Source organism: Nothobranchius furzeri, chromosome 16 (genome assembly GCF_043380555.1).
Source record: "Nothobranchius furzeri strain GRZ-AD chromosome 16, NfurGRZ-RIMD1, whole genome shotgun sequence".
Classification (NCBI taxonomy): Eukaryota; Metazoa; Chordata; class Actinopteri; order Cyprinodontiformes; family Nothobranchiidae; genus Nothobranchius; species Nothobranchius furzeri.
In genome coordinates, this window is record NC_091756.1 from 51106768 (window position 1) to 51214961 (window position 108194).

At 43.3% G+C, this 108194-nt stretch overlaps 10 protein-coding genes across 21 annotated transcripts; 2 read left to right on the plus strand and 8 right to left on the minus strand.

The window, feature by feature from the left end:
• Positions 1 to 14597: 14597 nt before the first annotated feature.
• Positions 14598 to 16338, minus strand: ch25h (cholesterol 25-hydroxylase). Its single transcript, XM_015962499.3, has 2 exons — positions 15749 to 16338; positions 14598 to 15577 (listed from the first exon to the last, which is right to left on the minus strand). The coding sequence occupies exons 1-2, from the start codon at positions 16169 to 16171 to the stop codon at positions 15245 to 15247; spliced, it is 756 nt and encodes a 251-aa protein (XP_015817985.3). The 5' UTR covers positions 16172 to 16338; the 3' UTR covers positions 14598 to 15244.
• A 6304-nt stretch (positions 16339 to 22642) lies between these two features.
• On the minus strand, positions 22643 to 38912 carry noc3l (NOC3-like DNA replication regulator). The gene is made up of 21 exons (XM_015962500.3): positions 38773 to 38912; positions 35313 to 35517; positions 35071 to 35197; positions 34529 to 34683; positions 34369 to 34437; positions 32630 to 32760; positions 32389 to 32550; positions 32204 to 32297; positions 31956 to 32131; positions 31723 to 31851; positions 31508 to 31639; positions 31172 to 31252; positions 30987 to 31087; positions 30839 to 30911; positions 30695 to 30758; positions 30471 to 30542; positions 30211 to 30392; positions 29940 to 30068; positions 29662 to 29759; positions 29413 to 29497; positions 22643 to 22865 (listed from the first exon to the last, which is right to left on the minus strand). The coding sequence occupies exons 1-21, from the start codon at positions 38779 to 38781 to the stop codon at positions 22734 to 22736; spliced, it is 2406 nt and encodes an 801-aa protein (XP_015817986.1). The 5' UTR covers positions 38782 to 38912; the 3' UTR covers positions 22643 to 22733.
• A 1044-nt stretch (positions 38913 to 39956) lies between these two features.
• Positions 39957 to 42568, minus strand: si:ch211-207i20.2 (oocyte zinc finger protein XlCOF22). 2 transcript variants are annotated; one of them, XM_070545794.1, is made up of 5 exons: positions 42160 to 42568; positions 41756 to 41915; positions 41603 to 41664; positions 41376 to 41472; positions 39957 to 41122 (listed from the first exon to the last, which is right to left on the minus strand). In XM_070545794.1, the coding sequence occupies exons 1-5, from the start codon at positions 42334 to 42336 to the stop codon at positions 40101 to 40103; spliced, it is 1518 nt and encodes a 505-aa protein (XP_070401895.1). In that variant the 5' UTR covers positions 42337 to 42568; the 3' UTR covers positions 39957 to 40100. The 2 variants fall into 2 exon arrangements, with proteins under 2 accessions (XP_070401895.1, XP_015817988.3); XM_015962502.3 differs by having other exon boundaries at positions 41603 to 41661; positions 42160 to 42533.
• A 1529-nt stretch (positions 42569 to 44097) lies between these two features.
• On the minus strand, positions 44098 to 46997 carry nudt13 (nudix (nucleoside diphosphate linked moiety X)-type motif 13). 3 transcript variants are annotated; one of them, XM_015962504.3, is made up of 9 exons: positions 46948 to 46997; positions 46354 to 46514; positions 46137 to 46279; positions 45894 to 46001; positions 45708 to 45814; positions 45471 to 45596; positions 45127 to 45238; positions 44851 to 45005; positions 44098 to 44621 (listed from the first exon to the last, which is right to left on the minus strand). In XM_015962504.3, the coding sequence occupies exons 2-9, from the start codon at positions 46443 to 46445 to the stop codon at positions 44424 to 44426; spliced, it is 1041 nt and encodes a 346-aa protein (XP_015817990.3). In that variant the 5' UTR covers positions 46446 to 46514; positions 46948 to 46997; the 3' UTR covers positions 44098 to 44423. The 3 variants fall into 3 exon arrangements, with proteins under 3 accessions (XP_015817990.3, XP_015817989.3, XP_015817991.3); XM_015962503.3 differs by lacking the exon at positions 46948 to 46997 and having other exon boundaries at positions 46354 to 46737; XM_015962505.3 differs by lacking the exons at positions 45708 to 45814; positions 45894 to 46001; positions 46137 to 46279; positions 46354 to 46514; positions 46948 to 46997 and having other exon boundaries at positions 45127 to 45261.
• Positions 46998 to 47565: 568 nt separating this feature from the next.
• On the plus strand, positions 47566 to 51015 carry rpp30 (ribonuclease P/MRP 30 subunit). The gene is made up of 11 exons (XM_015962516.3): positions 47566 to 47721; positions 48363 to 48421; positions 48700 to 48822; positions 48996 to 49067; positions 49545 to 49634; positions 49715 to 49831; positions 49954 to 49983; positions 50123 to 50160; positions 50322 to 50401; positions 50481 to 50555; positions 50719 to 51015. The coding sequence occupies exons 1-11, from the start codon at positions 47640 to 47642 to the stop codon at positions 50760 to 50762; spliced, it is 810 nt and encodes a 269-aa protein (XP_015818002.1). The 5' UTR covers positions 47566 to 47639; the 3' UTR covers positions 50763 to 51015.
• Positions 51016 to 51301: 286 nt separating this feature from the next.
• LOC107387506 (microfibril-associated glycoprotein 4) lies at positions 51302 to 54365 on the minus strand. Of its 2 annotated transcripts, none has more exons than XM_015962514.2 (6): positions 54087 to 54365; positions 53789 to 53932; positions 53660 to 53698; positions 52918 to 53014; positions 52664 to 52831; positions 51302 to 51638 (listed from the first exon to the last, which is right to left on the minus strand). In XM_015962514.2, exons 1-6 carry the CDS (start codon positions 54348 to 54350, stop codon positions 51385 to 51387), a joined length of 966 nt encoding a protein of 321 aa, XP_015818000.2. In that variant the 5' UTR covers positions 54351 to 54365; the 3' UTR covers positions 51302 to 51384. The 2 variants fall into 2 exon arrangements, with proteins under 2 accessions (XP_015818000.2, XP_015818001.1); XM_015962515.2 differs by having other exon boundaries at positions 54004 to 54155.
• Positions 54366 to 55554: 1189 nt separating this feature from the next.
• lect2.1 (leukocyte cell derived chemotaxin 2, tandem duplicate 1) lies at positions 55555 to 56740 on the minus strand. Its single transcript, XM_015962518.3, has 4 exons — positions 56584 to 56740; positions 56239 to 56350; positions 56008 to 56159; positions 55555 to 55938 (listed from the first exon to the last, which is right to left on the minus strand). The coding sequence occupies exons 1-4, from the start codon at positions 56606 to 56608 to the stop codon at positions 55772 to 55774; spliced, it is 456 nt and encodes a 151-aa protein (XP_015818004.1). The 5' UTR covers positions 56609 to 56740; the 3' UTR covers positions 55555 to 55771.
• Positions 56741 to 57865: 1125 nt separating this feature from the next.
• On the minus strand, positions 57866 to 63346 carry bbs1 (Bardet-Biedl syndrome 1). Of its 3 annotated transcripts, none has more exons than XM_015962512.3 (7): positions 63229 to 63346; positions 62017 to 62400; positions 61287 to 61469; positions 60684 to 60815; positions 59262 to 59368; positions 59028 to 59148; positions 57866 to 58870 (listed from the first exon to the last, which is right to left on the minus strand). In XM_015962512.3, the coding sequence occupies exons 2-7, from the start codon at positions 62392 to 62394 to the stop codon at positions 58040 to 58042; spliced, it is 1752 nt and encodes a 583-aa protein (XP_015817998.1). In that variant the 5' UTR covers positions 62395 to 62400; positions 63229 to 63346; the 3' UTR covers positions 57866 to 58039. The 3 variants fall into 3 exon arrangements, with proteins under 3 accessions (XP_015817998.1, XP_015817997.1, XP_054605394.1); XM_015962511.3 differs by having other exon boundaries at positions 63110 to 63333; XM_054749419.2 differs by having other exon boundaries at positions 63173 to 63254.
• Positions 63347 to 63578: 232 nt separating this feature from the next.
• On the plus strand, positions 63579 to 93939 carry kif20bb (kinesin family member 20Bb). 4 transcript variants are annotated; one of them, XM_015962509.3, is made up of 32 exons: positions 63579 to 63707; positions 64083 to 64189; positions 68933 to 69010; positions 69637 to 69756; positions 69830 to 69968; positions 70046 to 70230; positions 70311 to 70353; positions 70559 to 70704; positions 70879 to 70951; positions 71722 to 71833; positions 71918 to 71989; positions 72062 to 72208; positions 72318 to 72480; positions 73828 to 74118; positions 77110 to 77213; positions 77301 to 77421; positions 77624 to 77735; positions 81903 to 81964; positions 82533 to 82640; positions 82737 to 82845; positions 83087 to 83257; positions 83354 to 83478; positions 83555 to 83728; positions 83810 to 83973; positions 90857 to 91020; positions 91203 to 91277; positions 91895 to 92046; positions 92408 to 92494; positions 93072 to 93134; positions 93210 to 93279; positions 93543 to 93679; positions 93752 to 93939. In XM_015962509.3, exons 2-32 carry the CDS (start codon positions 64088 to 64090, stop codon positions 93833 to 93835), a joined length of 3753 nt encoding a protein of 1250 aa, XP_015817995.3. In that variant the 5' UTR covers positions 63579 to 63707; positions 64083 to 64087; the 3' UTR covers positions 93836 to 93939. The 4 variants fall into 4 exon arrangements, with proteins under 4 accessions (XP_015817995.3, XP_054605397.2, XP_054605398.2 ...); XM_054749422.2 differs by having other exon boundaries at positions 68939 to 69010; XM_054749421.2 differs by having other exon boundaries at positions 63587 to 63689.
• Positions 93940 to 96802: 2863 nt separating this feature from the next.
• slc16a12b (solute carrier family 16 member 12b) lies at positions 96803 to 106992 on the minus strand. 3 transcript variants are annotated; one of them, XM_070545796.1, is made up of 8 exons: positions 106820 to 106992; positions 106532 to 106719; positions 102500 to 102603; positions 102281 to 102424; positions 99308 to 99604; positions 98695 to 99070; positions 97397 to 97656; positions 96803 to 97240 (listed from the first exon to the last, which is right to left on the minus strand). In XM_070545796.1, the coding sequence occupies exons 2-8, from the start codon at positions 106663 to 106665 to the stop codon at positions 97029 to 97031; spliced, it is 1527 nt and encodes a 508-aa protein (XP_070401897.1). In that variant the 5' UTR covers positions 106666 to 106719; positions 106820 to 106992; the 3' UTR covers positions 96803 to 97028. The 3 variants fall into 3 exon arrangements, with proteins under 3 accessions (XP_070401897.1, XP_070401896.1, XP_015818006.3); XM_070545795.1 differs by having other exon boundaries at positions 106532 to 106739; positions 106820 to 106901; XM_015962520.3 differs by having other exon boundaries at positions 106532 to 106897.
• Between the last annotated feature and the right edge of the window lie 1202 nt (positions 106993 to 108194).

Sequence of the window (108194 nt, forward strand, 5' to 3'; positions counted from 1 at the left end):
AAACTTTGTGTACCTCAGATGTATAGTAGCTAGCTGCTACTGAGCCCTATTGTGGTTTTAGACCAGACTGGAGCAGGAATGTTTCTGAATGTTTCTCAGCAGTGTTTTAGAGTAACAGGTTTTCCTTAAAAGGATACTTTACTATGAAGGAAACCCAAACTTCCAGGATAGACTCCGCCTCTTGATGCAGCAGAGACTCCACTTCCTCTCCTCTCTGCTGTGGACTTTAGGAAAAATATGTATAAGACAGAAAACGTCGAGTGAGATAAACAGAAAACAAGACGCAGCGAGGAGATCCCCATGGCTCCAAATAAGGCAGCCGGTCAGTCGTGCTCCTCCTCCTCCCTCCTCTTTTTCTTCCTCCTCCTGTAAGGAGATGCAGTCTGATGGGTGTGGTTGTTCTGACCTGCAGTGTTTCTGATGTCCTTGTTTAGTTGTTCTGTCTTGTTCTATTCAACATTTGACCAGGCTCCTCACGCTCTATTCTCAGAATAAACCTCCATCGCTGTGATGGGGCCCCCAAAACCAGGAGTGAAGAGACCAGAGGACCTGGTGTGACCCGGTGTCTGAGGCTCAAGGGTCAAGATCCCAGGAGCTACGAATCCTGCTGCATGACAGGAGGGGATAGATCCTAGAGCCCAGTAGCCAACAAGCCGGAGGGCCATGACTAGATAGCTGAGTGACCAAAGACAGTAGGGGCCCCCAATCTTCACCACAGAGAAGGAATGACACGTTTCTCATCCTTCACAATCAGGCTGGGGTGCAAAGGTGTAAAGGATCTATGATGATAAAATATGTTTTCTTTTAAAAGCAAAGTGACATTTTGAATTGGACGATCAAGTCAGAAAGACTCAAAGATAGAAGGTGATGGATGTTGATGGTATAAGGTGTGTGTGTGTGTGTGTGTGTGTGTGTGTGTGTGTGTGTGTGTGTGTGTGTGTGTGTGTTTCAACTCTGAAGCTCCAATTAAAACCTTCTGCTTGACTAAAATGTGATGGACATCTGAAATTAGAGTGGTGGACCTACTTTGTTTTTGTTCATTCAAGAAATCACACACACACACACACACACACACACACACACACACACACTGCCTGACACAAACCTTGACCGAAAATGGAAAAAACAGCTGGAGCCCTTACAGGGATTGAAGCAGTTCCTGACTGGTTGTCTAACATCAACACACAGCAAGTCGCACTCAGCCAGCTAAGGAATCTCTCTCTCTCTCTCTCTCTCTCTCTCTCTCTCTCTCTCTCTCTCTCTCCTCTCTCTCTCTCTCTCTCTCTCTCTCTCTCTCTCTCTCTCTCTCTCTCTCTCTCTCTCTCTCTCTCTCTCTCTCTCTCTCTTCCACTTCCACCCTACCCCCACCCTCACCCCCCTGTGTGTGTGTGGTGTTTCGGAAGGATAGCTGTGATTGGGTACAGGAGCCTGTCAGATGCTATATTGGCTTAAATTCACATCTAGACGAACATCCAGAATAAAAAAAAATAAGCAGTCCGAATGACAACACTGTTAGCAGCTCTCTAAAGCAGCACGTTTTTGGTATTATAAATCAATGGAGTTAATCTCTGGTTCTTGCTTTCCCTTGCTGGTTGGGTGCAGATGTTGCAGCTCACTGAGGAGCGTCACTAGAGCAAGATGTTTGTTTTCTGGATTTTCTGTCTTTAGCTTTGTGCAGAAGACATCTGAAAACGTGTCCAGAAAATAATACCGATGACTCCAATCAAGTTTTACGTCTTTGAGATCCAAGACAAAGTTAAGTCACAAGCCTCTGAGAGCTAAAGCTGATGTAACTGTGTTTAGTAACCTGCAAAGGGCGCTGTTAGACTGCTAAAGATTGATCGCCATTTAATGGACTGCTGAGGCTTTCACCTTCATTTTTCTCAGGGTTTGAGTAGGCCTATGTGAATAATCTGTCATGTCAAAAGGTTTTCAGTATAATTACAAACAGGAATGTCAAAGGCAATCCATCTGGACTTAATAAATGTTTATAAATCAAAATGGAGAGTTCAAAAGTTTAGGTATTTTGACAATATACATTATATTGTACTGCTGTGTATTCTGTATGTTAAAATAATTTATACATTTTTGAAGCTGGTGTGAAACAAGAGCCTCAACTTTCCTTTTTCAGTTTCAGTTTCCTATAAATGACTTGGCTGGAAGCTCTGGACTCAGCAGGAAAGACAAAGAAAAACAGACCTGATGTCATCTCTGCTTGATAGCCGGCCTCATTAAAACCAGACAAACACACTCTCTTGTATTACTGATGTAGTGAGTACCCTCCGTGTCTTTAGCTGTCAGATTAACAGACTCAGACCAGTCAGTCTGTCATTATCCTGCAGGGTTCTGTTGACAAATGTGTTTCATTTTCATCGTGTGAAATGTTAAATGTCTGAATCCTGAAGTCTAAAGTTCAAGTCACATGATCAAAGTGATCTTCAGCTCTCAGTCGTTTAATTTTCCCTTGAATTTCTTGAACGTATTATGTTCATGTTTTATAATGCAGATGTTAAAGTCCCACAGTCATCATCACACACTGGTGAAATTCATCTCCCCATTTGACCCATCGCAGTGGGGAGCAGTGAACTGCAGACACGGCCGTGCTCAGGAACTATTTGGTGGTTTAGCCCCCCAATCCAACCCCTTAAAGCTGAGTGTCAAGCAGGGAGGTATTGGGTCCTCTTGTTATAAGGTCTTTAGTATGGCCCGACTGGTTTTGAACCCCGATTTTCCAGTTCCAGTCCTGGTCCATGCTTTATTGTTGTTTCCCTGTTTCAGCACATCTGATTTTAATCAGCTGGGGCCTCATTTATCAAGTTTGCTTACGCACAAAACAGGGTCAGAAAACTGCGTAAGCAACTTTCCACGCAAACTTTGGGATTCATGAAAGAAAACGGAACGGAAAAATGTGCGCAACTTTAAGTCGACTAAGGACCTGATTACGCACATTTTGGACATGGAGAGCACCTGCAGGTGCTGCTGAGAAGGATACAATTATGACATCCTGCAACATTAACACTTGTATTGCTTCGTATTCACACAGAGCAAGATCTCCCACAGGCACACACACGCGTGCGCACACACACATGCGCGCACACACTCACGCGCACAAACACACACACACACACGCGCGCGCACACACACACACACACACACAGAGCCTGAAGAGCAAAATACGGAATGCAGAATATCAGCAGGGGGCAGATTGAGACAGAATGTCATGCGTCTGTGACAGTGTGTGTGTCCTGTCACTGCGACCCAATTGATGATGCGCCCTGGCTACTTGGACAAGGGAGATTTCTGTTTGGCTGACTGGTTAGCGTGCGTGACTTTCACCTGGGAGTCTGTGGATCAAATCCTGATTGGACCATTTTTTTTATATCCGCCACAGATCTCTCTGAAGAATTCACAACATTGACGGCTTCAGCAACACTGTGCCACTCCGTGGATTTTCTCTTATTTGTTTTGCAAAAGCCCTTCTTTTCATTTCTCCACCTCACCCACAGGTACCTCAATTTCTACTTGTGAAATAGCACTTCCTTGATCTGCGGTCGTGATCAAAATGCTGCAACAATCCGGCTTATGTATATGCATGAGGTCCACAAGGCACTTTGCATTGACCATTTATAGCAGAAAGTGGGCGTGTTGAGGGCAGGATGTGACTAAAAAGCAGCTGAGAACCTTTCTCATTAGTCTCTGATTTATGAAGCGGAGATTGCGTGCAGCTGTGCGTACTCCATGTTTGATAGATCACAAACCTACTTGGCGTAAGTACTTTTTTTTGCTGAGCTTGAATACGGTTTTAGTAAGGATTCTACGCAATGTTTGATAAATTAGACCCCAGATGATTAGCAGGCTTCTGCAGAGCCTGGTGACCTGCTGAACAGGGGATTCAAGCACTAAGTCAGGAGTGTTACAACTAAAACATTCTGGATAGTGCCACTCATAAGACCAGGATTGCCTAGCCCTGATTTAAATGATCCTGAGAACTTAGTAATCCTGATAGCAGTTTGATTCCATCAAAAAGAACACTGTTGATCAATCAGCATTAAATCCTGCTGTAGAGAAGATGGGGAGTTGAGGTTGAAGCCATCCCTATTCTTATGACCATGATTTTTTTCATTCTTTCAATCAATCAATCGATCAATCAATCAATCAATCAATCAATCCGAACATACCCAGGATGGGCCTGGTTGAGGGTAATAACCCGTTTTCCAACAGTGTCCTGGCTGTGATTGTTAGCAAGTATGTTTCCAGACTTTTACATCAAGTTTTTGTTCTGAACATTTCAGGACAGGTACAATTTAATCCCTGAAACTGGAATCCACCGAGCCTTCATCTTGACCAGGAATCCCTGGAGGATGAGATGTTCCTTCCTTGCGGGGTTTTCCTGGTAGAAACTTTCTTTTGTTTGGGTTCAGGCCTCACAGCCACACCGCCTTAAAGCCCTTGGACTGATCCAGACTTCTGAACTTGACCCATACATGGAATTTCCATGGGAAATTTCCACAATACCCTTCGTCTTGTGGACACTTCCTGTCAAATACACAATCTGCCTGCTTCCCTCCAGCTTCCTGTAGAGCTCTCGGAGCAAAGCCCCAGCAGCAGACTGAAACACTGCTAAATAGATTGCAGGAAACATTCCCATGAGATCTGATCAGACAAGTCTGAAAGTGCTTTCTGTTGCCAGATGAATGACGATGTTCAGATGCCAATCCATGAATCAGAACAGTTCTGTTGCATTGAACTAAACAACAAATCATGCCTTGTTTTTTCTTTTCTTTTCAGTTTTCCTCACTATATAATGTTTTAATTCATTTAAGTTTTTATTTTCCTCTAAATGTGTTACATTTGAAATAACGATTGAAAAAATAGTTCTGGTTGAAAAAACATCATCATCATCATCATCATCGTCATCACTTAACAGAACAAGTAAGGTAACACAAATCCATGTCCCAGATCCAGCGGTGATGGAATGCGATAACACTTGGCAGGAAACACAGTCATTAACACACCTAAATGCACGAACGCACACACGGGCCTGTTGAAACCTGACCAGGTGTGTAAACTGCAGACTCTCTAATACAATAATGTGTTTTGTGTTTCATTGTGCTGATTCAACAGTCAAACTTTTACTAAAGAAAGCCTGTTTGAAGATGTTAATGAATCAGAATGGTACTGTTCTACGTCACTGACTACACACAGGATGTTAGTTTTGCATGAAAGTGTATGAGCTCCCTGGTCAACTATGGATATGGTGTAGTTTATTCTTGGGGGGGGGGGGGGGGGTTGGATCAGTTCATGATTTATTCAAATATCTACGTCAATGAGAATGATGTGTTTATCTGAATGAGTTATTTCAAATATGCTTTGGTTTTGGTCCTTGACACACACACACACACACACTCACACACACACACACACACAATTTTGAAATCAGAATGACTTTGATTTCAGAGATCAGGTTAATAAATTGCTTTACTAGACATAACATTTGTGTGTGTTGTGGCATTTTAAGACATTTGTTTAGAAATGAAAAAGTAAATTCCTGACAGCTTATTCTAGAAAAATGACATCACCTGCAAGTTAAAGCCAACTGTTACATATATGAAAGGGATGAGGGATTTTCTCTTGAGTAATAAATCTTTGGATGGTTGTTCTCTCTCATGACCTCACCTTTGCAGAAACCTCTAACATTCATTCTTCTGATGCCTGAACAGGAAGCAACTTGCTTGAAATGCATCATCACTTGTAAAAACTATTTTGGTCAGGAAACCCTCACATTATCCAAACTAACATCTTTTTGGGTGAGTCACCGCGGGGCAGAAGCAAATCCTGATCGCTAATACAGCAGTAAACCAGAAAAAGCAGTTGGTGTGTTTGACATCACAGACTTGTGTGTGAGCTGCACACATTCAGTCAGAGACACCGTTAAAGACTTGCGTCTCCAATGTGTCCATATGTTACTAGAGCTCTGGAGGGTTAGAACCTTATCTTTAACGAGGTTCTGATGAAGATGAGCAAGAGTTATTCTGAACACCACATCGCACCGATGACACTCTCCCTCAGACCCCACAGACTGAAATGAGTACCGGTATAAGGCCAGAATCAGAACCGCTGTATGAGTGTGATGTAAATTCTAATCCAGACAAAAGTAATCAAATAAATCATGATGGGAAGAGTTAGTCAGAGCATTTCACGTTATTCCTTTAACAGTGAAGGTGATAAAGATTTAAATTTAAATGAAAATGTACCATATTGACCTCATAAACCTGTTTTTGTCACGTTGAGAGGATGGTTTGGACCCAAAATGCAGTAACCCAGGATGACACGAGGCAGAAGTGGATATGAAGTAAAAATCCTTTTAGTTTAGGAGGCTGGGCATAAATCCAAAGGCAAAAGCTGGCAAAACGGCAAAACAGAAGCCCTTTCATGAGCAAGATCAGGAGAACACATGAGACGAACAAAACAACACTGACAACGACAATGGACCGACAAGACACAGAGACAAGACAGGGCTTAAATACACTGGGGCATAATGGGAGGCAGATGAGCTGCAGGTGAGTGGAGTGTGGGGGAGGACCAGGTGAAAGCAATGACTAATCAGGGAAGAAACTAATGGGCCATTCCCATCTGTACCGGGTCGGCCTGGGCCGGGTAGCCCCAATTGGCCCCAGTCTGGCCCGGTTGATTCCACACATCCTTGTCTTAAGCCCATGTGGGCTGATTCTACCCACCAATCAGAGGCTTGCTCTAATGGAAGGTGTGAATTTGCTGTCAGCAGTGGGTGTGTTGGCCCTGGTCGGTCTGAAGCAGACCCCCTCGAGAAGAGGGCTGAGAATGAGCCTTGGTTGGCCCGGAAAAATACCAGGCCACCCAGATATGTAAACAACCTACGCTACCCGGCCCGGGCCGACCCGGCACAGATGGGAATGGCCCATTACAGGACCTAAGAGTGAACCTAAAAACAGAAAAGCAACCATATAACTAAAATTCTAAAGGGAAGGAGAACTACAAAAACCGGTGGGACAAAACATATTAAAGAGACTAATAAAAATGAGAAGCTGAAACTATAAACACTGCAGAGGGGTGACTGGAGAAGACTAAAGGAACACAGGAGACACATAAATGAGATGCAGACAAAGGACACATGAGGGCGCTATGAAACACAAAAGGAGAACCTGGAGTGGGAACTGGAGGGGCTGGGGAACAAAGGGACACAGAACATGACAGTTTTACTGTAAAATTATGGGATTAAAAGACAAACTAAAAGCTAATCTAGGGTTTTATTTCCTGGGTTTACAGTGGTTGCACTGCTGCTTTTAGTGGTTTATGTAACGTGACTTCATTTCCTTCCCCCGAGAGGTCCTTCCAGGCATTGGCCTGACTCCCCCATGAATTTCTCCACTGTTTACATTTTGTCCGACTCTGATCCTCCTTTGCTTGGAAAGTCCTTATGTTGAGATTGTTGGCTTTGATCACCGTACACCAGCTCCCTTCATTAGGCAGAGCAGCGGTGGCTGGGAAATAAATTCTTGCCCTCTGACTCAGTTTTAATCTTTAATGTTTTTCCCGTCAAGTGCAAAAACTGACAAAGACCCAAGCAGATGAGTCATACCTCAAATGCTGAGCTGTAATCCACGTCTTAATCTGTTTTCGATGTTCATGGGGAGTTTATGTGTGAAAAGGTCACGTTTCACTGTAACAGAAAAGAAACACACTCTCCTTGTTGGTATTCACTCCTGTTTCAAAACACACGGTGGATTGGATCATTGTACTTGCCTTCAGAAATCATGAGAAAATTCAACACATATTAGCAGTTTTTACATAATTAAACTTCTACCGCCTGGGGCCTCAGTATCATGTGAATCACACTTATGTTGAATTTCAATTTAAACTAAAAGTAATGATGTGTGTTTCGACCACACCAGCCACGCACTTTGAGGTTTATCACTTTGTAAAAATGTGTAATTACTATAACTACAGATCAGACGTAGGCACATCTCATATATGACGTCACCACAGAATCCCCTCTCCCCAGAGTAGCAGCTATCACCACATAGTGAGATTTATGGTGGTTCTGTCTTCCTGAAAGAAGGATTTGAAGTTCACAGCCATTTTTCCTCTGCTCTCCTTCGTGCACGGTTTAATTATGTCAATTTTGTGACACGCATTCGTAGTCCTGGACGTATTTTCACACAACACCTAAAATAACTTTTGCCTCAGTTGGAAAATAAGCACTTTCTTAGCATCAGAATGGTGTCTTTAAAATTCATGGACATCTGTGAAATCCATGGTACTTAACAATCGAGATTAGACAATAGTGTTTTTAGCCCCATTGACTTAATTTTTTTTGTTCTTCTGGTGACTCATGGTCAGAAAGTAGATGGGCGTGACTTAGGCTCCCTATGTTCACCTACTCATTGTTCAATTTAGTCAACATTTTGGTAACATCCTCAACATCGTACATTTCACTGTAGCATACAATAATGGAAGTAATAGCAATTTCAAGTACCATCATGTATATTTGTATTTACTTGTATGAATTTTGGTTACTGACCTCCCTATTCCATTGGTATGAGGTCATTTAGGCCGTCCCTTTGTATTAAACCACACAGTGTAAATAAAACCACAAAGCCTATTTCTTAATAACAGTAATCTTATACTGCCCTTTAAATTGGTGTACTCTAGCAGTACTCTAACCCTTTAGAGGGCCAGCGTCTACTTTTAGAGACTTCCACTTACATCATAACTTAAGTTGGTATGCCTTTTCACGGACTCATAGAATTATGGGATTTCACACAACCAATGCTCAGAGGTCAAGCTAGTCACAGTAGAGTCTACCTTCACCCCCAAATTTGAACAGGTGCCAACATAAGGGTAAAGGGGAAATAGCCGAGGCCCCACTAAATTTAAAATAGATCATTTCAGTTTTACTCTCATTTATGCTCAGAAAATTGGCAGCCATCCACACTTTGACCTCCCCGAGACACCGTAGGATGCACGCCACCCTTTTGATTGGAACATAAATCTGACAATCGTTTGCATCACAATAAAATGACAGAAAATACTTTCTAAAAATAGAGCCTAGAGGAATCAAATATAAGGAAAACAAGTAGCAGGTCGAGAACTGAGGCCTGGGGCACATCACATTTGAAGGGAGCCTCCTTGGAGCAGACATCACCATCACTGACATGGATCTATCAGACCTATCAGGTCTAACCAACCCTTAGGCCAACATAATAGTCCAACCTTGCCAGTAAAATAGAGTAGTCAACTGTATCTGTAGTAAGGTCTAACAGCAACAAAAATATGATTTCACTAGAATCTGTAGCCAGAAAGAGAATGTCACTTTACAGAGATATAATGAACTAAATGTGCTAGTCTTCTAATTATCTATATTAATCTAAATTAAATTTTATTTGACTTGTTCATGTTTTTTAATTTGGGATTTTTTTTTACCAGAACAGGGCAAGTGTCCATATTTGATCACTTCATTTTATGTGATTGTCTAAATGAAAGTGCTTTTCAATTTCAGGCCTCGAGGGCCGGTATCCAGCACATCTTTTTTTTAACTCTGCTTCAACACACCTGATTTCAATTAGTAGGTGATTCACAGGCTTCTGCAGAGCCTGATGAGCTGCTGCACAGGTGATTCAACCACTGAAGCAAGTGTGTTGGACCAGAGAAACCAAACAAATCGTGTTGAATAGCGGCCCACAAAGCCTGGAATTGACAAGTTCTGGTCCAATCCATTTCATAGCTCTACACCTCTTTTAGAGACACGCTGGTTCTTGTGTTCACCTCTAATCACATGTTTCTGAATATTACTTTATATTTGGTCTGTATTTGTACAGCGCCTTTCTACAACCCTCTAAGGCAGAATCGAACTGGTATCAAACCTGCAACCTTCCGATTACTGGACACCCCACTCTACCTCCTGAGCTACTGCTGTCCCTGTATAAGATTTTAGGTCCACTTGATCTTGAATCTTTAACAGTTTAGATTTTATGAAAAGTGTATTAGTGTGTGGTCCCTGAACCCAGCATTATATACAACCCTTTAATAAGTATAAACACAGTTTCTAATTGGCTACTGTAAGAGTTCCCCAGACCTCTCTACAGTAACTAATATAAACAAGGAAAAGTGAACAGTACAAGATGTGCTTTGTGGTCCAAACAGTATCTACATTTTCTCATAATAGCAACATTTCTTTTTTTGTTAGCTGTTATAATTGAGGATACTTTTTTACTCTTTCTGTTTTATTGTTGTCAGTTTGAATTTGGGTTTCAACATTTTTTGTTTGCTTGCCAACTGCTTTGCTGCAACAACTGTTACAAATTTACTCATTCTCTCAGGGTTCGGGTTAGCACTGATCCTTCAGAGTGGGATCATCTGTTTGAAGCAAATTTGGAAAACAAATTACTTTAAAATATTTTTTATCTCTATTAACAATGATCTATAATGTGAAGATTAAAAAAATGAAAAGAAAACTGAATAAAGTTGTTCTCTCGCAATTGTATACAGTATCAATGTCTGCCATTAACACATTTTGGACCGAAAGCAACCATTGGACCATCCAGGAGTCAGTCTCAGCAAACCACTGCACTTCCCTGGGTCCTCCATTCATTACATACTCACGTATTTACCAACAGAACATCACTGGTTGTCAGAGGTTTCTCAGCTCAATATCAGAGAAGAAGAACCAGGCATCTGCTATCACTTCAACTTTAGAACAAACTAACAAAGTCCCAAAAAGAAAATCACCAGTTGGAGTCACGAACAACAAAAGACATTTGGACCTAGAAAACAGCTACTGGTGTTGAGCGCTGTCTCGTTTCCTATCGCAGGTTTCTGGTTCTGGCTGAAGCCCCCGGGGGGGGGGGGGGGGGGGGGGGGTCCGTTCAAAACCTGACCGATTGGCTAAAGCATGGACGTAATTTTCACTTTAGAAGTGGGGGGGACACGTGTGTGTGTGTGTGTGTGTGCACGCAGGGGGGGGGGGGTCTTTACAGTATGTTCTAATGGAAAACAGGCTTCAACACAAATGGTTGTTTTCTGCTTGGTCCTAGAGCTCAACCAGTGCCAATTTAATATAAAGTATTGGTAAAAAGTGCAGGGGTGAAAACTTGACTTTGGAGAGAGTGGGGGGGACATGTCCCCCCCCCCCCCAAATTACGTCCATGGGCTAAAGCAGCTTTAACCTTCACCATCACCACATCAGTGACTCAGAGCAAAACGATCACCCTGAGTCAGTTCAAGATCAGATGAGAAACAACTTTTTGTACAAGTTTCCAGACAACCAGATTGTCTGATGAAACAGAAAGATTAGTGATTATTGTTTGAAAATGTCTATAGTGGTTTCAGTATGAGATAGATGCAATCAACAGCACACTTTCACTGACAGCTGTCCTTCTGTTGGTAGTAAGATTCCATCGCTACTCCACCCACACATGTTCAGGTGTTTTCCAAGTAATAAAAAATTACCAAGGATATCCAAAAACTACGATCACGCAGAAAACAATAAACAGATAATAAGTCAAGTGATGTTTTACACATTTATAAAACGTCTGCTGCCCAAAGTGCTGAAAAATAAGAACATTTCACTAAATCATCAATCCAAGAAACGGGTTTCCAAAAAACAAAAAACACACGTGGAAATTTAGGATGACTTGTGTAGCTGGAGTGCAAATGCATCACGAGATGCAGGTGTAGACGCAGACGGTTCTGCACAGCTGGGGCCACCACAAAAAAAGGTTTCTCATTATTCTCCTAATTTTTTCTCTACCTCTAAATCACTTCCCTTTGTCTGTTTTGCCTGAAGGGATTGGTTGGATTATGCAGTTATTTTATCATTCATGACTTAAAAATAGCACCAAGGTGTTTCCTAAAGCCCTGCAGCTAATTTCTTAAGAGTCAGAACTTGTGGATTTTCCATTCTAAAGGCACAGTCCATATATGGGTATGTAGGTGGAGTCAGAAGTAGTAACAGGAGGGTTATTTATAAGATTATGATGCACCAGTGACTAATAATAGAATAGAATAGAATAGAATAGACTTCATTAATCCCACGTGAGAAAATTCACTCTTTACAGCAGCACAAACAATTAGGGAAAAGAAGAAAAATATTAACAAGATTACAGGTAAACACACATAGGCAGTAAGCTATTATTGTAACCTTTAACCACTAAAAACAATTAAATAGGAAACTTGTGTTTCCAGAACTGTGCAGCATAAGGGACACACATATAGTAATGTACATGGGGTATTGCACATATTGAACACATACTGAATATTGAAGAAAGAAGGAAAACAATCTTTAATACAGCACCTCTCAAGATAAAAATCACTAGGCGCTTCACAAGAACAAAACATTTGATATAAAAAAGATTAAATACTATGGTTAAAATTAGGATAAATAAATAATTGTGAATAAAAAATGTAAGGAAGGGGAAAAAAGAGCTGAATAAGGAGAGGGTGATGCAAGTGAGTTTGCATTGCATTTATGTTATTGTGTACCAGGATGCCAGTGCCAGTTAAACTGAAGAGTGATACACTCTTATTGCAGAGGGGATGAATGACCTAAGAGAGTGTCTCCTTCTGTCTTTGAAGGAGTTGTCCATGGTCTCTACAGTGGCATGCAGAGGATGGGAGGGTTTTTCCACGATGGAGGTCCTCTTTGTCCCCATCCTCCACTGATTATATGGCCTGGCCTGCCAGACTCATCCTCTGTTTGATTCTACACACAGAACTAGTCTGGTTACGCACAGGCAAAGAGGTACACGAGGGGCTGTTAGGTTCCTCTATGGCCGGTGTCAGAGCTTGGTTCGCCAGTGTTGTAGCAGCGTAGTTATCCCCAGTAGAATTTGTTTCCCCTGCGTCGGGAGCGCGTGCCGGTGTTTTGTCGATATCCGTTCCCCCCTCGAGATCTGTTTCGCCTCCACCCAGCCACAAGTTGGAACCATCCACTCCAAAATAAAGCGTATCCTAACCCTTGCCCTAATTTTTACCCTAATCATAACCCCATTACAAACATAAAAATTCTTCCACAAAGACATTTCATATTATAATTGTGTAAAACATACAATTTTTGGTGACTGAGTGGTTATGGTTAGAGTAAGCATCAGGGTGAGGGTTATTTTTGGTGAGAGGGGGAACTCAAATTGACATACCTCCAACGCCCGACGCAAGGGAAACAAACACTACCGGGCTTGACTAGACAACATCTGCAGTAAGTCGGGCTCATTCCCAGTGAGAGTTGGACACCGCCAAGGCTGCTCTTTGTCACCGATTCTGTTCATAACTTTTATGGGCAGGATTTCTAGGCACAGCCAAGGTGTTGAGGAGATCTGTTTTGGTGGCCTAAGGATCAGGTCTCTGCTTTTTGCAGATGATGCGGTCCTATTGGCTTCATCAGAACATGATCTCCAGCTTTCTCTGGAGCGGTTTGCAGCCGAGTGTGGAGCAGCTGGGATGAGAATCATCTACTTTAAATATGAGACCATGGTCTTGAGTCAGAAAAGGGTAGAATGCCTTCTCCAGGTCAGGGATGAGGTCCTGCCCCAAGTGGAGGAGTTTAAGTATCTCAAGGCCTTGCTCACGAGTGAGAGAATGCTGGAGCGCGAGATTGATAGCGTTGTATCGATCTGTCGTTGTGAAAAGAAAGCTGAGCCAGAAGGCGAAGCTCTCGATTTACCGGTCGATCTACGTTTCAACCATCACCTATGGTCACGAGCTTTGGGTAGTGACTGAAAGAATAAGATCACGGATACAAGCGGCCTAAAAGAGCTTTCTCTGCAGGGTATCTGGGCTCTCCTTTAGAGATAGGGTGAGAAGCTCGGTCATCCGGGAGGGGCTTGGAGTAGACCCGCTGCTCCTCCACATTGAGAGGAGAGACTTGAGGTGGCTCGGGCATCTAGTTAGGATGCCTCCTTGACGCCTCACTGGTGAGGTTATTCAGTCACGTCCAACCGGGAGGAGACCTAAGGGAAGACCCAGGACATGCTGGAGGGACTATGTCTCTTGCCTGCCCAGGGAACGCCTTAGGATTTCCCCAGAGGAGCTGGTCCATGGCTGGGGAGAGGGAAGTCTGGGCCTCTCAACTTAGGCTGCTGCCTTCGCAACCCAACTCCACATAAGCAACAGAAAATGGATGGATTGGTTTTGAATATATAATTTAAATATTTGTGAAATATAAAAAGAATACCCACATTTATAAACTACTATATTACTAAAATATAATTTAAGCTCATAAAAAAATGTACCTGCATAAACTAATTTTCCAATGTATAAAATGCTGCTTACGCACAGCTGCACCTAATTCCTGCTGTATAAATGTCAGGGATTCATGCTGATTCACGATTTACCCTGTACCTGTTCTGACGTGTAATTTTATGTTAGAAGCACAATTAGAATGGATCAGCTCAGAGAAAAACCGTCTTTGAAATGTCAGTAAAATCCAAACTTATTTGCTACATATGGGATGAATCTGAGTTATTTGATGTGTTTAGTTCTTTCAGATAATTGATGCATTCAGGTGTCACAGGAAAATTCAGCACCATGAAAGGAGATTTTGAATTGAAATGAAACGCACAAGACTGATTCACTTCATTTATAAAGGCTTCATTTAAATTTTCATCAGTGCACAAAATTTCACAGTTTATAAAATTCTTCTAACACGTTCAGTCAAATTTCCTTCAAACTCTGATTTCTATACAACAGAAAACCTTCCTCGTCTTTCTGAGTCTTCTTCACCAAATGAACTCTAACACCTCCGCTTCTTCCCTGATCACGGTCTTCTGCTCGCCCTCAGTAAACATCGGCCTTCGCTTACACTGAAATGTAAACAATATGTACACAACATGAGGAGTGCTGTTCAATATGAACAATTTCTAATTTTCAAACCTCAAAAGTGAATTTTATCCAGTCTGAAATCTGATGTTTATGAATATTAACACCACATGATTATGAAGTTCGCAGTTGTCTGAAGGTTTTGTGTCCTGCTCAAAAATCTGCGTAGGCAATAAATACGTTGATAAATAAATAAAAACATGTTTGTGTCTTTAAAGTGCAGGACCTGACTTTCTGTCAGTCTGATGCGGTCAAAGGTCAGATTTCGTGTGGAGCCTCTGATCAGTCTGTAAACATCTCCATCGGCTCATTTCCCATCAGTCCTTTCAGGTGAGCGTTCACAAGCTCAGTCTGAGGTGCGTTTGAGAACCATCCGTCATTCCACAGCTGCAGCTCAGTCCTGCGTGCACAACGTCCCAGCCAGCCGGTCCCAGTGGGTGAAGTAAGGGGCGTAGTTGTACATGGACTTGAGGTGGTGCAGGTCGTGGTGGCGGGCACCACCATACAGACTCAGAGGTACCAGGCGGTGCGTGGCCCAGGGCAGGTCGTAGCCACAGTGGTCTTCCACCGATAGCCAGATGTTGAGCACAAAAAAGGCCATCTCAGTAAGGGGATGACAGCCCAACAGGAAGGGGTTGGTGGCAGCAAAAAGGCCCAGGCTGAGGGTCTCCCAAGCCCCCGAGTACTCTGTGGTGAGGGCCGAGGTGGAGGTGTTGGAGTGGTGGAGCTGGTGGAGGAAAAGGAGGAGAGACATGAGCACAGCATTCAAACAGGGTGGTTCAGATTTAGTTCTCAGGATTCAAGTGAAAATGAAAGAAAACAAAAGATTTATCAAAAAAGTCTCATTAAAAATCTCCTAGGTTAAAGTTCTAATCCCTACAGACGAAGAAACACCAACCTTGTGGAAGTTGCGGTAGAGCCAGGGAATCTTGTGGTGCAGCAGGTGCCAGGTGAAGCTCTGGAAGTCAAACAGCAGCAGGCAGACCAACACCTGAGCCAGGAGACGGGCCAGAGGGGGAGCCTGCTCGGGCAGCTGCACCGGCCGCAGGTACCAGTTCAGCACAGTGAGCGGGAAGATGAAGATCAGGTGGTTGTAGAGCGTCAGGACCAGACAGCGCCACACCGAGGTCCAGCTGACAGAGCTCTGAGGTTGAAGCTTGTACCTGCGTATCAGAGCCCACCTGGAGGACAGCAGATCCAGCAGCAGGAAAGGAAGACAGAAGGACAGGTACACTGAAAGGGAGAAGATGACAGGGAAGAAAGGTGAGCCCAGGAGGGATGAGTGTCCCAGGATGAAGGTCCAGAGAGGTTGCAGCAGCATAGTGTGTTCTGATGTGAGTCAGTGTCCGAGTTTATCTGTTCTTTCCTCACAGACGACTTTATATGTTCTCTCTTCTCTTTCTCCACCCATTCACTCCGGTTACTACTTCTGACTCCACCTACATACCCATATATGGACTGTGCCTTTGGAAATTCCACAAGTTCTGACGTCTTAAGAAATGAGCTGCAGGGTTTTAAACACGTCTTATCTTATCTCTGTGGCTTTTTTAAACTAAAAAATGCTAAATAAAATTGCTTCAAGATCAAAATAATCTCTTCAGACTTAACAAACAATTAAATGTGGTTTAGGAATGAATGATAAAGAAGCAGTTTACAGGTGGAGAATAACATCTGAAGCACTTGGTGATTCTATGTCTGTGATGAGTTATGTATAAATAAAACTTACTCGCTTACTACATGAAATTAATAGAAGAATGCATTCCTTTCCCTTTTTTTTAATGGCAGAATCAAAGATTCTGGACCTCGAGTCTAGCATAAATCCCATCATCACACCAGAAATTAAAATAAATCACAAAGCTGTGTGTGTTTTTTTGGGTGTGAATTTTTACACAAGTCATGTTGATGCCTAACAGAAATTAATCTATAATATGTAAATATTTTCTGTGGATTTTTAACTTGACAAAGCAATCTTTATACAGGGAATTGAAGTGCCGTCAGAAAGGCAAATGATTAGTCTTTGATAAGAGAAAAGTACCTCTCCCTGGGCTGCCACCTTACCGTGGTGGAGGGGTTTGAGTGTCTCAATGATCCTAGGAGCTAAGTTGTCTGAGGCTTTCTGCCTCTGGTAGGGTCACCCATGGCAAACAGGTCCTAGGTGAAGGATCAGACAAAGAGCAGCCTGAAGACCTCTTATGATGAATTATATAAATGGAAACCGTGTTCCCTTGCCCGGACGTGGGTCACCGGGGCCCCCCTCTGGAGCCAGGCCTGGACGTGAGGCACATTGGTGAGCGCCTGGTGGCCGGGCTTTCACCCATGTAGCCCGGTCTGGCACAGCCAAGGTGTGGAGGGCATCCGTTTTGGTGGCCTGAGGATCAGGTCTCTGCTTTTTGCAGATGATGTGGTTCTGTTGGCTTCATCAGAACATGATCTTCAGCTTTTGCTGGAGTGCTTCGCAGCCAAGTGGGCAGCAGCTATAGAATGCCTTATCTGGGTCAGGGATGAGGTCCTGCCCCAAGTGGAGGAGTTTAAGTATCTCGGGTTCTTGTTCACGACTGAGGGAAAACTGGAGCGTGAGATCGATAGGCGGATTGGTGTTGCATCTGCAGTGATGCGGGCGTTATACCAGTCTGTTGTGGTGAAGAGAGAGCTGAGTCAGAAGGCGAAGCTCTCGATTTACCGGTCGATCTACGTTCCTATCCTCACCTATGGTCATGAGCTTTGGGTCGTGACCGAAAGAACGAGATCGCGGATACAAGCGGCCGAAATGAGTTTTCTCCGAAGAGTGGCTGGGCTCTCCCTTAGATACAGGGTGAGAAGCTCAGTCATTCGGGAGGGGCTCGGAGTAGACCTGCTGCTCCTCCACATCGAGAGGAGCCAGATGAGGTGGCTCGAGCATCTGGTCAGGATGCCTCCTGGACGCCTCCCTGGTGAGGTTTTCCGGGCACGTCCAACCGGGAGGAGACCTAAAGGTAGACCCTGGACACGGTGGAGGGACTACGTCTCTCACCTGGCCAGGGAACGCCTTGGGATTCCCCCGGAGGAGCTGGCCCAAGAGGCTGGGGAGAGGGAAGTCTGGGCCTCTCGCCTTAGGCTACTGCCCCCGCGACCCGATTCCAGATAAGAGGATGAAAATGGATGGATGGAAGAGAAAAGTAATAACTTTAAACGAGGACAAGATGTTCTGTAAGAAGGTAAGTTGATTTGCTTATTTTCACAGGGCCAACCAAGTGTTATAGGTGTGTGTGTGTGTGTGTGTGTAGGTGTGTGTGTGACCATAGACTATAACCACAGCCAAATAATTATACTTTCCTTCCTTTAACGAGTGTGTCTTGATTTTAGGAAACCTTTTGGTCCATATGCATTTACGCTCTCAGGAGACAAGAGAAGTTCTAATGACAGATATTAAGGATGATCTGGTGGTAATTGGAGATCGGGAACCAGGAGCTGAACCACTGGAAGGAAGGAAAAAGGTGATGATGGCTGATAGAGTGTTGCTGAATCATGAGAGTGGCTTACAGATGAGAAGAGATGGAGAGGCCAAAGCTGCGGGCAGGCATGGTAGAGATCCAGAGGGCTCTGCAATGACTTGGAGGTGAGTAATGGGTCTTTCTTGAAGAGAAACAGGAATAATGGGAGAGGTACACTTAGTACGAGTCTCATGGTGAGGCTCTGGGGGGCAGAGTGGGAGACGCACAGAACGGAGGATGACGAAGGAAAGCAATGATCAGCAGGTGATTGAATGAGGGTTGTTGGCAGGCGGTAGGGTGGTGACGGGAGGATATCTGAGAGTTGGGGGGAACCAGTCATGGAAGAGCTGAAGAGCAGGCTGAATGAGAATGTGGACATAGAGAGGTTCCAGCATGAAGCACAGGATTCAAGGCTGCATTACCATATAGATCAGCACTCTGGCATTGAGGGATCCTTTGTTTATTAATGCTTATAAATGCACTGGCCAGGTCCTTTTATCCTCCCCTCCATTATGAGGTGGATGAGTTGCATGTGTGTGTGGAGACAACCCTGCAGTAATCCCCCACTGTGGAGGAGCGTCTCTATAATGCCCTTCAGTGGATACCTGCCAACAAGGCCAGATTAACCATATGGGCAACTGGGCAATTGCCCAGGGCCCACAAACTCTAAAGGGCCCAGGGCAGCAAGGGCACGAGCAAAATACTGTATCCAATCCAATCCAATTTTATTTATAAAGCGCATTCACAAGGCATTACAACCAAACAAGGCGCTGTACACTAAAAATGTTAGTTAATTAAACCGGCGATATACAAACATGTCGAACACAGATAAAAGATAAAAAGGAAATACAACAAAATTCTCAAAAACTAACAGCTAAAAATCAGTAAGACACAGGGAGAATAAAAAATTAGAAAAACATTTTAAAAAAGAACCTCAATAGTACAGAAGTTGATATTGTAAAGTCCATTTTTAAACAATGCAGATGTAAGTGATGTTCATAATTATGTTGTATAAGCTAGGTTGAAGTGGTGAGTTTTCAAGCGTGATTTAAAAATGCTAGCTGTTGGTGGTTGCCTCACTAGCAGTGGTAATGCATCTGTAATCTCCCGCTTTATATTAAACTAGGGTGACCATACGTCCTGTTTTCCCCGGACATGTCCACTTTTCACTCTCTGTCCGGGGTGTTCGGACTGGGGGGTTCTTGTATTGATGAAAATGTCCGGTTTTTCATCCAGGAGCAGGGATCGAATTATGGGGGAGCTGTATATCCTACACATCCAGGGGAGCCGGAAAAAAGTTTTTTACCTATATTACATCATTCATGGACTTTCAGTGAACCGGGGGTTCTTTTGAGCAGAGAGCACCGAGAGCGGCAGAGCGCTGATCGTTGGTGCGCAGGGCTCCAGGGTGCTGCATCCAGCACACGGTCCCCTGTCCTCTTTTTTAGAAATGAAAATATGGTCACCCTATATTCAACAAACTGTCCACCTGGGCTTTTGCGCTGCACAGAGACGCTTCGTTGCCTATTGAACATCAGTTGAGAGCGGTTGAGAGTCAGTCTCATGCAGACTGACCAATGAAGAGAGGGCCTCAAGTTAAGACCCTCTCCTCATTGGTCAGTCCACGAGGTGGGTCAAAGGTTACCCTGAGCGGGTTACGTGATGTCAGGCATTCAAGTATTGAGTATATTTACTGCATATTACAGTAAAATATTCTGTTTGTGACCATATTATGGTGATCTTTGGGTCGTGATAATGGGGCCCTTTAACATTGTTGCCCAGGGTACAACAAAGTGTTAATCTGGCCCTGCCTGCCAAGTCAAGGTGAGAGTACAAAACCACACACACACTGACCCACAACCTCAAATCCTGACGGAGTGAAAACAATGAAATTGAAAATATTAAAATATTTAAAGCACCCACACATGGTACAATTTATGATTACTTTTCTTTACTTAGATGTTTTAAATTGTTCTGATGTTGATTAATATTAAACTATTAAATAAAGGATTAACAACTGCACAATATTAATGTTAATATTTACTAAGCGGACCCCCCCCGGCCATTTGTCCTTACCTTAAGGACACTTTATAGTCAATATCCGTAACATCAACTTTGTGGATTAATAATGCACCAGGTAACGTTAATAAAGGGATCCTTTATAAATGCACTAATAATAATAAAGGGACACTCATTGTAAAGTGTTACCTAAAAATTTCATTATTTTTTCATGTTAGTTCTTGTGAAGCACCTCGTGATTTTAATCTCCAGGGTGCTGTATAAAAAAACCGTTTAGCCTTCTTCAGCAGCCGGAGCGTCTCCTCTCTGCTGCTGCTTCTTTTTCTCTCATTAGCAGGCATGATGCAAGTACAGTTAAAATAACAGCACATAATATCTCCATGAGTGGAGACTTAACAGGAACATGTTGTGCAATATTTAAAACTTTTTTCAAAACTGAACCTGAAAACAATTACTTTTGAGAGCAAAAACCATGTATATATTTTAGACAGAATTTAAAAAAGGTTTTGCTTTCTGACATTATTAACAGTAAATGGTGTGAAAGGAAATTTTGTGAGTTTGACTGAATTAATCTTAAAGAAAAAAATATCTAGAAGCAGATTTGAGTTTAAATGCCTCCTCAGACTCTGAGCTGATTCTAGTCAGAAGAAATATGCTATTGTTTAAAACAAAAGTTTTATAATTAACTAAAATAAAACCTGTGAGATGAGTTCATATGTGATTATGTCAAACACCACCTTCTAATATTTATGGAAAAAAAACGAAGAGTTCATTTTGAGGCTTTGCTAATCCAGACCGTTTCTCATGATAAACTAATGGATATGTCTGAGTCTCTAAAATGAACTCTGTGTCATTCCTTCAAGATGTGAAGCAACACTTAAATCCACACCAGACCGGGTCACTGGAACAGCACCACCCGACTGTGTTCTTTCTTAGAGCTACACATGGTGGATATTAAAAGTACTACAGCTGCATCTTCAGTATCTTTGTACTTCACACTTGTGCTGCACTGCACTAATTATGGAATGTTATATTATGAAATCATCACTGAAAAGATGCCACCATATTATGATGGCGTTTTTGTGCCACTGCAATGAAAAAGTCTAAAAAACTAATGTTGGACATAATCTAGAATAATCCTAGGAATTGAACCAGAACCAGACAGTATTTGCTGTTTTTACATTTGTGTCTGAGGATTTCAGGTGACATTAACCCTTTAGCAAGCAGGTCAACACCTTGGTAGAGCATGAATTGTCTTTCCAATAGTTGGTCACACTAAAGTTACTCTGGACAACATTTAGCCTTCATTAAGACACACCCTCACTGTAGCAACTTGAGGTACTGAGACAAAAAAACGATTCACATCCGAATCGTGATTCTTATTTATAAAACTTCTGACTCAATCTCAAGCACTTAAACTGCTGCATTTCTGAGTGTCCCTGAACGCATCATCACTGGACCCAGGCCAAGCCACGCCCCTCAGCTGTGTTAATTTGTTGCAATCTGATGAAACACGACCTTTCTTAATATCCTGTCTGCGTTCTAGGAGTGTTATCCTGTTTAGCTTGTGTTGTTTCATGCCCACCGCATCGTGCATACGTGACTATTTGTTGCCCGTTAGTCTTTGTGTTCAATGATAAATATTACTGGTTAAGTGAATGCATGCTGCTGGATGTTATAAAACTTGTTTATTGGTTTAAACTGACACATGGTATTCTCTTGCCCCCGCTTCTTCATCCCACACACCCACATTTATACATGTTTATAGTCTAAGCTCTAGCTGACACTATTTGTTACTGAAAGCATTGACTGTGAACTGATCCTGAATGGAATCGTCACCCCGAGAATCGTAATCAAATTGAATCTTGAGTTGCTGTAAGATTCACATTCCTAGCAGCAACGTTCCAATAAACTTCTGCAGTGTCACATTTATTTCCTGTTGCACTCATTTTTTCCAAGATCTTGCACAGCTGATGGGAGTCAGACTGTTGCGTACATTCTTCTCTAGCACACCCCAGATCCTCAATAAGGCTACTGTCTGAACTCTGTGGTTGTCTATCCTGCGTCAAGTTCCCTGAACCTGAGCCAGATGCATCCTAGCACCGGGAATTTGATTTTGCCGTCAAGGAAGAAATTCACTGGTAACTCTGGACCCATCAGACTTCACGATCCTCTTCCATTGTTCCAGCGTCTACTCTTCCTGCTCCCTATATGCTCTCATTAACTCCTCGTCATGTCGTTTCATTTACAATGTGCCTTTAGAACGATGTCTTCATCTTTGCCATTCAGAGAATAAAACTGGATTGGTTTGGTACATCTTTTTATTTGTGACGTTCTGATTCTGTTGTCACTAAATGACAGGGACCCCAACAGAAAATTATGAGTGATTGTGTGTCAGTCCTGTGCTCTTATGTGTGTGTATGTTGCAGCAAAGTCTGGCTGTGTGTCCTCAACCAAACTCAGGACCCTTGAGACTAGTTTCTGCAGCTCGCCGTCCAGCAGCGTCTCTCCGACAACAAAATGGTCCTAAAAACACAAGAAAGTTAAACACTATTACTGCTCAGAATGTCAAAAATTAAAACACACACACACACGTGAACATCACCACTCAACATGGAAAAATGCCCATGGTCTTCAGTAAAAACAAGATGTTTAGCAACAACCATCAGTCCTTTTGGTTCTTCGTCACATTCTAGTTCACATTATGCAGATGATACCTTACATTTGCATGGCAGATGTTCAAAATTATCTTCCACATGTTTTAGATAAACTTGAGAGGATACAAGATCAGTTACTTCAAATCAGCACTGATGCTAGTTAACGTTAGATTTGGGCATACAGCATCGACTGGAACTGGAACTAATTGTCAGATTTCCCCAGAATTGCTTAATCAAAAAAATTTTTTTGATTCCTTATTTTGATTCCCAGTCTGTTTACCAGAAGAAGAATCCTATTTTTTGTTTTTGTTGTTTTTACCAGGCCCTGTCCAGCTGCGAAGCAATCAGAATTGTTGTCTGAATGCCAAAGACGAGCCTTGCTGTTCTATTCTTGCAGGTGGAGCATTATAGCTTCTGCTATAGTGCCACGCCTGATACCAAAACTTTATTAGAAATATTTTCAGTTGTTTACAATACCAACGGACACGGAGACAGAAGTGCAAGAGAAAGGGGGAGATAGAAAGTAGAGGAGGGGGAGGGGGGTTCACAAAATAAACATTAACTGATGAACAAGAATCTGCTTCTAGACCTGCAGAAAGAGAGAAAAGGGGACACACAAAATACAAGACCAAAATATCACTGTGCCAACAACATGAGGATATATAAAATTAACTATTTTTGTTGAGAAACACACATTAATAATTCATAGTTAATTTAGTGCCAACCACAGCCACCACACAGGTGATGTGTTGAAAATGCCCATGTTCATCCTTGTGAGCACCTGTGTGTGGACACGCACTTGTGTATGTAAGGTTTCTCTATAGGAGTGGCCAATAGTGAGTGTGAGGGGCCACAGACCTACCCCCAAAGATGTGTAGAAGATGGAGGATTTTCAAGCCCTAGAGATCCAGGGGTCTCCCCGAAGCACAGGAACCCCAGGGAGACGGGCTCCAGTGAAGCCCCAGCCCCACACTCAAGAAGCGCAGAGGATTACCGCAGGGGTCGCAACCAGCAGCCGCCAGAGCCCTGGGAGGTAACAACGGCAAGCCCCCAGGCCCACCTGCAGCCGCCCACCCCCAAGCTGGCCAAGCTCGGAACACAGCAGCCCAGGAACCAAAGGCGACCAACCCCGCCAGGGACCCGACAGAGCCAGGGAATCTAGACCCCACCAGGAATCCACCGGGAGCGACACAACACATCTAAAAAAAAATAAGTTCACCCCCGACACGGGAGCTGCAGATATGCAGGCAGACCGAGGCACCACCCATGATGCTGACCGGAAGAAGAATATGCGCAATTATTAGAAAATCTGCAGTCTGCAGAGGCGTTCTGTGTGGTTTGGCCACCAACCCAAATTGGCCGATCTCCTTAAAAAAAAAAAAGTGATCTACAAATTCTGATCAACAACTTTCAGACCTGATCTTCCCAGCTGATCACCTGTCGCTCATACTTTGCAGCCCGCAGAGACCCTGAGAGCAGCATTGTGTCTCCCTTTCCTTTCCCTCACACTATGCAGGTGCACAACCGCAAAAATGTTAAAAATAATAAAAAAAACTTTTACTCCGTGAGAGTGATGTTTACTTTGCAACCTGCAAAAAAAATACTGCACGGAGGAAACTTGTTAAAATGCATCAACAAAGTGGATTTATTACGACTTTTAAAGAACCAGCTCTGGGCAAAGTGAGGTGAGTTTTAAAGTCTCGCTGCACAAATGAAAACCAACACACTCGGAGCAAAAATTGTCAGATGCAGCTACACTCACTCATCTGTATGAGCTGGACTGTCAGAAAGCTGAGCAAATAACCTGTAAAATAATTTAAGTCATCATGCTAGATGAGACAGAATGTCTCCAGTAGGCTTGGGCGCCACTACGGTAAAACCGTACACAGCTGGTGATATGTCACCACGTGACAGCACGAAGGAGACACGCCGGGAGAGACGGGGAGAAAAATGGAAGCTCATGCACAAACTGACTTGGAGTCTAAAAAGGAAAACAAATCCTGCAGATTGGGAGTATTTCGAGTTCGAAGCAAACCTAAAAGCAGGGCTGGTAAACACTGATGAGGTAATTTGTGCAAACAAAAGATGTACGCCCCATCAGCACAGGAGCAACCTGGAGCTAAAATAGCAGCCTTCTGTTTGGAGCCTGTTTTAAGAGACAACAGACTCTTCTGGTGGAAATATTCTACCAGTCGTCCCCAGATGTGGCACCTAGCCCCAAAGCTCATTGAAGCAGGTTTTCAGCACAGAGGTAAAGCAGTGGGTCCACGACGTCCTAGGTTGAAGTCGGAAAAGGTAAACATGCTGGTTCTTTGGGCAAAACATCTTTATATAAGCTGCTTTTTTAGAACTTTTTAAGTTCTATGATTCCACTTCCCCCTTCGGTAGGGCTAGTGGCGCAGAACTGATTACAAAGCTATGTTTAGAAGAGTGAGTGAGTAGGTTCAGGACTTCTGAGATAAAGTGTTTATGGACATTGTCGATATGGAAATACTGTCCGCAAGAATCAATAATGCCACTTTGGATAACACAGCATCGTGGATGGACTTCATAGGTAACCTAAAGTGGGATGTACTCACTGATAATAATAATAATAATAAAAATAATAATGTATTTTATTTGACAGCGACTTTCAAGACACCCAAGGGCACTTTACAACAATGGGGGAAAAATAATAAAACAAGGTAAACAGTACAGAAATATGTAAAAACACTAGGATGCTAAAATTTAAAACTATGTATTAAAACTATGTGGTAAAAGCCTGTATGAAGAGGTGGGTTTTAAGTTTTGATTTAAAAAGTGTGAGGGAGTGGGTTGTGCGTAGATCGGGGGAAGAGAATTCCAGAGGTGGGGAGCAGAGCGGCTGAATGCTCTACTCCCCATGGCGACAAGGCGAGCGGAGGGAGCCGAGAGTTGAGGAGCAGTAGAGGAACGAAGTGCGCGGACAGGAGTGGTGATGTGAATGAGATCAGAAATATAGGATGGAGCCAGGTTATGGAGAGCTTTGAATGTGATGAGCAGAATTTTGAAACTGATTCTGTGTTTAATGGGCAGCCAATGAAGTTGTTGCAGGATGGGGGTGATGTGGTGAGATGATGGGAGTCCTAGTGATGACACGTACTGCAGCACTCTGGAGAAGCTGCTGTTAATGGAGGGAAGTGCTTGGGAGACCAATGAGAAGTGAGATGCAATAATCAATCCTGGATGTGATGAGGCTGTGGACGAGGATGGCAGTAGTGGAGGGAGTAAGTGATGGACGGAGACAGAAGATGTTACGCAGGTGAAAATAAGCAGACCGGGTAATATTGTTGATGTGAAATTGAAAAGAAAGTGTGCTGTCGAGGAAGACACCCAGACTCTTAACAAGAGGGGAGGGAGTAACTGCTGAGTTATCAATAGAGATGGGGAAACTGTTAGATTTAGAGAGAATATGAGGTGTGCCTACCAGGAGGACTTCAGTTTTAGAACTGTTCAGTTTGAGAAAGTTGGAAGTGAACCAAGAATGGATTTCTTGGAGACAGAGGGTAAGGGAGGAAGGTGGGAGTGAAGTTGAGGGTTTGGTTGAGAGGTAGAGCTGGGTGTCATCTGCGTAACAATGAAAATGAATAGTGTTTACGGAAAATGTGACCTAGTGGGAGAAGGTAAATAATGAAAAGAAGGGGCCCCAGGACAGAGCCCAGGGGCACACCAGCAGAAACAGGAAAAGATTGGATTTATATGACTTCAGTTGAACGAACTGTGTACGGCCAGAGAGGTAGGAGGTGAACCAGGCAAGGGGAGTGTGAGTGATACCTATGGATGACAGTCTGCTGAGGAGAGTGCTATGGGAGATGGTGTCACATGCTGCTGTGAGATCGAGAAGAATGAGAATGGACAATAAACCAGAGTCAGAAGCAGTGAGAAGGTCACTGGTGATTTTGAGAAGTGCTGTTTCAGTGCTGTGAAGAGGACGGAAGCCAGATTGAAATTGTTCATAGATGTTATTGGTGATGACGTGGTCGTGAAGTTGAGAGGCAACAGATTTTTCAAGAATTTTGGAGATAAAGGGTAGAATGGAAATAGGGCGTAGGTTATTGAAGTTAGTGGGGTCTAGGCCAGGTTTCTTCAGAAGAGGTGTAACTATTGCAGTTTTGAAGGTTGGAGGGACAATGGCAGAGCTTAGAGAGCGATGAATAATGTTGGTTATGAGAGGAGCAAGAGAAGAGTGGCAGGTTTTAACAAGAACTGTAGGGAGTGGATCGAGCTGACAGGTGGAGGGTTTGGATTTGAGGATAAGTTCAGTGATGTCTTGGACTGAGGGAAGGAAGAAGGTGGAAAATGTAGTTGAGTGATGTGGGGAGGGGGGAGTCATGTCCACTTTGGAGACAGAAGCACAGTGAGAAGTTAGATGTTGATGGATGTCGGTGATTTTTGAAACCAATAAGGACATGAGGGAGTTACAGAAATCAGTGGATTGCAGATAGGGACGGAGGGAGGGAGTCGGGAGGTTTTGTGATATTGTTCAAGAGAGAAAAAAAAGAGTTTTTGAATTATCTTGATTAGAGTGAATTAAACCAGAATAATAAGCAGATTTAGCTGATGAGAGATGGTCCTTGTAGAACATTATATGATTGGAGTACATTTCTTTGTGTATGGCAAGTCCAGTTCTATTGTAAAGTCTTTCCGGTTGACGTCCTTTAGCTTTGAGCTGACGGAGAGCAGGGGTGAACCATGGTGACGAGCGGATGAATGAAACAGATCTGGTTTTCAAAGGGGCATGGTTATTTAGAAGGGTGGAGAGGTTGCTGTTGTAGTGGTAGACCAGATCATCAGCTGAACAGTTGGCTTCGGGACTGGGAAGAGTGTTAATGTTAAGAGAAAAAGTGTCAGCATTTATAATTTTGATATTACGGAATGAAATAGTGTGAGGAATGAAAATTTTGGACAGAGACAGGTTGATATTAAAGGTGATGAGCAGATGATCGGAGTATGGGACAAGGTGAGATTTACAGTCAGTGTGAGCGATAACAGAGCAGCAGACCAGATCCAGGATGTGACCTTTACAGTGGGTTGGGAAGTTAATGTGTTGTTGGGAGTCCGAAGCTTTCAAGGCAGGATAAAAAATCTTCAGAAAGTGTGTCATTAATGTTGTCCATGAATATTGAAGTCACCCAGGATGATTATATTTTGAGACAGGGAAGAAAAGTAAGACAGTAGGTTAGAAAAGTCATTTTAAAAGTCCTTGTTATATTTAGGAGGGCGATAGTTGGTGGCTAAAGTGGTGGGAGATGGTCCAGGCAGCAGGTACGGGCATCAGTTTCCAACTCTTGTGGTGAAATATCGCCAGACCTCCGCCTCGGCCGGCAGCGCGAGGCTGACAGATGTAAACAAACCCCGGCGGAGCTGACTCATTGAGAGGGATGAAGTGATTTGGCTGCTGCCAAGTTTCAACCAAAAATAAGAATTCGAGATTGTGGTCCAGGATAAGGTCTCTGACGAGACGGCCCTTGCTGCTGAGATAACGGATGTTGAGGAGACCGCAGCTGACCACGGTAGACATCCTCTTGGTGGAAGAGTTAGCAGATCTGGGCAGGCTGGAGAGGACATGGTGGTTTATATTCCGGGTGATTTTACGGGAGTGCGGGAGCGGCGGCGAGTGGAGATCCAGATGGGTTGTATGGAGTCAGTTGTATTGCAGTGAGTTGAGCGTTGACGTGATCCACGATGAATGTATCTCCGACGGGGCTGGAATGCGATGACAGGAGGGATGTCGGAACCAGGCGGAGGCTGCTGAATAGAGATGTGGCGCCGGAGTTTTAGAAGTTCAGCAGCCGAGTACTGCAGGTGAGCACCTGCTGGCAGGTGGACGAGAGATAGAAGAAGCCAGCCAACAGCAAACCAACGCAGTGTTTGGAAAATCCACGACTCCTCATGGACAGGAGAACGACGAGTGGGCCAGGTAAGAATCTGCCCAGAACCCAGCGTCGGCCACAAACAAACCATTTGAGTGACCGCAGATGCTAGCGAGCATCAGTTGTCAATATAATAGTTAAGAGAACTGATTAAAAGCAGCATCCAGTGTTGCACAACTAGTAAAAAGATTTAAAAAGTTTAAAAGTTTATAGTTTAAAAAGTTAAAAAAGTTTTGCCAGAGAGCAGCGGCAACAGACACGCCAGTGTTCGATCCCCCCAAGCATCAACTACGTGCAATGCAAACGTTAGCTTCTCATGGACACGGCGAACCTCCGATGGACACAAAGGTGAAGGTGGCAAGGGTAGGTTATTCATAACATGTTATAAACAAGAAGGTTGTTGTTAAGTGTTTGAAATGTTGTGGTGTTATTAAAAAATCCTAAAAAACATCAACCAGAAAATCTTCAGTCAAAACTAATTTACTGATTAAATAAACAAGCACAAGGTGTGTTTGATTTTCTCACCTTCTTTTTGGACCCGGGCGGTGCGACTGGAGGGTTAAAGGCCATATCTTTGAGACTGTAGTCTTCAAACAGCTCCAGTGGTGACCTGAACAGACAGGGGTGGAAATAGCTCAGAAAACAAATAAGGAAGTTACTTACTAACAGGAAGCTGTCAAAGCTGCTGACACTGTCAGTAAAAAATTAAACCACAGCACGGTGTGTGTAAAACAAAAGGTGTACTGTTCCTTTAAGAAGGGGCTGTGTTTGTACCTGCGACTTAGATCCACACTGAGAGACGCCGTTCCCTCGCTAGGAGCTCCACGACTCAGATGAACGGCGAACCTCCGAACGACTGGATGGTAATGTCTCTGTGAAAACACATACAGGAAGGGAACTATTATAACACTAGTTACATTCACGTATTTACATGCTTAAAGTGTGTGTGTGTGTGTGTGTGTGTGTGTGTGTGTGTGTGTGTGTGTGTGTGTGTGTGTGTGTGTGTGTGTGTGTGTGTGTGTGTGTGTGTGTGTGTGTGTGTGTGTGTGCACCTGCAGTAGGTGCAGTTCCCACAGTGCAGTGTTCTGAGCATTGCAGTGTTCAGGTTCATTCAGTTCTGGTAAGTAGAAGCCGCTGCCTTGAATCTCATTATCCAACAGGAAATCACACTTTGGAAAGGACTGGAAAAAAAAAAAAACCTCCATTAAATTGAGTGAGAAAAAAGTCAGAAACCAACAGTCCTCTTATTCATTCAAGTTTTAGCTAAATGATTACCCTCCCCATCACGCATACAAACTCCCTTACACACACACACACACTCACGTGCATGGTAGCTCTGTTGGCAGCGAGGATTCCTACACTGGAGTTATGCAGGACATGCAGACTGAGCACGCTCAGCCGTTTAACAAAGGCCATCGCCCTCTGCAGGGACACCTGTTTACGGCGGCGGGTCAGCATAGCATCCAAGCACCTGAGCACGATGATGATGTCATAGTTAGGAGTCCCTGAGAAACAGAACTGTTAACAGCCATGTGACGTGTAACGACAAGGTGACTGGTTGTTGTACTGAGATGTAAACGAACCAGCATGTAGCCGCAGCAGAATTCTGTAGAGCTGAGAGTAGAAGTTCAGAGGGTCGATGTTCAGAGCATCACCTGCCACACAAACCCACACCTTATTCAGGTGTGACGACTGTACATCTAAAACTAGCCTAAACCTCCAAAAGTAGCACAAAGTAAAGATGAGACAACCTGTCCTCACTACACCACCCCCGTGGTCCTTACAGAGACAGAAAAACTCCTCTGACCTTGTCCTGACAGGATGGTGAAGACCGTCTGGATGCAGTGGAGACACTCCCGATTGGTCAGATCCTGAAGAGATCAATGAATCAATCAGTCAATTCACTAAACTATCATGAAACTATTGGGGGGTGGTCAGGTTAAATACTCACTCCTGATTGGATCAGGTTCTGAAGTACATTCAGCAGGTCATCAAAGAATTCCAGGTTGATCAGGTGAGCAAAACTATCAGGAAGTGGCATTAGTCAGCGCTACAGCACCACAACAACGCCACAACAGAAGAGAAAGTGTGCTTCATACTTGGCCAGTCCCTCCAGAACCACAGGAAGAAGAATGGATTTCTGCGCTTTCTTCAGGATCCTGAAGTAGACGAGGAAGACGATGTTCAGGGTCTCTGTGTGCTGAAGAGCAGAAACAGGAGCTAGGTTTATACACGCTCTGGGACCAACTTGGGCATATTTTTAGATTCTGAAATGTCATCTCACCAGTTTGATCTTCTTCTCTTTGCTCTCGGAAGCTTCTGCCTCCAAAAGCTCCTTCTCCAGCTTCTCCTCTGCCTTTTTCCACTGCACACAAACACACAGACTTGTGTTTTCTTACTGCCCTCTTGTTGGTAAAGGGATGAGACTCCGATTCTAAGAATTCAAACAGATCTGTTTATCTGTAAATGACTGACATTCATTTATAATCGGAGTTCTAGATCGTCCTGAGCCAAACGCACAGTAAGTGACCCCAATGTGACCAGCAGACTCTGCACTCATCAATCTCTTTGACTCCCATAAGTCAAAAACAAACTGTGACTGAACACCAACAGTGTTTACCTTCCTCTGCATCCTGGATAAGTTCTTCTTCTTTTCTTTGTTTGTCATAAACCTCTTTTTTGGTGCAGAAGCCTCCAGGTCCTTCTTCATCTCCACCTCCTTGATCCTCAAACTGAGCAGCGTTTGCAGCACCTGAGGGGGAAGAGGAAGGACTGAGACCAACAGTCCTGAATGAAACTGAATCTGGTGAGGTTCGCGTGCATTTCGTTTGGTACCTCAGGTCTGACATTGTAATTTAGGCTCTTTACAAGGCCAGATATAACTCGCACAGTGGCCAGAGAGGCCACGCCCCCTTTGTCCTGTTGGAACAGCTTCTTGAATGCGTCACAGCACATGTCAGACACCTGTAACAAACGCTCGCCTGAATCACAGCACGCATCGTTGTATGCATCTACCTGAGCTTGTCAGACTTGTTCGGGTGGGTCGGCACAGGTCCGGCATGTCTCACCTTCCTTGTCGGGTCGTTCATCAGCGGTACGAGGATGACGACGATGTTGTTGTGGAAGTTGAAGTGTGGCAGAGCCAGCAGCAGCTCACTCAGGCAGCGCACGGCGACCTCGGCCAGACTGAGATAAGACTGGAGGCCTACCGCCTGGCTGCGTTTCCTCTTCTTCTGCTTCCAATCTGAGGAGGACGGTGAGCTGTGAGTCTGTGTGAGTGGTGAGGTGAAGCGGTGTTGCTGTTGTGGTGGTATACCTTTGATGGTCTGCTCTAGATCCTCCAGGTAGAACTTATACTGACTCACCAAACCTTCCTCGAACTCTCTGAGCTGTTTTGTCTCCTTCTTCACCTGCAGCACAACAAACCAAAGGAAACAGTTTCACCACAAACACCTCACAGGACACACTCGTCCAGGACAGACGTGGATTAATCGTAGCTACCTTGACGCTCTTCTCTTCAGCAGTCAGAGGTCGTATTCTGTAGGTGGGAGCAATGTCTTTAAAGATCTCCATTAGAGAAACCATCACCATCTTCCTGACTGAGACCGCCACGCTGGGATCGGCCTCCATCAGCATACCCCGCAGCTCCTTCACACACTTCATCTGCCACACATCACATGACCACCACAACTAGCATCAGTATCATCCCACCAGTCTAACCTGAGACCAGTGGCCCACTTACATTGTTCATGGGGTCTGAAATGATGGCTGACGCCAGGTTGGCGATGCAGTGCTTCTTCCCGTTTAACTTCTGGTTTCTAAGCTGCTCTCTTTGCTCTGGGGTCAGTCCCACGTAACACGATGATGCCCCCTCTGCACAGGAGGACACCGCAATCATAAACACTCCACACAACGCATGAAAAATCACAGAATAGCTCCTTAATCAATGGTGCTTGGTACAGAGCTGAGACGACAGCTAGAGTCGCTCATCCACACTACGGTGGATATTTTTATTTTTACTGCTGTTGCAACGGCCATCCTTATCCGGGTTTGATGAGCAATCACTTTAGATTGTTTCAAGAAAAAAACTTAGCTACAATGCCAAATCCGCAAAACAAGCTGGCTAAAAATATTTTTTCGAGACTCCTAACAGCATTTTAATATGAATATGCTATAAATATTTTGCAGAGAAAATAAATAAATAAATGAAGCGGCTCTTTTGCATTTTTCCAAAAAAACACGGCTCGGTCCACATACATACATACATGCGTATACATACAGACATGCGTATACATACATACATGCGTATACATACAGACATGCGTATACATACAGACATGCGTATACATACAGACATGCGTATACATACATACATGCGTATACATACATACATGCGTATACATACATACATGCGTATACATACAGACATGCGTATACATACATACATGCAGGTTTTGGGAAGACAATGGAATTTATTTTAGAGAATATATAATGAGCACCGATTATTTTACTAAAGGTTTACTCAGACCATCTTTGTTCACCATCTACCAAACTTCTGTGGGAATTTGTGTTTTTTCTTTATTTCAAGTTTTTCTCCTTTGAAAAGAAATGTACACAAGAGCAAAAGACATCTGTTAAATTTGAGCTTCATCTGTTTTGTTTCCTACTGAGACAGTTGAAGGATTATCACGATTTAGATTTTGTGTTCATTGATTTCTGCCACACTCTTCTTACGAGGGCGGTCTTCAGGCAAGTGCAATGTCAAGTGTCGTTGTATTCCTGTAAAATGGCAATTAAATAACCTTGAATCCTGAAATCATCCACAGCTTTGACCAGAGTTTCAACAATATCGGACCTTTTCTATTGTTCCTGCTTACAGGGTAGCTGCAGGTTTAAGGGAGCCAAATTTAAGACTTTTTAAGACCTTTTTTAATGCCACTTGGACCAAATTTAAGCAATTTTTTTTTCAATTAAATATAAGCTATAATTTCCAGCTATTGCCTGGAACTGGTACTAACCACGTTGTGAACATGGGATTAGCCATCTAGATACCATTAAACTTGCACTTCCCCATGGCGCAAGCTCCCGCTAGCTTAACCAGCTAATGTGCTCATCTAAAAATAGCCCCCTTTCAAAACCAACTGAATGTGTACGGTTCCGCTTACGCCAACATCGTACACAAAAAATGCTGAACACAAACTAGAAATTCACAAAAATTTTATAGAAATAAAATAATCTTGTTTATTGGGTCTTTGGTAATGTAAGACCTTTGGAAACTGTATTTAAGGATTATTTGTCATTTTTAAGGATTTTCAAGGCCTTAAATTTGGAAAAGCAAATTTAAGACTTTTTAAGACTTTTTAAGGACCCGCGGATACCCTGTGCTTACATTGAAGACAGCAACACCCCTTTGCGGTTTCATTTATTCTCAACCCACCGTGAACAATTCATGATCAACAAGTTTGTTTTTTAATCTCTTACCACTTTCCTCCTCATCAGGCTTATCTGCATCATCGTCCTCCTCTTCAGGCTCTGGCTGCTTTTCTACAACTGGAAACAAAAAGATCAGCAGTGACATTTCTGATTACTTACTCACCGCGATCAATCAGCTGATCAGTAACGTGTGTGTGCACAGTGTTACCTCTCTCCATGCTCTGTGGGATGACGCCACTCTTGTCCTTGATTGGCAGCAGATGGATCACCTCCTTCTCCTGCATTTTAGCAATCTTCCTCGGAACCTTCTCGTAGCTGCGAACCACGTCAGAGCTCCGCTTCTTCCCTCCATGAACCGGCCCGCTAGGATGCCCCACCATGCAAAACAAACACACCCCAGTCGATGTCAGCTCACTCAGTCACATTCAGGAGTGCAACCTTGCAACCATAACAGATGAAAGTCATTCAAAAAGTACTTTCAACGACTCCAACAGCTCTGGTTCATCGGCTACTTTAAAGTTTCCAAAGACAATCCTCACATTTCCAAAGTTTCGCGTCATTCTTGTGATTTTTGATCATGCAAGGAGGAGAATCAATTCCCCATTGATTGGGGTGTACAAGAGAAATGTCCATGAATCCATCCAGAAACATCTGGATTTATTTAAGTATAACATATCCATCCGTGTTTGTGTGTTTCAGGCCACTGGTGTGTATTTGTGTAACCATGACAAGAAGTGTTTGCTGTGTCACCATGACGACAGGTCTCTGGTAATGAACGATGCCTTCCGAGCCATGGTGGTCATCTGCTGAAGGTCGTCTTCGTCCATCATGTCTGTCGGTAAACTCTCCAGGAACTCTTCCTCCTGCTCCTCCTCCTCTGTCAGGTAGGAAAAAACAGATTTACCGATGTACGGACTCCTTGCTGCTTGTAACTGATCGTTCCTCATTAACATGGCTGCCACTGTGTCAAACTGGACTGGAAGAAGTCTCACCTGGTCGCTTCCTGTACGTCTCCAGGGGGCGGGGCGTCTGCAGGGTAGAGCCCTTCATCGCCTGCCGCATTCTCTTCTGATCTTTCCGCTGTTTCTTGTCAGCATTCTGCTGCTTGAACTGACGGTTCTTCAGCTTGTTCTCTAGTTTCACCCCGCTTGTCTTTAGCAGGCGGCGGAACGTTGGCCGCCGCTTTTTTGAACGAGGCTGCAGGGAGGGAGAAGGTCACCGTCACAACACAAATACAGCACAATGTGACATCAGCAGAGCTGCTTTAACAACCTCCTGTTAACCTGCCCTTAAGGTCTTTGGTTTATATTCCAGAAATGCATCGCCCATTTAAGGTAGAAAACAAACTAAAAGCACTTAGTTTATTTATTCCACCCTGTCTGCTCCTCATCTTTGGTAAAAATTATTTTTCTTAGATTGTTATTTTGGGATGAGGATCCGCCCAGAACATTTCAGCTGTGGAAGGATCTAGTGTAGGGTGACCATATGTCATTTTTACCCTGGACATGTCCACTTTTCACTCTCTGTCCGGAGCGTCCGGGGGGGGGGGGGGGGGGGGGGTCTTGTATTGATGAAAATGTCCGGTTTTTCATCCAGGAGCAGGGATCGAATTATGGGGGATCCTACACATCCAGGGAGAGCCGGAGAAAACTTTTCTACCTATATTACATCATTCATGGACTTTCAGTGTACCGGGGGTTCTTTTGAGCAGAGAGCACCGAGAGTGGCAGAGCGCTGATCGTTGGTGCGCAGCGCTCCAGGCTGCTGCGTCCAGCACACGGTCCATTCTCAAAGTGGCGCAACCAAAAAACTATCATTAACCCACGATCGTTCATGTCCTCTCATATTCTCTACTTTCTGTCTTATTTGTGCCTGAAGCGCTCTGCTACTGCGGAGCTCATCACCTGTGCTGCGGTGATTTCACCTCACTGACGCAACATCGAAAACAAAACAAACTAGTGTTGAAAAGTAAAATGTAGGTAGATTTATCTCCACTACACGTTTTTACCTGTATAAAACAATACGTTACACACATGTAATATTTATACATCTGATACAAATCAGATCACCTTCAAAACTCAGTCACACACCCAGGGCCGTTTCAAGCAGGGTATCTGCAGGTTTAAGGGAGCCAAATTTAAGACTTTTTAAGGACCCGCGGATACCCTGTTCAAGGCATTTTGGGGGCCAAGGCAAAACAGAACACCCCCCAAAAACTGGGCTCCCCAGAAGCCTCTGTGTAATTCATACTCTGTCCAGGAGTATTAGTTATACAGTGTTTATAAAAGCTCCTCAGACATCGCTGACATGTTCTAACATTATCAGATGAAAAACTAAATTATCAGACATGCTGTCGCATCTGCTGCTTTTCTAAACTTGCAAAAAGTAACAAAACCATTTAAAAGCCAATATTTGTGGATTCTCTGAAAGTTTCCATGGAGTATGTGACAACTTATTTTTTCATTGACCCTATCGTCTAATCTCACAGCTGAAACAAGCATCCTTAATAATCTGTGCACAGGAAGCTTACCGATGCTGTAGTAAAACAAAAGGTAGAATGATTTATTATTAATAAAACCTTGTTGCAGCACTAAAGCAGAAAAATGAGATTTTGCAATAAATATGCTAAATATTTACATATGAATTGTTTTAGAGCCCCTTTATTGCCAGAATCCGATATTAATTTAGTTCTTACAAAAAAAATGGGTCCCAGCGTGGTTTGTGTGGCGTTGCCATAGTGTGACGTCACAGGCACAGATTTTTTTTAACAAACGTTATTAGTGAAATTGGGTATCTTACATAGCAACGAAGCACAACAATACAAGCAAACAAACAAAGGGGCCAAAGTGAACAGTGTCCAAAGGATAAGAATACAGAGCACAATCAGATATTACAAGGAATAGAGAGGGGGAAAACGTGTTACCAGTTGTACGAGTCGTATTCTTCAAGTAGATTCCAGGTTTTTATAGCTTTTACATTTTTAATAGAATCAGCATATTTTTTTTATTTCACAGATGAAGACAAGTAAAAAAGGACTGACATGGGTATATTTACACTTATGAATATAATATTTAGCTAAAATAAAAATTAGGTTCAGTATGTAGATTCTATTACTCTCTTTGTCTTCAAAAAAAACCAAAAATAACATGTTTCAAACAGAAGGAGACCTCAGGAAGAACCTTTTGCTGCAGAAGATCTAAGACATCAGACCAGAATTTTGAAGTATTTGTACAGGTCCAGAACAGGTGAGTAATTGTTTCAGGATGATTGTTACAGAAAGAACAGCAGGTGTCAATGTCCTTTTTAAATCTTTGGGAAATAAAATGTTTAACAGGGTAACAGTTATGTAATATTTTAAAAGAAACCTCTCTAATTTTATTAGTTAAAATATATCTGTGGGGTAAAAGCCAAGTTTTATTCCATGGAATATTATTTACAGCAGAGGTCCAAAACGAAATAATATAGGAAGAGGAGATGGAAAGCTGTTGAAAAAGCCCTCTGATAGATTTATTGCATGATTTATTTGGAGAAAAGCAAATTTTACCAACGTATGTTTGAGAGAGGTCAGTACAAGTCACCAAACCATCCAGAAAAGAGGACCCTGCTAGCAGCATTTTGATACCAGAAGGTATTGCATTCAACACGATCGTGAACTTCCTAGGAGAAACCACTACAGGATACTTTTCTGTAAATTCAGAAAGTGTAAGATTGACCATTAGGTTTTACTAATTGGTTAACAAGAATAACATTATTATCAAACCAGTTTTCAATAAACAGACTTTCTTTTGGTGAGTTCCAAATAAAACAAGTATGTGGTGAGAAATTGTGCTTAAAAATGAGGGACCATGCCAACAACTTCTGCTTGTGAAAGTTTGAAAGCTTCATGGGGATTTTTGGAATATTATAATTACAAATCAAAAGAAATTTTAGACCACCTAGTTTAGAGAAAATGAAAGAGGGGATGATGTTCCATATAGAAGAAGGATTAAGTAAAACATTTCTGATCCAGTTAATTTTCAGAGTATTATTGAGGGTTGAGAAGTCTATAAAATTTAAACCTCCATGATTTGCTGAATTGATTAAAACAGATTTTTTTAATATAATGAACTTTTCTTTTCCATACAAAGTCCAATAGTATCGGCACAGATCCCCTGTCCTCTTTTTTGGAAATGGAAATATGGTCACCCTAATCTAGTGGGGCCCAAAGACTTTTGTTTTAGTATGAAACGCAAAAGTAAACAGAGCCCTCTGTTTGGAAAACAAACCATGAAGCAGCACCAATAAGTAAACACGTTGGTTACCATTAGCAGCCAGACCAAACTCAAACACCAATTTAACAAACGTAAATCCACGAGTTTGTTTAAATCAAGCCTTTCTCCTCTTAACCGAACTGGTTCTGTTACAACACTAGACCAGAAAGAGAGGCAAACAAGCGAGCTGGGGTTTTCTTACCGGGCCCATGGCGGCAGGAAATATTCGCAGGTAAAAGCTTTAATCTTTTCCCCTGAGCGAGAACGTGGGTTCATGTACTTTAACAAGAAATACGTTGGTTACAGCCACACGTGTGTAGTACACAGATGCAGAAACAGCCGGAAACGCTAAACCAGAGTATAGTTGAGTGGAGAGAACAGCGCCCCCAGCGCTCGGGAGGACAACATAAAACACAAAATTAAACTATGTAAATAAATGTACAAATAAGTCCACATAAAACAACTGAATATGAGGTTTTACCAGTATATTTACCTTTTTTGCAATCACTCCCATAAAATTAAAAAGCTGTATTTCTAAATTAACGAAAAAACTTTTAAAATAATTAAAAAAAAGAAATTCTGTTCTCCAATTTAACAAGATAACTCAATTACATTAAAAAGCAATGTTTTCTAATAAACAGAGCTTGATCATATAGGAAAAACTGTTTTTGGGATGATTGCAATACGCTTCCACACCACACATGTCACTAAGAAAAACTTCCTATCCATCTATCCTCTCAAGACTGATCACAAAGAAACATCCATAAAAGTATCCAGTCAAATAAAGCCAATCAAATGTAAGTAAAAAAAAAACAAAACAAAAAAAAACAAAAAAACAATTTTTGTTGTTTTTCCAAAATTGTCCATCAAGTCTGCAGTCTTCAAGGATGTTGACCTGTTTGGGACATGCTGGTTTGGAAGGTGACTTAAGACTTGATTGTTCAAAGCTCCATTCATCCGAGGTAAGATTTGCCGTATGTGCTGTCTTATTAATTAAATTACAGGTTTTAAAATGAGGTGAATTTTGAAAAAAGCTGGTAAAATACTGGTTCCAGTGTTGAATATATACATCTGTTACTTCTTTATAAATTGTGTGATGATGTAACATGAGGTAGACTGATACGGTTTATTCTGATCAACATGTGGGCAGACATCCTGGCTAAAACAGTGTTCATAAAAAAAACAGACAGATGAGCTTCAACTTTTATTCATATTTCTCAAACATGAAAAATAGAATCTATAGTTACAAAACACATTCGAAGGAAGCATAAAATTAAATTAAATTCAAGGCTCACACCAATCAGTGTTTTAATAGGACGACACTGAAGATGGAAGCCTCAATGGCAATAATTGCTCATATTTAAACTGTAAAGGGTTTGAGGGCCCACCCCTTCTGTCATTATGAGGTTTGATAATTCACCATCCTGTGATAAAACTGGAAGGTAACTTGAGCTGTGATGTGATGTCCCAGCAGATCCAGACTCCTTTGAGGCGAGGGTGATTTTGACTCTCCGGTCCCTTCTGTGTGGTTCAAGCAAAGCAGCACTTGTGCAGCTTGAGGTTGCGTTGGTCTGCATATCTCTTCCCGCACTTGTCACAGATGAACTGTTTGCCACCAGCGTGAACATGCCTCTTATGTGTCCTCAAGTGGCTGCCCTGGCTGAATGTCTTGCCACAGATCTCGCAGGCGTATGGCTTCTCTCCAGTGTGAATGCGAACGTGCAACTTGAGGCTGTTGGCGTTATTGAACCTCTTGTCACAGGAGCTGCAGGGAAACGGTTTGTCGGTGGAGTGTGTGCGTCTGTGTGAGATCAAGCTGCTCTGCTGGCTGAATGTCTTGCCACACTCGCGGCAGGCGAAGGGCCGCTCGCCGGTGTGAACTCTGCAGTGGATCTTCAGGTTCACTGCTTGCCGGAATGTCTTCCCACAGAGGTCACAGCTGAATGGCCGCGCGCCGCTGTGGATCCTCTGGTGGTTCCGCAGGTTGACAGCATGCCGGAAAGATTTGGGGCAGTCTTCACACTCGAAGGGCTTCTGGCCAGTGTGGATGAGCTGGTGTGACTTGAGTGTGACTGCGCGTGTGAAGCCTTTACCGCACACGCTGCAGATGAAAACCCTCTCACCAGTGTGGGTGATGGCATGGCGGTGAAGGTTCTGCAGCAGGTTGAAGCGTCGACCACAAACATCGCAGCCATACGGCTTCTCCCCAGTATGAATGATGGCGTGCGTCTTGAGCTGCGCTTGTTTGGAGAAACATTTACCACACTCCAAACACTCAAACGGACGCTCGCCCGTGTGTGTGCGCATGTGGCTCTGCATGCTCTGTCGCTGGCGGAAGGATCGGCCACAGACGCTGCAGGCGAATGGTTTTTCGCCCGTGTGGATGAGTTGGTGAGACTTTAGGTTGCTCTGAGATGAAAAGGACTTCCCACAAACCATGCAAGACAGGAGCTTACAGGAAGTCTGCTGCTGATTACAATCCGGTGGAGTGGAGATCTCTGTCACTGACTGCTGCAAGCCAGATGGAGGTGGAGCAGCTTCAATGTGAGCTCCTGCAAGAAAACACAAACTGGGTTTTAGCTGAAATCTGTCGCTCCAGATGTTCTGGATACACAGAACAGAGAAAGTTCTGAAGAAGAGCAGAAACATATCTCCATATGAAAAAAAAAAGCTTTTTGATTAGAAGAATGTATTCTGAAGTAGATATAGTCATAACACCCCATGAAGACAAAAACAGAGTGAGGAAGAAGATAATTTTTCAGAGTGATCAGAAGGACTGATCTCAAACATAGATCAGGTGCTCACTCTCTGCGATGGCTCCCAGGTCAATATTTCCACATTCGTCTTTAACCGTGACCGCTAGGATAAACGGTGCCTCCCGGACCGACTCCTCCACTTGAGCCTGAAATGACGCAACATCCATGAGGTCAATAAAAACAACACACACACACACACACACACACACACACACACACACACACACACACACACACACACACACACACACACACACACACACGAGTCAATCCCACCTGGGCCTGTTGGTCTGCATCACAGCTCTGGTGTCTGAATCCGTATGAGTGTTCGAGCTCTGCTGAGAGATAATCACAGTTAGCGTGATGTCATTGCACTACAGACCTTTTAAGAGGTGTGTGACAGGTCTGGGGAATGGCTTGTGTTCATACCAACGTTTGCATTGCTGAGGATGTTGAGGACGCTGGTCTGAGGCCTCCTGCTGTTCCTCCCCACATGGAGCTCCGCTGCAAGTCTCACGTCATCCACGATGTTCAGGATCTTCCCCAGAGCTTCATTTCCCAGAGTCTCCATGATGGAAGCGAACTGAACCTGGCAAGTCACATGTTATGGGTACGACAAGTAGCGCTGCCACAGAGGCGGCCCAATAAGAATTGTGTTGCTAAATGTTAGGAGTGTTTATTCGTTAATTATTTTCACTTTAACGTGTATCAATGGGGAAAGATTATTGATCTATGTAGATACCAAGTAAAATTTCCCTAATAAAAAACTACAATAAAATAAAAGTTTCAGAAGGAGACGCTGGGAATTTCCCCGGTGCCCCTACACTTCTCACCATCTTCTCCCGGCTCTCTGCCTGTAGAGTGTCCGCCTGTGGATGCTGCTGCCCGGGGTCCCCGCTCCTGAACACTGAGCTGTCCTCCACCAGCTTCTTCAGCTCCGCCACCGCAGCGTGGACCAGAGCCTCCATGACGGCAGCCAGCTGGGTGTGCATGGCCGCAGAAAAGCTCATCCTGGCCGTGCTGAAGGCGGACGGTATCTGGCAGAACAGCCCGATACCCCGCGGAGCATCAGCTGAGCTCCGAGAGACGCTGCTACACCCGGAGGCTTGGGTAACGACTAGAAAACCACTCCAGAGGAAAGCAGGAGTCAAAAAGAGGAGAATAGTGTTCAGGAAAACACTGCTGGTACTCAAAACTACGGTGTGTTCTTCACTTCTGCTCCGACTGGACCTGCTTCCGGTTGAAAAAGATTCCGCCTTTTTTTCAATAAACTTTATTGAACTTTTTTTACAACAATCTAAATTTCAAATCGGGTTCTTTCAGAAAAGAACATTAATGCAACAACATTCTACCAGAAAAAAAACAACAACAAAAATTTTGTTTTGAGGTCAGTATTTGACTCCTTGTTCTCCCACATTGTTTTCCATCGCAGTTCACCATGATGGAGAACCATACAACTTCAGAAATGATGTGCTGTGAGTTATTTGTGTTTTGTGTGTAGGACCAATTTAGCTACATCAGCAGTGAGTCTGGGATTAGTTTTAGTCTGAAAAGTTTCTCTGTTCTCAAATTTTTTAGCCAAGTGAACAAAACAAAATTATTGCTTTGCAAAGTTTAATAATATATTTATTTAGTCTTGCTTGCCAGGCTAAAATTCTTTGCAAACAGGCGTAGTAAATGAGTAAATTGGGCAACTGGATTTGCAGCACAGTCACAAGAGGCACTTAACACATGACAATAACATACAGTTTATAACAGAGAAAAATCAGACCGCAGCAGACAACCAAGGAACATTTTTCCTACCTATACCCACATTACCCATCGGACCAGGCCAGCTGCAGGACTGGACTGATTTACTCTTTAAAACTTTAATTGCTTGTGAAATAAAATAACATTTGGGTATATTTTGACTCTATATGATGAATAAATACTTGAGATTACTTTTCTCTGTTCATAATGCCACCAGTCTGAACCTCACCCCAACCAGCTTAATCTGAAACGCAGATATAAACCATGACATAAAACATTCTAATAAAATCTGGATCCCTCATTCCTGTTCTCACCTTTATTCCAGTTCTTTGACATTTTCCAACTTTACTGATGTTTAAACATAAATTATTTAAACATAAAATACATTAACTAAAACTTAAGTCAAGAATAAAATTAAAAATATATATATTTTTTTAATATTCCTGGAGGGGGGGGGGGGGGATAACGGTGCACCAGCTTCAGGAACTAGCAGTGAGCTACATCACAGCTGAGCTGCAGACGGCAGATGTTGGAGTCTTAATTCCTAATATTTGGACATCTCTCCGCAGACGCAAAGCAACTCTACCACTGACTTGCAATGTTGATGTTTTATCTCCAAAAATAACAAGCCTGGAGGAGTTCTGCTGTGTGGTGGAGTAGTCCTAACAGTTAGCTTCTACTAGCCGAGACGTTCTCTGCTGTTTCCTGGATGCTAAGCCAAGAACAGCCTTTCTTGTTAGAAGCTAATGCAGCAGATAGGTGTAGGAGAGTACTATCATGTTCAGCCTGCATGAAAAACTCAGGTTTCTCTAATGAACATTTTTGTGTGTTGAAAATAAAATGTAAGCAAGGACATTATTTATGGGGTGGACAGGGTGAACATGCCCCCCTCACTTTTTCATGAAACAGTTTGGATCCAATCATGATTCCTATTTATTTTTACTGTTGAAGCAGCACTGTATGTAAATGAGGTCTATCTATACATTCCAAAAATAAGAGTAAAAATTGGATCACTGACACCCTCCTATTCAAGCCATTTAATTCTCTCCACATGAAAAAGGATTTAAATCTTCTTTACAGAAACAGCAGATGTTCTGGTTCTGCTCAGGAGACTCAGAAATATCAAACAATGTCAGATTTGCGAGAAAAACGTTGAAACTTCTGTTTCAAAATGTGTGAAAGGTTTTGAGATTATGAATTACCAGTAGAACAGCTAGTGTCTCAGTTAGTCTCAGGCACACAGGTTGGGATTATGATTCAGGAACATGAGGAACACACAAGGAATGTGTTCCTGTGACTGTTTTTCATGAATCTCTGTCAGGCACAAGTTGTCGGCATCTTGCCATGTTCATCCCATTGAGTCCTTGCTGTTTCGCTGGCGGTCTCTCCACTCTGTGATGAGGCGATTGGCTAGAGTGTGTTTGGGAGGCAGCCAGAAGCTGGGAGGGTCACCTCTCCTTGGTGTGGTCTTCACCTGCAGGCCGCTGGAGATTTCCTCCACAGTGAACCAGCGGGCGTCCTCCAGCTCAGAGAGGTCAACATTCAGCTGGACAAGACACCACAACAGGTCATAAGTATTTGTTACATATAGCAGGTACCTGCAGTCCAGGTGTCCCTCAGCACTCAGTCCTGGGTTTTCTACCTTTCTAGACCCTGAAGAGTTTGTCCTATTTGACGTTTCTACTGAATAAAATCTACACATGCACATCCTGACTCCCCTGTCTCAGATGTACTCATGTAAACCTTGAACTGGAACTTGTATAAGTGGGTGCTACCTGAGTGTGGGCGGGGCTAACAGTAGCATGGCAGCCCAGCATGAAAGAGCTGTGTGGGAAAGGCCAGTGCTGTGAGGAGCTGTAGGAGATGCTCTGGAGCTCTACACCCACTTCCTCTGCCACCTCCCTACATAGAGCCTCCTCCAGGGTCTCCCCTGCAGAGATCAGCCACACGCACACACACACACACGCACGCGCGCACACACACACACATTATGGGTTCACCGTAGAGTGGATCTGTACTCCAGGTAAACAGGTGACACAGGTGAGACTGACCCATGTCACAGAAACCGGCCAAAGCACTGTACATCCCCCGAGGGAAGGATGACTGACGGCCCAACAAACACCGTTTCCCATCAGACACCAGGACGATCACCACTGGAGACATCTGCAGGAAAACAGTCACATGACCTATCAGAAGCACAGACCAGTCAGAAAAACATGGTTAGAATCTAGAGATAAAACGGTGAAATAACTAACAAGAATGCAGATTAAAGCCTGTCCTAAACTAAACAAGGATCAGAAATTAGATGAGGACCAGTCAGTAACCAACTTGAAAGCACTCAGAAACAAGTTTAAAACTTTTCAGCCTTTAGTCAGAAACCCGAGAAGTTTTGGACCTTTGGGTAGTAGATGATGGAGCTGCTGCTGCAAACTCTCTGACTACCAGCTTGGTTCCGTTGGGTCGGCTGACCCGTAGCACCACAGAACCTGTTAATCTGATGCCAGCGCAGCAGAGCCTGAGCCTGTGGGACAAGCAGATGTCAGAACATGAACACAGATCAGTGGACATGAGATGCTGTGGTTTTGAACAGTCATAAAGAACACAACACCAGAGTCCCATTGTAGAGCCGCACCTTGGCCACTAGAGGCGCCCCTGATCCATTCAGAAGGAAGAAAGCTTTCCTCAGGTCCATGAAGCAACCTTTAAATTCTTCTGCTACTGCTGCCTGATCCAGTTCTCCTAAAACGTATCACGCATGCACCAGAACCAGAACTCAGAGCCATTTCAAATTGATGCTCACCTATTACCAGGTTCTTACCAACATCCAGACAGAACTGAGCCTGGTTCTGATCTGAACAGCCAACCAGAATGGACTCTTTTAGTAGGGATTCGTCAGAACCAAGTTTCTGCAAGACAGACTGAACATCTGGAAGATAATCACAAGAGATGTTTGAAAGTGAAGGTTCTACTACTTCCTCTTCTGACTGAAGTCTTAGATCTTGATCTGTCCCTGACTTTCTGGATTCGCTAGTCTGTGGGTTCTGGTTCTTGGGCTGTGTACCTGAGTAGGTGAGAAAGACTGGAGATAAGTTTCCTCGGCCAGTCTGCTGCAGCAGTGGAACCAACCGATGAAACAGGAAAATGTGAGCGTTCTGCAGCGCTGCAACACACGCCTCATCACACTCCTTCAGACTGTTCAGGAATCTGAACAGAAACATCCATCCATGATCAGCAGATCAACCAAACAATTAATAAATAAGATGTCTAAGCCTCAGAACCTCATCCTGGACACGAAGCCTGAGTAGAAACGGGTCGGAACACAGCATCTGGCGGGAAAGAAAATCCTCAGAGGTCTTAACAGGGAAGCCATTCTGGACCGGACCTGCTGGATTAGGCCAGACTGATCTGAACTGGATTGGTGTGGTTCTGCTGCCTCAGCCTGCACACAGAGTCTGTTTTTATGTTTCTGCAAGATGTTCATTAATGAAGCTGATACTAACCTGTTTACCAGTCATAAGCAGCAGTTTTCCACTCAAACTAGTCTGATCAGGTCTGATTTAAATACACTTTTCTGAATAATTATTCTTGTGACCTCCAACAATTATTCTCACACTGCATCAGATTTATTTCACAGGCAGAAGTGTTAGATCGGTAGGATGCCCTGTTTAATAATCAGGGATTCTGTAAATCTGCTCGTTTCTGTTAGGTTACACTGAAACTATAGATTCGTGTCAGGCTAGTGGTTCTGAACACAAAAACCCGCTCAGAGTTCAGGCTGACCCGCTTTGTTATAGCAGTGTAACATCCACTTTGGTTCGGTTTAAGCGCGAGAATCTCAGACGTCTGCAGTAAATTTTCGACTTTTCACTGACCTCTGACCTTTTCTTCTTCTGCTGCTGCTGTTTGTTCCCTGAGCAGCGGTTTGGCACGGCTGCCCCCTGCTGCCAGACTGTTGTTACTGCAGCTGCAGTTCTTTGGAAGCAACAAAGTAAATAAAAATAACCTAGTGAACTACTAGACCTCTTGCGTTGCAAAGTTTAAATAACAGATTTATTTAGTCTGGCTTGCCAGGCTAGTGTAAAGCAGTAAATATGATTGATTTGAACTTTAGTCAAAATTTAGAAAATGAAAAATGAAAGTATTTGATTTCTTTGTAATTTGTCTGTCCTGGTATTAAAGTGATACTAAAATACTTTCTATAATAAAACAAAAATGCACCTCTGTTACTAATGTATGCTTAAATTAGTCATATTGTGTGTGCGTGCACGCACGCGCGCGCGCGCGTGTGTTTAAGTCACTTTAAAACAAGATACGTCTTCCCAGGAGGAAATATCCAAACAGGTTCATGTCAAATTGAGAAAAAAGATTAGCTTTATCACAGAATCCACTGGTTTTCTTCTTTTGTCGTTCTTGGGCTTGGGGCTTCCGCCACCAGCAGGTGGCGGTAATACAAAATATTCTGTGTCAGCCTCAGCCCGTGTCACTCACTCATCGAGAACAAGACTCCAGCTCCCAGCAAGCCTTGCGGTTTTCTATATGTGGAGCTGTATAGGTTCGTGGTACCATGTCTGTGTTTATGGACCTAAACGTGATGTATTCGTCTAATATAAAGCAATTGCAGAGTTTGGTGGAAACAGCTGCTCATCGTGAGTATTCTCGACCTTAAACCAGACCTTTTCTAGTGTTGTGTTTAGTTGGTCCGCCTCGTAACTCAGCTGGTTTTGGTTCGGCTGATGAGGCTCTGGTATCAGTTAAACACTGTCAGTAAATGACTTGATTTGTTAAGATATTAATCGATAATGCTTGTTTATAACATCACTAAGAACAACCCTTATCACTAGATTTTGTGGGAAAAGTTGAATCCGTTTATTAGAGAAATAATCGATCACAGCTTGTTTGCATCTAAAACCCACAAACCCGTAACATCGCCTTGGATTATGTACTTTTGATTAGGAACAATATTTCATAACAAAGCATTCTTTGTTGTCCATTTGACCCTTTGCACGTGCGTAACTGAACAATAACTGTTGAGGATAAAGCCTGAGACATAATCATTACGTCTGACAGGAAACAGAAAGATATCAGATGTTTACTTGATCTTCAGTAGTTTGGAGTATTTACATCAGTGACTGTGACAGGATCGTGATATCCACCTGATTCACACAAACAGAGCTCTTAAAGCACTCAATTTCCTAAACCCTACACAACCACAGATCCAGAATCAGAACCTGGATGATGCAAACCTCACTGAAGGGATTAACTGGGATTTTGTTTTCCCCTCCTACAGTTGGATATTCCACGGTCGCCATCAACTATGTGTTTGAGCTCGTAGCCAAGAAGAAACAGGTCAGACTACCTACTGCGCTGCATTGAGGAACAGCATGGAGTCAGATAGAAGCCTTTGATGTGGCTGCGTTTTGATACTTTATTACATTCTCATTCATTCTTATGAACAGAAACATCCAAATGGTAAAACATCAAAACGGGTTTTATAAAACTGATCTCCGAGCATTCACTTGATCTCTATGGTTAAGCAGATGCTGAATCAATCAGTTGATTGTCAATGAATTTACATTTTGTTTCAAACTTTTATTATTGGGAGTATGTTTATTTTGTCTTTGCAGGAAATTCCCTCACCAAAGCCGATCAATGAGATCTTTGATAAGCTGCCCATGGTGCAGGGCCGTTCTCGTCCAATCAGAGTGCTGAACAGACTGACGCTGGTGATGTCTGACGCCAGTCACTATGTGAGTTGTCTAATTAGAGCTAAGGGATCAATAATCTTGAAATGGATTGTATGATGTGATGCCACAGCCTGTTTTGTGTGTGTGTGTGTGTGTGTGTGTGTGTGTGTGTGTGTGTGTGTGTGTGTGCGTGCGTGCGTGTGCGTGCGTGTGTGTGCGTGCGTGCGTGCTCACAGCCGACCAACTCTCCAGCTTTTCGATTTTTCGACCTCATCGCCCTCCATTCAAGCTCTGAGAAAGTCTTCCATGTGAGCTTCACTGACACTCTGTTCATCTCTCCAACAGGATGATGCTTTCACTGACTACAGGAATGTTGATGGATGAAATATGTGACTTTAAAAAATCAACTTACTGGAAAAACGCACAACAAAACTAAACAAAAGACCATCTGAAACACAACTGGATATTTAACAAAAGAAAAGTTTAAAAAAGACAAAAAAATAATAAATTGACAACATTTAATTAGAAAACACAACAGGACCTAAACTGCAATTTCACTGAATGGAAAAGTTTTCAAGAAACACAACATTATAAAAAATAGAAACTAACTGTGGTTGTAATAGCAGTAGCTGTAATTTGTCCTGGAAAACACAGCTGTACAATAATTACACCTGTATGAAACAGACTGAGTGGAAAGCACTCTATTTTTACTGAAGTATGTGTATTATGTGTGTGTGTGTGTGTGTGTGTGTGTGTGTGTGTGTGTGTGTGTGTGTGTTATTCAGGCAGCTTGCACGTTGTACGATATCGACATCATCTGCATCCCAGTGACAGAGAAGCTACCCTTTTTCTTCAAGAGAGCGCCGATCAATGCGGTGACAACCAAGGCTTTTGTTTGTTTGTTTATTTGTGTGTGTGTGTGTTTTAATGAATGTGTGAACCTGTGTAAGTTCAGGCCATCGAGAGAGGCGTTGCATTTGAGGTATCCTATGCTGCAGCCATCAGAGACTCTACCATGAGGCGCTACACCATCGCCAACGCCGTGTGCCTGATGGAGAGCTGTAAAGGGAAGGTATGCATGTCCTTGCATCTGATTGGCTAGCTGCAGAGTAATTTACACTATGCTGTTATTTGACATAAGCTCTGTGACATCACGTTGCAGGTGAGATCTTGAGCTCTGTTTCTGTTTTTCAGAACGTGATCCTGTCGAGTGCAGCTGACAAGGTCAGTGATCAGCTACGTCTGTGGATCAAACATGAATTTAACTAAAGGTTCTGTTTCACCAAATCAGAACATTTCTAATAACTGAGTTTTAGCCCTTTTTGTCCACCGTACTTCTCTGACCTGATATTTGTGTTTTCAGTCTTGGGAGCTCAGAGGACCATATGACATCGCCAACCTGTATCCTTTAACCATTGTTCATTAATCTGACATAGGGCTCAGTGTTGCCGCAGTCTGTGAGATATCAGAACAGACCATCGTGTGTGTTTTCACAGAACTGTGTCTGGTGTGTAGTGTTGTACAACACATTTCATGTCTTGCGTTCCTGATCTGGTTCTCAGAGGTCTGCTGTTTGGTTTGTCCAACCGAGATGCTAAAGAATCTATCTCGTCCACCTGCAGATCTGTTTTACTGCGTGCGGGTAAATCCTGTTGAAGTTCTGCAGACTCGGGCTTCCTGTTGGTTCAGACTGTTTACCACACTGTTTGTTCATTTGTCAGAAACCAGGTCGACAGCCAGCGGCATTGTGCACACCTGGAAAACCCAGCAGGAGGCGCTGCAGGACTCTGCCGACAGTAAGTTTCCACTGCATTTATCTGAAGCTGAATCAGGCTGGAGGCGATGGTGATCTGTCCTTCAGAACTCCAACTGATGTTTTTTCATCATCTGGTTTCTCATCAGACTCAAACAAAGTAATGCTTGTTTCACCCAGGTCCCTCTCTGTGTTCATGTGTACAGGTGAAGCTCCTGCTGCCAAAAGGATGAAACCCTCTGACAGCTGAGGAGGCGGGGCCTTCCTAAAAGCAGCTGAATCAATTAACAGTTTAAATTAAAATGTCCCGTTTTGACTCTTCATAAATGGAAGAATGTGAATGTTTCTGAGAAAAATAGATCCTCTGTTTTCATGTAAAATTTTTATTTCCAACCTTTGTTGAGTAAAGGGTGTTACAACCCAATATTGGAATTAGGGGGACATTACTTTTTCGCCTAGAGGCAGGTCGTATTCCCGTTTTAATAAAAATTTGTGAAAATGTGTATGATTTATTATTTGCTTCAACGGTAACTGCTTTTTTACATTCTCATCTGTAAGTTGTTTTGGACTAAATCACATGATGCTGAAATTTACTTTGCTGAAACATTTTTGCTTTTTTTTTCTCCACAGTATATTTTCTGTTCCTGCAGCCTGATTTGTAATCTCAGTCTTAATCTGTAATTTGCCAGGCATCTTCTGCAGTAGCATCCACATCAGAACTCCAAAAACTTCCTTCAGTCCAACACAATGAGACTCAAACATACACCTGTCATCTGACTAACACAGACATCAGATCGCATCAGTAGTTTATTGTCAGAATGCAGCAAAGACAATTTCAACTGTTACAAATGTTGGATGTTTGTTCTGCAGCTTCACCTGATGGGTCGGATCTTCATGCTGATACTCTTCAGAGAGTAGGTAGTGCCCTTCCAGCTGTACCAGACCACACCGACCTCATATTTGGATCCATCAGCCCCCCACAAATAAACTCCATTAGGGTTTGGATAGTAGCATCTCCAGTACCAGAACGCACCCAAAAATTGTCTGGCACAGTTGTCTGGTCCGGCATGTTGGTATTTATCAAAAGTGGCAAACTTTTGTCCATCGTGACGACTCAGTGTGTCTCCTGCCAAGAAATAAATCATACAGCAAAAAAAAGATTAAATTAGCAGAATGTTTTGGTTGCAGAGAATCATGGACACCCAGTACCTGGTCTCTGACACACGGGACTCCACACAGCTTCTTAAATGACATGTTACATTAATATAGCTCATTGTGTATGCACACCTCTCACATTGCTAACCTGTACATAGTGATGCAATCATCTGATTGTCTCAATGGCAAGTTGCACTTTGCAAAGTTTGTTGTACTGTTGTACCTTCATTCACTACCTTGTATCCACTACCTGTCGCTACTAAAACTAGCTTCCAAGCGCTAACCCTAACCCATGCAACCGTTACAACAAAGATATATTTCCTTAAAGCCCAATCACCACTGAACAAGACAAAGTGAAACATCTAGACATGACCAAGGAGTATCTGAAGACAGCTTTTTCAAAGGTTTTGTGTGAGATGTGATGGACCAGATGGACGGAGAGGGTCCATATCTGCATCATGATGAGGGGTTAAGGGCCACCAAGATGCTCCACCTCCTGGCCAGCCTGTGGAGGCTCCTGAGACCCGGTCCCCTAAAGACAGTGCCAGCTTCTTTCACTACATTGTTTTTCTGTTACTCATGCTTTAGGAGATGACTGAATAACGACATGGTCCCCTTCTTCGCCTGACCTAACCCTTACTGAGAAGTTGTGGGCCCTTAAACAGACAACGCACCAGAGAGGGAAACTGTTCACCTCTCTGAACGGTGTGTTGCTGTTGTACAGAGAGAAGGTCAGCTCCAGAGACTAACAGGGAGTCTCACTGCTGCTACTGAAAAGAAGCGTGGCTGTGTTGGTCACTGATTTCATTACGTCATAAATGTTTATTTAGAAAATGTGTGTTGTCTGTTTACAGATGAGACTAAAGGGGTGATATAGCTGCCTGATAAATTTGCACACTGATAGATGCCTAATAATTGTGCACAAACATGTTTTCACCCGCTGATGTTCACAGTCACATTTCATGAACATAGCATTTCTCCTAATTTGAGACCCACCTGCTCCTCCGTCAACAAATCCAGACACATTCACTCCATACCCGTCTGATTCAGGGGTGATGGAGAAGGAGGAGTAACGAGCATACACCTTCCTCCCTTCAAAGTCCTCCATGTCGACCAGCAGCTCGTTCTTTTTCAGCTGGGTGAGGTGAAACAGACTCTCCAGGCCTGAAACAAGCAAAAATAACCAGAACTTTGAACCCACATCAGTTTGATATAACATCATGATTGTTGTTTAGATGTTCAGATCTCACCAAGCCAATACTCTCCGGCAGCATTCCCAAAGCCAACCTTGTAACGCTCCCAGTTCCTGTGGAAGTTGACAGAACCATCCATTCTCCTCTGGAACACCTGAGATAAGAGGATCTGAACTGAGACGTGTTGGTAGAGACCTTCAGCAGGGCGCTGGTCAGAAATGGTCCAATATTCTAGTAACTGCTAACCTACAGGGTATTTTCACTCACAGCCATCTCTAGGGCCAACGCAGAATGGTCCAGAAAAGAGATCATACACAAAGAGTGTGGATGAAAATGTCTTGTTAATGTCAGAGGTCTGATGAGAAGGAGCGATAAAAAAGCAACAAAGGCTCAAAACATCACCGTTTCCAACCAAGGCCTAGAGTATCATTTCTGAAGCAGCTCCTGGCTCCAGATGGGCCCACAGCAGCAGAAAACCACTGACCAAAACACATAATGTGTAAATAACTTTTATAACAGTTGTAGAATAAACAGTTTGCCACGGTTTAAAGGCACGAATCCACACAGCTCCTAAGATGAGAAGCAAAACTTGTTCAAGGAACCAAAAAGCCCCGTTGCCATCATTTAACTTATTGAGTTTAGCACAGTCTAGAGTTAAAGCTCGGCTATTCACATCCATTAAAACTCATCAGCTAATCTAATTGAAACAATAACATTTTACATGAGCTGACTGGCTGTAGGACCTCGATATGTCTATGGAAGCTGGAAGATCTGTGGAATAACACAAGTTCAGACTCACCGTCCATCGTCCCCCATGTGAGTCCATGTCACAAAACACCTGCAGACGCCGAAACAACAGGTTATGCATAAATGGTGCAAACCTTTTGACACATTAAACATTCATCAGTTCACCCATGTGAGAGTTTACCTGTACACCAGACACACCTCCCATAGGATAGATGGTGTAGACTCCACTGGGTCTGGTACGGTCCTCACTATAGAGGTAGTCGCAGTCCAGAGGTAAACAGCTGGTCAGCAGAGGGACCAGGAGGAGGAGAAGGACTGGCAGCAGCTGCAGGGGAAGTTTTCTTCTTATTTAAGTTCAAATTAGAATATGACCATCACCACAAACAGAATACGTACAGGATTCCTCATGAAACCCAGAAAATAATTCAAGAAAGAAAAATGCTGAAAAATTACGGTGAAGTTCTTAGTCATGAACTCACCCTCATCATTAGAGATCTGCTGATCTGAAACCCAAAGTCTTTATATCTCAGATTTCCTCTGAGTGGTCTGATGAATCTGAGCCTTCTCGGCTGCTTTTCTAACCTACAGATTAATAAATGATGGAGCAGCTGCTGCTTCACACCGATAAACCTTCTAACGGTGGAAATGTGTGTCCTTGGAGATCCGGGACCACGTGACGACTGGCTGGAATTTGTAATAAAAACACCTGCTAACATTAACCTGATAAGGTAATTGTGATCCATCTACGGAGCTTATTTGTCCTCCTTCCAGGCTTGAGTCAATAAAAGGATCAATAAAAATGCACCAATAAAACAGAAAAATAAAAAAGCACACGTTTAAAGTTACATGAGCAAATGTGAGCTTTAATAATCAAATTCTGTTGTACTTTGAAAATTGATTCACACCATTTTTCCTTTTTAAGTCTATTGATTGACTGATGTTTTGTACACTTGAATGAGCACATTTCAGGCACTTCTTTTGCACTCCTAGTGTCATGGTCTGTGTCTGCACCTCCCTCATGTGTCTCCTTGTGTGCCCCATTCCCCCCTAAGAATCCCGCTCATGTGTCTCTTTGTGTTCCTCATGTGTCCCCTGGTCTTCAGCCCTCCAGAGATATCTCTCTCAGGTCCTGTGTTCCTTTAGTCTTCCCCAGTCACCCCTCTGCAGTTTTTATAGTTTCAGCTTTTCATTTTATTAGTCTCTTTATATGTTTTTTCCCACCGGTCTTTGTAGTTTTCCTTCCCTTTAGAATAATAGTTATGTGGTTGCTTTTCTTGTTTTTAGGTTTTACTCTCAGGTCATGTTAGTTTCCTCCCTGATTAGTTAATGCTTTCGCCTGGTCCTCTCCCCACACACCTGCAGCTCATCTGCCTCCCATTATGCCCTCTCTGTGTCTCATTGCCTTGTCGGTCCATTGTTTTGTGTCAGCGTTGTCTTGTGCTCTATGTGAGCTTTTGTGCCTCGTCGCTTGGTTTGTGCTCTATGTGAGCTTTTGTTCTCCTGGTACTCAGGACTTTGGTTTTTTGCTTCCTGCCCTTTTGGATTTTTGGTTTGTCATCCTAATAAAAGGATTTTACTTTTAAACCGCTCCTGCCTCGTGTCATCTGGTGTTGTCTGCATCTTGGGTCCTAACCTCCTCCTAACCTGCAACGTGACACATAGTGTGTTTTTGTGAGAATTAAAATAATTTCTTTAATAAGCGTTCATGTTGAGATCATTTTTACATTTGGAAAGCAATTTAAACAAATATAGTTTTAGAGACATATTTGTTTATGTGTTTCTGATCAAAGTTTTCTTATTTATTTATGAAGTTGGGTCTACATTTTTATTTCCTAAACTTGGAACTGAACTATCACCTTTTTGAAATGCAACAACCCCATCAAACCTGTGTCAACAACAAACACAAAAACACATTTGACAATTTTGTGAATAAAAACACCAAACAGCTACAGGAGAGAAGAGTCTGTAATTTGTTGGGCCACACTGATTCATATAAATCACACGCCCAAGTCCTTCAGACTGTGCCGAGTCTTGGATCAGACTCTCAGTGGGTGGATTGGGTCCTTTGTGGGTGGGGCAAATTCTCAGTGGGTGGATCAGACGATCCCAGTGAGTGGGTAAGGTGTAGGTTGTCTGAGAGTAGATGCAGCCCACCAGGATCAGCTCAGAAGTACTGTGTGGGGTCACTCTTGTCACACATCTGGACGTGGACATGTGAAGTGATTCCACTGTAAACACTCTGCATTGGAAGCATAGTTCCAATACGCTCCCCCTTCTTCACAGAGCCAGAGGTTTGATCCGGCCTCACATAGAACAGCTTGAAGCAGAGACCTGCAGGGCATGAGACATAACCTGTCAGTCAGTGAGCCGATATCACAACCAGTCAGATGATGGACTGACCCTCTCCTGTCATGCTGATGCCCTGGTTGATGGCCGCTTTGCTCTTGTCATTGTAGACAGTCACTTTTCCATTCAGAGTCACATCAAAAGGAGCGTAGACAGTGGACCCATCACTGCACACGATGTCCAGACCCTGGTGGGTTCTGCCCCCTCTGAGAACAAGAGACATCCAGCTGTTAGCAGCTGTTTCATTCATTCAGATAGCAGTCTGTAAGGTGATGAGCGTCTCACCGACGGGCTCCATAGTGTCCTTGTCCCCAAGAGTCTGATGTCCTCCTCCTGTTGTCCTGGTTTCCACTGCAGAGCTGACCGAACCTCACAGCGTCAGTCGCCCACAACACAGCTGGAGACATGAAATCTGTTTAAAAAATGCTACTTTTTCTACAGTGCAGAAGTGAACACATGAATGTTTTGTTTTACACATCTTTAATTTCAGTTTCTCCCAAAAACACCAGTGGCAGTGAAACTATTATTTTAAATAAAAGGACTCCACATTATGAAAGTGTCAAAGGGTCAAAGTGATGCAAGAACAATACGCAGAAAAATTAGAGAAATCATAATAATCTCTAATCTCACCCAGTAAAACCACGACACGCCTCATCTTCAGATCTTAACGTTTAACCCAAATGAAAGTCTTCTGAGCTTTTATAGGCTGAAGTTTGAAGCTGAAAACAAAAAAGCGGGAGTTTTTGTTATTTCTCAACAGTGGACAGAATCCCTGCAGCAGATTGTGAAGGTATTTTTCCATGTTGTGTGATGTTTCCAGACTTTGATCAGGGCTCTGGGGTTTTGAACTGATCATCTGTGGAAAATCCTGACCTTTCAACCTTTAGACAGAAGCTGTTTACTGATCTGTTTAACCAGTGTCAACAATAGAAGAACTGGAAAAAGAAACGGGTTGAAGCTTAAAGGCAGTAAAGATATTATGAACAAATCAATTGAAGTTTCTCTAGTTGGAACAGTTTTAGATGTAAAGCTTTAAAAGTTTTATTATCTGTTTAAAAACTAAATCCAAAAACTGTTTTACAGAAATCTTCAGAAGATGAATAAAAACACTGAAGTTCACCTTCTGTTTTAATACACTTTATGTGGAAGCAAACTCGTGAATCTTTAATGAACATGTATTACTAGTTTATTTGAGACTTAATAATACAGAAAATGTAGATACATTTTTATTTAGAAATATCAACAGACTTAATAATAATAATAATAATAATAATAATAATAATAATAATAATAATAATAATAATAATGTGTTTGTTCCTGAGCTGAAAGCAAATTGATAAAGAAAATCATCCATCCCTGATGGAAACATTGACTATTTTTTAAAAACAATGTAAAGGGAAATTGTCTGATAGCATCTAAATCATCTGAACTTACTTTAAACAGAACAAATGATATTAACATCCATTAATATTAACATTACCTTAGTCAGTGAAGACATAAGTTAAAACTAAACCACCTAATGCAACATTTTGATATAAAAAAGATGACTAACTGAGAGAAAGACATGATTTGTTTATATTTGTTCTTATCTGACAACAAAAAAATGGTCACTAAATGAAGCTGGGCCACGACGAGTATTCATATGCTTAAACGAAGCAGAACAGAGCTCAAACTGTTCAACTTCAGACAAAAGTATTTTTTATTTAGAGAAAGCTGCAGACCCGGGGCAACTCCACAACAGATGCAATTACTTGTTCATAGAGCTCTGAGTTAACTCACATCCTGCTGAACAGCTGCTCACGGTGGTAGTGGGGGCATTTTTAGACTAAACATGCTAGCAGACAGGTTTGGTTTATAGGGTCTGTTGCCATGACGATAGACTCAAATTCACAAAAGAAAACAGCTTCTCTTGAGGCTATATTTAACCAACCACACACAGTTTGGTCTAAGCTGTCTGATATTGACAGAATTTCCTTTGAGTGTTCTTGAGTTTGGGCTGTAGAAGCAGATGTGGGACTGCAGTCTGCTGATGTTCCTCCCCGTATTCATTCCTGCTAAGAACAACAGATGGAGTAGTAGAAGAGTTTCAGCTGAATGCCACTCCCTCGCTGATGGGCATGTTGATATGAGCTGTGAGGAGCGGCGAGCTCTTCCCTTCATGCAGCACGAACACCTTGATGATATCAGAGATGCCCTTGTCGCTGGTGCACTCCACGAACGTCTCGACAGGGTAGATGAGTCCAGGCACCAGCAGAGGAATCCTCATGAAGGGATTCCTCATCCTGTACAAGTTCTCGTCATACAGGAAGCTGATGGTAAGGTTCATGACAGGCCGACAGGCTGCCGTGTTCTGCACGTTGAGGGTCAGTTTGAAGGATGGGCCCAGTCCTTGGACCACAGCGTTCATCTTAAGTGGCTCGGATAGGCTAGAAGAGACTGGAGTCAGACTGGACTCCAGCGCCTTGACATAGGCTCTGGCAGCAGCCAGCCGCATGCGGCTCAGGTCCATCTGAAAGGCCCGGTGCATGGCCAGGCTATTCTCACGCTCCCTCAGTGTCTGATCCACGTACAGCTTAGTCTTCTTGGGTACGTTAAGACGCACACTCTGGGCTAGAGGTGGGCCAGGAGCGCTTTCCCGATCATCAAACACCGCCATCCTCTTCAAGATCTTCACCATCAGTCCACCCCCCTTAGTGGTCATGATAAGGGTCCCGTCCTCACGGCCGTACCGACCAAAGCAGATACTGGTCACTGTGTCAGGAGTCTTGATGGTGCTGAGCAGGTTTTTGTCCCGGTACAGATGAACCTCACAGTTTGCCAGGCCCACCAGGACTCCCTGGAAGCCCCTGGTGGGGAGGTCCATGGCTGCCATGGTAGTGACAGGGGCGGGGAGGTTAATCTTCCACAACTTTTTCCCCTGAAGACACAACAACAGAAGATTTTATTCTGACATCCTTTGGATTCAGCAACACTTGAAAAAATAGATCAAAACAGGACAAGTCCTGGTTAGATCTAAGCAGTTGGATTTCTGTGCTGTTGACATTTTTGATCAATTGGATATGATCAGAGTAGACCTTTTGTGTGAAGCCCTGCAGACTCTCATCGGTGCATCCAACAACCACGTTCTTCCCAATTCTCACAAGCCCAACCGGGTGAGAAGACAGCTCAATGCAGTACTTTGGCTTGTTCGACTCCCTGAACACCAGCAAACATCGGTCAGTTCACTGTTCCTGTTACTGTCTGAGATCAGATCTACAGGACCAAACAGGCACAACACAAAATAAAATTTCTCTCTAGGTGTTTCTCACCTTCGCAGAATGTAGATGTTGCCATTGCGACATGCCACCGTGATGCGAAACTCCACATCAAACTGACCCGTCACATCCATCAAGGTGGGAGCAGCAGGTAGACACATCTTTAAAAGTCAGACACTAGTGTCAATGTTTTAAATCTGTTTGATAAAAATGTTGTATTGTTTTACGGTCATCTGGGATAAAGAGAATATTCATCAAGAAGTATTAAAATAATCACAAACATTCAAATATTAGTTTGGTCCGCATAGCCGGTAGTAAGTCGGACCTGTTCCCAGTGAGGGTTGGACTCCGCCAGGGCTGCCCTTTGTCACCGGTTCTGTTCATCACTTTTATGGACAGAATTTCTAGACGCAGCCGTGGTGTGGAGTGTGTCGAGTTTGGTGGCAGGAGAATCTCGTCTCTGCTTTTTGCGGATGATGTGGTCCTCCTAGCTTCATCCAGCTCTGACCTTCAGCTCTTGCTGAGTAGGTTCGCGGCCGAATGTGAAGCGGCTGGGATGAGGATCAGCACCTCCAAATCTGAGACCATGGTTCTCGACCGGAAAAGGGTGGCTTGCCACCTCCGGGTCGGGGGAGAGGTCCTACCTCAAGTGGAGGAGTTTAAGTATCTCGGGGTCTTGTTCACGAGTGAGGGTAGGAGGGATCGGGAGATCGACAGGCGGATTGGTTCGGCGTCTGCAGTGATGCGGACGCTGAGCCGATCTGTCGTGGGGAAGAGGGAGCTGAGCCAGAAAGCCAGGCTCTCGATTTACCGGTCGGTCTACGTCCCAATCCTCACCTATGGTCATGAGCTTTGGGTAATGACCGAAAGAACGAGATCGCGGATACAAGCAGCCGAAATGAGTTTCCTCCGTAGGGTGGCCGGGCTCAGCCTTAGAGATAGGGTGAGGAGCTCGGACATTCGGGAGGGACTCGGAGTAGAACCGCTGCTCCTCCGGATCGAAAGGAGCCAGTTGAGGTGGTTTGGGCATCTGGTCAGGATGCCTCCTGGACGCCTCCCCGGGGAGGTGTTTCGGGCATGTCCTGCCGGCAGAAGGCCCCCGGGTCGACCCAGGACACGTTGGAGAGGTTACATCTCCAATCTGGTCCGGGAACGCCTTGGGGTCCTGCCGGAGGAGCTGGTGGACAAGGCCGGGGAGAGGACGGCCTGGAGCTCCCTAATTGGGATGCTGCCCCCGCGACCCGGACCCGGATAAGCGGAGGAAGACGAAGACGAAGACAAACATTCAAATATTAACATTCTGAGAAATGTAAAGTTGGATTTTATCCATTGCTTTTATTGACCCAAAACTAAACATGTCTGAGTACAGAACCCTGCGGGGATCCACATCTCAGACTGAACCTTTTAATTATGAATAAACAGGTAAATCACGTGCAGCAGTACGGTATGGTTTTAAAGTAGCTAAAGGGGGCTTACCTTGGAGAGGATGGTGAAAGCTTCAGGGTCAAGGACAAAGATATCGCTGTTTTCTGTACCAATCACAAGACAGCTGACACCATCCTCATCTGTCGTGCTCTTCTTCAGAGTCCCAATGCAGGTGATGACCGTCTGGAACATCAAAGTGTTCATTATCAGAATAATGGAGGTGGTTCACGGGTATAATCGCTGAATGAAGTTAAGCATTGTAGCTGATGATCCTTTTATTATTTATTTTTAACTGGAATTGAGCTTGGTGAACGTTAAAAATCACATCCCGAAGTTTTTAAGGCAGGTTATAAATGTATGCTTCATTATACTGTAGTTCATGTATTTTTAGACAGAAATATTATGACAATATTTAACCTTTTTGTTTTTTTAAACTGACTATATTGAACAGAGCTGTAAACATAAGACTATGAGAACGCTGACAGGCTAAATCTCAGCAGAATCTTCACCTAAATATGTACCAGATATTTAATGATCTCAGGAAATTCAGTCAAATTGTGGAAAAAGACAGAAACTGCATCTTTTTTTAAAGACTGTAAAGTGAAGTCAGCCGTTCGATGCATTTTATAACAGATGTTGTGAAAAAACAATTACCTGCCGCCTGATTGGCTGCTGTTTGTGCAGCTGAACAAAGTCGTCCATGCTGTCGGCCTCCAAAGACAAGAACCTGAGTGATCGGATGGACAGCGGGACGGCATCCTTCTTTCTGATGCTCTCCAACATCTCCTTCAGACACATGGGGTCAATCTGACCCTCCCTCACCTGCTGCCACACATCCTAACCAATCACAGCACAGCAGGATGTTACAGGTACAGCTAGATGGGCTTTTGAGAAGATTTAAACAGTGTTTAGTTGAGTGAGTGTTACTAGATTATTGATGACTTGTTTTTCAATATATCACAATCAACATGAATATTTTTTAAAATATGTAATGCAATATAAACAAAATAATAATAGTAAACCAAAGCAGGTCTATTAAGAAACAGTCACTGATTGAAATGTTTGTTTAACTCACATTAATCAATAATCAGCATTTGATCAATGAAGAAATATTTAAATTATTATTTTTCCCTTTTGCTCATTTTCATAATATGAAGTCACCTTTCACTGTGACCCAATGTTGATACTTCATTTGTTTGATATTATTCAATGTTATGAAATATAGTTTTAAGATTTAACCTAATAAATAAATCTAGTAAATAAATAAAGCTGCCTAATAAATAGATGTTTCATATAATTAAGTTCAACACAAATATCTAACCAAGTGTTTCCCTTAAGGCTTATAATTGTCCCTTCACACAAACACACACACACACACACAGACCTGTTCCAGTGTGTTGATCTCCAGACCAGGTAATGTGAATTTGAAGTACGGCCGCAGGTTTTTGTAAACATAAATGCAGGGTCCAGAGGCTACAGCCACAGCAGGGATCCGCGGTTCATGCAGGTCCATGAAGAAGGCCACAAGGCCAGCAGGCAGGTCCAGCAGTGTGCTCTCACTCATCAGTGCCGTGCCCCGGTAAACCTTCAGCTTCATACCGGATGAGCCGGTGCCCAGGTCCCCCACCACAAGCCGACTCTCCCCATCCCCACTCAGGTCGGCCAGGTCCACACAGGATGAAAATGTGTAAAGGCCGGCAACAGGGTCATAGTGAGCATCCAGCCATCTTCCTCCATCCCCACTGGACTCCACAGAGGTCATGACTCACTGGAAAGGGGGCAAATAGAGACTGTGAAAAGAGGCAGTCACTGCTCACCTTTACAGATGAATCCTGAAGGACTATGAGAGCTATCATCATTGTGTGGAGTTGTCCATGTCACAAACAAATTTAACATGCACAAATGATGTTTTGAGAACCGATACTAATATCTGATTCTTGTGAAACCCTTACCTTCCAATATCAGTTTTGACTATTTCTAATTCATTAAAAAAAAAACTATAAATACACTTTTTGCTCCTGATTAGTGAGAATAGACCAATATTTTTTAAATGCTATATCACAATAGTGTAGTCACACAGAGAAAACAAACAAACACACAAAACTAATTTGATTTTGGGTTTAGGATCAGCAAAGCACCGATAAAGTAGATCAAGTTCATGGTTGACCAGTTCCCTTTCTTGCTATCATTTATACATTCAACTGACACATTTAGTGAAATCAATAGTAATGTTGTGTTTTAGATGCAGTAAATATGAGCAAATAATAGGCATTCGCAGCACTTCAACAAACCTAACCTATAAATCTTTGAATGGTAGTTAGAATTCTTGGTAAACAGAATTTGTGAAACGATCCATTTTTGACTTCAGCAGGAGAACTTATCATAGAGTAAATCATCTAGAAATTCTATGGGTGGCTTCTTTGCCCCCATTTCAACGCCAATACCCCCCACCCCCTCCCCGCCATGAACAGTCTCACCGTTGCCAAGGAGACCGCTTTCTGCGTCTGTGAACTAGAGGTTTTTCCTTTCGTTTTCCAAACCTTGTCACTCTGCCTCGATCCAAGCGATAGAAATAGTTTATCAACGTCAAACTGACCCAGGACGAAAAGTAAAGATGTAGCTGCCTGGTGTTTTGCAGGTTCTAATCCATAAATCCGATTCCAGTCGCTCAGATCCTTCTTTGGCGTCTGTCTCGTTTTGATTACGTAAACACTAATGGCCTGCGCCTTTTATTAATTGAAAGTAAATAAGTTAAAAAAATGAAACTAGATCATGTATACAAATAAAATATGTACGTAACTGTAATTTTTGCAACAAGAAAATATGTTGTGTTAAAAAATGTTTTTGGGAAAATAGTCTCACGAGATTTCATTCCACAGTAGCAGCGAGATCTTTGACGTCATCTCATATGCGACCAATGATTGGTCTTTTGCTTTTGGTCGCAGTTTAAACTACAGACCGCGGAGTGGATAGCAAGCAGAGCTAACCACAGCCCTGCGAGACTCTTCGATGGATTTTGTTTTAAATATAGTATCTGGTGTATAAAAAATACCAAAAGTACGGTCGGGGTTGGGGGTATGTCACGTCGAGGTCTAAATATATGATTTATTTTGAAGTTTTATCTGTGTTTTTAACGGTTAATTTAAAGATAATTAAGAGAGACATTTAAACTGCTAATCGATTGTTATGTGCTTGTCTGACTGATGGTACAGGTTTCTCTGAACACAATTGCCGTTTGTAATGTATTTCAAATCAAACTGGTCACGTATTAATATTACTAAGTTTGCCTTCTCGTTACTAACAAAACGTCCACGAAGTTGTACAACTTCTAATGTAATCCTGCTAATAGTCAGTGTATGAAATAGGCCAGTTTAGGGTCGGATTTTTTGTGTTTTATTAGCGGAAACCGCTTGAATGGCCTCTAGTTACGGTTACGTTTTGCGTTGACAGAGAAGATGGAGTCGTCCATAGCTGAGAAGCAGGAGAAAGTGGGACCGGTGGAGGTGGAAGACATCAGGAGAAATCTGCTGAGGGAATTTGATGCTTTACCAACGCAGGTGGGTCCACCTATCTACTTGCATATCTCAGTCAGGCTTCTGTTGAGCTCATTCTACTGAAACAGCTCTTCTTAAGCCGGGCGTACACTGTGCGACTTTTTCACTCGTAGCACTCCGCTTCAGCTCAAACTGTATGACTTCCTCGCAGGGCAGATCAGAATCAGAAGTTTTTATTGCCATTTGTGTGCCAAGTCACAACATTAGGAAATTGCTGCGGTATTTTGGTGCAGAAGGTAAGATAGAAAAAAATTAATTTTGAGATAAGCAATTATAAGAACTAATAAAACACTCATGATAAAATTATTAATGTAAAAAGTGGCAAGAATTAGAGAAGCAGCTATCTACTCCGTGTAGGTATTAATCTGAGTATTTGTTGAATGGTTCAAGCACAGCATCGGGTCACGTGACTGGGACAATCAACTTGAGTGGGCTGCCCTAGGACTTTCATTCAAAAGTCCAACTGCAGAGGGGAAGAAACTGTTTTTGTGGCGAGAGGTTCTGGTCCGAATGGATCTGAGCCTTCTGCCAGATGGGAGCGAGTCGAAGAGACTTGTGTCCAGGGTGAGACGAGTCAGCTATTATCCGACCTGCACGCCTCAATGTCCTAGAGGTGTACAGATCTTGGATGGAGGGGAGTTTGCAGCCAATGACCTTCTCTGCAGAGCGTACGACACGCTGCAGCCTCTTCTTGTCCCTGGTGGTAGCTCCAGCGTACCACACGGTGATGGAGGAGGTGAGGATGGACTCGATGCGGTGTAGAAATGCCTCATTGACTGTGGTGATAGGTAGAATTTCTTCAACTGCCTCAGGAAGTACGTCCTCTGCTGGGCCTTTTTTCTGATGGTGGTGATGGTGGGCTCCCATTTGAGGTCCTGGGTGATGGTGGTGCCCAGGAAGCGACATGAGTCCACCATCGTGATGGGAGTGTCAGACAGGTTTAAGCGGGGATGGGGTGTGTGTGTTTCCTTAAGTCCACAACAACCTCCGCTGTCTTCTGGGTGTTTAGCACCAGGTTGTTGTGGCTGCACCAGGACACCAGCCGTTCAGCCTCCATTCTGTAAGCGGACTCATCCCCATTAGAGATGAGTCCGATGATGGTGGTGTCGTCAGCAAACTTAATTTGTTTGACAGACTCATGCTTGGAGGTGCAGCTGTTGGTGTACAGGGAGAAGAGCAGAGGGGAAAGAACACAGCCCTGTGGTGAGCCGGTGCTGATGGTCCGTTGGTCCGAGACATTCTTCCCCAGCCTGACTTGAGCCCCATTCCCACCTGTACCGGGTCGGGCCGGGCAGCGTAGGTTGTTTACATATCTGGGTGGCCTGGTATTTTCCCGGGCCAACCAAGGCTCATTCTCAGCCCTCTTCTCGAGGGGGTCTGCTTCAGGCCGACCAGGGCCAACACACCCACTGCTGACAGCAAATTCACACCTTCCATTAGAGCAAGCCTCTGATTGGTGGGTAGAATCAGCCCACATGGACTTAAGGCATGCTCATTTCATTATCATTCATTATCATGCTGATTACCCAGAAGCTGAAAGTGTCTCTGACTGCATACCTAAGCAAGGATGTGTGGAATCAACCGAGCCAGGCTGGGGCCAACTGGGGCTACCCGGCCTGGGCCGACCCGGTACAGATGGGAATGGGGCTTTGTTGTTTCCTGTCTGTCAGGAAGTCGGTGATCCACCTGCAGATGGGGTCAGGCACGTTCATCTGGGACATTTTGTCTTGGAGGAGGTCTGGCAGGATTGTGTTGAATGCAGAGCTGAAGTCCACGAACAATATCCTGGCGTAGGTACCTGGGGAGTCCAGATGCTGCAGGATGAATTGTAAAGCCATGTTGATTGCGTCATCTACAGACCTGTTTGCTCTGTATGCAAACTGCAGGGGGTCCAGGAGGGGGGCTGTGAGGGTCTTGAGGTGGGGGAGAACTAGGTGCTCAAATGACTTCATGACCACAGATGTCACAGCCACAGGTCTGTAGTCATTTAGTCCAGTGATTCTTGGTTTCTTGGGGACAGGGACTATGGTGGAGATCCTGAAGCAGGCAGGCACATGAGATGCCTCTAGCAAGGAGTTGAAGTTGCTCGTAAACACTGGGGCCAGCTCTTCAGCACAGTGCTTTAGAGTGGCAGGAGCCACGCCATCAGGGCCCGGGGCTTTTCGTGTGTTAAGAGACCTGAACTGCTTCTTTACATCTGCTTCATGAATGTGTAGATTTGTGGTGGAGGTGTGTGATGTGAAGTCCTCATGAGTGGGGAGTGAGGGGAGGGTGATGAAGGTAAATTCCACAGTGATGGTGATGGCTCTGTAGTGGGGAGTGGTTGACCAATGTCTCTATTGTTGGGGCTGGACGAGGATTGAGGCCTGCCTGATGGCTCATCAAACCGACAATAGAAATTGTTTAGGTTGTTTGCCAAGAGCAGATTATCGGTGGAGGCGGGGGTTCTGGGTTTGTAGTTGGTGATGTTCCTGAAACTTTTCCACACAGAGGTTGGGTCGTTTTCAGAGATTTGCTGCTGCATTTTGTCATGATGCTGGTGTTTTGCTTTGACCAATTCTTTTGCTGAACCTGTGTCTCTGTAGGAGTCCTTGTCCCCCCTTTTAAATGCATCTCTCTTTTCTAACCACAGCTGTTTGAGTTTAGGGGTAAACCAGGCTTTGTTATTGTTATAACTCACCCTGGTGTGTGTTGGTATGATGCTGTCCTGACAGAAGTGGATGTAGGAGGTGACGGTATCTGTGAACTCATCTAAACTGTCTGAGGTGGCCTTCATTACCTCCCAGTCTGTGGTCTCAAAGCATGCGCAAAGCTCATCTGCGGCATCTGTGATCCACTGTCTTGTTGACTTCACAACAGGCTTGGAGAGTTTTAGCCTTTGTTTGTAAGCTGGGATCAGATGGATGGTCACGTGGTCAGAGAGTCAAAGCGCAGCACGCGCTACTGCATGATAGGCTCCTGTTACTGTGCTGTAACAGTGGTCCAGGGTTTTCCCCTCTCTGGTTGGACATTTGGTATACTGTTTATATTTGGGAAGCTCCTGGCTCAGATTTGCTTTGTTAAAAGTCTCCAAGTACAATGATGAGTGAATCCGGGTACGTCCGCTCCATGCACAGTATCTCTTCCGCGAGCACTGTTGAAGCGGCGCACGCTGAGCCACGAGGCTCAGCGTGCGCCGCTTCAACAGTGCGATACCCTCACGAGGGAAGAGCAAAATGTTAAACTCGCCAGAAGTCCGTGCGAGCTCACGATCGCTGATCGGTAGCTGGTCATGTGGTGTTAATCGCCTCTCGTAACCCCCTGTACACTACACGACGCTCGGCGCAAAACTCGCCCCGATCTCGTGGATTCTCGCACGAGTGGAAAATCTGCTCAAAAAAGTGACAAAGTCGCACAGTGTACGCCCGGCTTTAGGGTCTAATGGCCTTCTTGCTCACATTGTTGCAGGGTAATGTTCTCGTTCTGCTGAACTGGACAGCATCTTTTGACACTGGTCTGTCAGGAACTGAATTTGTCTGAGCGTTCTTTCTCATTGGTTGTCTCCAAGTTATGGTCCTCCTCCACCTCCCTCATTCAAAGTGTCCCACACGGTTCTGTGCTGGGGCCGCTATTGTTCTTCTTTTATCTTTTTCCTCCCAAGCACATCCTGAGCTCTAAAGGAATCTCCTACCATCTTTACGCAGATGACATCCAACTGTACATCTCATTTAAGCCCCATGAGATGTCTAAGCTGCAGCTCTCCTGCTTAAACTCTATTAAAACCAGGATGGCTGAGAACTTTCTACAGCTGAATGAAGATAAGACTGAGATCCTCATCTGTGCCCCAGACAAGCTGGTTCCCAAAGTCAGAGACTCTCTTGGTCAGCGTTCTCACACCAAACCCTCTGTCAGGAATCTTGGTGACCTTTGACCCAGCTCTCACCCTAGATTCTCATATCAGTTCTCTTGTTCACTCTTCCTTCTTCCATCACAGGAACATTGCCGAGTCCCATTCTGTCCCGCTCTGAACTTGAGACTGCTCTCCACACCTTCATCTCCTCACGCTTAGACTACTGTAACTCTCTTTTCACGTGTCTGAGCAGAACCTCCCTGAATCGTCTACAGGTGGTTCAGAATGCCTGTGCTCGGCTTCTGACCAAGTCCTCCAAACACACCCACATCACCCCGCTTCTCCTCCAGTTTCACTGGCTGCCAGTCAACTTCAGGGTTCATTTCAAGATTCTGGTTCTGGTCTATAGGGCTTTACATGGACAAGCACCATCATACATTGGTGATCTTCTCAGTCCCTACACCCCTAGCAGGTCCCTGAGGTCCAGTGATCAAAGCCTTTGTGGGTAAAGACCAAAGGTGACAGACCATTTGCTGCTGTGCCCCCCCCCCCCCCCTCCCCCGAGATCAGTGGACTCAATGGTCTCCTTTGAAAAGCAGCTGAAACCCACCTGTGCAGGCTTTTGTGTGCCCTTCTGTACAGCCTCTTCATCATCTTTTCATGCAGGTGTTTCTGTGATCTCTGTATTTTTTCAGCCCCCATGTTTTTCCCTTGTCATTTTTAATCTAAATTTTTGTTCTCAATTTTTTCTTATTCTTTAAAATCATTTTTCATTTATCATTTTTGTGAAGTACCTTGTAATTTTTATAATATAGAGAAGCACTGTATAAAAAAATTCTTTCTTCTTTTTTTTCTATCTTTCTACCTGCACTTCTGTCTGTGATACGATATTTCTGCTGATAATCTCTCTTGTTCAGTCACAGACGGAGAACCTGCAGGTGTACCTGAGAGTTCGTCCTTTTACTGCAGCTGAAAGTGATAATGGAAAGTCACAGGTAATACAGTTTTCCTCTAGTTGGTATGGTTAGGTTGAGGATTGATTGATTAGAGATGTAAAACCCATTCAGTTTGAATGCACCGAAATTAATGTTTGGGCTTAAAATATTTTGCATCAAAAAAAAGAAAGAAAGAAAATAAACCAATGCAAGTTTTTAAGAATTTGAGACAGTTTGGTTGATAAGGTATTTTTGACAGATGGCATTACGATAGAATTATGGACTTGTGAAGAGTTTGTTGCAGACGTTCGTTGTGAATTCCTGCTTGTTTTTGCACTGCCTACACTTTAGAAAATATTGGGATGATTCGGTTTTCTTTTATACTATATTGCGTGAACTAAAATACTATTTCTGATTTGATTATATGTATTCTCATTCAGACTGTGGAATTACATTTTAGTGTCCCAAATTATTCTGATGTGAGTTTGTAAAATAATAATAATAATTATTATTTTTTTCTTTAATTTATGTTTTTTTTTTTACTTTTTCCATCATGTAATTTAGAAAAAAAAGTTTTTTTTTTGTTTTACATTTGTTGTCCTTTTGTCTGTGAAACTCAAACTGTCCCTCAAAATCACCCCGTGCACATTTTGAGTGAAACTCAGCAGCTGTGTTTATCTCTGCAGGACTGTGTGACCATAGAAGGCCCAGACACTGTGATCCTCAGACCTCCCAAGAGCAGTCAGTCAAATCGACAGAGTGACAAATCCCTCCCACAAACGGCACAAAGATTTACCTTCACACAGGTACCTGTGTGTTCTCAGTTCACCTGAATCACCTGAGTTTCCCTTCCTCACCGTTTGGCATGTTGTTGTTCAGGTGTTCAGCCCCGAGGCCAGTCAGAGGAAGGTGTTTGAGGGTTCTGTTCGTAGTTTGGTCCAAGATGTTCTGCAGGGAGGCAACTGTCTGGTGTTTACCTATGGAGTTACTAATGCTGGGAAAACCTTTACGTTCCTCGGTCAGTGTCACTTACACTCTGAGATTGTTCTCTGTTTACCACTGATGGACTGCTTGTCTAACCCCACCATCTCTTAGGTCCTGACCACGATTCAGGGCTGCTCCCCAGGTCTCTGTCAATCATCTTTAACAGCATCGAGGGGAATTTGTACAGCTGCTGTGATTTGAAGCCTCAGCGATGCAGAGATTTCTCTAGACTGACCCCAGATCAGCAGGCAGCTGAGGCCATCTCCAAGAGGAACCTTTTTAGGCTCTTCAAAGAGGTGAGACATGTCCATAGTAAATACGATACAGGACAATCATGCTTTGCATACTGACCAGTGCGTTTGCATTTTATTGGCAGAGTGAGAAGATTCTGCCAGCTGGAAGGTCAACTTTCCTTGAAGGTTGGTGTTTTTATCTAGCAATGAGAGTTGGAGCTGAAACTTTAACCAATGGAGGCATTGTTCTGTGCTGCTGTAACTTCAGGTTCAAGTTTCAGGGTTGAGTGAAGTTCATACTTCTGAATTCGGCTAGCATAAAGTCTTGGTTCATTTGGATTTGATTTTTGAGGCTGTTGAGATGCACTAAGAGCAGTATTCTTGTGTTCAGGCTCATCTCTCAGCAGCGACAGCAGTGTGAACAGTGTTTCTGAGGCCGACAGTTTCTGTCTGGATGTTAAATCAAACGTTCGCTTCTCTGTTTGGGTCTCATTCTGTGAGATTTACAACGAGAACATCCATGATCTACTGGAACAGGTAACACACCACATGCTCAGTTTCCCAAAGTTAGATTGAACAGAAAGATAGAAATGTTTTGTTATCCACGTGCGTGCGTGTAAAACCGCCCTACCGCTGACTTTAAAGTTCTGAACTAAAGCAGTGATTCAGAGAACTGAATAAGTGATGGATCATCTGATGTGTGACATTCAGGTTCCCGGCGGGCAACAGAAGAGAACGGTTCTGCGTCTTTCTCAGGACGTCAAAGGGAACTCCTTCATCAGAGGTAACAAGATGGTCGGATGACCTTTGATGTCTGACCCTCGTTAAGCCTTTTTCCCTTGTTCATTCAAATTAACAAAGCACTCTGGTTAAAATAATTAGTCACCTCTGTAAATGTTGATGTTGTTTTGATGTTTTTGTTTTTAGATGTGAAGCTGAAATGTTGAATAATAAAAACACTAATGTACAAAACAATTTACATGATTGTTTGGTGTAACTTCAAAGATTAAGTTTGTAAATCTAATCTGGAGCAATGTTAGGATGAAAAAGCAGAACGTTTCAAACATTTGTTTGTTTCAACTGTCAAGCAGGTGTTTGTGTGTTCTTTGTGGTGTTCAGGAGTTGCGTGATGTTGCTGTTGGTTCTTGGTGTTTAAAGCTGCAATCCTTGAATGAAATTGACTTTAGGAAGGATTTACCAACAGAGCTGGATGTTTTGGACGGGAAACGTTCAGATCTGTGACATCACCATGCCTGTACAACAAATGCAGACAATTTACACTTAACCCACCTTGCCTGCTGGTGGTGGTCGGAGGGACCGGTGGCGCCTGTGCTCGGCAGCCTCGCCTCTGTCAGTGTGCCCCAGGGCAGCTGTGGCTACATCGTAGCTCATCACCATCAGTGTGTGAATGTGTGTGTGAATGGATGAATGATACACTATAGTGTAAAGTGCTTTGGTGTCCTTTCTCTGAGAGGCGCTATACAAGTGCGGGTCATTTATCATTTACAACAAAAGCCAGTTTGAGCAGTTTTGAAATTGTTTCCTGTGTGTCAGACCTGCGTTGGGTTCAGGTGAACAGCTCAGAGGAAGCCTACAGAGTCATGAAGACTGGGAAGAAGAACCAGAGTTGCTTCTCTACCAAACTAAATCAGCTGTCAAGCAGAAGGTCAGCCTCACTTCTGGCTTTAAACAAACCTTTAAACAGTTTTATATTGATGTTCTGGGCATTCATTTAGACTTGTTGTTGCAGCCACAGCATCTTCTCCATCAGGATCCTCAGAATCGATGCCACTGGCGTTCCCAGAGTTCTCGGAATCAGCGAGTGAGTCATTTGACACAAAACCCATGCTCCAGCATTTACTATTTAGAGTTTGACCTATTGTTGTGTGTTCAGACTGGCTCTTTGTGATCTGGCCGGCTCAGAGCGCTGCTCTCGGACTCACAACACCGGGGACAGGCTGAAGGAGGCAGGAAACATCAACACCTCTCTGCTGACTCTTGGGAAGTGCATCAATGCCATGAGACTCAACCAGAATGCCAAGTAGGAAATGAATACATCGTCCTAATCTGCAGCTTCTTTTTCTCAAACATTCCCAAACACAAACTGGTGGAGTTAAAGTCACTGAATTTAACCTGACGTCTCTCTGTAGGTTCCAGCATCATGTTCCATTCAGAGAGTCCAAACTCACCCACTTCCTGCAGTTCTTCTTCTGTGGCGCTGGCCGCGTCGCCATGGTGGTCAACATAAATCAGCACTCCTACTGTTTTGACGAGACTCTCAATGTCCTCAAGTTTTCTGCTCTGGCACAAAAGGTAAACGCACACACTCACACCGCAGGTATGTACACATGTAAACACCTGGATATAGATGGTAGCAGTTTAGACACATCTTTAAAAACCACAATACATCTAAATAAAGAATAGGGTTGTCACGGTAACCGGTGTACGGTAAACCCCGGTAAAAAAGTTGACAAAAATAATAACCGTCTTGTTTTTAAAAAAAAAATATTATCTCGGTGTATTACCATGGCTGCGGTGTAGGCGTGGTGACCCTTACCAGCCACCGTATCATCTGCTGAAGTTGCCGGCGGCACATGCGCACTTTGTTGTTTACAATCAAAACTTTCTTGAAGCTAAAGCTGAAATAATGGCCAAAGGAGGAGACGGCAGCACTCAGGACATTCATTATCCCTCAAAGAAGACAAAGTGGGAAGTACGGGCATCTTTTGGATATTTGAAGAATGCTGAGGGACAGTTGATAGAAGACGGCTATCCTGTTTGCAGCACGTGTAGAAAAAGTGTCTGTGAAAGGCAGCAATGCTTCAAATCTCATGACACATCTGCGTGACCATCACCCACAACTCTGCAGTCAACGCAAGGCAAGTTAACGTTAGCGTTTTAGCTAAAATGCGTGATCCGAGGATTTGGGTTGAGGGAGAATGCAACGAGTGGCTATATAAAGCAGACGCAGCGCCGCTACCTGCATATAAACCGTGTCGCAGACACCCCCATGTTGAAATGACGCTATGCATTACTGGGCTCCCAGGGGCAGATAAGAGTTGGTGTCTCTCTGAGAATAGTTATGAATTTAACAATGATTACTGCCTGATGACATTTTCCCAGATCTGCAAAGCTCACTGGAAGGACACAAACCGAGGACAATATTTTCCTGATATAGGGTTTATTACTCAAGTAAGGGTAAAAAAGTATCTGATTAGAAGGCTACTGGAGTACTGAGTATCATCTGATCTAATATTTTTAAAATTATGACATCAAACAGATAAAAAATCAGAAGTTATGGACAAATATTGGTATTTTAAAGACTAAAGGGGAAAATGTAAACAAATAAAAAACATAATTACAAAATAACACATTTTAGGCTAAATTTAGACACAAACTGAGGACAATATTTTCCTGATATACAGGGTTTATTTAGTTGTCTGAAAATGTAACACGTTTAAAAAAAATACCGCGATAATACCGAAAACCGTGATAATTTTGGTCACAATAACCGTGAGGTTAAATTTTCACACCGTGACAACCCTAATAAAGAATAAACCTGTGTGTGTCAGAGGAAGTAAAACTGTTATTTAGACACTGCTCATCCTGTCTGTAACACACCGGGGGATGGGGTCTCTCTTCTTGGTCTTACCTGTCCAGGTGGTGTTGTTGAACTCACAACCAACTGTCCTGAATGAAGAGGAAGGCCCCCTGAAGTCAGCCATGGAGTTGTCCATTGTCATGGACAAGTCCGACCAACTTAGAAATGTGTTGGGGCGAGGTAGAAAGAGCTCTCTGATTGCCTGGGAGACTAGCCTGGAGGACGTGAAGGAGGCTGAGGATGATGAGGAGGAAGAAGAGGAGGAGGAGGAGAGTTTGATGGAGGGAACTGTGCTGGAGAATGGAGGTGATGAGGAGGCTGAGGATCAGACCATGGAGGAGGAAGAGGGGGTGAGTCTTCATCCGTTGCTTCTCATTCAGATGCCACCAATCAGCTGTTAAAGAGGGACTGCACACCATCAGAAAATGTAACTCCACCCCCTAGTCAAGATTTGAAAAATGCCATGAAAGTGGGCGTTGCCATGAGGTAGAGGGTGGCATGGCCAAGTGTGGGGAATTTCCATCCTGGGAGGGAGGGGGAGTGGGAGGAGACTGTACCTAGGGCTGGGCGATATGACGATTTTAGACCGTTTTACGATCTACACATCTGACGGTCTGTCATTTTGGAGAGACCGTTTTATCACGATTCACAGCTCTGCTGTTGAATTTCTGCCTCTGAATGAAAATTGAACTTACCTCAGGCGAATGACACGCCTTTGTTTGACCCCTAACTAATCAGAGTGAGTCATAGTAATATATTAGTGCCCCGCTTGTTTTCACTTGTGTGTGAACAAACATGGCTTCGCCGCGACTGAGCGACAACCAGGTTTTCGTTCCGAAGAGGAACGCAGGGTTTCCTTAGCGCGCGGCGCTAACAACTTAGTGACGTGACATGTCTCGGAGAAAGCGTAAAAACACGTTGGACGCTTCTTCTGAAGCAGGAAAATAACACCGCTTCTTAAGCAGAGCACGACGTCGCCTCGGCTCATTCACCCTCTGCCGAGCCGGTGTTGGTACCGGACTGAGCTCGGTCACTGGGTTGCTGGAGCTGCCCCGTGACTGCCTGATGGAAAACCAGCGGGTTTCATCAGACTCGTAGTTTCTTGCTTTTGTTGGGGACCCCTGTATTTTACCGCTCTCTCCTGCAGTCTTCCCCTATTAACATTTAAAATGATTCTGTAAATCCGTGTATCAATAGAAACAATCTCTGCCTCTGTCAGCTGCAGTAAATGTAGTTTCCAAATAATAAGAGGTGCATTTATCTGTGTATCTCCTTTCATCCGCATTAGTGATATTTTCAGCACCAGAACAGTGAAGCAAAGAAAGATTCCTGAGTTTGTTAGTAATTTTATTTATTAGGTGCATCTAACCTGTTCTATTTTTCTCTGAAAAGAGATCAAATCAGTGCTTCTATGGGTTGTCTCCAATCTGCACTGGAAAATTTTACTTTATTTAGAGACTTGTTGCAGAAAATATTCAGAATGCGCAGTTTTTTGCTACCACAAGCCATCTCTGGTCCAGCTGCACATCAGAGCCGTATTTGAGCTTAACTATCCACTACATCAGCAACTGAGCTACATAGTATTTTGAACAAGTTAATGTTTGCACAATACGTTTGCAATTGACATGTTTGCACTTTAAATATGTTTACGATTTTAATTTATGTTAAGTTACTTGAAAAACGAGAAAAACTGATTTTTGTAATTGTTTCTCTCAGGGCTTTTATCATCTCTGGTGTGAGTTTAAAATATAAGTGTGTGAGTTTAAAATATAAGTGTGTTAGCACTGTGCTGATTATCCCTAATATGAATAAATGTTTATTTATTCAATGTTTCTCTTCTTTAATACGCAATTGAAGTTATACTATTCATGGATAAAAAATCGTGATAAAATCGAAATCGTGATAAAATATTGGAAAAATCGTGATATTCTATTTTTGCCATATCGCCCAGCCCTAACTGTACCGATGACGTGAAATTGTTCCAGCCCCAGTCAATCACAAATTTAAAATGCAGTAGCCGCTGTTCTGCCACAGGGGGCAGCACTAAGAAGTTTTTAGACTTAGATTCTAGATTTAATCAAGTTTACACAAACATGTCAAAAAATGCATAGAAACGGAAAGATTGCGTTTTTAAAGAAAGACCCAATTATACAGTTTTTAAGCAAAAAAAAATGTTATTTTGCGGTTTAGTTACTCTTTAAAGGGACTTTTCAGACTTATGAATTTTCATGCTCGCGATTGCCCCCTCAGGCCAAAAGCTTAACGGCAGCTTCAATAATAGGCTCGTGCGCATGCTGTACGTGCACACTCCTTAACGAAAATAATAGCTGAGGCAGAGCACAGAGCTCTGAGAGCGTCCCGTGTGTGTGTGTGGCCCGGAGGACAGAAGAACACAGCAAATTAATAAAATAATGTGCTTCTGTCTCTGCAGCTGTACTTTCTCGTCGGCCGGCCGAACGTGCAGTGTGTGTGTGTGTGTGTGTGTGGCCCGGAGGACAGAGGACAGGAGAACACACAGCTAATTAATTAATTTGGTTCTGTACCTTTCTCTTCAGCACAGCTGACAAAGGTTTATGATGGGTCAGTCCTCCTGCATGCTCAGATCATTCCCTTCCCTCGCTTAAAAAATAGTTCCAAAATGAAAGTGTAACCCACATTTTTTTTATCCGTGAATTCAATGCCGTTCGGCGAGTCTCAAATAAAAATGTAGGTGTCTTATTATTGTAAAAAAATATATCATTAATGTAAAAAAGAAACTCCAAATAAACTATGTTCACACCCAGAATCGAACCCAGGTCCTCCACATGAGAGTCAGCTACTAGGTGAGCTAAAGCGTCTGTAACATTTGATGAATCTGTAATGTTTATATCCTTGATGACAGCTGAAACAACGTCAATCCAAAGAACGGTTCGGAGCGAAAATGGCTATTTTGTTGCTAATTTGCAGGAAATATCTAGAAGAAAGTTCTACAGAAAGTAGCTAAGGGTCCTCAGAAATGTAGCTAGGTTCATCACTAGGCGTTAGGAACAGCGACAAAGTCGCTGAGTTGGCACTACATCTCTCTCTGCTGCTAAAGCTACGGATAGCAAATGCTACGGGCGATGCCTGAGCGTGAACGCGCATGAAGCAGCCTGCTCGACCCGAGCAGCTCTCTTTTTCTGTGATTTTACAGAAAAACAGGCAATCACAGTAAAAATGTCAGGGCTCATTCTACAGGACCAGGGCATTGCAGGAGAATGCATGAAGAAGAAATGTATTATTTCTATACATGTTTTGGCTGTCAAACTTCCTTATAGTCCCTTTAACTGATCAAAATTAATCAGCCAAACTGTGTTTGCCAGTCGGACCGAGAGGCCGCACTGCGTTTGGTTCTGGAGGCTCAGATCAGAGAAGAAGTCAGTGCTGAGTTCATGGAGCTCTTCAAGAAGATGGAGAAAGACTACAGGTAAGGCACCTTCTAGTCACATGACCAGCAAACAACACTGCCATCATGGTTTTGTTAATACATGACTTTTCCTTTTGTTTCTTTGAGTGAGCGTCTGGAGAAGGAGAGGGAGATCTTGGAGAAGCGGGCTGACAGGAGGGTGGAGATCCTAAAAAACCTTGTTGATAAGACCGTCGACCTGCCTGCTTTCAACACCGATGATGGCCAGGTGAGAAAGTCACATGACTTTGTGTCTCATTGTGTTGGACAAATATTAACTTCAGAGTTTACTTGAGGAGGGGGGTTACAAAGTTTGTGGGTTCTGGTGCAGAGCTGAGCTTTCCTCCAATGAGTTCAGCTACAAGTGAGATGAAACTTTCTTTAAGTATTAATGCGTGACTTTACTGATGATGATGATTTGGTTGTTAAAGGAGAAAACTGCTTTGGAGGGAATCCTCAGCTCGCTGTCTAAAGATTTGTTGCAGATCAGAGAGGATGCTCAGAGTGTTCAGAACTGTTTGGCTGAGCAAACACACACTGCAGGTGAGCACACACGCACGCACACACACACACGCACTCACACACACACAGGCACGTTAAAGAGATGCTATGCATTCATTTTCTTGAGCCAGTATGTGCTCAAACCTCCACTGCCCTCTATGGGCAGAATGCTGCATTTGCAACTTCAGTGTGTTAGTTTGGTCCCTGTTGGGCTTAAGAAAATATTTAGAGCAGACACACCTGGCGCTGCAGTCTGCTTCCAGCACATTTCCTGAATGTTTTAGATCATGAACACAGCTTATTTGTTTGATTTAGTGATGAATCACTCCTGTAGACATAAAGAAAGACTAAGGAGACATTTAAGCAGTTAGATTAAGGTGTTAAAAAGGCGAACACACAGCGAGGAGATACGTTTCTCATTTGGTTTTACTAAAGAACACTAGGGGGTGCTAAAAGCAAGCCAAAGTTGCCTAGCATCATGTTAAGTACCTTTCAAAAAAGTAAACTAGAAACGTCCCTTACTGCAAAAAAGAAAGGTGGAACTCAACTCAGTGTTTCCCTTACATAAGCGTAGCCGTGGCAGGCCGCCACGGCTGAAATCCCAGCGCCACGCCTACACAGGGTGTCCGCGGGGTTTTAAAAAGTATTAAAAAGTGATAAATAAAAATAGTCAAATTTAAGGCCATTAAAAGTGTTAAATTTGGTCTCAGAGGTATTATTTTTTCCAAGTTAGGTATTATTTTTTTCAGACTATCAGGTATCGTATTCTGAACATCGACATAGAAATATATTCCGAATGAAATGTTTTGAACGATTATAAAAATAAAACAAGCCGATTATTTGCTCCTCCCACTTGAGCTGCCCTGTTACAAATGAAGCGCTCCGTTGCCAACTTAGCGACTTTGATGCTATTTCTAGCAGCTTCTCAGACCCCCTTCTTGACTTTTTAAATCTTAAAAGTACCTAGCGAACACCTCAGACACATCTCTGGTAACCCTTAGCTACTTTCTGGATAACTGTCGTCGACATTTCCTGCAGGTTAGCTAAACACTCCGCCTGCGCTCCGGACCGTTGTTCAGGACATTAGGAAAGGGAGTGATGTAGTGATGTGTCGGTTGCTAAAGAAACGGCTCTCAGAGTCGGCTCCCTGTTGGAGTAACCAGAGTGAGTGACACACACCGCACCTGCGGACTCCTGAGCCTCTAAAAACGGCTAAATGTGCGCGCGTGGCGTGCTAAACACACATGCAGCTTGCCCGATTGCTGTGAGACCGGGTTGGGGCGTGCAGCTACGGTTGGGACAATTATTACATTAACTGATGGACCTGTAAATAAATAGTTTATAAATAAGGTAGAAATAAGTTCCTCACGCTGATAACTAATAACTAATCTCTCTGAGGACACGGTGCTAGTGCACGCTCCTACAGCACCTTGACACGACTCAATAAATGTTATGCAACATTTTGTGAACATCAATTTATTTGCATTTATTTGTTATAAATGCCACTGTATAATTCTTGCTGTCAGTATTTGCAAGATATTGGTATTTGGGTCTGTACTGGTTAGACTTAAATGAGTTAAACCAAGGTCTATAGCCCTTGGGTCATAGACTATGAGCTATAAGTATATTGGTCTTTTTATACTGGGAATCAGGAGTTATTTTAGTGATCATCTTGTTTCTTGTTTATTTTTGCCCTGATTGTGCCCTGAGCAGTTTTATGACTGAATAATAAAAAAAAAATCTACATAAATTGAAAAATCGTCTTAAATAATCGAGATCTCAATTTCAGTCACAATAATCGTGATTATTGTTTTTGCCATAATCGAGCAGCCCTACTTTAGCAAATACGGTGACATAATGATGACGTCATATTCAGTGGTCGTTCTGCATCATTGCAGGCCTCGTGGTCAACTGTCTGAACCGCTGAACAGAAGTGCCTGGCTTATTTTCTAAGTAAAATAAATATGTGCAATACGTCGTCAACATCAGTGAGTCTCTAAGTCTATTCTTTTTGTATGTTATATATGTTAAAATATGTGTAAATAGGTCGCTGATTAACACTTGCAATTTAGTGTTGTGATTTTAAAAAAATTCTGAAGGTAGTAAAAAAAAGTATTAAAAAGTAGTAAATTTTACTTAAGGATTGCTGTATATACCCTGCTACAAGATCCCAAGTTTTATAGATTATTATTTTATTTTATTTTTTTTGCACCGTTTCCCGAAGAAGCAGCAGGAACTACTCTGCTGTTGCTTGTGATCACAGCTGGCAGGCAGCAAGGAGGAGGAGGCAGGGCAGGGTGGTTACAGCTAGGGATGAGCCGGATAATCGTTTCAGACGAGTATCCGGTACGGATAAAGCATTTTTGATGAATACGAGCATGAAACGAGTAAAACTCGTAAATATCTTTAATCGTGCTGAAGGAAAATCCTCATTGGGTAACTGACTGTCTTCACGCTTTGTGATTGGCCAGTCGCATAGAGCGCCCGCTCCTCCATACACACAAAACTGCAGCCGGGAGCTCAGTCCGTCCGGCCCATCCACGCACACAGTAACGGATCTCTCTGTGATTGCTTCACTGTTGCTCCCATTTCTTCAGTACTCCTTACGTTTTCTTCAGATCGCCTCTTTTTCAGTTCAATAATTAAAGTTACTTTTTTCGTAACGTACGTGGTGCGTTTGACAAGACAGAGCTGAAAACGGCTCGTGCTGTGTCGGTCACTGCCTCCGCTCCGGTCGGGTTTTTTAAAAATTATTTTAATTCTCTCTCTCTCTCCTTCTCTATCTCTCTCTCACACACACACCTCAATCAACAATGTTTTGTTTAACCGTGTGTGGGAAAAATGCCAACAACGTTAGGAAAAAATCAGTTTAATCAAATTAAAATAAAATGGTTCTAGTATTTCATATTTCCTAGTTCCTACTGCATGAGTTCAGATGCATTAATTCATGCACTTAAATAATAATGTTCTGATTTTACTGAAAAACTTGTTCTGTAATAATTCCTTTACTACTGTGATCAAAACTAATCTCAATTCTGAGGCTGCTCTGTAAATAGTTTTCAAATAAAAAATACACATAGCAACTTCTGATCAATCCATATCAATTTCAGATTTAAAATAATGTATTGATGTAAACCACACCCACTAATTTCCAAATAATAAATAATAAGGTGCATTCATCTGTGTATCTCCTTTGATCCGCAATAGTGATATTTTCAGCTACAGAACAATGAAGCAAAGAAACAGATTCCTGAGTTCATGTTAGTAATTGTATTTATTAGGTGCATCTGACCTGTTTTATTTTTCTCTGAAATGAGATCAAATCAGTGCTTCTATGGGTTGTCTCCCCTCTGCACTAGAAAAATGTACTTTATTATAATGTTCACTGTAATGCATCTTGATGTTCTTAACAAATAAATTAAATCAAAGATATTGGTCAATAATGCCAAATATGTAAATTTGTATTTCAGTCATTTTTATACTGGCTTAAAAATACTTCATTAAGTCAACTAAGCAGGGGTGTGGAACGTTTTTAATTGGGCCAGCCCAGTAATGATCTTGGACCAAAATAAAGGGGGCAGAAAGTCAAATAAAGGGGGCAGAAGGAGATGTTTTTCCAGATGCCAAGAAAAATTAAATGCCAAATCTCCCTGCAAAGTGTGTCACTGAGAGTTTAAAACAGAAATTATTCTTGTGCAAATATTGGTGTATTCACCTTTAACACTAGTTATTAAAATGCAGCAGTTGCTGGATTGGTGCAGTTCAAAGTGGAGTGCATCTAATAAAACAATATTAACATAAAAGTGAGACGTGTCATAATTTAACCCCCCCCCCCCCCCAAACCACCACAGCTGGAGAAATTCCTAGGGGAACACTGCAATTATAATATTGTTTAAAGGTTCCATGTTCTAGACTCAAAGTGTCACACCCTAATCAGCTAATTAATCCAAAACACATGCAAAGGGTTCCTGAGCCTTTAGATGGTCTCTCAGTCTAAGCTGAAGTTAATGAGTTTTTCTGTCATGTACAACCATCAAACTTTTTCTTTATATGTTTAGGGGGCAGAGTTGAAACTGAGTGCAAAAGCAAACAAAGTGTAGTAAAACATCATGACTGGATTAGGGGTTTAAAACAGGAACAGTCTAAACAGGACTGTAGATGTATGCAGGTCGGTGGTGACTTTGATTTGTGTCTTTTGTGTTTCTTCAGACTTGGAAATGCTGCGGTTGGAGAAGCTGCAGCTACAGGACCAGCTGCAGGAAGCCTCTAGGGTATGCATTTTGATATCAAACAACTTTCTGAATGTTTCAGGACTTGATGAATGAATAGGACTCAAGGTTGTACCCCTGGCTGCTGAGGTGTGCAGTTGGTAGCACCGCTGCATCACAGTGAGAAGTTTGCAGGTTCAAATCCCAGCTATGCCCTTTCCATGTGGAGCTTCTGTTGGTTTCCTCTGTGTTCTCCAGTTTCCTCCCACAGACCAAAAACATGCATGTTAGGCTACCCAACAACTCTAAAATGTCCCTAGGTATGAGAGAGTGTGTGACTGGTTGTTTGGTTCTGTGATGGGCTGGTGACATGTCCACAGTGTCCTCTGCCTCTCCCACCCCATGACTGCTGGAGTTTAACACCAGCTACCCACAACCCTGGTGAGGAATAAGTGGTTAAGAGGATGAGTGAATGACGTTTCACCTCTCCATCTCTGCTGAGCTTAAGCTCTTTCTTAGCTCCTCCCCATAAAAAGCCGGTAACCATGGCTACTGTCGCAGAATCAGCTTTGAGTATGCGTCCCCCACCCCACCGTCATTTGAGAAATGTTGTTGTGTTTTTTTATTTCAGACTCTGGAGCAGCAGCAGCACATGTTATCAGAATTTGCCAACAGCTGTCAGCAGAAGGATGAAGTGATCAGTAAACTCCAGGAGGCCGTGGAGAGAGCCACTAGAGATGTAACATAGAATCCTCTCAGACTTACTGCAGTTTTCACTCCATGTTTTAAAATGTCTTTTTTTTTTCTTACCACTGATTTTCTTGATGTCTCTTAGAGCGCATCATTCGGTAGCTGTGGGAGTAGGACCAGCGGGGAGGAGGAGAGGAGAAAACGCAAGAGAGATGATGCAGAGGAGGAGGAGGAAGGAGGAGCAGCCAAGAGAAGTAAAATATGAAGTCTTTTAGATTGTTTTTGCAGGGCAGCTATGGCTACAGTGTAGCTTATCACCACCAGCGTGTGAACATGTGTGTAAATGGGTGAATAACTGGTCCAGTTGTAAAGCGCCTTGGGGGGGTTGTAGAACCCTAGAAGGCGCTTCACAAATACAGGCCATTTAAAAACTGTTCAGATCAGGTGGCTCCTGAGTTTTATTCTGGAGGTGTTGACATACTCGATTTTCCTCAGTGGTTCTGGAGGAGGAGATCTGGAGACTGCATGAAGAAAATGACAAGAAGGAGGAGACTATCAGTGAGCTGAGGAGGGAGCTGGAGGAGAAACAAGGGAGATGGGAGGAGGAGGTAGAGGAGCTGAAAAAGGAAAATAGTTCATTGGACGAGAAAGTCCAGATACTGACAGGTAGGAGCTGATCATTCATCCACACTCTTCTCTTCATCATAACCGTAGTTTCTTAATATCACAGTCTGCTTCTCCCGTCTCCTCCTCACCTTTTAGATCTGGATGAGTGTGTAACCTGTAACTCGGTGCTTTCATCTCTGGAGATGGAGCAGAAGGAAACAGCCAGGCTTCAGAAGGAGAACAAAGCTCTGGTCAATGGGATCTTTCTGCTACAGACAGAGGTACTGCTTCCTCCCCTTCCCTCTCTTCTTCCACCTCCACCTTGTTGCAGCTACTGATTGGTGGTTAAACCTCTAGGTGGCTGCTCTGCAGACGGAGCTCAAACAGCAGACCAATAAGTCTGACAGCCTATCAGAGCAATTCGACTCAGCAAAGTCCCGCCTCCAGAATCTAGAGAACCAGTTGGAGGAGAAGACCGATTCTATCAAGAGGCTGACAGAAGAAGTTGATTGTCTGCGACAGGAAGTCAAGGTTCCTTCTCTTTTTCATTGATGGATAAATCAGAAGATTTGCGATGATCAGCTTCTTAGTGATCACTGATTGGTTGTTCAGGAGGAGGAAGGGCGGAGCAGGAGCAACAGCAGTGCTTTCCACACCGCCATGGAGGAGCTGAAGAAGGAGAGCAAAGCAGCACTGCAGCGGTCTGCTCAAAAGTCCGAACAGATCGAAGAGCTGCAGAGAGAGAAGCAGCATCTGGAGGAGATGCTGGAACACAGGTGATCAATCCTCCCTCTGATGGGGACTCATGAAGTAGAGCCCTGCGTGGGACTATTTTATACTAGCTCTCAGTGGGCCCATAAATTAAATCTGAACCCAAAATGACCTGAGCCTGGGCCCGGTCTGCCTGACATCCTCACACACAATAATCAGCCCAAGCCCGACCAAAGCAGAGCTTTTGGGTTTTATTTTTAATGGAGGGAGAGAAAAAAAAGTTGATGGCCTATACAGCTAAGCCAGGGGTGTCAAACTCATTTTAGCTCAGGGGCCACATTGAGGGAAATCTAGTCCCAAGTGGGCCGGACCGGTAAATTAAAAACAACTTCAGATTGTTTTCTTTGTTTTAATACAATCAATATAAAACAAGGCTGGAGCCTGAGGACAGTGTATCCAAAATAGTACAAGTACAAGTACCTGAAGTGTACTTGAAAATTTGAAAAAAAAATCAATAAATAAATAAAAACATTCCTTAGTGATTCAAAGAGCTTACAGATCACATGGCTAGATCAGTTTCATGCAGCACTTAAAGTACATTTGACTCATTTTACTTTACATCTTTTAGCTTTCACCAGCACATCAACATCAGAAGTCACATCCTGAGTGGCGGCCAACTTCAGGATGTGATTCAAGTTCTTGTGTGAGCCTTGAGTGCAGCTTTGTTTTATTTATACTCATTACAGAGGAAACTTGCTCACAAAGATAAGTTTATTTTCACTCTACATTGTAAAGTATGAAAATAAAGTTTACACAACCATCTCACGGGCCAGATTTAACCCGCTTGCGGGCTGGATCCGGGCCGCGGGCCGGATTTAACCCGCTTGCGGGCCGCATATTTGACACCCCTGAGCTAAGCAGTCTGGCTTCCCTGTCTAAAATCCTGGACCCTTGTTCATCAACCGTACTAACACACAGCGCTATGCCACAGTAGCTCTGACCATGGGTACGCACAGCTTTCTGTGGTAGAACAAGGTAACCGCAGTACAGAAAGTCTCAATAATTCATGCGTGATCCTCATCCACAAATTATTTTTACTCAATAGTAAATATGTCTGTAGAGAAAAAGCTTTATTGCACAACTGGTGTTAGAACCTATATAAAACACTCATGACATGGTAGCATGGCTGTTCTTATGTAGGATTTGGCAGAGCGTGTGCTCCTAACACATCCTTTTTGAGCACGCTTCTTCTAGTGTGGCTCCTGAGCAGATGCCGCTTCCTGAAGGAGATCCTTCTGGAGCCATGTCGTCATGTGGGACAACACAGCGGAACGTTCACTCTGTTACTTTACATTTTTTCTTATTTAGTTTTATGTTGAACAATTTTTTTGACGGGGACCTCTCTTCTGTCCCGACTGTTATAAAGCTCTACAACTTTCTCCCAGTCGGCATTCTTTCTTTTACTGGTCTCAGCTGAGCTTAACTTAATCTTCAGCAGTCAGCGTCTTGATATCACTGTCGCTGAAGTTTTTTATTTTAATATATATATTTTTTTTTTACCAGGAAGAATGCTGGGATTTCTTTTATGAGCTTTTGAGGACGTGGTCTGACCAAATATCAGTCATGTGCTTTTCTGTATGACTGAACGGACATGAGCACCTGGGTATGCGCAGGTGGGATTTATCAACAGTCGATGTGTACTAGTGGTCGCTGCATGTTTGTACAAACATTCCAAATGGAATATAGGACAGTTTCTCCAAACATTAGATGAAGGAGGACCCGTAATCTTTCATCTTTTAAAGTCAACCGATCAAGATGTCACTAAATGATATTACCACCAGACAGGCTTCAACGTTGGCCTGGGGTGAGGTTGAGCAACTATTATGCAGTATAATGAGCTTCTCCTCTCCCCCGGGTTCTTTTGTGACGAGGCGCTTCTTACAGTATCCAAATCCAACTGCAAACTGGAGACAATTAACAAAACAATACAAGTCTACTTTTACAAGTAGAGAAAATGTTCATATGTTTTGTTCATTCTTGCTGTGTTTGTCTTCAAATTCCATTTTTGGTTCTTTTTTAAACACAGATAAGGTTTTTCTTTACCTTGCTGACGTTTCGTTTTGCGGCTGCAAAACATCTTCAGAGTTGATGCTGATGGTGGCGTCACTTCCTACTCCGTTTATCCGCGGGCAGCAGAGGACATTGTCACCCTCTGCTGCCCGCTCTCCCCTCTCCGATGATGCAGTCCCATGCTCGATCCAATGAGTAAACTCCTTCGTCTCTGTTCATGGTCCCGCATCCACATCTCCTTATCTCTATAGCTTCCTTTATCCATCTTTTGTATTTCTGTTGTTCGCTGTTTATGATCCTTGTGTTGTCCCAGTCCATTACTTGTGCAGTGAACTGTTACGGCCGATTTCTTTATTGTACTTTCTGCTTCTTCTTTTGCTGCTCTTGTGTGTCTTTGACTTGTTTCTTTCTCACACTCCTTTCTATGTTCTATTGTTCATGTGTTGAGTTGGCGTCCGGTTTCTCCTATGTTTGTTTTATTGCATAGGACTTGACCCGGAGTTGACAAGCCACCCTTTTCCGGTCGAGGGTTAGGGTTAGCCGCTTCACACTCGGCCGCGAACCTACCCAGCAAGAGCTGAAGGTCAGAGCTGGATGAAGCTAGGAGGACCACATAATCTGCAAAAAGCAGAGACGAGATTCTCCTGCCACCAAACTCGACACACTCCACACCACTGCTGCGCCTAGAAATTCTGTCCATAAAAGTGATGAACAGAACCGGTGACAAAGTGCAGCCCTGGCGGAGTCCAACCCTCATCGGGAACAGGTCCGACTTACTACCAGCTATGCTGACCAAACTCACGCTCCTCTGGTAAAGGGACTGAATGGCCCTTAACAGAAAGCCACCCACCCCATATTCCTGGAGCGTTCCCCACAGGTTGCCCCTGGGGACACGGTCATAAGCCTTCTCCAAATCCACAAAACACATGTGGATTGGTTGGGCAAACTCCCATGCCCCCTCCATCACCCTTGCAAAGGTATAGAGCTGGTCCACAGTTCCACAGCCAGGACAAAAACCACATTGCTCCTCTTCAAACTGTAGATAGATTTTATCTATAGTAGGAACACACCCTCAGGTCACCCTTCTTAAATATGGGGACCACCACCCCGGTCTGCCACTCCACAGGAACTGCCTCCGATGACCATGCAATGTTGCAGAGACGTGTCAACCACGACAGCACTACAACATCCATAATATTGAGATACCCAGGACGAATCTCATCTGCCCCCGGGGCTCCACTGCTGTGTAGTTGTTTGACTACCTCAGCAACTTCTGCCCCCGAGATTGGACAGTCCATCCCCAGGTCTCCCGGCTCTGGTTCCTCCTCGGAATGCGCATAGGTGGGATTGAGGAGCTCCTCAAAGTATTCCTTCCACCATCCAACTATAGCCCCAGTTGACGTCAGCAGCTCCCCATCCCCACTGTAAACAGTGTGAGCGAGTTGCTGCCTTCCTCCCCTGAGGCGCCAGATAGTTTGCCAGAACCTCTTTGAAGCCAATCGATGGTCTTTCTCCGTGGCCTCACCAAACTCCTCCCACGTCCGAGATTTTGCCTCGGCAACTGCCACTGCTGCAGCACGCTTGGCTATCCGGTACCTGTCTGCTGCCTCCGGAGACCCACAGACCAGCCACGCCCTGTAGGCCTCCTCCTTCAGCCTGACGGCTCCCCGAACCTCTGGTGTCCACCAGCGGGTACGGGGGTTGCCACCACGACTGGCACAGGCCACCTTGCGACCACAGCTAGCAACAGCCGCCTCAACAATTGCAGAGTGGAACAAGGCCCACTCGGAGTCAATGTCCCCCACTGCTCTCGGGAAGCCGTCAAAGCTCTGCCGGAGGTGGGAGTTGAAGACCGTCTTGACAGGTTCTTCTGCCAGGCGTTCCCAGCATACCCTCACGATGCGTTTGGGTCTGCCAGGTCTACGCGGCATCTTCCCCTGCCATCTGATCCAACTCACCACCAGGTGGTGATCAGTTGACAGCTCCACTCCTCTCTTCACTCGGGTGTCCAAAACAAATGGCCGCAGGTCAGATGATACGACTACAAAGTCTATCCTCGAACTGCGACCTAGGCTGCCCTGGTACCAAGTATACCGATGGGCATCCTTATGATCGAACATGGTGGTCGTTTTGGCCAAACTACGGCTTGCACAGAAGTCCAATAACAAAACACCACTCGAGTTCAGATCAGGCGAGCCGTTCCTCCCAATCACACCCCTCCAGGTCAAGCTGTCATTGCCCACGTGAGCATTGAAGTCCCCCATCAGGACAATGGAGTCTCCTGATGGAGCACTATCTAGCACTCGTCCCAGGGACTCCAAAAACGGTGGGTACTCTGAACTGATATTTGGACATAAGCACAAACAACAGTCAGGACCCGTTCCCTGACCCGAAGGCGCAGGGAAGCTACCCTCTTGTCCCCCGGGGTAAACCCCAACACACAGGCAGAGGGTCTTGGGGCTAACAAAAAGCCAACCCCAGTCCTCCGCCTCTCACCTGGAGCAACTCCAGCAAAGGAGAGTTTCCACCCCCTCTCAAGGACTTGGGTTCCAGAGCCAATGCTATGTGTCAAGGTGAGTACGACTATATCTAGCCGGTACTGCTCAACTTCTGCCACAAGCTCCTGCTCCTTCCCCGCCAGAGAGGTGACATTCCATGTCCCAAAAACCAGTTTGTCCTGGTATCGGACTGCCAAGGCTCCCGCCTCGGTCTGCCACCCGATCCACACTGCACCGGACCCTTCATGTCCTGCGGGTGGTGGGTCCACAGTTGGATGAGCCCATGTATCCGGTTCGGGCTGGGCTCCATGGGCGAAAGCCCGGTCACCAGGCGCTCGCTCACGGGCCCCTACCTCAGGCCTGGCTCCAGGGTGGGACCCCGGTAACCCTCCGGGCCGGGTACTCCAACTCTTTGAATTTACATCCATGAAAGATCCTCTGAACCGTTCTTTGTCTCACCCTTCACCTAAGACCCATTTGTCATGGGAGACCCTACCAGGGGCACAAAGTGCCCCAGACAACATAGCTCCTAGGATCATTAGGGCACTCAAACTCCTCCATCACGGTAAGGTGACGGTTCAAGGCAGCACTAAAATCCAGAAGCACTACTCTCACCAGCATCTTCCTATCGATCTGTCCCAAGCATTCATCAGTAAGAGTAGTCAGTGCCTTACTGGTAGAAAATCCTTCTCTGTAAGCATGTTGAGCATCAGAGTAAATGCCATTCACACTAAAATAATGTTGAATCTGTTTTAACATCACTCCCTCCATCAATTTTCCCAGAACTGGTAAGATACTGATCGGCCTGCTATTTAGTGGTTCTTTAGTATTTTTAGACAAAGGCATACTTTTTTTAGATCTTCCATCTATCAGGATAGAGACACTCATCAAAACATAAATTAAAAATGTGACATAGAGGTTTGGCTAACAAGTAGGCTACAATATTTAAAAGTCTTCCATCCATGTTATCAATTCCACAAGGTTTGTCACAATTTGTATTTATTAGCAACTTTTCCATTTTACCTTCCTCTACATGTTTAAACAAAAACTGGCATTCTTTGTCATGCATTATTTTATTTTTAATTATCATTTCTGATAGTTGTTTACACGCTACAGGCATCTCATCCCTAATTGCTCTCACCTTGCCTAAGTAGTAATCATTAAAAGCTTGCAATTTCAAAAGGTTTAGTTATAAATGTCCCGTCCACTTCAATGAATGATGCTGCATTTCTTGTTTTGCTTCCACCCATAAGTTCATTTATGGTTCTCCATAATTGCCATTGTTACCATACTGCTGAAATTTATTCTGATAATAATGTTTTTTCTTTTGCCTATTTAACCTTGTTACCATATTCCTTAGTGCCCTATAAGCTTCCCAGTCTTAAGGCCTGCCTGAAACTACAGCCACCTTTTTTTTTTCCATCTCTGATTTTCATACTCTGTTTTAATTCAATATCTAACCAGGGTGATATTTTAAGTCTCACAGATGCTCTCCTTATTGGAGCATGTTTATCACAAATTGCTGAAAATAATTTACAAAACTTATCTAGAGCTAACTCTGCATTTGTATGTTGCAGTACCTCACCCTGCTGAATATTCTCCACATCACTAATAAAGTTGCCCTCAGAGAAAGATTTATACATTCTCCTCCAAATTACTTTTGGCCCAACTTTTGGAATTTTTGCTTTATATACCAGGGCAATAACATTGTGATCACTAAAACCAACTGGTACCGATGTGATATTAAAACATTTTCCAACACAGTTTGTGTAAATGTGATTAATACATGTTGATGTTGTTAACCTGTCCTGCTTGATTTTAATTCTAGTTGAAAAATTTACTATCTGAACAAGGTTACAGACAGCAGCTGTATCCACCAGAATGTTCTTCATAGAGCAATTATTAGAAAACCAATCAATGTTCTTGTCTCCAAGTATAAACAGCTCACTATTCATGTCCGAGGCCTTTTGAAACATTGTGCATACATTATTTAAATATTCAGTATGGGTTTGTGATGTGGAATGTGTATCTGAATCCACAATGCTTCAATGCCAGACATGTCAAGTTCATTTCTTATTCTAACCACAATCTCACTCTGGATGTAAAATGCAGTAGCCCCACCATATTTGTTTTTGAATATTGACTTGAGACAAACAGGCTTTCTAACCAAAGATTCACAATTAAGTTCTATACCCTTCTTACAGATGACCTCTTGACCTTTACGGCCACTACACTACTTCAGATACACTTTCGATCTTGCAAATTTTGGACTCACTGTCTTTTCTTAGCCTCCCGCTCCTGGGTCCCTCTAGATCCCAATCCCGTGTCAGGAAGCTTTCCGACATCTGTAACGGCTGTATTTTTTCCTTTGCTCCTGCAGCAAGAACAGGTGCCAGGAGCTGTCCAATCAAACCACAGAATTAACTCACCATCTGCAGAACCTGAGGGTGGAGTATGAGTCAGAAGGTGGAGCTCTACGTCAAAGACTGGAGGAGATGGGTAGAGCAGAAGAGAGGAGGCAAGAGCAGGAGAAAGAGGTGTCAGGTGAGGAGGGCGGGACTTATTAGCTCATGATATCACCTGAATGCCTATCAATGAACAGCCATTTGAATCAAACACAGAGGATGGCTGCAGAGACAGTAATGATAATGAGCAGCAAAACATCCTGATTTCACTTGTCGTGTTTGACGCTCCTGACTGGCTGATGGATTATCTTTGTGTTTCAGAGCTGCGTCTTTTAATATCGGAGAGAGAAACACTCCTGGAGGACAGTCAACAACTCACAGAGACTCTGAGACAAGGTATGACATCAGAGCGTGAGGTCACATGACATCTGGCACTCCTGTCAGTCAGATTTAAATCAAGTTACATAAAATTCAGCTCAGCTCAGTCAAGAAAAACAAACAAAAACATATCTACCAAAGGATGTGTGCCCTTGGTGCATATATATATATTTTATTTTTTATTTTTTTATTTTTATTTTTTCTTAAATCAAAACTATAAGAAATGTTCCTGAAATGTAATAAAATGCCAACCCAAATGTCAGAAGGTATTTTTTCTAATCAACAGCTGATGCTTTGCTCATGCACTTTGGAAAGTTTCTCTGCTTCTGGCTTTTCACAAGCAGACTTCAGTTTCCTGATGAGGATAAAGAAAACTGTTGCTGGAGGAACCCATTCAGGATTTGTGGGGCTGCAGGATATTTGAACTCTTTGGATTCACTGATGAAAACAAATATGTTTAAAACCTCTGCTTATGTTTTTTTGTTTTTTCAGCTTAAATGTTTCAGGTTTTTCCAAAAGCTCCATTAAATTTCTTCTTAGGTTCAATTTCACCTGCTCAGTCTGCAGGACCCAGAGAACAGAGCTTCTGATCATGAGATGAAGTTAGACTTTGATGATTTTGTGTCTCCTTCCAGAGCTTCAGCATCTAAAGGAGAACCTGCAAAGGAGTGAGGAGGAGGGGGAAGAGGAGGAGGAGAAGGAGAACCTGGGAGTGAAAGAGAAGAGGGACAAACGGCTTTGCAGGATGGGGGATGATAGAGAGGCTCATCTTCAGGGGGAGTTGCAAGTGAGTCGGTTCACCTGAGCCTGAGTCCTTCTTTGTTTTGTCTGAGGAGGTCTGTAGAGAAGGAGGTGCAGCAAGAGGTGCTCGTGTCTCTATTTAATTTATCAGAATTTAAGATCAAACTCTGAAATAAGAATAAAATGATGAAACTAAATTTCTGATCCTTCAGTGTCTGAAAAATATGTTAAAATTGAAATATAAACTGATAAAAGGGATCTGAGGGCAACCTGTGTGTTAACTGCTGCGGGCTAATTCAGCCTGCAAGACTGAAGTAGTAAAAGTTGATGTTTTTTATTTGGTTGACTTTTGTTGACACACAGATGCATCCATTCAGTGAATTTTTGTGCTTTTTCTTAATCATCAGGATGTTTGTGCTTCACCTCTGAGATCTGGCGGGACTGGCAGGAAGAAGATTAGCAGAACCTTGGGCAGAAAGAGGAAGAACAGCGAAGTGGGTATTGGTGTGTGTTTCAACAGCTAGTTGATGGGAGGCATCTGTGATAACCCAGGGTATCCGCGGGACCTTAAAAAGTCTTAAATTAGCTTTTCCTAATTTAAGGCCTTAAAAGTCCTTAAAAATGACAAATAATCCTTAAATCCAGTTTCCAAAGGTCTTAAATGACCAAAGACCCAATAAACAAGATTCTTTTATTTCTATAAAAATTCCGTGAATTTCTAGTTAGTGTTCAGCATTTTTTGTGTATGATGTTGACGTAAGCGGAACCGTATGCAGTCAGTTGGTTGTGAAAGGGGGCTATTTTTTTTAGATGAGCACATTAGCTGGTTAAGCTAGTGGGAGCTTGCGCCATGGGAAAGGGCAAGTTTAATGGTAACTGGATGGCTAATCCCACGTTCGCAACGTGGTTAGCACCGGTTCCAGGCAATAGCTGGAAATTATAGCTTAAATTTAAATTTTAAAATAGCTCAAATTTGGTCAAAGTGGCCTTAAAAAAGGTCTTAAAAAGTCTTAAATTTGGCTCCCTTAAATCTGCAGATACCCTGTAACCCAGATGTTTGGTGTCTTTCAGGGTTTGGTCTTCAAAGAAAACAAGAGCAGCAGAGTTAGAGTAGACACTTGCAGCAACAAACAGGTGAAGAGTCTGAGGGGACAGGTAAAGCACCTGTAGGCAGAAAGTTTTAACCTGCTTGTTTCTTCTGTGGTGCAGGAACAGGAGGGTGGAGCTCCGCTGAAGATCAAAGAGCTGATCCAGAACTCTCCTTTTCTGAGAACCAAAGGTTTGTGACTGATCCAGGCACCTGTTGTTCTGTGTTTGAACAGCAGAGGGCACTGTTAGAGTTGCAGCTGAGGTTTATTCTGTTCTGATCTGGTTCATCATTTTGATTTTCATCATCAGATGTTTTTTATAAGAACAAAAATATAATGAAAATGATTTCATGTTTATGAAGATCTTTAATGAGTGAACATACATTCTCTGACATGCTATCTGCATGGTTATTTGAGTCCAATTCAGCTTGACAAACATCATCTTTTTGTGTAGCTAAACCTGTCCCAGCTCCAGTCAGTGATCATTCAGTAGAGAAGGAGGCAGTCACCGTGGTAACCAAACCTCGGCGAGGACGTAGGAAGCTGTTCAAGTTGGATACCTCGTCTCAGCTGGTTGACTCGCCACATATGGTGAGGCACAGTGGGTCTTCGTGGGGATGTTTGGGGGAGTTGTGTTTGACAGTTTATTCTATCTCGTTTCAGATGTCTGCAGGTGCAGAGGATGACAAGGAGAGTGATCACCTGATCATTAGGAGGCAACTACGTTCCAAAACGTGCAAGAAATGAAATCAAAGAAATGGCTCAGGATTTTTAAACACTTGTTTATAAATGTGTTCTTTTGACTTTTTTTTCTATCTGTTATTATTAAAACACTTTAAATGACGCAGCAATCCCTTTTTGCTCCTTACTTTGACAATATGATGGGGCATTGGGTCAGTATTCAGTTATAGCAAATGTGACAAAGTAAAAGGTTAAATAGTTCATAATACTTTTGTCATAATTCATGCAAAAAGAGAAGATAAAATGGTAACTTGTTAAAAATAATTTAATGATAAATCAGTTGTGACTTAAACAAATGTGATCAGTCACAGGCACACAGCAAGTGGGGAGCTTGGCATGGCACAAACAAAAACCCTCCCATTGTTGTCAACTAGCATTATGATAGTGGCTCCACTCAAGTTTATTCCTCCAACTTTCTCTCATGTGGGGGAGTGGAATTGACATTTTATTGCAAAATTTAAAACAAAATTGGATGATGGCTTCTTTTTTTAATTAGCATTAACGCTGTTTATGTGTGTGCACCAAGTTAAAAACAACTAAAGACCTTAGCTGAAGTTGAGTTCATATTAGCAGAAGAAATATTTTGGAAAACTCAGTAGGGATACTCCTAAATAACAGAAAAATAAGCTAAAGAGCACAAAGCTTAAAACACTGAAGTCTTAGGACACAAACTGGAAAACAAGCAGAGTTCTACAGAAATGATTAGAAGTGACCCACGTTACAGCTGAGCTTCAGATGCAGGTTTTGGGAGTCTATTTCCTGGAATTTGTAGTGATAACTTATGGCTCTGCCCACAAGAGGGCGGTGTTAGACAGATCTATTTAAGAGTTGAGGAGAGTGTTGATGGGCAGATGAAAGACAGCTGGTGAAGATGAGAAATAAAGATCTTTTGCAAAGAACATGAAACATCTTAATTCAAGAAACATTACAGTATTTGGACATCTTGGACTGGATAACAGCAACACGACTTTACCACGGGCTTGCAATATGGACGTTTCATTTCCACAAGTAACAAGCCTGGAGGAGCTTCTGCTGTGTGGTGGAGTTGCTAATGCTAACAGTTGCTGCTAGTTGAGCTGTTTGCTAGATGCAAAAACACCAATAGCCTTTCCTGTTGTGAGTCCATGAACATTAAGAAACAGTGTGATGTAGATCTGTCAGGCTTTTAAAATCCTAAAGTTTCACTGACTATTTTCTATCAGAAGCTAATGCAGCAGATAGTTGTAGGAGACTATTTTCATGTTCAGTCTGCATTAAAACCTCAGAGTGACTGGTTATAATCAGAAATAATCCTTAAAATGCTTTTTTTTAAGTGTTCCACATCTTAAAAGAGCAGCATACAGTTTTCCAATCCAGAAGGGTGATGATCCAGAACACTTTGAAGAAAGCAGTTTGAACATTCATGAACCTTTTTGCTGCAGGTCATTAACTCCTGATGAAGAAATTAGTTCAAGTGCAGAAACGGGAAACCAGAAATGTTTCACCACACACTGGAGCTTTACAAGAGACAGGTTTTGGTCAGGAGTCATTTCAATGATCAGTTTACAAAACAGCACCAACAGTTTTTGAAGTGGATGTGGATGGTTATTGATAATGGTAAATACTGGAATGACAAATCAGACGAATAGTGCAACATTCACAGGAAACAAGAAAACTATCATCCCTGAGTATTCCAGATGTCCGTACCTTGGGTTTCATGTGTTTGACTACAGATTCATCTGTGGAAGAAACCTTTTTGGGAAACTTTTGTCCCTAATGAGAGTCCATACAGGTATGCTCACTCTGCCATTATCACTTCAGACTTGTAAACTTTTTAACTTGTTTTAATACCACCTGAGTCAATGACAACTAAGTCTGAAGTTGTTTCAAAGAATAGTACCCTGAATAAATCTTCACATAAAGATCTGAATGCAGCCAGTCACATCTCTCCCGGTGTTCTTTAGTGTCCATGAATCTGATTGGTTGTTATCAGGATGACTCTGGGGAAATGTCCTGGGGCCTCATTTATCAAGCTTGCTTACGCACAAAACGGGGTTGGAAAACTGCGTAAGCAACTTTCCACACAAACTTTTGAATTTATGAAAGAAAACTTAGCAGGAAAAATTGCACAGTTTTAAGTTGACTAAGGACCTGGCTTACGCACATTTTGGACATGGAGAGCACCTGCAGTGCTGCTGCTGAGAAAGATACAATGATGAAATCCTGCAGCATTAGTACTTGTACTGCTTTGTGCGCACACAGAACAAGACCCCCCCCCCCCCCACACACACACACAGCCTGAAGAGCAGAATATCAGCAGGGGGCAGATTGAGACAGAATGTCATGCATCTGTGACCCACTTGATCATGCGCCCTGGCTACTTGGACAAGGGAGATTTCTGTTTGGATGGCTGGTTAGCGTGCGTGACTGTCACCTGGGAGTCTGTTGATCGAATCCCAATTGGAATGTTTTTTATATCCGCCACAGATCTCTGAAAAATTCACAACATTGACGGCTTCAGCAACGCTGTGCCACTCCGTGGATTTTCTCTTATTTATTTTGCAAAAGCACCTTCTTTTGGTTTTCCACTTCACCCACAAGTACCTGAATGTCTGCTTCTGTGAAATAGCACTTCCTTGATCTGCCTTGATCTATGGTCGCCATCGTCATTGGCGGAGCGCTGCAACAGCCGCCTTATGTATATGCATGAGGTCTACAAGGCACTTTGCATTGACTATTTATGGCAGTAAGTGGGTATGGTGAGGGCGGGATGTGACTGTTTATGTTATGTTTATGTATTTAGCAGACGCTTTTGTCCAAAGCGACTTACAAGTTAAAACGGCATGTTGCCCTTGAGGCTAACAACAACAATAACAACAACAACAAACAATTTCCAGTCAGTTGTAGGTGGCAGTGAGGCAGTATCATGAATCATGGAGAGGAGGGAACAAGGAGTGGACAGTAGAGAGGGGGACGGGTGCAGGGAGGGTGCTAGTTTAGAAGATGCTCTCTGAAGAGCAGGGTCTTCAGGAGTTTTTTGAAAGTCGAAATGCAGACTAAAATGCAGCTGAGAAACATTCTCGTTAGTCTCCGATTTATGAAGCGGAGATTGCATGCAGCTGTGCGTACTCCATGTTTGATAGATCACAAACCCACTTGGCGGAAGTGCGTTTTTTTGCTGAGCTTAAGTACGGTTTTAGTAAGGATTCTACGCAATGTTTTATAAATGAGATCCCTGGCTGTGAACCACTTTCTGGAAGCAGTCTGATTGGTTACATAGTCTGAGGGAGTGGGATTTGTGTCTAGTGTTCCGGTGTTGGCGGCAGCAGCGAATCCCAGCTACAATGGAGATGACCAGCGAGCTGGTCAGCAGTGTGGATCCACTAAGGAAGAAGGTGGCGGTGTAACTTCCTGTGACGTCAACAAGCCAGCCTGCGTGTGCAGAAGAAGTAGGTCAGCTTCCTTTATTTACTTTTCTAAATATGAAGTGATAATTGTTTTGCTGCTTTATTAATAAAATTATTTTAAAAAGGGAGGAGGTTAGGTGTGGTGTCATCATACTATAAACGTATAACCAGTACAACTTGCCTCCGATTGGTGGGCTGACCAAATAAGGGACAGCATGCAGGAAGAAGACCACACCCAGTGCCGAGGACAGATATGAAACTCCCACCATGTCAGACGTCACCACTGGGATGAGAGCCACATAGGCGCCATCAAAGTAACCATAGAGTACGGAGAACGGCACAAGGAGAGCAAAGGAACACAGCAGCGGCATGAAGAGGCAGCAGAGACCTTCCATCGCCACTGAGAAGATGTAGCAGATGAGACGGTGTGGCTTCAAACACCTGAAACACACAGGAAGTCACTTTACCAGACACAAGACAACCTGTTGGAAAGTAGGTGACTTCAGTTGAGATTTGTCTCACATTGTGTTACTGACTGATCTCAGGTTAACCATCTGCTGGGTAATGCTCCAGTGCCTCATTTATAAAACTATATAATCTTTCAAACTCTACTCGTGCTCAGCAAAACATTTACTTACACAAACACATTTTCTGTCTCATAGAACTCACAAGGACTCTAACTTTCTCTCTGAGGACTTCCGTCAAAAATGACAGAAACTGCGTGCTTTTGATTGGTCAGGACGCTGTTTCCTTTAAATTCGTCAACAACACCGCCATTGCCCCCTCAAAAATATATTTACTGGCAGACGTGGAGCAGACTGAAGAATGCCAAAAAATGAACATTTCTTCCCCTGTGACTGAAGGAGTACAAAGATATGGAGCAAACATTTTATTCATCGACAGAAATGACGAGAGACGTGGGTTTAGAGGTGCTGATTGCGTGATGAGGTGGAGGAGAATGAGGGACAAATGTTATAATGTTTCTGAATTACATAAACACAATAGAAAACACCCTATGGTAGATGGGAGATGTGACTGTAATAGTGGCAGGACACCCCTGAAAGGCCTCTGATGTCCTGGTGGGGATTTGCTTTGCAACTCTCCCTGGGTGATGGAGAAGTCTGAAGGGAAAACCTTTTTGTCAGGAGTGTGCATGACTCCACACTTGAGCTGACGGAGAAGTATAAATAAGCCTTAAACCTGTAGAATTTTATGGGTAACCATGGCAACTGATGCTGAAATCAAAGTGTTTGTGTGTCGTAGCCACGAAAAATGTTTTATTGCCTTCCAGTGGCTTGGTCTCCCCACCGCAGCTGAGGTGTTCATTTCAAAGTTTGACTCTCTACGTGCTGTCATGAGTCAGACCATTTATGCACATAAGTAATTAGAATTTTAATTCAGTTGATCAAATCACAGCAAGAGTTTTTTTTGTTTGAATGTTGCGATGACAAACAAAGCATCTTGAATTTCAAAGCTTACCTTGTGTCTGTCAGCCAGCCGAAGGTGATGTTTCCCACAATATCAATGATTCCAAGTATAGACATGAGGAAGGCAGCGTTCTGGTGGCTGACACCGGTGCTCAGGGCATATGGCACAAGGTAGACGAAGGGCAGGCTGCAGCCACTGGCCAGGAACAGGAGGGACACAGCCAGACCCAGGAAGTCTGGTAGCAGCAGAAAGTGATACTCCTTACTGGACAGGAAGCAGTACCTTCTCTTCAGCCCAGGAACAGAGTTTTCAGAGCAGGACAGGGGCTGACAAGGTAATGACGACTCCTTGATGGATGACAAATGTGTGTCTTTGGGATCTTGGGTGAGTTTTTCAGAAAGTTCAATGTCCTGCGATGAGACATCACCTGTGTCAGAGCATACACGTCAGCCTCAGTTACCTTAGTTACCTGCTAAGGTGTAAAAGGTTTGTTGCTAAGTGGCAGCTAACTGGTGGCTGACTTTACAAGTATTCAGATCAAAGATACCTTACATTACAACCTAATCCAGAACCATAGAGGTTTAGTTCTCTGGTATCGTACGGTTCTGAACATGTGCTGGGATTGTGGCTATATCTGAAACTCTCCAACAATAAAGATACGTACAGTGCAGTTTCTCATCGCATGAATCCCCCCGTATATCCTCCGTCTCCTCCTCCTCCTGCACTGTGATTGGTCGCAGCAGTGCTCCACAGACGCAGAGATTAGCAACAAAGCCACTGAGAATGAGAAGGGCCCCCCTCCATGAGCACAGACTGATGAGCAGCTGCACGGCTGGGGCCAGAACAAATGTCCCAATACCGCTGCCTGACATGGCGATGCCGTACGCCAAGGCCCTCCTGCGCCGGAAGTAGCAGCCAACAAGGGCGATTGCGGGGGTGTAACAGAGGGCAAATCCCAGGCCTGGTAGGGGTAGACAGGTTTCAAACGTCAGTATATTTATGGAACATAAAGATTCTTGTTGTCTCCTTTGTTCCTAAAGTCACTTATCAAGTTGAAACACGTCAAGGTAAAATTTCTGTATTTTGGTGTCTGAACAAAAGAGCTTTAAAATGTACAAAAAAAGAAATGTTTAAACAACAACAGCATTTCCAGAACCAGGGTCTTTCTGTGGGTTTCTTTTTCAGCTCTAGAAACCAGGTGGAAAAATAAATCCAGGGAAGAAATTTGTCCTCTGAAAACGATCCTGACACGGAGGTCATACTTCTGAGGATACCCTGAACTCTTCAGGTGGGAAATAATATAAACAACACTTGAAAATAAAGTTCAGGCAATAAAAGTTCTTTATTGAACCATTCACTTACATCTGCAATCTGTCACTATCTACAGGAGTCTTCCCTGATTTAATGAAAATTGCCAAGGTGGTTCCATTATTTAAGAGCGGTGATAAACAGAGTTTCACTAATTACAGGCCAGTGTCACTGCTTCCACAGTTTTCCAAAATATTAGAAAAAGTGTTTGCATTAAGGTTGGACAAATTCATTGACGAAAATTCAATTTTAAATCATGAACAGTATGGCTTTAGGACCAAACATTCAACAGCAATGGCAGTTATGGATTTAGTAGATAAAATCTCATCAGCAATTGACAATAAAAACTATTTCATTAGTGTTTTTATTGACTTAAAAAAGGCATTTGATGTCACTGATCATTCAAGGTTACTTCTTAAATTACACCGGTATGGAATAATTCAAATTCAAATACAAAAATACTTTTTTAATCCCAGAGGGAAATTGATTAAGAGGGGTGGCGCATCAATGGGTTAATAATTATTTACGCAATAGAAAACAGTTTGTTCAAATAAATAATGCTAACTCTGAATTAAAAGATATTTATTATGGTGTGCCACAAGGGTCAGTCCTCGGACCTAAACTGTTCATATTGTTTATTAATGACCTGGTAAATGTTTCTAATTTACTTGGCACAGTTTTATTTGCGGATGATACTACTTTGTTTTATTCAGGATTAAATGCACATGAAGTAACTCAAGTGATAAACAGTGAATTGATTAAAGTAAAAAAAATGGTTTGATATAAATAGACTTTCACTGAACCTAAACAAAACAAACTTTATACTGTTTAATAACAGAAGAAGCTGTGATGTACATTTAATGATAGATGGAATGGAAATTCAAAGAGTAAAAGAAACCAAATTTCTTGGAGTCATGTTCGATGAGAGTCTCACGTGGAAATCACACGTAGGTTATATAAAGGGGAAAATCGCCAAAGCCATAGGTGTATTATATAGAGTCAAGTTTCTACTAAATTTGTCGGGGTTGTTAACATTGTATCACTCACTGACTGAACCATATTTATTTTATTGTTTAGAAATTTGGGGAGCCACTTGCAAAACTTTAACACAACCGTTGTTCATTTTGCAAAAAAGAGCATTGAGGATCATTAATAACAGTAACTATAGAGATCACACTAATCAATTATTCATTAGATACAAAATACTGAAATTTCCTGACTTGGTAGAGTGGAAAATATTGCAAATAATGTACAGAGCGAATACGAGTAATCTACCAACTAATATTCAGAAAATGTTTCATAAGAGAGTAAGTGGGTACACGTTAAAAGGAACTGATGTCTTTAAGAAACCTAGATTCAGAACCAAAGTGAGGGAATGTAACATTTCTGTAAATGGTGTAAGATTGTGGAATGCCATTAACAAGGAATTTAAAGAATCAACTACACTTGCAATATTTAAAAAAATGTATTAAATCTAATGTATTTAGTATTATGAAAAGGAGAATTATAATGTCAAAGATTAGACATGAAAATATTAGAAAGTGACTGAGGTTATACTGTGTTTGTTTGGCGGATAATTTTATTTTGTAAAAAGGGGCAGAAATCATAAGATTTTTTTCTTTTATCTGCTCCTTTTCATTCCAATGTTTTTTTTTCAATATGTTAATGTATGTTGTATTTGTTTGTGTTTATTTTATACATTGTGAATGAAATAAAAGATTAAAAAAATATATATCCACCTTCACACAACTGGACCAAAATCAGACGAGTGGGCATTTCCAAGAAACATTTTCCTTTCCACTCAAGCTTAGGAAGGACTCCTTCAGGGCAGAACATTTTATCCAATAATTACCCTGAGGTATGAGGCAGGATCGGAGCGAAGGGCGGATTTTACCTCTCAGGTGTCAAAACCAGTACAGACAAGGAAATATTTAAACCTGAAAACTTCTTAAACAGCAACTCTCAGCTTCAGAGCCAAGTATCTGGGTCTCAGTGTTCCCTTTTTATTCCAAGTACATTCCTTTTTTTCTTGTTTTTTTGTTACGAATATAAAAAGAGCGTGCCAAGTAGTCTCGTTTCTGTTTGCAGTCAAGTTGTTCCTCTTTGGTATGTAACTGGATGTGCACTGACAGTTACCGCTTCAGGGCAGACTGGGTGGAATGTACTGTGTGTAATACTGGAAACGCATTTCAGAACTCCAACAACCAATTCCTAAAACATTTCATCCAATGTAGTTTTCAGCATTATGTTGTAGTAACCTTTGAAGATCTGGAAGACAACGTGACCCTGCAGTACTACTTTGTCAGTCATCACATGCCCATGTTCTGACCTGTGATGATTCCCATGCTGAAGTAAAGCTGCTCCAAACTGGTAGCGAAGGAGCTGAGCAGGAGGCCACAGGAGGACAGGACTCCCCCTGACATCACTGCCACCCTGCAGGACCAGCGATTCCCCACCAGACTACCGACAGGAGCTGTCCACAGAGATAACCTTCAGATGCTTTTTATGTTGGTGTGTGCTAATGTGTGAATAATGGATGTGAACTGACCACAGAGCATGGTGGTGCAGTCAACCAGACTGTGGATCCAAGCGGTAGAGGAGTAGTCGGATTCAAAGTGAGCCTGAAACTCCACAAAGAAGATGGAAATGCACCTGCAGAAAAAGAAAAATGGTCAACAATCTCAACAATAATCTGGCATGACAATCTGTTTTCAGTGTGTTTAAAGAGTAACTAAACCCCAAAATAAATTTTGTTGCTTATAAACTGTACAATTGGGTCTTTGCAAACGCAATCTTTCTGTTTCTATGCATTTTTTGACATGTTTGTGTAAACTTGATTAAATCTAGAATCTAGGTCTAAAAACTTCTTAGTGCTGCCCCCTGTGGCAGAACAGCAGCTACTGCATTTTAAACTTGTGATTGACTGGGTCTGGAACAATTTCACGTCATTGGTACAGTCTCCTCCCACTCCCCCTCCCTCCCAGGATGGAAATTCCCCACACTTGGCCATGCCATGCTGTGCCATGACAACGCCCACTGTCATAGCATTTTACAAATCTTGACTAGGGGTGGAGTTACATTTTCTGATGGTGAGAATGGACCGTGCGCTGGAAGCAGCAGCCTGGAGTGCTGCGCAGCAACGATCAGCGCTGTGCCGCTCGCTGTGCTCTCTGCTCAGAAGAGTCCATAAATAATGTAATATAGGTAGAAAACTTTTTTTTCCGGCTCCCCTGGATGTGTAGGATATACAGCTGCCCCATAATTCGATCCCTGCTCCTGGATGAAAAACCGGACATTTTCATCAATACAAGAACCCCCCAGTCCGGACGCCCTGGACAGAGAGTGAAAAGCGGACACGTCCGGAGAAAACAGGACTACGGTCACCCTAGTTTAATATAAAGCGGGAGATTAAGGTTGGTTTATGCTTGACGCGTCCGCGAGGTCCGCACGGCTCCGTGCGGAAAAGTTGCGTCATTTTGCGTCATTTTAACAACCACGCCCCTCCACCGCGTCTCCGCATGGTTCAAGATTTCCGCAACACGCACCTTGGAAAATTTCTAACCACGCGGACGGACGGACGCGGAAAAACATGGCGGACCGGCAAGAACTAGTATGGCAGAGGTTCGTAAATACAGACTTTTGTATGCTTCAGCTCTCAGAGATCACCGTGATCAACATGTAGTTAATAATTCTTGGAGAGAAATAGCTCGCACTGTCGGAAAAGACGAGGATGCTGTTAAAAAAGCTGGAATGCCATGTAGTAAACAGTAATTTCTACTTCTACCATGGTGTAGTGTTGGATGCATGCCGTAGAGCTCCATGCTGCCCCCTGCAGTTTGGGAGAATATTGGCTCACCGCAGAGACGAGCCGCACAAACCATAAACGCTGCGAGTTGTGAAGCGCGTTCCAGCCGCGAGCCGCATCACCGCGCGGAAAGTGAATGCGTCAAGCATAAACCAAGCTTGACAGATACAGTATTTTGCTCGTGCCCTTGCTGCCCTGGGCCCTTTAGAGTTTGTGGGCCCTGGGCAATTGCCCAGTTGCCCATATGGTTAATCCAGCCTTGGTTGTTGGTAACTGTTGGTTACTTAACACCCCTGCTAGAGAAGCTGATGTTTTCTGAGCATCATGGTGTGTCTACACGAGTTGTGCTTCCCTCTCAAACCCTAAGGGTAAAAGTTCCACGTGGTGCTACAGTCCATATAGGCGAGGTGTCTCTATATGACTTGGATCCTGGTGAGCATTAGTCTGAAGTGGAGTTTTCTTCTTTTTATGATAACATCTCCTTTGCTCTTTCGCCAGCTATGGTGGATCGTGTTACATTCGATGGTCCAACCATGGTTCGGGTTGGTGTGGTGAACAGAGTGCTGCGTGAGTTGTCGGCAGATCCCGGTCTCAGGTTTCAACCAGTGTCTTACTGCTTGTCCTCCGCTGATTCTGTCGTGATATTCACTGCATGCCTAAACCTTTGCCTGTCCTGGGGTTTGTCATTTTTCCTGTCCCGTCACTTCTCCGCACAGTAGACCTTTCTAGGGGACTCGGTCTGCGATGTTGGGGGGCGCCTAACTCGAGCCATCGCACCGGTTCGTGTAGCACCGGCTGCCCAGGTTTCTCCGCCTGAGCCGGCCGGTCCTAGCCTGGCAAGCCAGACTAAATAAATGTATTATTTAGTCTGGCCATGCTCCATTGATGGCTCTCGGTTGTGGGGCGGGTTCTACCGTTGTCTTTCAAATGATCTCCGCATTCTACTGGACAATGAATGTGACGTACTCTTGTTTCACTCTGTTGCATCATCCCACCCACCAGGCATATATAGTACCCTGATTGGCCCACAAAGCGGATAAAGCTCTGTGATTTGTTCACTAAGCAGATAGAGCACTATGATTGGCCCACCATTATGGACCAATCACAGCTCTTTATATGCTTGAAACCCCTCTAGAGAGCTGTGATTGGCTAGCCAGAGTCCTGGTAGGAGCTGCTGAGGTTCCAATGGAGCATGCCTAGACCAAACTTTGCAAAGCAAGAATTTGGTCTAGTTCACTAGGCTAGGCTGGTCCTCCTCCTCCTCCTCCTCCTCCACCTGCACCTCCTGAGCCTTCAGCTAGAATGTCGAAGGTGGAGTAATTTCTGTTGCCAGACTCGTCGGCTCCATAGTTGTCTATCTCGAGTTACACAAGTTTGTCTTTGTGTGTGTGCATGGTTGTCTTTCCTGTTTATACACGACGTGCAGACTTGGGGTGAAACACACACACACACACACACACACACACACACACACACACACACACACACACACACACACACACACACACACACACACTGTTCCCAGTCCTATTGGTTCTAATGTTTGCAGCAGTCCCAGTATTCCTATTGGTCCTGGTAATCCAGGTGGTTCGGGTTTTTCCAGTTTGTCAGTTCCCAGAAATTCTTCATCCGTACATTATCAGATTTTAATTGAGATTGTCCTGACTCATCTCTTTAGTTATGCCGCTATAGGCTTATACTCCTGGAGGACTGACCACATTTTCCTTATCTTATCTTTCATTTTTTATATTGCTGCCAAAATGTTTGTTTTTTCTGTTTATCCTAAAAATGCCAACAGATCAAATCACTCTGTGCCTCAATCTGATGTGCTCAGACTTGTCTTGTCATTGACGTGTCATTGTGCTGCTCAGGTTGAAGGATTACAATGAAAAAAAATTCTATCTAATCTGTGGGTTTCTGTTTAACAAGTAAATTAAACTCACCACAAGCAATTCGTTTGAATCTGGACCTGAAAAGATGGGCTTGCTGGATTTTTTGTAGCTTTTTAAGATGACTTCTCGTGTGAACTAGCACTTTATAAATAAATAATTTAATTGTTGACAATTAAATTAATTATTGCTGGCACATTTTATATGTTTCTAAACCACCACGTTTCAGTTCCTATAAACAGTTCTGGAATAGAAATGTTCCAAGAAAAACCAGCTCAAACTGCCTCTTATAGTTCTCCTCCCAGTTAAACCAACACTCCACCCAGTTCATGCATTTCAACTCAAGTCAATAGAAATAATTTTTGGAGAGAATAGAATAATTATAAAAAAGAAACATTATTTTATTGTTGATTAAATTTGATACTTTTCAGTTTAACATTCTTGTATTTTGCTTTGTAATATCCTGTAAACAAATTGTTTACTATTACCTATCAGGGAGCTTGACATGTTTGTGCATCTTTGTGAGGACATTTTCAGACTGTAAGTTCCCCAAAGACCCATCATTAAAATCTGCTGAGAGCACTTGCTGTGTGAGTGACACACACACACACGCACGCACGCACGCACACACACACACACACACACACACACACACACACACACACACACACACACGCACACACACCGAGGGTAAACTCGCTCCTCTTTTGCAACGTAAACTCTGTGAACTTTCCTGTTTCACTGAGGAAGGTTCTGGATTTTGTCCAGACTGCTGGTTTTGAACAGACATGGGATGATGTGTCATGTGAGAATGTGTATGAGAGTGTGTACCTTTAAGAGTGTGAATGTGAGAGGATCTGCATGTGTGTGTGCATGTGTGTGTTACCTGGTTACTGCACGCGTGCAGACTGTCACCATGAAACAGCATCCCACTACCACCCATCCCCATCCCCCATCTGGAGGAAGCACCTTGACTTTCTGTTGCTTCCAAGCAGCCACGTCCTCGTTAAACTCTCCCATAGTAGTCTGTGGTCCAGGTTCTGAGGCAGCTCCTGGTGTGTAATGGATCCAAAACTAAAATGGTGGTACCAGTTCTGGTTTAATGGTAGCCCAGAAGAAAACACCTGGTTAAAGGTAACCTTGGTTAGGGCTCAGGTGTGCTGCTGAAGGATACCTGAGAGAGGTGGAGGAGAAGAGCACGTGAAGCACCTCAGCAGGTATCCAGGCAAACTCCTCCTCCTCTTCTGTTGAAGAGGTGTAACTGGCAAGCCTTAGAGTTAGTTACATATCCCCTTTTCCAGCAAAATGTCACCAGCCCAGACAAATCCTGTAGATGCGGTTGTGACTCTGAGGCTCTGATGAGGTTAAACGCTTCTTCGGTCAATGTGTCACCTGCTAATCCGCAATCATTGACCAGGGTGTGTGAGGTAACATCACAATGGTTCCTCAGCAGCAGGACCCTCAGGATCAGGTCTATCTGCAGACACAAGAGCCTCTGTAGGAAGTTCATCTGTGAGTGGTCCTCTGCTGTATCAGGCCCCACTTCAAGACTGCTGTTTACTGTCTGAGAGAAGTGGGTCTGATGGGACACAACAGCTGAACCAGGACCAAGACCCAGACTGACAGTCCAAAAGAATCCAACCGGGTGAATAAGACAGGGTTATTTTTAGTAGAAAGTGAGAGCCTGATCTGATTCTGATACGGTATGTCCTGAGATAAACCACAACAGACCACAACTATCCTTTAACATGCTCTGACAACACAAATATCGACTTTAAAATCCACTGAGGACAGAAATTAATTGTAATTTAGCTTAAAAATGACGTCACCTTGTCTTGGATCAGCAGCCCCTACAGGACACAGACAGAACAACACAAGCTCAGGCTCATTTCATTTTGGTTGATAAAATGAAAACCAAGCAGCAAAGACCTCAAATTTATTAAATCATTCAGCAGAACTTTGAGGATGAAGGTGGGTTTATGATGCTAATGCTCCTGAGTGTCTTAAATGATCTTTAATGCTTCTCTGAATAGTTCTGCTATAATTATTTGGACTTCATGAAGAATCCATGAAATAATAGGCAAATTGCTCACACCCTGTTCTTGGATGCATGTAAAACAGACTGAAAGCCTCTGAAGCGGCTGTCACATGCACTTCTGGTTTCTCTGCTGACTAACAGATCAGCTCTTAACCTTCCTCTGGGCTGCAGCAACATCTATAAATATAAAAATAACACTCCCGTGATGTTTACACCATCCCATCAGAGCCCCATCTAGTGTTCAGGTAAATTCAGCTGTCAGATGAGTTAGCAGGAATACGAGCAGATCAGCCTGTTGGTTATTTACAACAAAGGTGGGGACCAATAGCTTGCATCCATAGATCTCCATCTCCAGATCTATTATTGAAGTTGGTTTCACTCTGGCACCACCACATCCCACAAACACAACATCAGTACCCTCCTGATGAGAGATAACAACGCCCGCATTAATTAGCGACTGCAGGGCTACTTCACTCAGTGAGCATGCCATCGAACCACTGTCCAGCATGGC

Bases quoted from the DNA above. Each gene is read 5' to 3' on its own strand.
- ch25h (XM_015962499.3), bottom strand. From the start codon at position 16,171: ATGCTGCTGCAACCTCTCTGGACCTTCATCCTGGGACACTCATCCCTC. The intron at 15,578-15,748 runs GTTGGTGTTTCT...TTCCTCCACCAG, and splicing joins TCTACCGCAACTTCCACAAG to CTCCACCACTCCAACACCTC.
- noc3l (XM_015962500.3), bottom strand. The intron at 31,088-31,171 runs GTGAGATGACAT...TCTGCTCTTCAG, and splicing joins AAGAGAAGAAGATCAAACTG to CACACAGAGACCCTGAACAT. The intron at 30,759-30,838 runs GTGAGTATTTAA...TGATCTCTTCAG, and splicing joins AGAACCTGATCCAATCAGGA to GATCTGACCAATCGGGAGTG.
- si:ch211-207i20.2 (XM_070545794.1), bottom strand. From the start codon at position 42,336: ATGAGCTTTTCTGCGGCCATGCACACCCAGCTGGCTGCCGTCATGGAG. The intron at 41,916-42,159 runs GTGAGAAGTGTA...GTGACTTGCCAG, and splicing joins CAGAGAGCCGGGAGAAGATG to GTTCAGTTCGCTTCCATCAT. The intron at 41,123-41,375 runs GTGAGCACCTGA...GTTTTCTTGCAG, and splicing joins CCTGGGAGCCATCGCAGAGA to GAGCTCACATTGAAGCTGCT.
- nudt13 (XM_015962503.3), bottom strand. From the start codon at position 46,556: ATGAACATCTTGCAGAAACATAAAAACAGACTCTGTGTGCAGGCTGAG. The intron at 45,597-45,707 runs GTGCGGCTCTAC...CTTGTCCCACAG, and splicing joins GGGCGCCTCTAGTGGCCAAG to GCTCAGGCTCTGCTGCGCTG. The intron at 45,239-45,470 runs GTCCAAAACTTC...GTTTTCCTGCAG, and splicing joins CCATCATCTACTACCCAAAG to ATGTCTCCAGTGGTGATCGT.
- rpp30 (XM_015962516.3), top strand. From the start codon at position 47,640: ATGTCTGTGTTTATGGACCTAAACGTGATGTATTCGTCTAATATAAAG. The intron at 49,068-49,544 runs GTGAGCTTCACT...TGTGTTATTCAG, and splicing joins GCTCTGAGAAAGTCTTCCAT to GCAGCTTGCACGTTGTACGA. The intron at 49,984-50,122 runs GTCAGTGATCAG...TTGTGTTTTCAG, and splicing joins TGTCGAGTGCAGCTGACAAG to TCTTGGGAGCTCAGAGGACC.
- LOC107387506 (XM_015962514.2), bottom strand. From the start codon at position 54,350: ATGGATCACAATTACCTTATCAGGTTAATGTTAGCAGGTGTTTTTATT. The intron at 53,699-53,788 runs GTAAACTCTCAC...CGGCGTCTGCAG, and splicing joins GAGGTGTGTCTGGTGTACAG to GTGTTTTGTGACATGGACTC. The intron at 53,015-53,659 runs GTGAGTCTGAAC...CTCTTATCTCAG, and splicing joins CACATGGGGGACGATGGACG to GTGTTCCAGAGGAGAATGGA.
- lect2.1 (XM_015962518.3), bottom strand. From the start codon at position 56,608: ATGAGGCGTGTCGTGGTTTTACTGG. The intron at 56,351-56,583 runs GTGAGATTAGAG...TCATGTCTCCAG, and splicing joins GCGTGTCGTGGTTTTACTGG to CTGTGTTGTGGGCGACTGAC. The intron at 56,160-56,238 runs GTGAGACGCTCA...TCTTGTTCTCAG, and splicing joins GGACACTATGGAGCCCGTCG to AGGGGGCAGAACCCACCAGG.
- bbs1 (XM_015962512.3), bottom strand. From the start codon at position 62,394: ATGACCTCTGTGGAGTCCAGTGGGGATGGAGGAAGATGGCTGGATGCT. The intron at 59,369-60,683 runs GTAAGCCCCCTT...TGACTTTTAAAG, and splicing joins CTTTCACCATCCTCTCCAAG to ATGTGTCTACCTGCTGCTCC. The intron at 59,149-59,261 runs GTGAGAAACACC...GCTGGTGTTCAG, and splicing joins AACATCTACATTCTGCGAAG to GGAGTCGAACAAGCCAAAGT.
- kif20bb (XM_015962509.3), top strand. From the start codon at position 64,088: ATGGAGTCGTCCATAGCTGAGAAGCAGGAGAAAGTGGGACCGGTGGAG. The intron at 71,990-72,061 runs GTGAGTCATTTG...TTGTGTGTTCAG, and splicing joins AGAGTTCTCGGAATCAGCGA to ACTGGCTCTTTGTGATCTGG. The intron at 72,481-73,827 runs GTAAACGCACAC...TTACCTGTCCAG, and splicing joins TTTCTGCTCTGGCACAAAAG to GTGGTGTTGTTGAACTCACA.
- slc16a12b (XM_070545796.1), bottom strand. From the start codon at position 106,665: ATGGGAGAGTTTAACGAGGACGTGGCTGCTTGGAAGCAACAGAAAGTC. The intron at 102,604-106,531 runs GTAACACACACA...CTTTTTCTGCAG, and splicing joins TGCACGCGTGCAGTAACCAG to GTGCATTTCCATCTTCTTTG. The intron at 97,241-97,396 runs GCAAGTTGTACT...CTGCACACGCAG, and splicing joins GGTCAGCCCACCAATCGGAG to GCTGGCTTGTTGACGTCACA.